At 46.3% G+C, this 113,748-nt stretch overlaps 3 protein-coding genes across 6 annotated transcripts; 1 reads left to right on the top strand and 2 right to left on the bottom strand.

The window, feature by feature from the left end:
- Window positions 1–10,967: 10,967 nt before the first annotated feature.
- C12H1orf74 (chromosome 12 C1orf74 homolog) lies at window positions 10,968–16,366 on the top strand. The gene is made up of 2 exons (XM_030221816.1): window positions 10,968–10,995; window positions 15,425–16,366. The coding sequence occupies exon 2, from the start codon at window positions 15,491–15,493 to the stop codon at window positions 16,298–16,300; it is 810 nt and encodes a 269-aa protein (XP_030077676.1). The 5' UTR covers window positions 10,968–10,995; window positions 15,425–15,490; the 3' UTR covers window positions 16,301–16,366.
- Window positions 16,367–21,463: 5,097 nt separating this feature from the next.
- Window positions 21,464–78,212, bottom strand: TRAF3IP3 (TRAF3 interacting protein 3). Of its 3 annotated transcripts, none has more exons than XM_030221579.1 (15): window positions 78,049–78,212; window positions 67,659–68,047; window positions 67,145–67,289; window positions 55,726–55,795; window positions 54,879–54,903; window positions 47,374–47,403; window positions 44,739–44,834; window positions 38,864–38,935; window positions 36,924–37,064; window positions 36,697–36,834; window positions 32,455–32,599; window positions 32,169–32,231; window positions 31,900–32,012; window positions 25,068–25,181; window positions 21,464–21,739 (listed from the first exon to the last, which is right to left on the bottom strand). In XM_030221579.1, the coding sequence occupies exons 2-15, from the start codon at window positions 67,992–67,994 to the stop codon at window positions 21,614–21,616; spliced, it is 1,614 nt and encodes a 537-aa protein (XP_030077439.1). In that variant the 5' UTR covers window positions 67,995–68,047; window positions 78,049–78,212; the 3' UTR covers window positions 21,464–21,613. The 3 variants fall into 3 exon arrangements, with proteins under 3 accessions (XP_030077439.1, XP_030077438.1, XP_030077440.1); XM_030221578.1 differs by lacking the exon at window positions 78,049–78,212 and adding an exon at window positions 77,659–77,778; XM_030221580.1 differs by lacking the exon at window positions 78,049–78,212 and adding an exon at window positions 73,634–74,159.
- Window positions 78,213–84,296: 6,084 nt separating this feature from the next.
- LOC115481514 (corticosteroid 11-beta-dehydrogenase isozyme 1-like) lies at window positions 84,297–108,338 on the bottom strand. Of its 2 annotated transcripts, XM_030220709.1 has the most exons (6): window positions 108,138–108,338; window positions 106,451–106,581; window positions 101,734–101,845; window positions 100,271–100,456; window positions 91,063–91,206; window positions 84,297–84,602 (listed from the first exon to the last, which is right to left on the bottom strand). In XM_030220709.1, the coding sequence occupies exons 1-6, from the start codon at window positions 108,226–108,228 to the stop codon at window positions 84,367–84,369; spliced, it is 900 nt and encodes a 299-aa protein (XP_030076569.1). In that variant the 5' UTR covers window positions 108,229–108,338; the 3' UTR covers window positions 84,297–84,366. The 2 variants fall into 2 exon arrangements, with proteins under 2 accessions (XP_030076569.1, XP_030076570.1); XM_030220710.1 differs by lacking the exon at window positions 91,063–91,206.
- Window positions 108,339–113,748: the final 5,410 nt, after the last annotated feature.

The raw sequence follows: 113,748 nt of genomic DNA, 5'->3' as shown, positions 1-113,748 counted from the left end.
CGCCTGCACTACCGCAAGCCACTTTTCAGTGCGCCTTTGTAAAAGGATCCCCACAGTGATTCCATAACTGTCAATACCACTACAGAAACCAAAGACTACATACAGATAGAAGCTAAATTACAATTACCCCTCTCGCCCTGGTGTTGGGAGCCTCGGGAAGCTGTACTGTACCGGGGCAGCAGGTGTATCTGTGCCTTGTGATAGCAGCTCAAGCCCACGTTCCACTTTTCACCACTCGTACACATTAGGGGGCTGTGTGATGGCTTTTAAAAATGCCTCAATGATAGAAAGGCATTGCAAAGGGGAATCGGGGTCAGTGTTAGGCTAGGCGGCCTAGGGCTGAAATTTGGGATGGAGCCCCAAATCCTGCTGGCAGGTTGTGATTTTATTTTTTTTTTGTAATACAATTGTGAAGTTCTCTATGGCATGGGGACCCTGCCCTAAGCAGCCCACCCCCTACACTGGAAAACTTTTTGTACAAATGCATCTTTGCTTAAGTCTAATTCTTTTCCAGCAGTTTCTTATACATCTCAGAGTTGCAAATTAATTGTATGGTTATTCTAAAAGGAACAGTAATAAAGTTTTTAGGCTTAGCTTCGTCCCTGTTGCCTTTTTTCTTCACTAATGGTTTGAATAGCTGGAATATTAACCTTTTAAAGCCGTCAGAAAGCTAGTAGGCGCTCATCTCTGTTTCTGTCTGGTAATCTCTGTGAAACAAACAGAAAAGTGGGCACAAAACCAGGAGTCCCAGAGACTGGATCACAGTAAAGCTAAAACCAAATTTTATTAATTAGTATATTTGACTCGACACAACCGTTGTGTTTCGGCCAAAAGGCCTGCATCAGGAGTCTAAATACTAAGGTAGACAGCTAATGATGATCCAGAATAAGAAATACTGGCGAATAGTGTATAAATGGTCTTAAAAAAAGACCTTTGTATCGAATCGTGGAACGGATCACTTGCGTGAAGGGTTCAGCAGTAAATTCCTTATTCTGGATCATCATTAGCTGTCTACCTTAGTATTTAGACTCCTGATGCAGGCCTTTTGGCCGAAACACAACGGAAGTATTTTTTCACGGAGAGGGTAGTGGACGCTTGGAATGCCCTCCCGCGGGAGGTGGTGGAGATGAAAACGGTAACGGAGTTCAAACATGCGTGGGATATGCATAGAGGAATCCTGTGCAGAAGGAATGGATCCTCAGAAGCTTAGCTGAAATTGGGTGGCGGAGCAGGTGGGGGGAAGAGGGGGTGGTGGTTGGGAGGCGAAGAAACAAAGGAGTCGAAGAAACAAAGGAGTGACATGATCTCAGTATTTAGCTCTACAGAGAAAGTGGGCAGCTGAATTATGAAGCATTCTGAGTCTTTTTAGCTGAGAGTTCGGGAGTCCTGCAAGTATAGAGTTACTGTAGTCAAGTTTGGAAATGATAAAGGCATGAACCAGAGTGTGTAAAGAGTGTGTGTATATGATGAGACTCCTGAGGCAGGCTTTTTATCCGAAGCACTGCCTGTGTCGAGTCACTGGATTGTTTTGAAGAAATTTATTAAGGACTGGTGCAGGGCCTTGAATATCTGCTCATGCTCAAGGCCCTGCAGCGGCTTTCTTTGTCAGCATCAGCAAGAGGTAGGAACAGCAGCAATGACGGCAACCGTGAGGAGCAGGTAGATGGGGTGTGGATGAAGAAATGCAACCACAAAAAGTTGGTGGAAAAGGGTGTAGAAGAAGAAATGCTGGTAAATTGTGTGGAGGGGGATTGGGGAGGAAGAAATGCTCATTGTTGGGGGTGGGTGGGAGTGGAGAAGTTACTATACACTTGAATGTAAACCCCCCCCCCCCCCCCCCCGGTTTATATTCAAGTTAACAGTTTCTCCCCTTTTTTGGGGGGAAAACGTATCTTGGATTATACTCGAATAGGTTTATATTTGGTACATATGGTATGTGGTGAGAAATCTAGACTGCCCAACTTGACATTTCGTTCTTTAGATTGTAAGCTCCTTTGAGCAGGGACCGTCCTTCTTTGTTTATTTTGTACAGCGCTGCGTAAACCTAGTAGCGCTCTAGAAATGTTAAGTAGTAGTAGTAGTAGTAGTAGATAGGGGAGGGCAGACTTCTACGGTCTGTACCAGAGCCGGTGATGGGAGGCGGGACTGGTGGTTGGGAGGCGGGAAATACTGCTGGGCAGACTTATATGGTCTGTGCCCTGAAAAGGACAGGTACAAATTCAAGGTAAGGTATACACATAAGAGTTTGTCATGGGCAGACTGGATGGACCATGCAGGTCTTTTTCCGCCGTCATCTACTATGTTACTATGTTGTGTCGAGTCAAATATACTAATTAATAAAATTTGGTTTTAGCTTTACTGTGATCCAGTCTCGGGCACTCCTGATTTTGTGCCCACTTCTGTTTGTTTTACAAAGTATCCGTGGGTCGTCTTTGAGTTCTCCACGCTTTGTGGATTCTCTATTAATATTGGTAATCTCTGTGTCCTTTAAATGTGTGTGTTATGGGTTCTAGTTTTTTTTTTTTTTATTCCTGCTTATACTATGTTGATGATATTTGTATTGTATTACCACAACCACCTGTTTATTAGTAACTAGTAAAAAAGGCCCGTTTCTGGAGCAAATGAAGCGGGCGCTAGCAAGGTTTTCCTCCCCAACCCCCCCCCCCTCCCTACCCACCTCTTCGTCGTCATGAAGGCACTGACGCCATTGCTCCGCACCTCGTCAACGCACGCCACCTTCATCTCCTGAGTCCTTGTTCATTGTGAAGCCACTGATGCCATTGCTCCGCCCTCAACGTCATAACGTTTGACGCAAGGGCGGGGCCCAGAGACAGTGATTTCGGTGGCTTCACCACCACGAACCCTTCGAGCCCGAAGGAAGTGACACTGACGTCAGTGTCCTCAGAACGTTGAGGGTGAGTTTTATTATATAGGATATAGAGAGTAATCTCATAAGTGCATAAGTATTGCCACACTGGGACAGACCAAAGTTCCATCAGGCCCAGCATCCTGTTTCCAGCAGTGGCCAATCCAGGTCACAAGTATCTGGCAAGATCCCAAAAAAGTACAAAACATTTTATACTGCTTATCCCAGAAATAGTGGATTTTCCCCAAGTCCATTTAATAATGGTCTATGGACTTTTCCTTTAGGAAGCTGTCCAAACCTTTTTTTTTAAACTCTGCTAAACTGAATTACACGTTGAGTGAAGAAAATGTATTGGAAAGACACATTCTCGGGCATCACAAAATTTGTTAAAACTCTACAGCTAAAACTAAATTGCTTTTATTTCTGAACTTCCCTAGTCAGTGTTCCAAAAGATGTCACCCTTAAGACAAGAGAGTTCTTGGCTTTAGAAACTTCATCAAGGGTTTTGGGTTTCGTATTAGATTCACCAGTAACAATGGAAAATCAGATTAATAATTTTAAGCAGGAGGATATTCTTAAGATGGCTTCGGACAATAATATCTCTTCTCTCCCCCCCCCCCCCCCCCCCCCCACGCTCAATTTAGAGTATTGATTCAGGCTGTTATTTTACCAGATATGGATCACTGTACATAAGAGTAGCCATACTGGGTCAGACCAATGGTCCATCTAGCCCAGTATCCTAGAAACAGAGAAACATGACGGCAGATAAAGGCCAAATGACCCATCCAGTCTGCCTATCCTCTGCAACCCCTAATTCTTCCTGTTCCTAAGCGATCCCACATGCTTATCCCATGCCTTTTTAAATTCTGGAACAGTCCTCGACTCCACCACCTTCACCGGGAGTCCATTCCACGCCTCCACCACCCTTTCTGTGAAATAATCCTTCCTTAGGTTACTCCTAAGCCTATTCCCTCTTAACTTAGTCGTATGCCCCCTCATTCCAGAGCTCTCCTTCATTTGAAAAAGGCTCTCTTCCTGTACATAAAATGTTATGTACAGGAAAATGTTAAGTCCCATTTTTTCAAGCAAGTTTACCCTAATGGACCAGCGTAATTCCACCAGACCACCTACAATACTCCTGCTAAGACGTTGACGCTTACTCTGACCCCAATGTTATACTCAATCCCTCATCTTCTTCCCTCCATCCTTTACCATTTCCCTCCCATTCTCCTTCTCTTTCACCTATCATATCCTTGTCTACCTTCCCTATTCTAGTTCATTACGTTCTTTTCACATGTCCTTTGTAATGCCTTTCATAATGTAAGTAGTTATGATCATCACAATTTATAATACTGTTCCTACATTTCCTTGTTTTTACTGTATTCTTTACCATGTAAGATGCTTTCTTTTACTATGTAAGCCGCACTGGACCTGCTGTATGTGGGAAAGAGCGGGGTACAAATGTAATAAATAAAATAAACCCCAAAGAATAGCAAGATTCTGGAATCCTAAAGAGTGACAAGATTCTATGCAAAATCTCAAACAGTAGCAACATTCCATGTAGAAAGTTATACTCAATCCCTCATCTTCTTCCCTCCATCCTTTACCATTTCCCTCCCATTCTCCTTCTCTTTCACCTATCATATCCTTGTCTACCTTCCCTATTCTAGTTCATTACGTCCTTTGTAATGCCTTTCATAATGTAAGTAGTTAAGATCATCACAATTTATAATACTGTTCCTACATTTCCTTGTTTTTACTGTATTCTTTACCATGTAAGATGCTTTCTTTTACTATGTAAGCCGCACTGGACCTGCTGTATGTGGGAAAGAGCGGGGTACAAATGTAATAAATAAAATAAACCCCAAAGAATAGTAAGGTTCTGGAATCCTAAAGAGTGACAAGATTCCGGAATCCTAAAGAGTGACAAGATTCCATGCAAAATCTCAAACAGTAGCAACATTCCATGTAGAATGTTATACTCAATCCCTCATCTTCTTCCCTCCATCCTTTACCATTTCCCTCCCATTCTCCTTCTCTTTCACCTATCATATCCTTGTCTACCTTCCCTATTCTAGTTCATTACGTTCTTTTCACGTCCTTTGTAATGCCTTTCATAATGTAAGTAGTTATGATCATCACAATTTATAATACTGTTCCTACATTTCCTTGTTTTTACTGTATTCTTTACCATGTAAGATGCTTTCTTTTACTATGTAAGCCGCACTGGACCTGCTGTATGTGGGAAAGAGCGGGGTACAAATGTAATAAATAAATAAATACATAAATGCCCTTGAGATATTTAAACGTTTCTATCATGTCTCCTCTCTCCCTCCTCTCTTCCAGCGTATACATGTTGAGGTTCATAAGCTTGTCCCTATAATTTTTGCATTCAAGACCGCTTACTAATTTCGTAGCCGCCCTCTGGGCCCACTCCATCCTGTTTATATCTTTCCATAGGTGCGGTCTCCAGAACTGCACGCAGTTCCCTATATGCTGGTATCCAAGGTTGTAATCCTTGCAGAATTCTGCAGCTAGGTTCATTTTTTTTTTTGTTGCTATAAAACGTTTGAGGATGTTACTCCTTTACTGAGGAATCTGCACTGGCTGTCAGGGCCAGAATAGATTTTAAAGTTATTTGTTTGATTTATAAGATTTTTTTATGGTTGTTGCCCATTGGATCACACATTTTTAATGTCCTCTCCATCATCTTGTCGGCCCTCTAGGTATAATTACTCATTGAATTTAAGCCTTCCAGTGGTTAATAAGATCAGTTACAGTTTGAATAATTAAATAGCTGAAAGATAGTTTGTGTTGGCCTTCGCAAGGAGAAATTCAATTCTGTTCATAAAGGTTTGTTCAGGCTAGACCTTGGAGAGGATACCTGCAGCCAACATTTCACATCCTGTTCAAACTTCTTCTACTAACCTATAAATGTACTCACTCTGCTGCTCCCCAGTATCTCTCCACACTCGTCCTTCCCTACACCCCTTCCCGTGCACTCCGCTCCATGGATAAATCCTTCTTATCTGTTCCCTTCTCCACTACTGCCAACTCCAGACTTCGCGCCTTCTATCTCGCTGCACCCTACGCCTGGAATAAACTTCCTGAGCCCCTACGTCTTGCCCCAGCCTTGGCCACCTTTAAATCTAGACTGAAAGCCCACCTCTTTAACATTGCTTTTGACTCATAACCACTCGCCTCCACCTACCCTCCTCTCCTCCTTCCTGTACACATTAATTGATTTGATTTGCTTACTTTTTGTCTATTAGATTGTAAGCTCTTTGAGCAGGGACTGTCTTTTCTATGTTTGTGCAGCACTGCATACGCCTTGTAGCGCTATAGAAATACTAAATAGTAGTAATAGGGATGTGTTCACTCTCCTCTTAAGGACAGGGCCAAGTCAAAACCAGGTCACCTGATAAGATTCTTCCTCTTCCCACATTTTTGCATTGCATTCCCTGAGATGGAGTCTTGCAATGGCAGTGGGGTATGAGCAGGACTGGATTAGTCACTGGGCGTTATCTTGGCTGTCTTTTGTCTACCTCACTTTACCACTCTAGTCTGTCGCTGCAGACTGTCTGGGCCAATACGTAGGAATCTACTTTCGTCAGAGATGGAATTATAAAATTAGGTGATGCTGCAGCCTGCAGGGCGCTGTAATGTTGCTAGACTTGATAGAAGAAAAATGTTAATCCGATGGCTGTGTCAGTGATGTCTAAACAAGAACCTTCTACACAGAAATAGGTGCCTCAGGTTCAAATTCAGATTGTGAATCAGCCTGCCAGGGCCAGAAAAGTACCCAGTACCTGAAGGTACACTACTTTGATAGCTTGCAGGCAGTATTTCTTTTTTATTTATTGCATTTGTATCCCACATTTTCCCACCTATTTGCGGGCTCAGTACAAGAAAATACTACTACTACTACTATTTAACATTTCTAAAGCGCTACTAGGGTTACGCAGCGCTGTACGATTTAACATGGAAGGACAGTCCCTGCTCAAGGAGCTTACAATCTAAAAGACAAATGTACAGTCAATCTGATAGGTCAGGCAGATTGGGGCAGCCTATATGTTCGAAAGGTTAGGTTCCGAAAGCAGCATTGAAGAGGTGAGCTTTAAGCAAGGATTTGAAGATGGGTAGGGAGGGGGCTTGGCGTAGGGGTTCAGGAAGGTTGTTCCAGGCATAGGGTGAGGCGAGGCAGAATGGGCGGAGCCTGGAGTTGGCGGTGGTGGAGAAGGGTACTGAGAGGAGGGATTTGTCATGTGAGCGGAGGTTACGGGCAGGAACGTAGGGGGAGATGAGGGTAGAGAGGTAATGAGGAGCAGCAGACTGAGTGCATTTGTAGGTGAGAAGGAGAAGCTTGAATTGAATGCGGTATCTGATCGGAAGCCAGTGAAGTGACCTGAGGAGAGGGGTGATACGAGAATAACGGTTTTGGCGGAATATAAGACGTGCGGCAGAGTTCTGAATGGATTGAAGGGGGGATAGGTGGCTGAGTGGGAGGCCAGTGAGGAGTAGGTTGCAGTAGTCGAGGCGAGAGGTAATGAGAGCGTGGACGAGAGTTCGGGTGGTGTGCTCAGTGAGGAAAGGGCGAATTTTGTTGATGTTGAAGAGGAAGAAGCGACAGGTTTTGGCAGTCTGCTGGATATACGCAGAGAAGGAGAGGGAGGAGAAGGAGACATAAAATATGTACAAGCTTTAGAGCAGCCAATTTACCCATTTCCAAGAGCGATATTTTACTCTGGGGTTCCTGACAGCCCTCTATGTTGATGGGACCTGCAACACTGATTTTAATGAGTAGAATTAGGGACTAGCAGAGCTGCTAAGTAGAGGCTGACTGAAACTGAATCTGCAGCAGAAATTTACTGCTCAGTTTCAGCTGAAACCAAAACCAGCCTGTCCTTGCCCCCCTCCCCTTCATGACCATACAGAGCCCCCCTTAAACCCTGGTGGTCTAGAGGCCTAAGCAGGGCAGGATTGATCAGCAGTCTTTGCTGTCTCCCGTCATCAAAATGGCTGATGAGGCCTTCAGTAGCAGTCTCATAAGACTGTGAAACTGCTACTGAAGTTTATGGTAGCCATTGTGAGATTGAAGCTGGCATAGGCCGCAGGAGTGATTCAGTTGCTCCTGCTTATGCTTGCCCTAATCTCACAATGGCTGCTGCTGAAGGGCTGGGTAGCCATTTTGACAGCAGAAGCAAGGAATGACTGGACTTGGGGAAAATCCACTATTTCTGGGATAAGCAGTATAGAATGTTTTGTACTTTTTGGGGATCTTGCCAGGTATTTGTGACCTGGGTTGGCTACTGTTGGAAATAGGATGCTGGGCTTGATGGACCTTTGGTCTTTCCTAGTATGGCAATACTTATGACTGGGGTTGCTCCTGCCTTAGTTGGGCCACTAGACCCAGTTCTAGGAGGGAAATTCTGAGCCAGTCCTGGATTTCTGCAACCCCATCCTGATACATTATGGGACCCCCCCAAATGCTGATTTGAAATGATGGTATCAGACAGAGATGACAAAAAGGAGCACTGACTTGGGATGTAAGTTCAAAACCAGGCCTGGTCATAAATGCCTCCCTCCTGGAGCTACGTAGCTTGCCCAGATTCCCTGGGGCGGGATACGTGTCCTCTTTTTGAGAGGACAAAATATGGTAACCCTAGTTATGAAAGAATATAGGCACAGTGGAAGCAGCATTCAGACAGTGTTCAAAGGAATTTGCCCAAGTAATTTAATAGGGTAAATCCCCTGGGCTGAAAATGGTTCTTCCCTTAGTATATATGTGCACAGGTACATTTGTACCAGTGACCCCTTTGTCATTCCAGCCCTGATTTTCAAAGGGAAACTTATATGACACTGGGCTCACCAGGGACACACTTGCACTGGCTGTCTTTTCTAGTGCTGCTGATTCAGGTAGTGCCCTCACCCCTGTCCACCATCATGTAGTTCTGGCATGTGCTGTCAGTTTTTTCCTCCAGCTGTCAGCTGACCCTTCACACTTTCACCCATTCTTCAGACCTACCAATCTCCCCCCCCCCCCCCCCACTCTGCCCCAGAACACTAACTTTGGATTCCAGTGGGATTGGTCCCGCCTTCCTGCGACTAGAAGCCTTCCCATTGGCTGGATCCTACCACAAACTCTGCACTGGAAGGGGGAGCATTGGAGAGCTGTAGCGGGCTAAACTCTGAAAAATACCCATCACCACCACACACTTAGCCAGCTTTCTAGCTTTGAGACACCCAGTTCACACATTCAGAATCCTGAAAAAAAAAAAATGCAACTGGCAATCCTAGCCTCTTGAACCCTGAGCACATCTGACAAAGCCACCCCCGCCTATACTCTCACGGTTTCCAATATCATCTTTACTACTACTACTATTTAGCATTTCTATAGCGCTACAAAGCGTACGCAGCGCTGCACAAACATAGAAGAAAGACATGCTGATGACACCCAGCTTTATCTCTCCACACCAGACGTCACTGCAGAAAACCAGGCCAAAGTATTGGCCTGATTATCTGACATTGCGGCCTGGATGTCCAACCACCACTTGAAACTGAACATGGCCAAGACCAAGCTTATTCTTTCCACCCAAACCCACTTCTCCTCTCCCTCCACTCTCTATTTCAGTCAATAACACTCTCATCCTCCCCGTCTCATCTGCCCGCAACCTCGGAGTCATCTTTGACTCCTCCCTCTCCTTCTCTGCGCATATCCAGCAGATAGCCAAGACCTGTCGCTTCTTCCTCTATAACATCAGCAAAATTCGCCCTTTCCTCTCTGAGCACACCACCCGAACTCTCATCCACTCTCTCATTACCTCTCGCCTTGACTACTGCATCCTACTCCTCACTGGCCTCCCACTTAGCCATTTATCCCCCCTTCAATCCGTTCAGAACTCTGCTGCACGTCTTATCTTCCGCCTGAACCGGTACACTCATATCACCCCTCTCCTCAAGTCACTTCACTGGCTTCCGATCAGGTACCGCATACAGTTCAAGCTTCTCCTACTAACCTACAAATGCACTCAATCTGCACCCCCTCCTTACCTCTCTACCCTCATCTCCCCTTACATTCCTACCCGTAACCTCCGCTCACAGGACAAATCCCTCCTCTCAGTACCCTTCTCCACCACCGCCAACTCCAGACTCTGCCCTTTCTGCTTCGCCTCACCCTATGCTTGGAATAAACTCCATGAGCCCATACACCAGGCCCCCTCCCTGCCCATCTTCAAAGCCTTGCTCAAAGCCCACCTCTTCAATGTCGCCTTCGGCACCTAACCACCATACCCCTATTGAGGAAATCTAGACTGCCCCACCTTGACATTTCGCCATTTAGATTGTAAGCTCCTTTGAGCAGGGACCGTCCTTCTTTGTTAATTTGTACAGCGCTGCGTAACCCTAGTAGCGCTCTAGAAATGTTAAGTAGTAGTAGTAGTAGTATTACATATAGCAGTGATTTAACCAGAGCTGAGATTGTGATGTCATAATGCCTCATTCCACCAATGCCTAAGAGCCAACCTCATCAGTGATGTCACAATGGCTTGATTGTCCTATATTTGTCTCACTCTTATCTATTAGATTGTAAGCTCTTTGAGCAGGGACTGTCCTTCTTTGTTAAACTGTACAGCGCTGCGTAACCCTAGTAGCGCTCTAGAAATGTTAAGTAGTAGTAGTAGTACTTTTGGGCTCCAGAGGACCGTGCCTAGTTTGCCCATGCTTAATCCAACTCTTCTTAGCCTGTCCCCCCCCCCCCCCCCCCACCTCACTTTTGTTCTTTGTTTGTGGCCTGAATTCTTTAACCTCCTATCTCCAGATGCATTCTTCTATTTGATAATGTGCGGATTTTGCTTTTGAATAGAAGAAATTGGGGGGGGGGGGGGGGGGGTCCCCTGACTCCCTACAAATTCTACGCTGCAGTCAGACACAGGAACAAAAACGTGTCTCTGTTCCTTTAAATAGGGAGTTACTGACGTCATTAGTCACGTGCCAAGGACAGTCCGAACGAAGCCGGGAGACTCTCAACAACGCTTGCGGCTTCCGGCTTCGTTCAGACTGCCCTTGGCACGTGACTAATGACGTCAGTAACAGGAGAGCTCAGAGCACAACTGCAGACGCGCACGAGGTAGGTAGGCGCGCGCGGACCAGTATGTACTTGTGCATTGGGACTAGGAGGGGAGCGGCGCTTCCTTGCAGTGAGCTGTGGTGCAGAGGGCTCGCTGCAGAGTCTGAGTGAATTTGCGGGGGCTCCTAATTGCATGCACCATTTGTTATGCTTTTCTGCCTTAGATCTAAGCTACAAAACGTAGTGTTCGTGCTTCAGTTGTCTGTGCGGTATTCACGTGTTATCAGTGTGATGCACTGCCAGAGGCGTATTTTCAAAGCACTTAGCCTTCCAAAGTTGCACCGGTTTCTATGGAACTTTGGAAGGCTAAATGCTTTGAAAATATGCCTGTGGGTCTTCTCTACTCTTCTGCTGTGATTGCTCTCATGCTTGACGTGTATCGGTGGTGCCAGCATGGGGTCCTGTTCATGCTGACGTCTGTATGGGGAAAGGGAGGCAGGCTGAGCAACATTCCCAATTTACACGGAGTGCTGAGAGGACCTGTTGCAGAGAAATTTTATTTTATTTATTTATTGCTTTTGTACCCCACATTTTCCCACCTGTAGTAGGTTCAATGTGGCTTATAGGTTATATAGGAAAGGTCCCAGAGTAAGGTTCAAGTCAGCATTACAGGTTGCTTAGGAAAGTCAGGTTTTATGTTGCCTGCTCTGCCGAATGCCTTTGCCTGATATCCCATGCTGACGTCATACATTTCAAATTCTTGCTGACCTCTTTCCAGTCTGCTCTTTCACTTGCTAAACACGACTACCACATCCAGTTGACAAATTCTCTTGGCTCAAACCCTCCCCAACGTCTCTTTGCCACACTGAACTCTGGCCTCAAAGTGCCTTCACCTCCAACTCCCCCCTTCAATTTCTCTCCAGACTCTGGCTGAGTACTTTCATGATAAAGTTCACAAGATTAAACTTGAATTCTCAACCCTCCTTCAACCCCTGCCTCCTTTTCTTCCTTTTCTGAAATCACTGAAAAGGAAACTGCACATTGTCTTTCTCCTCTTCAAAACTAACTACTTGTTCCTCTGATCCTATTCCCACCCATCTATGTAGCACTATCTCATCCCTTTTCTCTGTCATATCCTCAATCTTTCACTTTCCACTGTGACTATTCCTGATGCCTTCAAACATGCCGTAGTCACACCGCTACTCAAAAAACCTGTCCTTCCAACTATCTCCCTCCTCCCTTTCCTACCCAAGATCAGGGTTGCCAGGTGGAAAATTTTTTTCCCACCCAGTCCAGCCTAAAAACAACCCAAAACCCGCCCAAACTCAAACCCCGTGTCATCACCCCGCCCCTGCCGTCACTGGCCCCGCCTCCCCCATCACCGGCCCCGCCTCCCCCATCACCGGCCCCGCCCAGAACGTCACTAACCCCACACAAAACGTCACTAACCCCGCCCCCCACAGCTGAAAAAACCGCCTGAAAACCGCCGAAAAGAAAAAAAAAGAAGCCCAAAAAACCGCGACCCGCCGCGGGCAAAAATTTCCCGTGGCGGGTCGCGGAAAACCACCCAATTGGGCGGTAAAACCGCCCACCTGGCAACACTGCCCAAGATACTTGAATGTGCTGTTCACCGCCATTGTCTTGACTTTCTTTCATCTCAAGCTATTCTTGATTCACGTCAATCTGGCTTTCGCCCTCTTCATTCAACTGACACAGCACTTGCTAAAGTCTCCGATGGATCTGTTCCTGGACAGATCCAAAGATCTCTATTATACATCCACATCTCAGGAATGAGTGGGGACAGTCGGAGCAGATTATTGTGAATTTGAATGCTATTATTTGAGCGCTATGCACAGACACGAGAAGACAGTATTATAGTATTAAAGCCAAATTCCAAAGCAGTCCCGCCACCAAGACCCTGAGGCAGCTAGGCGAAATGCTGGCCACCATTGGCTTGGGGCGAGGGAAAGAAAGAACGGCTCAATATCGTGGAACTCCCAAGTGCTGGCAGTTTGAAAGATAAGTGTTCTTTCAAACCTTAAATGTTTCACAGTTTACCATGCATAGTGTTTTTGCTACAGAGTGATTATTTGAGTGTAACTTGAAAAATTTAGTATTACGTTTGACATGACGGTAATCCAGACACCACACACCATAGGAGGTTTTTGGCCAATGATAAATAGAGGATCTATATAGACCCGTTTTAGCCCCAATAGATGGTTTTAATCTAGGAGCTCTATAGGGCCTTTTTTTTCCTTCAAACTCATATAATGGTAACACTGTTGGAGTGGCCTAGTGGTTAGGGTGGTGGACTTTGGTCCTGGGGAACTGAGTTCGATTCCCACTTCAGGCACAGGCAGCTCCTTGTGACTCTGGGCAAGTCACTTAACTCTCCATTGCCCCATGTAAGCCGCATTGAGCCTGCCATGAGTGGGAAAGCGCGGGGTACAAATGTAAAAAAAAAAAAAAGACCTTAACATTTTCATTCAGTGGAAATTGTGATTTTAGTATTATTTTGGTAATGCAGGCAGTATATCAATTTAAACTGGAAACTTTAGACCTGCAGCATCACCTGCTTGCTGCAAAATGAAAGTTTTGAAGACCAACTGAGGTTGATATTAAAGGGTTCAGAGTCCACATACATATAGATGGATGATGGCTTATTTGCTTATCTTAGTGTATTTTTAGTTGCGTTGTCTTTTTTTTAAATAGGACCACTGAGTACAAACCCAAACTTAAATAGATAAATAACTGGCCTAAATAACAATATAGTAGATGACGGCAGAAAAAGACCTGCACAGTCCATCCAGTCTGCCCACCAAGAAAAACTCATATGTGCTACTTTTTGTGTATACCCTACCTTGATTTGTACCTGTCCTCTTCAGGGCACAGACCTTATAAGTCTGCCCAGCACTATCCCCGCCTCCCAACCACCAGCCCCGCCTCCCACCACCGGTTCTGGCACAGACCTTATAAGTCTGCCCAGCACTATCCCCGCCTCCCAACCACCAGCCCCGCCTCCCACCACCGGCTCTGGCACAGACCGTATAAGTCTGCCCAGCACTATCCCCGCCTCCTGACCACCAGCCCCGCCTCCCACCACCAGCTCTGGCACAGACCGTATAAGTCTGCCCAGCACTATCCCCGCCTCCCAACCACCAGCCCCGCCTCCCACCACCAGTTCTGGCACAGACCTTATAAGTCTGCCCAGCACTATCCCCGCCTCCCAACCACCAGCCCCGCCTCCCACCACCGGCTCTGGCACAGACCGTATAAGTCTGCCCAGCACTATCCCCGCCTCCCAACCAGCCCCCCCCCCCCCACCTGCTCTGCCGCCCAATCTATATCTATATCTCTGCCACCTAAATCTATATCTCAACTGTTTTGCTAATTATCTTGATTTCCAGTTTAATGATCCTAATTGTTCAAGCTATTTTTTGTCATGATTGAAGTTTAACCTATTACCTTTAGCTCTTATCATAGGACGAACTTTCCTTTTGTAACCTAACCTAATCGGTCCCTTTGCCCCAATTATGTATTTCTTCTGTCCGGAACTGGTAATCACCACTTGCGGAATTTTGTAAGCCACATTGAGCCTGCAAATAGGTGGGAAAATGTGGGATTCAAAAATGTTATAAATAAATAAAATGGATGACTTGTGCAATTCACTAGACAGTTAAGTTTCAATCAAGTGAGTCCCTTGGTTGCTTCTGTTGCCACCACCCCTTGTACAGATAACTTTTGGCTGGGCATTCTGTTCTTTGACCCCGAAATAAAAAAAACACAAAGATTTATCCAGTTGAAAGTTAAGACACATAAATTCTTTTCCATCTTTTCATTGCCTCTGCTTTTTAATTGTTGTGTTTTTGATAATGCTTCCTATTGCTCTGTATGTTGAACTCACCCACCTACTACTACTACTACTTGACATTTCTAAAGCGCTACTAGGGTTACGCAGTGCTGTACAATTTAACATAGAAGGACAGCCCCTGCTCAAGGAGCTTACAATCTAAAAGACAGGTGTACAATCTAAAAACAAGTATAGAGTCCGTCTGATAGGGAATACTATAATTCACAAAAGGTTAGGTGCCAAAAGCAGCATTGAAGAGGTGAGTTTTAAGCAGAGATTTGAAAATGGGTAGGGAGGGGGCTTGGCGTAGGGGTTGAGGAAGATTGTTCCAGGCAAAGGGTGAGGCAAGGCAGAATGAGCGGAGCCTGGAGTTGGCAGTGGTGGAGAAGGGAACTGAAAGGAGGGATTTGTCCTGTGAGCGGAGGTTACGGGTGGGAACATAGGGGGAGATGAGGGAGGAGAGGTAGTGAGGAGCCGCAGAATCTTGAATTGTATGCGGTATCTGATGAAATGGAAATTTCGCAGCTGCTTGTTGATGCTGTGGCTTTGAGTACTGGTTGGGCTGGGAACTCGCAGGTGCACAGTAATAATATAATGTATATAGATGCTTTTCTCAGGCTGACTGGTGGCTATTTCTTTTCAGCAACTTCCATAATGTTGATGCTGTGACCCGGTGAGGTGACGCCAGAAGTGGAAACACTGTTCTGGAATGCAACCCAGGACGGTAACACCATTTTCTGAGGTTCTAGTCTCTGTTGCACGGCAGTGTCTTGGCCTAAAGAAAAACAAAGGCTTCTCTCTGGTTTCCAGCCTGGATCTCGCAGCGCAGGTCCTGGCAGTGGACTGTGGGCTGAAGCCTGCTTTCCTTTATGACTACAGTGCAGCAGGCGCAGGCCAGATTTACAGCTACATGGAGGCAGTGCGGACTGCAGGCCTGACCCGGTGCCGCTTGCATTTGCTGGTTCTGGCCGGCAACATTCTGATCCTGAACGTAGAGCGAGCGTCGGTTTATCTGGAAGCGGTACTGAAACAGAACATGCTTATTGTGGACGTCTCCGCAACGAGATCATGCCCGGGGATGTGTGATCCACGAGTCTTGGATCAAATAAAGCAGAATGTCACAGACGTATTAAATCATCTGAAAACAGTAGAGGAGGACAGCTCGGAGATGATATCCATCAGCGAAATGTGCTCGACCGATTGGAACTTATGCACGGTTTTTGGGATGCTTCTGGGATTCCCCGCCTCGTACTGGTTCAGCACTGACAAGGGCTTTGAAAACTGTTTGTCCCTTACTCCGCTGCGGGTTTTCTCCGTTGAAGCTTCCTGCCCTGAGATCAGTGGCAGCAGAAGGTTTCGGCTGTATTCCTTTAGTGTCCCTGAGGCTGTCTGTGTCCCAATGAAGGAACACCTGGATGCCTGGAGTGAGGCTCTGAAACAGATGGTCAAGGACCAAACCAGTTTTAAAGATCTTTCTATTACTACGGAGACCGTGTCATTAGCAGCTGTGGCACTGTGATGACGGTTTGCACCCTATTAGTGACCAGGAGCGTAGAAGGATTGGGCTCCCTTGGTTTTCTCTCCATAGCCGTCTGTTGAAACTCTTTTGGGTTCACTGTACCAACAGTTAAGACTATTCACTTTAGCCTTTCACTATTGAATCCCCCCTCCCCCCCTCCCTGCCTCACCACGTTTGCGCACATCTGTTGGGAGCGCTTTCCTCTGCCGCACCACGCCCTCGCTGATGTCACTTCCTATTTCCTACAGCAGGACACGGCAGAGAGAAGCCTGCAGAAACCAGCAATGCCAGCGGATGCGCATTGTTGCTGTCCACAAACGTGGAGGTACACTGGGGAAGGGGAGTTGCCGCATTGCAGGTGGGGGTAAATACCGGGTCCGGGATGGAGGAGAAGGAGAGATGCAGAACAGGGTGGTGGGTGGTTTTTTTATTTTTCTCCCAAAGACCCACCCAAAATAACCAGCCTGGCTATGCTATTGCTGGAGCAAGTTAATAGCACCTCAGTAAGCGGCGTTAACTGCATTTGAGGTATCTGCAGTACTGTTAGTGGGCAGTAACAGCTAGAGTATGAATAGTACTGAAACATACCTGTGTAAACCGTATTTTATAAGCCCAGAGCTTTAGGCAGGGTTTATAGACCACACGCTTAAGCAGAGAGTTGTGCGTACATTTAAGCGCGGCAATTTGCACCAGTGAAAATGTGGCGCCAAAGCCCATGCCTAAATTTACACGCAGAGCACCATTCTGTAATTACGCACGTCACCCAAAGCCGTGCCCCCGTTCCACCCCGAAATGCCCATGTTCTTCCCATTTCCACACCCCCTTCTTAGGACCGGTCATAAATTTTAGGCACGAATCCTGTGCTTAACTTTATACGCGTTGGTCCTAAATAAATCTAATTAGTGCCAATAATAGCTTGTTAAAAAGCCAATTATTGGCACTGATTGGCTCGTTAGTCTATTAAATTGCATGCGAGAATTGGGAACATGCCTCAATTTATATGAGTGATTTTTGGCAACCTTTATAGAATCAGGGGGTAAGTGCATGGGACATGCTGGACACAGAAGCTTTGCAGTTACTTCAGCTGTGAAGTTTTAACCCCCACTTAGTAAAAAGGGGGCTTTGATTTGAAAATGATATACGGAGGTCAAAACCCTACATGTTATACTTTGGCACACAGAGCCGGCCCTATCAATGAGCAACTGTTTTTCACACATAACCTGCTTTTTAGCCAGTGCTGACTTACGCAAATAAGGCCCCACAGTGAGGCCTACTCATAGCCCTGGATCCCTCCCAGGCTGCTCCTGCTTTTTGTGTTTCTCTGCGTAACCCCAGGATTCTTGGGATACAAAGTTTTCATCCAGCACTTCCTTCCTGCTCCTTCAGTTTTCCAGCTGTCAGTATGATGAACCTTCCTTCTCAACACTTCAGGCCTATTTGACCTGGATTTTGTATCCTTCCTAGTGAGGGCCTTTTCTAAGGGGTCAGGCGGTCACTCCTTTTGAAGCATGAAGTTGAAGTTCTGGAGTCTGGCCTTGTAGGTCAGTTCTTCTCAACCCTTTCCTGGAGGCAATCTAGCTAGCTGGGGTTTCAGCATTACCAAAATTAATTTGCATTTATTGGACACCCAGCGGTATACAAATCTATTCCACACATATTTGTTGAAATTCTGAAAACCCAACTGGCTAGATGTTCATCTAGGAGAGGGTTGAGAACCACTGTTCTAGTTATTATTGAGCCTGTGATCAGTGGGAAAATGTGGGTTATAAATGTAATAATAAATAAATAAATTAGTCTTGATCGATGGCCAAAGCGTCTTTCTCTTCCTCAGGGGCTACGGTTGCTACCTCTGCCACATCCCAGCCAGGCCCAGGAGCCGAGTCATGGTGTAGAAATTGAACTCTGTCACTATGCTCATATTAGCCCTCTCCTCAAGTCACTTCACTGGCTTCCCATCCGTTTCCGCATACAGTTCAAACTCCTCTTATTGACCTATAAGTGCATTCACTCTGCAGCTCCTCAGTACCTCTCCACTCTCATCTCTCCCTACATTCCTCCCCGGGAACTCCGTTCACTGGGTAAATCTCTCTTATCTGCACCCTTCTCCTCCACTGCTAACTCCAGACTCTGTTCCTTTTATCTTGCTGCACCATATGCCTGGAATAAACTTCCTGAGCCAGTCTGTCAAGCTCCATCTCTGGCCGTCTTCAAATCTAGGCTAAAAGCCCACCTTTGTGATGCTGCTTTTAACTCCTAACCCCATTCACTTGTTCAGTACCCATGTTTTATCATTCCCACCTTAGTAATTCCTTTATCCCTTATTTGTCCTGTTTGTCTATCCTGATTAGATTGTAAGCTCTGTGGAGCAGGGACTGTCTCTTCATGTCCAGTGTACAGCGCTGCGTACGTCTAGTAGCGCTATAGAAATGATAAGTAGTAGTTCCCTCTGCTTGGAAGTAGGTAGCACTGTTGCAGAGTAGTGACTGAGAAAGCTGGACTTTTCAGACCAGTGCCTTGATTTCAACTGAGTCCCAGAAGCAGAAGGAGATAAAGCAACTTGACAGGAACAGTCGTGACATGTCAGGACTTCTCTTGCACAGTTGTCTAATGTTGTAAATACTTTGTGTGACTTGGGCTTGTATCCCAGTTTTCTTGTTTGATAGACTAAAGAGTATACCTTGGTGTTTCTTTAGGGCCATCAGGGGCCACCACAGTCTTGGAAGCCTTTCTCCTCCCTTCCCAGGCTCAATTGCACCAGCTCCTCAGCAGGACTAAACCTACCAGGCCCGAGAGGATGTAAGACAGTAACCCGAGTCTGCTGTGTCCTGAATTCAAGCCCTTGAAATAGCTTGTGTAAATAAACTAATTAGTTAATCAGTGTTCCCTCAGCTGAGCAGCAGTCCTCCAACTGCATTGTTGCCAGGGGGGGTGGGGGTGATGCTTCAATATTGTTGTTTTCAATTGCTACGGACAGGCAAGTTCCCTGGAGTCCTGCAGAGCTTGCCTGTCCCTCACTATTGAAAATGTGATAGTGAAACAGCGCCACCCACTGGCAGGACTGTAGGTGGAGGACTCCTGCTCAGCTTAGAGGGAACAGTGTAGCTAATTAGGTGATGATCATTTATTGGCACTAATTATAATTAATTAGGAGTTACGTGTGGATGTGCTCTGCACCCTGTTCTGTAACGTGTGCCTAATTTTCATAGCACGCATCCAAGGCTGCCAAGAGGGAGGGGCAGGGGAGGCAAAATTCCCCAGGCCTGGGCCTCCAAGGGGGACCTGGCGCCTCTCTCTCTCCTCCTCCTGACGGGACCCTGGTGATCGCGTCCCAACAGGAACAGGAGAGAGAAAATTCCACACCGGGTCCCCCTTGCATTGCCTGCCTAGCAGCTGTTGGGCCCTCAGGCTGCACATGCTCAGTTTTGAGACTGAGCATGTGCGACCTGAGGAAAGCAGCCGCAGGGGCAGGCAATGCTGGGCAGAGGAAGCAACAAAACAATAAATATCCAATAGTCTCTGCAGTGGCGTTCCTAGGGGGGCGGACACCCGGGCGGCGCCCCGCCCCCCCCGGGTGCAGCACTCCCCCCCCCCCCCCCCCCGATGCAGCGCGGACCCCCCCCCCCCCCCGGGTGCACGCCGCTGGGGGGGTGCCGCAGCGCGCGCCTGCTCAGAGTTCCCTGACTTCGCGCGTTCGCTGCAGCTCCCTCTGACCCGGAACAGGAAGTAACCTGTTCCAGGGCAGAGCAGAGGAGGGAGCTGCAGCGAACGCACGAAGTCAGTGAACTCAGAGCAGGCACGCGCCGCGGCACCCCCCAGCAGCGTGCACCCGGGGCGGACCGCCCCCACCGCCCCCCCCCTCTGGTAGAAAAATAGAATATAATCCACTGCTGGAACCAGGATCACTGCTATGTAATGGAAACTCATACTGATATACTCTAATCCAGTAATACACTATATTGCCATACACTATATATATATATATATATATATATATATATATATATAATCTTTATATAAAAGGCAACACCAACGTTCTATGAAGCCTCCAGCCGGAAGTGTGAAGGGGGCGAGATATCCGGTTTCCCTATGAGTGTCTGCCCCGCCCTCTCTGTAACACAGTCAGTGAAGGAAAACAGCAGAGCATGAAATCAAATCGCTGGCTCTGTAACAGTGAAGGACTCAGAGGGGGGAGGGGAGAGAGGCCAGAGGGCAGGGACACACACACTCCCACATGCACACAGAAGAAAACATTGCTAGCCCCCCCACCCCCCCCCCCCCCCCCCCCCCCCCCGTTTCATTTGCATTAGAAACGGGGCTTTTTTACTAGTATATATATATATATATATATATATATATATATACTAGTAAAAAAATATATATAGTGGAAATATCTGAGGGTACTCAAAACAAACATATAAGTATATATAAAATTATAGTGTATTACTGGATTGCAGTATATCAACATGAGTTCCCGTTAGGTAGCAGGTTCGGGTAGAGGAAGGAGCCACGCTGCCTGCAGCTGGCGAGGCCAGCCAAGGTATTTCAGGTGGGTGGGAGGTGGGAGGGCTGGCGGCGATGATGATGATTCGGGGGGGGGGGGGGGGGGGGCAGCTCTGCTCCAGGCCCGGCTCACTCTCTTGGCAGTCCACTCATCTCAAAGGGGATAGGGCTGTAGGAGGGACGTGGGAGGGGGAGGGGAGGTCTGAGATACTCCCAGAATTTTGGCACAATGTTAAAGAACATTGTCATTTGCACGCCTGTCATTAGTTGAGTGGCAGCATGTACTCCAGCTCTTGGCAGGCATAAATACCGCCTCTTAACGTTAGGCGTGAAATGTGTGCTATGCTAATATTACTGTAAAGGACCCTCTGTGCAACGCAGACGTTACAGAATTCCAGCTTAGCACAGATCATCCCGGCATCTAACTGGGCGCAATTTCTGAACGTCACCCATGGTGTCTTCTATATCATAATTTGTGATCACAATCAGCGTTTTCAAATTGGCTTCTCTCGTCTCGTTGAAATACGTGAGGTTACTTGCTCTCTCTCCTGTCTCCCCAGAGACCTGCATAACCTTCCTATAGTGCTCATAATTCTCTTTACTTTTAACCTTTATTTATTTATTTTTTTTGTATCCAGATGGTAAAAAGCAATTTAGTCAGAATTCTGTACAGAAATGTATTAAACCATTTTATGAACAAGGCAAAACGCTAAAGAGGCTGCCATGAACAAAATCACCTTTATGGAAAACAAACTGAAAAGAAATGAAAACAAACCCACGCATACAAATTTTTTTCCACGTCTACAGTCAGCATTAAAACGGAGTAAACTTCTTTGGCCCTCCGTGTACCATCGTGTCCAGGTTAGTTAAAAATGCTGCCAACGCTGTGGCTATCGCCACCACTAGGAAGGGCACCCAGCAGCACCAGCAGCTTCGTCTCTGTGGGGAGGGAGAAGACCGACAGTCGGCTTTGTAAATCACTCAGAAATACCAATGAGAAACATAAATACATAGCAACATAGTAGATGACGGCAGATAAAGACCTACACTGTTCATCCAGTCTGCCCAACAGGCTAAACTCATTATATCCTATATAATAAAACACACCTCCAACATTCTGAAGCTGACTGCATGGCTGAGGCATTCCTGCTCTCTGTATCCATCTCCTGAATTGACATCACGTACTTCTGGGTTCGTCACAAGCAGAAGTGACCAACCACACGAGGTTTCTCGGCTTCAGAATGTTGGAGGCGCATTCTATTAAATAGGATTGGTCAGTTCCTTGAAGCTCAGTGTCCTGCACAGTAACGCTCAGACACCAGAGAAAGAGGGGGGGGAGGGAGGGGGGCCTGACGCCAGAGAGGGGGGGGGGGGGTATCTCTGTCACACACACACTCTCTCTCACAGTCAATGTCTTTCTCTCTCTCACTCACTCTATGTCTCGCACTGTATCACATTCACTCTCTATGAGTCACACAGAGGCGTATTTTCAAAGCACTTAGACTTACAAAGTTTCATAGTAACCTATGGAACTTTGTAAGTCTAAGTGCTTTGAAAATGATCCCCCTAGTCACTCACACACTCTCTTGGTCTCATACACTCAGTCTCACAGAGAGTCTGTGTCTCACACACACTCTCGCACACACTGTATCTGTGTGAAACACTCTCTCTCTCACATTGTGTCTCACATACACACTTGCACACACTCTCATTCTCACACACACACTCACACCCAGACTCACACTCACACCCAGACTCACTCTCTCTCTCTCTCTCTCTCTCTCTCACACACACACACACACACTCACTCGCACATTCACTCTCTCACACACACTCACTCTCACATACACTCAAACATACACACTCCGAGGAAAACCTTGCTAGCGCCTGTTTCATTTGTGTCAGAAACGGGCCTTTTTACTAGTATGGTATAAAGTGATACATCATATGCATACCTGATCTCGATTTGTCCTTGCCATTTTTAGGGCATAGACTGTAGAGGTCTGCCTGGCACTGGCCTGTGTTCTAAAACGTCTGAAGTTGTTGTCAAAAGCCCCTGAACAGTTCCACTTTGGCCCATCCAAATCTATTCAGCCTCGATCAGGGCACAGACCGTAGAAGTCTGCCCGGCACCGGCTTTCCTACCTAATCTCTGCTAAGCTTCTTTGGATCTGTTCCTGCTAAACAGGACCTGACTTCATTAACTAGAATATGCAAGCCTGTAAGTGCAGGAGTAGCCTAATGGTTACTGCAGTGGCCTGAGAAGCAGGGGAACTGGGTTCAGTTCCCATTGCAGCTCCTTATAACGCTGGGCAAAGGCACTTAACCCCCCCCCCCCCCCCTCCTCCGTTGCCCCAGGTACACAACCAGCTTTGATTGTAGCCACAGAAAGGCAATATATCAAATCCCATCACCCTTCTCTTTCCCCTGCATTTGAGCGCTCCTTGCGTATATAAATTTAGAAAATAATAACATATTTATATATATATAAGTGATGCAAAGGGGAGGGTGGGATATATGTAGATAGGGCTGCATGTAGCTTACAGTATTGTGTGTTATGCGCAGCCTTGGCACTGCTGAGCCCGCCGTTATGCCAGGCTGGTGTAACTGCGGATGGCTAGATTTCAGGCACACCAATGTCTGGTTACTCTGGTATCCCATAATGAAATCTGGGCGCCCAGATACCATTATAGGATTGGGCTTTTGCCATATGGCATAAGAGTTGCCTAAAAGGAGGCAGGGCTACAGACAGAATTGCTGCCATGACGGTAAATGCCTTAACGCACTCAGTTGGGAAGGTTGGAAATGTAGGCATGGAAAACCATCCCACTCAAAATGTAGCATTGCCTAGGATCAGTTACTCAGGATATCTCAAAATATTTCCTAAGCTATAAACTTCAGTGTGTGGTTGTACAGGAGGAAAAAGCCTCAACAGACTCCTGAAACTTAGAACTCCTATGAATTTATAGCCATAGAGCTATCTGTCATCACTGGCTTTAAAAAACCTCCTCTTTCCTGTAGTTTATTCATTTATTGAGAGTCAAAACTTGCACTTATCTTAGCTTTGACTCGAGGTTGCTCTCCTTGACGCTCAGCCTTTCTTTGCCACAGCCGACTCTGGTCCAGGTTCTGGTATCTTTTCTACTTCCTGCTTCATGGTCCGTGGTGCTGGCGTACTCTATAGCAACTGTGCTGAGAAGGAAGAGTTGAAGAGCTCAGCACCTGAAGCAGGAAGTGGAAAAGATACCAAAACCTAGACCAGAGTCGGCCATCGCAAAGAAAGACAGAGCGTCAAGGAGAGCAACGTGGAGTCAAAGCTAAGATAAGTGCGAGTTTTGACTCTCAATAAATGAATAAACTACAGGAAAGAGGAGGTTTTTTTAAGCCAGTGATGACAGATAGCTCTATGGCTATAAATTCATAGGAGTTCTAAGTTCCAGGAGTCTGTTGAGGCTTTTTTCCTCCTGTACAACCACACATTGAAGTTTATAGCTTAGGAAATACGGAAAACCAACCATCAGATCTGGCCCCCTTGGAGGCAGAAGAAGCGGGAAGGTCACTGAAACTGAGGTGCACTCTTCCTCGTTGGGAACAGGGTCAAGGGAGAATGGTAAACCGCCTGCTCGCCCGTGGATAAACAGAGCTCCCGGTTTCTGGTGCGTACAAGTTCTGAATTAATCTGAGCAGAGCTCTGTGCACAGACTTGTTGCCAGATGGGCGGTTTTCCCACCCAATTGGGTGGGTTCCCGCGACCGGCTGCGGGAAATTATTGAAGGCTGCGGGTTTTGGGCGGTGTTGGAGGCAGGGTTAATGACATTTCGGAGGCGGGGTTTGCCTTTGTGCGGTTTTGGGCGGGGAAAAGTTTTTAAATCTGGCAACTAGCACAGCTGAAGCACATTTCAACCTTTTTACTTATTTATAAAGATCTCACCTTTTGTCAGATCAAGGCCAGTTTCAGTGGAGTGGATTCCAGGCCAGTGTCAATCCCCCCACCTCAAATTTAACCCTAATAGGCCCATAGGCAGACACGTTTCGTGCTTCCTGATGGATGAATTTAGGTAGCCTGGAGCTGAAAAATCACTAGAAACTCAACACTCTCATCATCTCTTCTCTTCCTCCCTGAGAAGACTCTCTAGGACTGTCTCGCCTGGATTGAAACGTAATAGAACTCCAATATGGCCAAGGGTTCGTGGTGGCAGGAGTCTTGGAGGGGAACAAAGGAAGGGTCTTGTAGTGTGGGCCACAGTGGCCAAATAAGCTGACTCACGTTTGTTCTTCTGCCCTGATGACTCTTCAGCTGGTCTCTGCACTGGCGCAGCTTCGTCTGGCAGGAGAAATACTCATCGCTCAAAGCCTCCAGCTCAGAATGCAGCTCTGTGCACTAAAAATTAAAAAAAAACACTGTCCATCTCTTTTGAAATTTAAACCACTCCTATGAAACAAACTTAGGGATCCTGAAGAAAGACAAAGCAGTTAGTGTGTATCTGAGTTTAAAAAAGGTTTCAACAAATTCCTGGAGGAAAAGTCCATTGTCTGCTATTGAGAGAGAGATAGGAAGCAACTGTTTCCCCTGGGATTTGTAGTATGGAATGTTGCTACTCTTTGAGATTCTACATGGAATCTAGTCACCCTTTAGGATTCCAGAATCTTGCTATTCGTTGGGGTTCTACATGGAATGTTGCTACTCTTTGGGGTTCTATGTGGAATGTTGCTACTGTTTGGGGTTCTACGTGGAATGTTGCCGCTCTTTGAGGTTCTTTGTGGAATGCTGCCGCTCTTTGAGGTTCTACGTGGAATGCTGCAGCTCTTTGAGGTTCTATGTGGAATGCTGCAGCTCTTTGAGGTTCTATGTGGAATGCTGCAGCTCTTTGGGGTTCTACGTGGAATGTTGCTACTGTTTGGGGTTCTACGTGGAATGTTGCCGCTCTTTGAGGTTCTACGTGGAATGCTGCCGCTCTTTGAGGTTCTATGTGGAATGCTGCAGCTCTTTGAGGTTCTACGTGGAATGCTGCCGCTCTTTGAGGTTCTACGTGGAATGCTGCAGCTCTTTGGGGTTCTACGTGGAACGTTGCTACTGTTTGAGGTTCTACGTGGAATGCTGCAGCTCTTTGAGGTTCTATGTGGAATGCTGCCACGATTTGGGTTTCTGTTAGGTACTTGTGACATGGCTTGGCCACTGTTTAGCAAACAGGATACTGGGCTAGATTGACCATTGGTCTGACCCAGTATGGCTACTCTTATGTACTAACTTTCTCTTTAAACTTTCTTCTCTCTTTCTTCCCCTCTCTTCCTTTTTCTCTCGCCCTTCATTTACTGATTTGTTAAAAACAATTTCTTTTTCTTCTCTGTCTTTTTTTTTTTTTTACATTGTTAACCACTTAGCTTGGACTATGATAGGTAGTGTATCAAAATAAACTTCACCTTGACTTGTGCCATGCAACTTCATGGATTCTGACATACTGTCTTTCTGTGGTGCAACCAAAGCGGTTTATATTTAAAAACATTAAAAAATTTTTTTTTTAAAGTTTACTAATAACATTCCAAGAATAAATCTTGTTACAGAAAATAAAGAGGATTAACACAGTTCTTTCATCTTTACACAATACTCTAGGAAATTAAAGTTCAATCAAAATTACAGGATTGGAAGCATGGAGGGGAAAATCGCAGGAGAACAAATCGGATTATGGTGTAGATGTTAATAACGCTTCTGGATTTGGTGGTGGTGTTATTTCCTCCTTAGATTCGAAAAAAGAACTTAAATGTACAGGATCAAAGAAAACAAATTTCACTGAAGACAGGTTCACTACGCATTTACATGGAAAATTCAGCCAAAACAGACGGGCGTAATCTAAGAAAACTTTTGCCCCTCTTTTGGGTTATTCTAGATACATCCTGGAAAAATTCTAAATTTACAACCCAGGAAAAATTTTTCCCTGTATCGAAAGAATTGTTTAAGTGTTCAGTCTCTGTCTGGTTGCAATACAAAAGTCACAATGAGCGTTGCTAACTTTAACCCAGCATTATCGTTCTCAAGTATTTGCGTGAGATTTAATGTCTCAAAAACAGTTCCTTCAACCACAGGCTGATCAAGTCAATTCCTTTTTATAAGGCTGTAGGTAATACATTTTTGAAATTGGAGGATATGCTTGTTCTGGTATTTTTAATATTTCAAACATGTATTTTTTAAAAGTTTATTAAAGGTGCTACAGATACTTGTTTTGGAAAATGTATTAATCGGAATGTTTTTGATCTCTGCTGATTCTCTAATATTTTATTTTAATTTATACGCAGGGACTTTCCCTGGCCCTGTGTACTCACCGTCTGTTTTTCTAATTATGGGGAACTCCTCCCGGGTTTTGGACATAGGTGCGCACTTTTGAGTTTTCAAAAATGGGTGTCCATCCTTGCTCAAACACTCCACCAGATTCTATATAGCGTGTAAAACTAGGTGTATTTTATAAGTATGTACGTAGATTAAGCGTTGTTAACAGCTCCTAAGCAATAATGAGCACTAATTGGCAAAAATTAGAATTTACGTGCGTACATTGCTAATAGTATTCTGTAATGTACTATGCCTAAAGTCTAATGCACGCAAGCAAAAATGGGCGTGTTTAGGGGGCGTTTCTTGGTCATTCTAAAATCGACACACGTTATAAAATGTGGGCCAGTGCGTGTAAATCTATACGCAAGGATCTCACCAGCTTTTTGATGGCGTAAATGGATGCGAGTAGATTTACGCGCATGAACTATGACTAAGCGTATTCTGTAAATGGCGCGTTAATTTTAGGCACCATATATAGAATCGGGCCCTTTGTGTGGGCTCGCTGGAGTAACGTTCGAAGGAAAAGTGTGCGCATGCGTTATCTTTGAATAATGGTGTGATCAGAAGCACAGCCAGACCTTGATTCTTGGGGGGGGGGGAACATTTTGTCTCACCACTCTCCGCCCCGCCAGCAGAAGCCTTCCTGTGGTGATACTCGGCACTGTGCTGCCTGCCCTGCTTTCCCATCCTGGCGCTCATGCTCGGTTTTAGTGAAATTGAGCATTCGTGAAGCTCTGCTGCTCAATTTCACTAAAACCAAGCATGCGTGCGAGGGAGGGGGAAGCAGGGTAGGCAGTGCAGCGACGAAAATATTCGCGCAGGAAAGCTGCTGCTGGCGGGGCTTAGGGGACCCCCCGTGGCTATGCCACTGGATGTGATACATGCATATACCTGTTACACAAGTTACAGATGTAACGTGCTGGGGGTGAGTCTAAATGTCACATATTAGGCAGGATTCGACCAGAACAGACTCTGTAGAGGGTCTTAAATTAACTGGCAGTGCTGATACATGGAAGAGAGACAGTGGCTGAAACTGGAATTCTCTGCGGAGAAGGCCACTCCACACCTGTGCACAGCCCGTGGGAGCATCTTATCCAGGAATCGCAACTGAATATCCAGGCGTGGGGCAACCTGTTTGCTATTCTAAGTCAACTGGATAGTTATCCAGGTCCTGCCCCCAAATACCAACGGTGCCTGGGTAACTCCCAGCTCCATCACTGATCTTTTATATGATCTCTTAAATTAATTTCTCCAGGTATCACTTTTCCCAAAATTTAACTTTCAACTTCTCAGAAGATTGATTATATTGTTGGTTAGTGCCACATATTCTTCTATATCTTAAAAATTGTGAAAAGGGACAACTGTTAAGATGAACCAGATGCATACTTTTATATGCTAAAAAAAAATTTCTATCTGTGGGTTTGGAATAAACTTCTGTGCTCAGATAACTGCCCTCTTTTAAAAAATTTTTATTTTATTTATTTTTGTTACATTTATACCCTGCGCTTTCCCACTCATGGCAGGCTCAATGCGGCTTACATGGGGCAATGGAGGGTTAAGTGACTTGCCCAGAGTCACAAGGAGCTGCCTGTGCCTGAAGTGGGAATCGAACTCAGTTCCTCAGGACCAAAGTCCACCACCCTAACCACTAGGCCACTCCTCCACTGTTGCTACTATTGGAGATTCTACATGGAATGTTGCTATTCCACATAAAAGTCGGCCCTTGCAGATCACCAATGTGGCCGCGCAGGCTTCTGCAGGACGTCAGACTCACAGAAACAGAAGCCTGCGCAGCCTTCTACATGGAATGTTGCTAGTGGAATAGCAACATTCCATGTAGAATCTCCAATAGTAGCAACATTCCATGTAGAATCTCCAATAGTATCTATTTTATTTTTGTTACATTTGTACCCTGCGCTTTCCCACTCATGGCAGGCTCAATGCGGCTTACATGGGACAATGGAGGGTTAAGTGACTTGCCCAGAGTCACAAGGAGCTGCCTGTGCCTGAAGTGGGAATCGAACTCAGTTCCCCAGGACCAAAGTCCACCACCCTAACCACTAGGCCACTCCTCCCCTGTTGCTACTATTTGAGATTCTACATGGAATGTTGCTATTCCACTAGCAACATTCCATGTAGAAGTCAGCCCTTGCAGATCACCAATGTGGCCGCGCAGGCTTCTACATGGAATGTTGCTAGTGGACTAGCAACATTCCATGTAGAATCTCCAATAGTAGCAACATTCCATGTAGAATCTCCAATAGTATCTATTGTATTTTTGTTACATGTGTACCCTGCGCTTTCCCACTCATGGCAGGCTCAATGCGGCTTACATGGGGCAATGGAGGGTTAAGTGACTTGCCCAGAGTCACAAGGAGCTGCTTGTGCCTGAAGTGGGAATCGAACTCAGTTCCTCAGGACCAAAGTCCACCATCCTAACCACTAGCCCACTCCTCCTACTATTCATGCAGGACGTCAGACTCACAGAAACAGAAGACTGCGCAGCCTTCTACATGGAATGTTGCTAGTGGAATAGCAACATTCCATGTAGAATCTCCAATAGTATCTATTTTATTTTTGTTACATTTGTACCCTGCACTTTCCCACTCATGGCAGGCTCAATGCGGCTTACATGGGGCAATGGAGGGTTAAGTGACTTGCCCAGAGTCACAAGGAGCTGCCTGTGCCTGAAGTGGGAATCGAACTCAGTTCCTCAGTTTCCCAGGACCAAAGTCCACCACCCTAACCACTAGGCCACTCCTCCACTGTTGCTACTATTTGAGATTCTACATGGAATGTTGCTATTCCACTAGCAACATTCCATGTAGAAGTCGGCCCTTGCAGATCACCAATGTGGCCGCGCAGGCTTCTGCTTCTGTGAGTCTGACGTCCTGCACGTACATGCAGGACGTCAGACTCACAGAAGCAGAAGCCTGCGCAGCCTTCTAAATGGAATGTTGCTAGTGGAATAGCAACATTCCATGTAGAATCTCCAATAGTAGCAACATTCCATGTAGAATCTCCAATAGTATCTATTTTATTTTTGTTACATTTGTACCCTGCGCTTTCCCACTCATGGCAGGCTCAATGCGGCTTACGTGGGGCAATGGAGGGTTAAGTGACTTGCCCAGAGTCACAAGGAGCTGTCTGTGCCTGAAGTGGGAATCGAACTCAGTTCCTCAGTTCCCCAGGACCAAAGTCCACCACCCTAACCACTAGGCCACTCCTCCACTCTGCCTTCTTTTTTTAATCCACACATCTAGAAAATTGAAATGTTCCTAATAGAAATTACAGTCAAACTTGATGGTAGGATAACATCCATTAAGTTCTTCCACAAATTGTAGTAACTCAGCCAGTAGTATTCCGTAACAAAAATGTCATCTATGTAACTCCCCCAGTATACCCTGGTGTGGGATAACCACACCTGATTCACTTCTACCTCATTTGACCACAACACAATCTTGTATTTGTTATCAACCGACATGGCAAACGCCATTACGGTACTTTGTAAGCCACATTGAGCCTGCAAATAGGTGGGAAAATGTGGGATATAAATGTAACAAATAAATAAATACATCTACCCTGCCGCTAACTGGATTGTGCCATGGCAAGCTGCCTAGATATTCTGGTTAAATCGTTTTTTTTTTTAAAGGAACAATTCAAAAAATGTTCTAAAGGACAATTTTCAAAGGAGTCTACCCATGTAAAAAGAAGGCTTGAAAATCCCACCCCACCCCCCTCCCATTGCAGGTAATAATAAGAATGCTCTTTTACAAGGCCTGTATTTTCACTTGTGGGACAGCAGGCCAGGGGGTGGCATTTTGATGGGAAATCTTTTAAATCGTTTGTGCATACTTTCCATTTCCCTTTGTATCTCTGAAGTGCATTCTCCTGCATTTTCAAAGGGAGGTTTCTTTTTGAAAATGAGTTTTTTCAGGTACCTACAGACTGTTTGGGGCCTATGAAGATGGCTCCATAATTTGTTCTTTAACTTCCTGCATACCAACTCACTAGTATTACCAGTGGATGAGGGTGAAAGGGGATAGACTCAGGAGTAACCTGAGAAAATACTTCTTTATGTAATAGGTGGTGGATGTGTGGAACAGCCTCCCAGCTGAGGTGGTGGAGACAAAGACTATCTGAATTCAAGAAAGCTCGGGACAAGCATGTGGGATCTCTAAGGGAGAGGAAGGGATGGTATGGATGGGCACACTGGATAGGCCATGTAATCCTTATCTGCAGCTTCTGACTAGACCTGACTATGGGACAGAATTGGACCCATAGAATCAACGGGAGCAGAGAAACGTAGAGTGAGGGAGACACAGCCGAACACAGAAGGTTGCAGCATTTCTAGCTGAGAAATGTCAGGATTACAGGTGGTCCCTGCCAGCCCCTGTTGCATGCTAACTACATAAGAACATGCCATAATGGGTCAGACTATCAAGCCTAGTATCCTGTTTTCAACAGTGGCCAATCCAGGTCACAAATACCTGGCAAGATCCCAAAAGAGTAAAACGGATTTTATGCTGCTTATGCTAGAAATAAGCAGTGGGTTTTCCCAATTTCATCTTAATTAATGGCTTATGGTCTTTTCTTTTAGGAAATTAGCCAAACCTTTTTTAAACCCTACTAAGCTAACTGCTTTTACCATATTCTCTGGCAACAAATTCCAGAATTTAATTACACATTGAGTGAAGAAATGTTTTCTCCGTTTTTGTTTTAAATTTACTACTACTGCTGATGTCTCCTGAAATTTTGATCCCTCTGTCCTTCTCACCTCTTTTTCCTTCAGTGCCAGCTGAGATGTCACCTTTTGTAGCTCCGCCCTGTGTTTCTCATCTACTTCATCTTTTTGTAAAGGGAGCTGATTCCTCATAGTGAAAATCTCATCTGAAAAATAAATAAACCCAAAACAACTCACCAGGTAGTTAAACTTTGGATCCAGGTGGTACCTCCAAATCAATAGAACATCGAATCAATGTGAAAAGCATAACTAAGCCATTACCTGCTGATGAGGCTTCGGATGGATTGCACAGTATTACTCACTTTTTAATTGGTTGATGGTTAATTCTAGTGCCAGCTTCTGCTTTTCCGCAATTCTCCATTTATCTGAAGACAGAGAAAATAAGTGCAGACTTATAATACTACAAATTTTCAGAAGGGGCCCCAAGCCTGCCCAGAATTGATAGCAGAATTGGGACCCTCCTTGCAAATTTCTTTCTTGGGCCCCAGCATGTCTAACAGTGGTCCTGAACATGACTGGTGTGATTCTGTGTGCCACAGTTCCAGCCTCGGAGACCTTCCTTCCACCCCTCCCCCCACCCAATAATACCTTTCATGGAACAAAGCTGCTCCTTCTGGAGCTCGTTGTCCTCCTGTGAGGTGTCCAGTCTTGTCTGGAGATCCGTCTGTTCCCTTTCCAGATTGTGCAGGCAAGCTTGCAGCTTCTGAAGTTGTATGTCCTGGGTATCCACACACTGCGAATGAGAGAGGAACACCCCCACCCCAAATTAGAAAAATAAATTCCCTATTATGTCTCGATTCAGCAAACTGCTCCTATCTCTCCTTCTGTTACATAAGTACATAAGTACATAAGTAGTGCCATACTGGGAAAGACCAAAGGTCCATCTAGCCCAGCATCCTGTCACCGACAGTGGCCAATCCAGGTCAAGGGCACCTGGCACGCTCCCCAAACGTAAAAACATTCCAGACAAGTTATACCTAAAAATGCGGAATTTTTCCAAGTCCATTTAATAGCGGTCTATGGACTTGTCCTTTAGGAATCTATCTAACCCCTTTTTAAACTCCGTCAAGCTAACCGCCCGTACCACGTTCTCCGGCAACGAATTCCAGAGTCTAATTACACGTTGGGTGAAGAAAAATTTTCTCCGATTCGTTTTAAATTTACCACACTGTAGCTTCAACTCATGCCCTCTAGTCCTAGTATTTTTGGATAGCGTGAACAGTCGCTTCACATCCACCCGATCCATTCCACTCATTATTTTATACACTTCTATCATATCTCCCCTCAGCCGTCTCTTCTCCAAGCTGAAAAGCCCTAGCCTTCTCAGCCTCTCTTCATAGGAAAGTCGTCCCATCCCCACTATCATTTTCGTCGCCCTTCGCTGTACCTTTTCCAATTCTTCTGAACATGCGCATTACAATTTGACGCTTTCCCTTCTTTTGGCTTCCAACATGGCTGATTTCTTCATTAGGTCTGTAACATTTAAGAGCCCCCACCCTCAATTAATTAGGAAGCAAATCTTAGGCTTAATACTTTTCCTCACCCGCTTTGCTCTATTGTGTGTAGCGATGCATTCTGTTCAATAATAAAGATAACTTTTAAAAAAATATATATATAAAACAACCAACAATAGTTGATAATAAAATCTATAATTTATGATTATTTTACATTGTAATTCTCATTTACAAATGCATTTATTTATTTATTGTTTGCTGACAAGTGAAGCCCTAAGCATTAGGCTTGTCTAGTTTATATAGAAATCTGACCCTGGCTCCCAAATTTGTACCACTGGAGCACAGTTGGGATATGCTGTCTTTTGTTTCATGGTGTTTCTAACTGCTACGATTTTATTTTATTTATTTTTATTGGGATTTATTAACTGCCTTCATGAAGAGATTCACCCAAGGCGGTGCACAGTAGGTACAGTTTTAACATCAAACTTATAATTTTGTTAACAGCATAACAATAGCAAAAATGACCACATATAAACATAAATGATAATAACTGAGGTAAACTTGGGAACAGCAAATTCAAACCTAATAATAAGACTACCATGAAAAATATACACATTTAACAGCATTGAAATTGAAATAACAGAGAGATTTATTACATTTGTATCCCACATTTTCCCGCATAGCAGTAGGCTCAATGTGGCTTACAGGTTCCGGAAAGGAGAGTACCAACTCCGGGAATATATACAGAGTGGAAAATAGAGTAACAGTAGGTGCAAGGAAGCTGATAAGGTTCCGGAAAAGAGAATACAACTCTGGGACGAATATATAGTAGCATTTAGAGAAAAGTAATCCCAATGAGGCTGGTAAGTCTCCGGGGATGGGACTACAGCTTCTAGTGAGCAATACAGAGTAGGATAAGGGTAGAAGTATACTTAATTATAACTGGAGTGGTAAAGTTCGTACAGTTTGAAGTAATAGGATTATGTGGAAGGGGTATTGTTCATTTCTTAGATCGGAAGATGTGATGCATTGTTCATGAATTAGTTCGGGCCTGATGGGTAGGCTTTCCGGAAGAGGTGAGTCTTGAGGTCTTTTCGAAATACAATGTTAGCATAAGACCAATGAAACATCTAATAAGCAAACATTAGAACACTCAACTAACATAAACATGATGCTAATGCTTTTCTACAATACAGCTTATCATGTAGCTGAGGGGCCAAGTGCAGATATGTAGGTGGGAACAAGATGGTTGGTACAGAGTCAGTTGGGATAAATAGATGGGTGGCTAAGCTGAAGGCGAGTTCTTTGTATTATTATTATCACATTTATAACCCACGTTTTCCCACATGTTTGCAGGCTCAACGTGGCTTACAATGTACTGAAAAGGCTAACGCCAGCCCAGTGGTTATACAAATACAATACAATTGTGGTAATCGGATAGGATAGAAGGAACAGGGTAAGAGGGAAAAGGGTAAAGGCAAGAGAGTCCAAAATGATCCATGAATATGCTGTTTTGAAGGACTTTAGGTTTTATGTTGAATCCTTGGGGTCAGCTTTCCGGGATAGGCTGGTCTTAAGTAATTTCCTGAAGCTGAGATGGTTTTGAGTGGTTTTTGACAGCTTTTGGCACGGCATTCCATAATGGAGATTTAGGAATGAACGGGAATAGTTAAGGAAGATAAAAGGAACTGGTCTAAGTTACAATGTGTGTAGCCGGCTAGTCCAGGTGCAGAAAGAATCGGTTGCCCTATGTATTAAAGGCTTGGGAGACGAGCCAGGCTTTTATGATAGCTACAGGGTGAGACAAAAAAAGTAACAGATGTTGCTTCTATTGGGTTTCTGCCAGGTACTTCGGTGTTGGGCCGGCGGTAGTTCCGGATTACCGAGTGGTAAGCCCGCGTTGGACTTACTGCCGCTTTGTAAAAGACCCCCCCCCCCCCAAATAGCTAGGTAGTAACTCTAAAATGTCAGTAACATCAACATAGCTTAAGATAATCAAATGTTGTTTGATAGTAATACGTAAGTATGATGACTCAGTAAGTATGTAAAATTTCTTGTTGACATTCAAAGTGGTTGATGAGAGAACTGCAAAAAAACTGTAGGGGGGGGGGGGCTACTTTTTTGTACCCTGTAGGTTTGGGTACAAATTAGTTAGGCGATCCCCCTCTAGTCGTAGAATAGAAACCAATGTTCTAGTTCTTCAGAACGTCCCAGCTACGGAAGCCTGGAAGCCCTTGTCTTAAACCTTGATTCTGCTGCACCCTCTGGAGTTCAGCTCTTGGTTGTGCTTCTCTTATCGTTTTAAAACTGTGCCCATGTTATGCAAGTAATCGTAAGGCAACAAGTGGAGGAGTGGCCTAGTGGTTAAGGTGGTGGACTTTGGTCCTGAGGAACTGAGTTCGATTCCCACTTCAGGCACAGGCAGCTCCTTGTGACTCTGGGCAAGTCACTTAACCCTTCATTGCCCCATGTAAGCCGCATTGAGCCTGCCATGAGTGGGAAAGCGCAGGGTACAAATGTAACAAAAATAAAATAGATACTATTGGAGATTCTACATGGAATGTTGCTACTATTGGAGATTCTACATGGAATGTTGCTATTCCACTAACAACATTCCATGTAGAAGGCTGCGCAGGCTTCTGTTTCTGTGAGTCTGATGTCCTGCACGTACGTGCAGGACGTCAGACTCACAGAAGCAGAAGCCTGCGCGGCCACATTGGTGATCTGCAAGGGCCAGTGGTGGACTTTGGTCCTGGGGAACTGAGTTCAATTCCCACTTCAGGCACAGGCAGCTCCTTGTGACTCTGGGCAAGTCACTTAACCCTCCATTGCCCCATGTAAGCCGCATTGAGCCTGCCATGAGTGGGAAAGCGCAGGGTACAAATGTAACAAAAATAAAATAAATAAACCCCAGCAGAGCACCTGGCCTGGACCAGGGGCGTAGCGAGACTAGACGGGAGGGTGGGCCAGAGCCCAAAGTGGGGGGGGGGGGGGCACATTTTGGTCCTCCTCCCTGCCGCCACCGCCCCCTGCTGCCACCACTACCACCCCCTCCGTCGCCACTGCATGAAGGTACCTTGTCTGGCAGGGGTCCCCAGCCCCCGCCAACTGAAGCATTTGTCCCGTGCTGGTCTTGCATAGCCTGTCCTGTTCTCAGTCGCAAAGTGTCGCACATGCTCAGTTTCACCGAAACGAGTGTGCACAGCGTGACTGAGAAGAGCAGGGTAACCAATGCAGTGAGACCAGCATGGGACAAACGCTTCAGCTAGCGGGGGTTGGGGACCCCCGCCAGCCAAACCGGGAGGCCCAGGCCCCCGTGACCCCCTCCGTAGCTACGCCACTGGCCTGGACGTTGCTGGGGTTGAGTGGAATTTACCTCAAGTTTGCTCTGGAGAATGTACAGCTCGTTCTGCAGCTCCGTGTGCCTGGCGATTAAATCGCTCCACGCTTTCTTAAATATTTCATATTCTTTTTTCCAGAGGCTACACTCGCCCTCTGTGACCGCCAGCGTCCTCTAGAGAAATGGAAACAGGGATGTCGCTATGTGAATTATAACTCATTATTAAAACATAGCGTCCAAGATTAAAAAGCGCCTTCTCTCACCTGAGCATTCTGCAACTCCTGTTCAGTGCTGCCTTTCTCCTCCAGGATCTTCTGAAGCGAATCCTTCGCTTTCTGTTCATATTCCTGCTTCTGGTCTTCCATCTCCCTGAGGAGTTTCTTTGCTCCAGCCTTCCCAGAGCTCTGTGCAGGAAGAATTTGGAGCCACACAAGAATCAAAGAAAACGTTTCAGCTGCCCTGCGTGTTCTCGACGCAATGCCTTCGTTTACGCTCTGTTGCGAGATTTGTTACTTCAAAATTTCCTTTCTTTCGTGGATTAAGATGGCTACCACTTTTTCTTGAAAACATTGGGTTCTTTTTTTTTTTTTTAAATGCCTAGTCCCTAACCCTCTCGTGCTATAAACTTTGGCACCCAATTTTATAACTTAGCATGCAAAGTTGAACGTGCAGATTTTAGAATATTTCCAGTTGCGTGCCTAATTTAATGCCAATTAGCAGCTAATTATATTAAAATTACTGGCTATAATTGCTGTTAATTAGTTCTAATTAACAGTTACGCGCATAACTTCACTAAAAAGTGGCCGGCGCACATGTCAGCGCATGGGTTCTCCATATTCTAATTTCCCCATTAGCGTGTGGCTCTTACTGCAGGAGCCTTTACAGAGACTATATAGGAGGCTGAAAATCCTCCCCCCCAACCCTCTGCCCACTTTGTAAACAATTTAATTTTGGGTACTCAGCCCGAGTCAGTTTTCAAAGGGGCTAATTTTCAAAACCCTTTGAAAATGCTATTTAGATTTTCTGAAATCTGCAGCAATCCCTCCAGAGCTGAACACCCGGGGTTTTTTTTTGTTAACTTTTATTCAATAAGATCAAGTATACATACATCATAAACTTGAAAGATCAGAAAGTATTCAATATCCATATAATCAAAAAGGAAAATTAAACCCATATTTAGTCCACAATATCTAAAGAGTTAAACCAGAAATCTAATAAGGAAAAAAAATTATCCAAGGAGATCAGCATAAACTAAACAGAAACCTGCAGCCGCTTCGCTATTACTCTAATGGCGTTTTATTTATTTATTTTATTTATTTTTTTTACTTCCCATAACTGACCTTTAAGGGCCTGATTCTATATATGGCGCCTAAAATTAACGTGCGGTAGGCAATCGCACCTAAGCGTATTCTAAATACCACGGGTAAATCTACACTCAGTATTTAGAATACGCTTAGGCGTAGTTCATGCGACTAAATCTATGCGCGTCCATTTACGCCAACAAAAAGCTGGCATAAATCTCCGCGCTGGCCTATATTTTATAAAAACGTGCATAGATTTTGGAACACACATGAAACACCCATTTCCACCCCCTTTTTGCCAGCACGTGTTAGAATTTAGGTGCAATATATTACAGATATGCTTAGTAATGTACACACGTAAATTCTAATTTTTGCCAATTAGTGCTCGTTATTGCTTGTTAAAAACTGTTAATGCTTAACAGCTTGTTAAAACAATCTACGTGCATAGTTATAGAATGCGCCTAGATTTACGCACAGAACCTTGCGTAACTCTAGGCACGCTATGTAGAATCCGGGGTTAAATGTAACTTCTGATCCTAGTTGGAAAATCTCCTAATGGTTGTTTAAGATGTTACTGCTCATGAACATAATGGAACTCCTTTTGTCCCCCTCCCCAGGTGCCAATATGGCACCTCCTCCCCAGCTTGGTGCACCAAGTGGTCTCCCTGTTTGCTGACACTGCACAATGGCCCTTTCTGTTCATAGTTTTTGCTAAGTACAGTCTCATAGATAAAACAGGGACACACCCAGAACTTGGATTGGCTTCATCAGATTGATTTTGGATAGACGAGAAACTCATGATAGTCAGTCTATGAGACAGATTAAGACACGATCTCGCTACCACTCTGACTGGCACTGCGTCTTACTGGATGCATTCCCCGCCCCTGAGGCGAAAGGGTTACCTGTGAGCTTGCACGCAGCTGTCTTTCAAGGGCTCCCACTCGGCTCTTCAGTTTGTCCTCGCTCACCTGGACCTGAAAGAGAATCCAACCAGTGTGTTGACGGTTTTCCTTGTCCGAGATTTGGGCTCATTAATCTCTTTTAGAGTAGAGTTACTCCAATCTGTTTGAAATTACAGCACATCTGTGCCAATACAGAATTCGGGCATTTCATAGACGGTGCGAGTTAAGAATTTTGTTGATGGAAAAGAAATATAGAGTTGGATATCTGGAGAAGGGTTGATGCTCACATCAAGGGGACAATTGGCAAAATAGGCAAAATATCACCCATCTTTTCCTTCTTGGAAGCCATCTTGTGGAGTCCGTCAGGGGTCTCCTTTGTCTCCCACTATGTTTAATGTGTTGACCAGTTCCTTGGGTTATATGCTCTCGTTAGCTGGTTAAGATTTTTACTTATGAGGATAACATTACTATATTGTTACCTGTGGGCAACACACTTGTTGATAACTTGTGGAGTACTGTGAACTGTATACGACAGCTTGAGAGATGGATAGCAGATCATTTCTTAAAATTTACTACATTTTTATTGATTGGTCAAGCTGATCAAATTTGGAATGATGCTCTTCTTCAAGGAGATGGTTTAAAATTTAAATTTGAATCTCAACTAAAAGTTTTAGGAGTATTGTTTAATAGTTAACGTACACCAGAGCTGCAGATTTCTTCTTAAATTAAAAATCTTTTCTTTTTTAGGGCCCTGTTTACTAATGCATTATAGGCGCGTTAGCGTCTTTAACGCACGTTAACAGTGTACGCGCCTAAAATATCGCTCCATGGTGTGTGAGTATTGTGTTCAATTCTGGTTGCCGCACCTCAAAAAAGACATAGTGGAATTGGAAAAGGTGCAGAGAAGGGCGACAAAGATGATACAGGGGATGAGACGACTTCCCTGTCAGGATAGACTGAAAAGGCTGGGGCTCTTCAGCTTGGAAAAAAGGCGGCTGAGGGGAGATATGATAGAGGTCTATAAGATAATGAGTGGAATGGAACGGGTCGATGTGGAGCGTCTGTTTACGCTTTCAAAAAATACTAGGACAAGGGGGCATGCGATGAAGCTGCAGTGTGGTAAATTTAAAACGAATCGGAGGAAATTTTTCTTCACTCAACGCGTAGTTAAACTCTGGAATTCGCTACCGGAAAAGGTGGTTAAGGCGGTTAACTTAGCGGACTTAAAAAAAAAAGGGTTGGACGGCTTCCTGGAGGAAAAAGCCATAGAATGTTATTGAATGGACGAGGGAATAATACAGTATTTCTAGGATGGTCGGGACAAATTGCTTGTTCTTTTGGCCGCTGTCGGTGACAGGGTGCTGGGCTCGATGGACCCTTGGTCTGTCCCAGCATGGCGATGCTTATGTACTTATATTCTTATAGGCGCCTACATGGTTAGCGCGTGCGCTAATTGTAGGCACGTTAAAAATGGTGACGCGCCTTACTAAACGGGGCCCTTAATGCAAAAATTGCACAGAATCAGAAGTTTGTTAAACGCTCAGGTTTTTCAACTAGTGGTCCAGAGTTTACTGGTCTCACAGTTGGATCATTGCAATTTGCTTTATGTTGGTTGCGCTAAGCTGCTATTGAGAAGATTGTAGACTATAAAAATACTGTGGCTAGCAGGGGCGTAGCCAGACACCCAAATTTGGGTGGGCCTGGGCCCAAGATGGGTGGGCAGAAGAACTCCACCTTGTCCCACAAGTGATTTGGTCTCTCCCTCTCTTGCCTGCATCCATATGGTCTCTCAAACATCCACCCTTCCCTGAATACCTGTTAAATAGCAGATTTTCACCAACAGCGAGCAGCAACTAATACACACTGCTCATGCTGGCCCCACAGCCTTTCCTCTGATGCAACTTCCTATTTCCGCATAGGCGGGAATACATCAGAGGGAAGGCCTTGGGGCCAGTGCGAACAGTATGTATCAGTCGCTGCAGGCAAAGATCTGCTATTTAAAAGGTATGCAGGAGGGACAGTTGGGAGTTTTCGGCTGGTGGGGCTTGAGAATCCCTGCCAGCCACATTAGAGATGTGCTGCTACTGGGTGGGCCTGAACCCAAAGTGGATGGGCCTGGGCCCACCCGAGCCCACCCTTGGCTACGCCACTGGTGGCTAGGCTGATTTTTTTTTCCAGTAATTTTGATAAGTTGATCTATTACTGAGGGCCTTACATTGGCTTCCAATCATGGCACGAATAGAATTCAAGTTTTGTACCATGACTTATAGAATACTATTTGGCCTAGCTTCGTCTTACTTAAGCTGTATCATTCGTTCTTCGAGAAGCCGTAATAGCAGGAAGTTTTTGCTAATCCAAAACCGTACCGTTTGGAAGCAGCTTTCTATTCTACTCTCCATGATCAAGTTGTACATATCTGGAATCCTGTGCCAATTACTATAAGGAAAATAAGCTCTTATCCTGTCTTTAGAATGAAGACCTACTTTTTAAGAAATACTTAAAAGACTCTTAAATTTTGTACAGCTCTGTTTGTACAAGTATATTTTGTAAATACATGCGGACCACAAGACTGTTTTGTATTGTATTGTATTTTAAACCTATAATCATCAGAACTGCTACCCTTAACACTAACCCAGGCTAAAGCAAAAACATGTCATGTGCATCTCCGGTCCTGCAGGTCCCCAGTGGGTTGTGAGCGAGAAGGGAAGCAGATTCCTGAGCTGGAAGGCGCTCACTTGTAAAGTCTTACATGTGTGTCTACCACTTTCAGCCCCAGAAATTCCACCCAATATAACCTAAGGCACGAGTGTCCTACCTCGGCCCTCACCAGGTCGGGTTTTCAGAATTTCCCCAATGAATATCCATGAGATCACTTTGCATGCAGTGGAAGTGCATGCAAACAGATCTCATGCATATTCATTGGGGAAATCTTGAAACCCCGACTGGATTGTGGCCCTCAAGGGCTGAGGTTGGACAACCCTGATCTAAGGTGCCCTTTTACTAAATTATGCTAAAGAATTAGCGTGTGTTAAGTGCCATGCAGTCCATAGGTATACAATGGGCTGCGCAGCAGGGGCGTAGCTACGTGGGGCCACGGGCCCCCACAGATTACGCCCTGACCCCCTCTACATCTGACCCGCCGCCACCCACCGCCGCATCAGGTACCTTGTTTGCTGGCGGGGGCCCCCAAACCCCGCCAGCCAAAGAATCTTCTTCAGCCCCAGTCGACTCCGGCGCCTTCGTTGTGTGATCATCTATTTCTGACGCCTTACGTCCCGCACCGTGCATGTAGCCCCGTGCAGGACGTAAGGCGTCAGAAACAGAAGATCACACAACGAAGGCGGAGTCGAACGGCGCTGAAGAAGACTCTTTGGCTGGCGGGAATTGCAGACCCCCGCCAGCAAACAAGGTACCTGATGCGGCGGGGGAGGGGGGTTGCGGCGGGGGGGGGGGGGTCCAAAGTGGCAGGGTGGTCGGCTAAACAGTGCTCCCCCACCTCAGGTGCTGGCTCCCCCTCCCGCCGAGGTCTGGCTAAGCCCCTGCTGTGCAGCATTTAGCGTGCAGTAAATCCATTCAGCACGCCTTAGTAAAAGGACCCTTGAGCCTTCAGTAAAACTTGAGAATCTCTGCTAGAGATTTTGAAACCTTTCCCAAGGGACACTCTGGTCTGAAAACTCCTGGAAGGTCTGGGATTAACAGAGGGAAAGTTGGATTTATGAAGGTCTGGGATTAACAGAGGGAAAGTTGGATTTATATGTTGTGGTTGTCTGATTTCTATTTTTCCTTTTCTCCGTTTTTTAAGTTGCCTTTTATCACGTCATTTCAAGGGATTCTAATTTATTTTTTAAAGAATAATTTAAGAGTATTATGACATCTCCAAAGTAAGCAGATACCAATGTGGGAGGCCTTGTAAAATCATTTCTCCGTTTCACATACCAATTTTATTTAATGTACAACCTGTAGAAATGTATCTAAGCAGTTTACATTGGTAAAAATCATACATTCCTTTCTTTTTGCTCACTAACACAATAACCCTGCTGTTTAAATAATGAGCCACCCTCAGCCAAAATGTGCTAATAATCGGTAATTAAGCCAAGACGGGTCAATAAAATCAGTTAACTTGTATCTTGATTCGTGTGCCTGACGCAGTGATATTGTAAACAAAACATTGCATCCTAGTTGGACTGCTACTGGTATTCACTAAGAAGCACTCATTTCAGCCTCAGAATTAACAGTTCACGTTGCCGTTCTTACCTAAAACCACCCTTCCTTGGAAAGGATGAGCCAACATCCCATTTCTTGGCCGGGTGAAGGCATTACCCCAGCGCGGGTCAGTTAAGTCGGCAGGCAGCTCTGGCTTAGAAAATCAGGGACCGAGCACTAGTCTACACCCTGCGTCAGATCTGAGGTTTAAAAATCAGCTTCCTGCCTGTCTGAATATGAAATGTTTGTTTCCTGCCGAGGCTGTGTTTCTTAGAGCTGTTCTCTACCTCCTGGCAGGTGTTCGAAACCACAGATCATCTGTTAAAACACTTTTTCACACTGCTGCAGTTTTGAAAGTGTCCCGAGAAGGGGATTTTTTTTCTTCTTCTTCTCTTTATTGTCATGGTTGGCTTTCTGGGTCTGTCTCAAGTCGCTGAGTATAATAACTAGGGTAATGTATGATGCATAAAACGGGGTGAGGGGTTAGTGTTGTTAATGCTAACTCCTTTCCGTTTCCTCCCTCCCTCCTATTCCCCTCCCCAGTCCTCCAATAATCCAGCATCTCTCTTCCTTCTTTCCCTGTGTTCCAGCATCTCCCAATAAGTATCCCTTTCTCTTCCCTTCCTCCTGTATTCCCCTACCCCCCCCCCCCCCCCCCCATGAAATCTCTCTCCCTCCTTCCCTTGCAAATCCCGGCATCTCTTCCTCTCCATTTCTTTACCCCTCCCTGGGTCTAGCATCTCTACCTTTTCCCTGCAGAAGCCCTAGCATCTTTTCCCCTTCCCCCCATCAGGCATTACTTTCTCTCTTCTGCCCCTGTGGCCTGCCATTCTTGCCCCTGTAGCCAGCGGTGTTTGGAGAAGATATGTTGCCTCTAGCTGGCGCACGCCCCTTTTTCTCTGTCGCATCCCACATACTGGAAACAGGAAGTTGCATCAGCGGAGACGGGAGATGACAGAGAGCAGGGGCCTGTGCTGGCCAGAGGCAGCTTGTCTTCAATGCTGGAACCTACACAGCAGGGGCATAGCCAGACCTCACGGTGGAAGGGGGCCAGAGCCCGAGGTGTGGGGCAATTTTGGTCTGTCGCCGCCCTGCCGTTCCCCACCTACTGCTGCAGCAAATACCTTGGCTGGCGGGTCCCCAACCCCCACCAGCTGAAGCCTTGTCCCGCGCCGGTCTCCGGCCCTGCTCTTTCTTCCCCCTCGTGTCCTGTACACGCCTTTTAGTGAAACTCAAGGAGCATACAGGACATGAGTGGGAAGAAAGAGCAGGTCAGGCACTGCGGCGGCGCCAGAGACTGACACTGGACAAGGCTTCAGCTGGCAGGGTTTGGTGACCCCTGCCAGCAAACTCAGGGAGGGGGCCCAGGCCCCTGTGGCCCCACATAGCCACGCCCCTGCTACACAGATAAGGTTAGGCTGCCAAGGTGAGAGGCTGAGCCATGGGGAGAGGGGGAGAAGGATGGGAGAGAGAAAGATATGGGGAGCAACCACAAGTCAATGTGAATGAAGAGGGCATTATGTGTGAGAGCTGGAGAAGCGGCCCAAATGCATGTCACACGTCTATGCGTGTGACTTATGTCTGGACCATGGTCATTTCAGCTGTTTGGCTCACTGGCACTGGTTTTAACAAGCTCAAAGAGAACATGACACTGGAAACGGGAGCTTAGTACCTTCCATGACTTCTCTGCCGCCTGGACCAATACTGCGAGGAGCTCCTGCAGGACCACCAGCTTCTGTTTCAGTTTCCGCTCTCGATGAAGGGCTTCCTGCACAAGCCAGGGTTGCAATGGGTTAGTGTCTGCAAGGAAATTCCACCTTCATTCCTTAAATCATATGCAATCACATTCAGTTGAAGAGTTTACAATTGCACTCTCTCCTGCTCCCTCCTTGGAGAGGATTCTCTGCTATTACAGTCAGTGGTACGCAATCCAGCCTCGGAGACGCACCAAATCAGTCTCACAATGGATAGACACGAGAACAGAGGAGCCATTTCAAAAAAAATTATTGGAGGGGTAAGTGCAACCAAACTACCCCGCTCTCGCCACAGTGATGGAGTTTGCTCAATATTGGAGGTGCTTAGCACCCACAAAGCTGGCACCTATGCATGACAGAGATTTGCATACTCTGGGTCTATTAACATATGCAGTTGTATTTAATGTGTGTTTGCTGCAGATGTGCTGAAACCCAGCCCGGTTACATGTGCCTCCAGGACAGGGCTGGGAACACAAGCAGCTGTAACCTATTTATCACACCCAGGGCCAGTTTTAGATACGGTGGGGCCCCCGATGATCCCCCCTCACATCCCCCTCCCTCCTGATCTCCCCATTTCCATTGCTACTATACGGTCCAGGCATCACCCTTCTCCCCACCAAGGTCCGTCTCTCTCCCTTCCCCTCACCTTGCAATTTAAAAAATGTATTTCCCTTCTCAGAGGGGCCCCGTCGCAGCAGCCATCCTCACAAGCTGCCCCGAAGTTTTCCCGCTCTCTGCTGTGATCCGTCCAGGTGGAAACAGGAAATTGCATCGGCGGGGGGGGGGGGGGGCGGGGGGGGGGGCGGGGGGTCGGATTGCAGCAGAGAGAAAGCTTTGGGGCAGCCTCAGGCAGCTTGTGAGGCGGGGGTGCTGCTGCGCCGGGGCCCCTCTGAGAAGGGAAATAATTTTTTTAAGATGTTCAGGAAGGTGATGGGGAAGGAGGAGGCGACGGACTGTGGTGGGGAGAAAGGGGAGAGATGCCTGGACCGCAGGGTCTCCTGGATCTGTGGGGCCCAGGGCAGCTGCCCTATTTGCCCCCCCCCCCCCCCCCCCCCCAGTGCCGGCCCTGATCACAGCAGAAGATCCAAGTTCTGATCCCAATCTGTTCTGCTTCTTAGGTGACTATGAATGAGACAGCAGAAAATTATTAAAGAGACCTGGGGGGTGGGGGGGTAGTCAAGGTGCATTAGGGCTCTAAGGAAGGGCGGGAGGAAGTGTTATTTTAGCAGCCTGGGTGCATCAAGCTCAACCCTATAGCCTAATATGCTTGGGCTGCATCTTAAAGGGGCCACGGAGTTCTCCCTACTACCCTCTAATTATCACCCCCAACTCCCTAATAACACCTGAACCCCCCCACCCTGTAGAAGAACCCACCCCCTCAATCAGAAGCACCACCCTCACCACTCAAAAGCCCTACCTGCCAGATGATCCCCACCACCACCGACCCGCACGGACCTACTTTTACTAGTCCCCACTGATGTAGTGGTTCCCAGGCAAGATTGATCCCCAGTTCCTCGTACCCTTGCTCCCAGGATGCAGGACTAACACTCCTTGCAAGGAGGAGCCCAGGCAAGTATACTGATTTTTCCACTGTACTACTGCGATATTGCAAATTGGTAATTCAAGGTGTACTAAAAAGGTCACCTTTTACCTTACCTTGATAACTCCCCACTCCCTCTTCTGCTTTCCAAAAATACTAGGACTAGGGGGCATGCGATGAAGCTACAATGTAGTAAATTTAAAACGAATCGGAGAAACTTTTTCTTCACTCAATGTGTAATGAAACTCTGGAATTCGTTGCCAGAGAATGTGGTAAAGGCGGTTAGCTTAGCGGAGTTTAAAAAAAGGATTGGACAGCTTCCTAAAGGAAAAGTCCATAGACCGTTATTAAATGGACTTGGGGAAAATCCACTATTTCTGGGATAAGCAGTATAAAATGTTTTGTACATTTTTGGGATCTTGCCGGGTATTTGTGACCTGGATTGGCCACTGTTGGAAACAGGATGCTGGGCTCGATGGACCTTTGGTCTTTCCTAGTATGGCAATACTTATGTAAACAGCTTTTCAATACATCAAAGCAATGTATAAAAACAGCCTAATAAAACACAACAGTTACAGAGACTAGAGACATGGATGATAAAGGTGAAGAGAGAACCGTGGAAGAAGGAAAGAAAGCATTTTTTATTTTATTTTTTTTGCTTGGCAGATTCGTTTAACTCCTTGTTTCGAAAAGGAAATCGCAGGTAATAATAATTTAGTTTGATTGGTGTTCACAGAATTTATTATGCACTAATCCAGCTCACAGCAGCTCTCTGTGAATTACAGAATTAAAACAATGAATGCAAATTTATTTTCTGTTGATTTTATGTCATTCTATTCGAGAAGGTGCCTCCTGCAAATCATTATTTGCAGCCTGTTAAAAAACTAGTCATGAGGGTCACAAATACAACTGTATTGATATTATACATCACTTTGAGTGATTCCAGAACATCAGGACGGTGGTCTGTAAATAAATATAAATTAAGTGGAAAGTAATTAAGCATCGGGACTTACTTTGAGGTATTCAGAAAGCTGGAATATTTCCTAGAAAAAAAAATCAGAAGAAAGGGTGCATGAAACAAGAATGACATCTATTCACTTTTTGCACAGCGGAAACAGTTATATCTCACGGTGTGTCTGCAGTAGAGAATGACACGGGGACAGGGATCCGCGGTAACCGCAGGGATGAGGACGGGGCGGGGACTGATCCTGCAGGGACAGGGTGGGGATGGGGACAGAGCCCGTGAGGATGGGGACAAACTTTGTCCCCGTGTCTCTTTATACTGTGAAGCCTGGTAATGAACTGGACTGTTATTTATGTTTGATTGATGCAGACAACAATATTTTTATATTTTGGAAAAACAAGCAGATACGATGGTCACAGATAGCAAAATTTGCATGGTGGGGATCCTATACATCCTGCTACCAGCACATCTTCTAAGAAGACATCTTCTTAAACATTGCTTTTGACTCGTAACCACTTGTAACCACTCACCTCCACCTACCCTCCTCTCTTCCTTCCCGTTCACATTAATTGATTTGATTTGCTTACTTTATTTATTTATTTTTTTGTCTATTAGATTGTAAGCTCTTTGAGCAGGGACTGTCTTTCTTCTATGTTTGTGCAGCGCTGCGTACGCCTTGTAGCGCTATAGAAATGCTAAATAGTAGTAGTACCCCTCTCCTCAAGTCCCTTCACTGGCTCCCTATCCGTTTTCGCATCCTGTTCAAACTTCTTCTACTAACCTATAAATGTACTCACTCTGCTGCTCCCCAGTATCTCTCCACACTCGTCCTTCCCTACACCCCTTCCCGTGCACTCCGCTCCATGGATAAATCCTTCTTATCTGTTCCCTTCTCCACTGCTGCCAACTCCAGACTTCGCGCCTTCTGTCTCGCTGCACCCTACGCCTGGAATAAACTTCCTGAGCCCCTACATCTTGCCCCATCCTTGGCTACCTTTAAATCTAGACTGAAAGCCCACCTCTTTAACATTGCTTTTGACTCGTAACCACTCGCCTCCACCTACCCTCCTCTCCTCCTTCCTGTACACATTAATTGATTTGATTTGCTTACTTTCTTTTTTGTCTATTCCTGAGCCCCTACGTCTTGCCCCATCCTTGGCCACCTTTAAATCTAGACTGAAAGCCCACCTCTTTAACATTGCTTTTGACTCGTAACCACTCGCCTCCACCTACCCTCCTCTCCTCCTTCCTGTACACATTAATGGATTTGATTTGCTTACTTTATTTATTTTTTGTCTATTAGATTGTAAGCTCTTTGAGCAGGGACTGTCTTTCTTCTATGTTTGTGCAGCGCTGCGTACGCTTTGTAGCGCTATAGAAATGCTAAATAGTAGTAGTAGTAGAGGAGTAGCCTATTGGTTAGTGCAGTGCAGCTCCTTGTGACTCTGGGTAAGTCACTAAACCCTCCATTGCCCCTGGTACAAAATAAGCACCTGTATATACTATGTAAACCGCTTTGACTGTACCCACAGAAAGGCAGTATATGAAGTCCCATTTCCCTTTCCCCCTTTCCCTTATGACATCACAATATCAGAAGTGAGCCAAGTATCAGGCAATCAAGCCATTGTGACATCACTGATGAGGTTGGCTCTTATTGGTGGACTGAGCCTCCACCTACCCTCCTCTCCTTCCTGTACACATTAATTGATTTGCTTGCTTTATTATTATTGTCTATTAGATTGTAAGCTCTTTGAGCAGGGACTGTCTTTCTTCTATGTTTGTGCAGCGCTGCGTACGCCTTGTAGCGCTATAGAAATGCTAAATAGTAGTAGTAGTAGTCTCTTGTAATCAGAGGTGATATTGTGATGTCATAATGCCTCAGGCCACCAATAAGAGCCAACCTCATCAGTGATGTCACAATGGCTTGATTGTCCTATACTTGGCTCACTTTTATTACATAGCTCTTTGAGCAGGGACTGTCTTTCTTCTATGTTTGTGCAGCGCTGCGTACGCCTTGTAGCGCTATAGAAATGCTAAATAGTAGTAGTAGTTCTATTGCAGGAGGGACTATGGAAGACAAGAGAGCTAGACTGAATCCTGAGATTGTTGATGACTTTTTATTCATCCACAGATTAAAAAATCATAACAGTGCTTCATAGGGCAGATTTCTCCCCTCTAGGGCATACAGAACGGGTTGTATTTTGTACCCCTGGGCATTTTAACAGGGTGGATTAGAACCCTTAAAGACACAAATCACCACACAACCTCCTCACACAGCTAATTACACCTCCTACATCACCCTATTTAACACCCCCTTCTCTGTCTTCTAATATCTTCGTCCTACCACCCATAGACGGTCGGTAGCCCAACTGTTTGGGGAGGCTAAAGGGGGCGGAGCTTACCTCCATACGCTCCGTGGCAGCGATGTCAATGAAGAAAAAGACTACAGGCTCGCCGCCAGCTTCTCCCTTCTCTCTGCACACAGTGTCCCGCCCTCGCGGAAACAGGAAATGCATCACCGCAGAAGGCGGGACACTCTGTGCAGAGAGAAGGGAGAAGCTGGCGGCGAGCCTGTAGTGTCTTTTTCTTCAGTGACGTCGCTGCCACGGAAATAAAAGGTCAAAATGCGCGGGGCGGGGGGGGGGGGGCGGGCTGCATCACAAGCGGAAGTCCACGATTGGGCTGGGGAGGCTTAGCCTCCCCAAGCCTCTTATATGGGGCGCCTATGCTACCACCGAATATATCTAAGATCCTGTCATGACTATGTCATAATAACACTCTGTAAGCCACATTGAGCCTGCAAATAGGTGGGAAAATGTGGGGTGCAAATCCAATAAATAAATTCCTTGGGGTAGTAGAGGTCAGCTATTGTTGTGGTTGGTAGAGGGTGGTGGGAGGGTTTATTATAGTTGCTCATTGTTATTATTGTTTTCTATTTGTAATTTATGCACAACAGTTGCACAGTATATTGTTCCTGTTTGTAGTTTAATAAAGATTTAAATATAAAATCATAAGTGTTTGAGGTTTCTGCAGATGAGAACAGAGCCCGTGGGGACGGAGACAGAACCTACCAGGACGGGGACAGATTTTATCCCCATGTCATTCTCTAGTCGGCAGACCAAAGCGTGAGTTCATTTCATGTCAAGTGTCAATTAAGCCATGGTACTACTACTACTAACTAGCATTTCTAAAGCGCTACTAGGGTTACGCAGCGCTGTACAATTTAAACATAGAAGGACGGTCCCTGCTCAAAGAGCTTACAATCTAAAAGACAAGAGAACAATCTAGAGGACGAGTGAACAGTTAATCTGATAGGGTGGATAGATTGGGGCATTCTATATATCTCGAGCGGTTAGGCGCCGAAGGCAGCATTGAAGAGGTGAGTTTTAAGCAGAGATTTGAAGATGGGTAGGGAGGGGGCATGGCGTATGGGTAAAGGAAGATTGTTCCAGGCATAGGGTGAAGCAAGGCAGAATGAGCGGAGCCTGGAGTTGGCAGTGGTGGAGAAGGGTGTGTGCGGCTAAAATAAGATTTTGGAAATCATATCAGTATAGCCACTAAGGGCTCGATGCAATAAAGTGTGCGAGACTTTGCACAGAATTCACATGGCTTTAGCCGACAATTTTGCAGGGGTACATATGGAACAACAAGGGTTCGCGCAGGAGCTAAACCCATGCAAACCTTGCAATAGATGCCAGCCTGCAGCTTATCTAAAGTCATGGTAATGAGGCTATTAGATATTCTGCGCAAATGTGGAGAAGTGCACAGAAGACATAAGGCTGTAAAGGTGGTTAGCTTAGCAGGGCTTAAAAAAAAAGGTTTGGACGGTTTCCTAAAGGAAAAGTCCATAGACCATTATTAAAATGGACTGGGGGAAAATCCACTGCTTATTTCTGGGATATGCAGCGTAAAATGTTTTGAGCTTTTTGGGGATCTTGCCAGGTATTTGTGACTTGGGTTGGCCACTGTTGGACACAGGATGCTGGGCTTGATGGACCTTCGGTCTGTCCCAGTACGGCAACACTTATGTACTTGGGATTCTAAATGGAATGTTGCTACTCTTTGGGGTTCTATATGGAATGTTGCTACTCTTTGGGTTTCTGCCAGGTACTTGTGGCCTGGATTGATCACTGTTGGAAACAGGGTGCTGGGCTTGATGGACCTTCGGTGTGCCCCACTGTGGCAATACTTATGTAAAGACTGAGGAGGTGTGGAAGGGTTCATTCCTTCTGTTGTGACAACTGAGTAGCCAGTCCTTAAGTTTTGGTTTTTTTTTTTTTTTTTGGGGGGGGGGGGGGGGGAGCCCAAAGTGGGGGAAAGGGACAAAATTTTGCTCCATCCCCGTGCTCTCCACCTTGCCCTTGCCTGTTCTCCAGCCCACCCATCCCTCACAACCCCCAAATAACTGAGGCTGCTGGGGGGATCCCCAAACACTACCACCAAAGCGGTTCTCCACCACTATGGGCCACCACCACTGCCACAAAGCCCCCCCCCCACCCCCAATGCACATGCTCAGGTTCCTGAAAAATAAGCATGTACTGGGGAGAGGTAGCCATAGAAAGAGCCACGGACTACCAGGCTGCCGCTGGAGGACCTCTTCAGCTGGTGGGGCTTGGGGATCTCTGCCAGCCGTAGCTTGAGCCCAAAGTGAGGGGGCCCAAGCCCCCGAGACACCACTGGCTGGCTAGATCACTGTTCTGTGGTAGCTTTTCTGAGGATTTAATGCCTGTTTCTTGTTTTTGCTGCAAGCAGACAGGATCTGGGTTCAAAAAAAGAGCCAGAAGTGGAGGTACTGTGCTGGAAGACCTGGGCTGTTGAGAGCACATGGTTTTTGCATCAGTGAACAAAACTTTGATGTTATGCTTGTGTAGGAAGCTGTGTATTTTTTTTTTTTTTTTTTTGAGTGGAGGAGTGGCCTAGTGGTTAGGGTGGTGGACTTTGGTCCTGAGGAACTGAGTTCAATTCCCACTTCAGGCACAGGCAGCTCCTTGTGACTCTGGGCAAGTCACTTAACCCTCCATTGCCCCATGTAAGCTGAATTGAGCCTGCCATGAGTGGGAAAGCGCGGGGTACAAATGTAACAAAAAAAACAAAACTTTGATTTTATGCTTGCGTAGGAAGCTGTCTATTAAGCTGTCAGTGCAGAGTTAATGCAAGCTTAATGCCTCAGCCCCCTGAGGGATTTTTAAAAATAGAAATTCAAACTTTCTTGTCCCTGGTGGAAGGGAAAAGGGGACGGGGAGGGGGAAGGTGGCAAGGCATTGCTTCCAGAGGGAGCCTTTGTCTAGGCCTGGTTTCCCCATTTACATCCCAGTGCATTGTGGTAGCTGTAATTCTTGCTTCTTCCATTTGAAGTCAGTAGTGATGGGAGGGGATGTCACAAATCCCAAACAGGGACAGGGTTCATGTTTTCTTCTGGAACTGAGCCATTGGACTCTGTGCCAGGGTGACCTGGGTAGGAGCCTAATCTGAATGCCCATCACTCAGAACCAACAACAATCCATGAATGAACAGCTAAACGCTGAACTGAAGTTTGGCAGGTCTGGCAAGTTGTGTGAGGAGGAGGAGGAAGATAGGCATGATAGCATTTAGTTCCACAGTGTAACCTTTTACATCCTTCTCTGGCTTTTGTGTTCTGTTCTTTCATCCTTCCTCCTCCCCACCAAAACCAGTGCAAGAGTGAATGGCACCCTAGGTCCCTAGCCAAAACCTTGAGCTTTACACCCCTGTCAATCAAGGCATTTCCTTCACGGACTCCTATGTCATGATTACCCTGTGCCCTTCACCAAGGTTAAACCATAAATTCATCTTCTCTGGCTACCTTGCTGCGGTCCAAGTGCATCCTTCCCTTCCACTAAATCTGGTGTGCTCTTTTCATCCCCAGTGGCGTACCAAGGTGGGGGCGGTCTGCCCCAGGTGCACGCCGCTGGGGGTGCCGCGGCGCACGCCTGCTCCGAGTTCGCTAAACTTCTTTGCTCGTTTGCTGCAGCTCCCAGGCTCTGCCCCCGGAACAGGTTACTTCCTGTTCCGGGGCAGAGGGAGCTGCAGCGAGCAAGCAAAGAAGTTTAGCGAACTCGGAGCAGGCGCATGCCGCGGCACCCCCCCCCCCCCCCCAGCGGCGTGCACCCGGGGGGTGTCATTTCGCCAGTGGGGGGGCGCGCTGCACCCGGTGGGGGCGCACCGGAGCTCCGCCCCAGGTGCCATCCAGGCAAGGAACGCCACTGTTCATCCCTCCCCCTATTATAGTTATTAATTTTAGCTTGCTATCCATAAGAACATAAGAATAGCCATACTGGGTCTAACCAATGGTCCATCAAGCCCAGTATCCTGCTTCCAACAGTGGCACATCCAGGTCACAAGTACCTGGCAGAAACCCAATTAGTAGCAACATTCCAGAACCTCAAATAGTAACAACATTCCATATAGAATCTCAAATAATACCAACATTCCATGCTACCAATCCCAGGGCCAGCAGTGACTTTTCCCCATGTCCATCTTAATAACAGACTATGGACTTTTCCTTCAGGAACTTGGCCAAACCTTTTCTAAACCCAGATATGCTAACCGCTGTTTCCACATCCCCCAGATTCTGTATATGGTGCCAAATATGGGTGCACTGCCGAGATGTGCACGCAAATCAATTGGTTAATGAGCTCTTGACCATCATTAATTGGGTGGGTGCCAACAACCAATTAATGTTAATTTGCACGTGCATCTGGCCGTGCGCTATTCTATAAAGCAGGGTGCCTAACTTCCATAGCGTCTATCCCTAAAGGTGAGTGGCCATGGGAAGGGCACAGGTGTGTCAGGAGCATTCCAAAAAGTTACAGACATAGTTATAGAATACTAGGTAAGTGCGCCAAACTTGAACGCCGGCGTTTACACCAGGTGCTAGGTTAGGTGCAGGAATCAGCACTACGGGCAATCCTCTCATGGGTATACGTTCTGTGACTGGCATAACTGCTGACACTTAAATTATCGGCATGTATTTTACGTGCTACACTAGTATTCATAGGCGTCTACTTTCCTTTGTTGAATGGGCGCCCTCTAGGTGCCAAATATAGTATTACTCTCAAAGGATTAGATTCTATAAATGGCACTGAGAAATCGTCACTGAAAAATTTAAGCACTATTCTAGAAAGGATCTGCGTCCTGTATATAATAGCGGCTAGGCGCATAAACAGGTGTAAATGCCAGCACCCGATCGGGTCTATTCTGTAACAATGCCTCTTTGAATTTCCATGCCTTAGAATTTCCACACGCATCATCGTAGAAGCCTTGGTCCATTCACTAAAACTGAGCATGCACGACGGGGCAGGAAAGCAGGGCACACAGCGTGCTGCTGAGCATCACCACAGGAAGGCTTCTGCTGGCAGCGCTTGGGGACCCCCGCCAGCCCAGGTATGTGGGGTTGCGGTGGGGGCAGAGAGTGGAGGGCACAATAACCGCCCCCCCCCCGGTTAGTCTCTGGGTTTGTTTTAACTGTTTATTGCTACTACCCAGGAGGTGGCTGTGTAAAAGGCTCTTCTTTCACCACCTGATTCTTTGTCTTACCTTATCCAGTACTGCAGTTCCAGAGCTGAAACAAAACAGAAAGGCCATTCTTGAATTATGATTCATTATGTTTGGAAAAGTTTGTTTCTGAGCACGCTAGGATGGCTAACACAGTCAATAGGAAGCAGGGTGGGTGGATAAGTCCTGTGTAATTATTTAGGTAGTATATGCATGGATTTAATATCCAATATTCTTCCTTACGTTGCCTTAAATATTCTGGTGGATTTCTCCTAGATGTGGGCTTGGGCTATTATGTTTTCTTCTATTGATAGCTTTTGCCGGAAGATGTGGTAACAGCGGTTACTGTATCTGGGTTTAAAAAAGGTTTGGACAAATTCCTGGAGGAAAAGTCCATAGTCTGCTATTAAGACAGACATGGGAAGCAACCGCTTGCCCTGAGAATTGGTAGCACGGAATCTTGCTACTCTTTGGGATTCTACATGGAATGTTGCTGCTATTTGAGATTCTACATGGAATCTTGCCACGATTTGGGATTTTGCCAGGTACTTGTGACCTGGCTTGGCCACTGTTTGGGAAACAGGATACTGGGCTAGATGGACCATTGGTCTGACCCAGTATGGCTACTCTTATGTTCTAAGGTTGAATTCTGCAGTGACCCAGGACAGCTAACATTTGAGTTAGGCCTGTGAAAACTGAAGGCTTCCTGGGGCCCAGCTGGCTAGCAGAACCATTCTGGGGTGGAAGGGGGTGAGCCAGGGGGAGGTGAAGGAGTAGGAAGTGTGTTTGTGTGTGCATATATGCACTTAAAGGGAAGAATACAGAACCTATTCGTAGCCAAGAGACAATAATACAAAATTTTAAAAAAGATTTAAAACTAGATACGTACTCCGTTTGCTGACTTGAGTTTCTCATGACACGAATCCCACTCAGACTGGACTCATTTAATGTCTGAGTACCTGTAGAATGCAAGTTGAAAACCAGTCAATATCAAGCAATATTTTACGGTTCATGTATTACCTTCCTAGAGAAATAAAAGGCGTTCACGCCATGCAGAATTATCCACAACTATATTTCTAAAGTCTTTAACATATTACTTAAATGTTGAGAGAGGGCAGGAAACGTAACATATGGGAGAAATCTGAGGAACCCAGCTTATAAGACAAGGATGTCCCACTTCAGCTAGGGGAGCTGCACGGGGACGGGCCTCCCGAGTCACTGATATGCTATTTATTTTGGATACCTAGGATTCATAAATTCACCACAAACTAGAATTCACGTGTGCAAATCTCTTCAGGAATATTCATGATAGCAGTCCAGAAAATGAGACCCGTTTGCTGAAACCTGAGCACCAGTCCTTGCAGCCAAAAAACAGCCAGTCGGCACCCCAAGAAATGGAAAATTTCATCACCAAATTTACAAGGATTGATGTCCCCTCTTCCCCCTCAAAATAAATGCCCCGATCTGTGCCTATCTGCAGAAGGCACTTGTGTGGTCTTGGAAATCCATTCGACATCATCATGTCTGGATAATTCTTATGCTGAACCACAGGAGAACATCAAAGCCAGCTAGAATCCCAAATCTTAGTAATTTAGCGTTAGTTCTCAGCGAATGGCATTTAGTAACCATAAAACCAGCCGTTATAGACTCTAGTGGCATCCACGAGTGACACGTTTCATCTAGTTTACCAACGGTCTTTATAAGGACCAGTTCCTGCTCATTTTCAAAGATGCGTCTATGGAAATCTATGCAAATTGTTGAGAATTTTCATTAAGACTCCTGAGGCAGGCATGTAGGTGCTGATTCACGGTACGGTGTCAAGTCATCACCAAATAAAATTTTTCAACAACACATGGAGTGTCCTTGGCCTGTTTTGAAGAGCTGATCCTGTTCCCACTCTTAGTCTAATAGACTCGGAAAAAGCCAGAAGGTGTCCGAGTCGCACAAACACAGAAGAAACTAGGGCCCAGATGCATTAAAGACATTGGTAATTCCCGTTCCCTACCGATTCCATAGCGAATCGGTAGGGAACGGGAATGCATCAACGATAGGGAATGCAAATGAGCTACTCGTTGTAGCTCACTTGCATTCTCTAGTCCTTCGGTACCTGAGTCAGAGAATCGGGACGTCCGTTTAGATTAGGCTCCTCTTCCTGGTCTCTTCAGCCAATCAAAGCGGGCTTAGCTGGCTGTTGTCAGCGAAACGCGCTCTGATTGGCTGAAGAGACCAGGAAGAGGAGCCTAATCTAAAGGGACGTCCCGATTCTCCGGCAACCAGGAAAATAGAAAAATTTCGCTGTGGAGGGGTAAGTGGGGTGGCGAAGACTAATCAATAGAAGGGGGGGAAAAAAACACGAGCGCCGGCAGAGCAAAAAACTGCGAAAAAAAAGTCTCTCACAAGCGCAGGGAGAGTACGTCCTTAAAGGACGCTCCTCACATGCGCTCCCTGCTTTTTTTTTTTTTCTTTTTTACCTTTTTTGGGGGCCCTTTTTCTTTCCGATTCCCTCACAGGAGCCCTAACAAGAGGTCAGACATCTCGTTAGGGTTCTTACGGTAAGGGAATCGGAAAAACGGTAGTGCATCTGATTATAATGGGCTGCAACGGTACTGCAGCTCATTATAATAGCTTTTCAATCATTTGCATTCCGTTTTCGTTGCCTGCTACCGTGGCAGGGAAAATGCCCTTAGTGCATGCCCAGGGTGAACTACTTGCATTTTAAACTGGCTGGAACCAGTTTAAAACGCAAGTTGTGGGCTCGTTAGGTTTTGTGTATCTGGGCCTAGGTTCCTACTGTGTGATAAACAAATGAAGAAAAACAAGGTGATTGCAACAGAACAGTACGCATTCTTATACGCGTGCAAGAAATCAAAGGAGCTGATGCATCAAACAAGTTGATACGGGGCATGGAACCTCCTACAGCGCCCAGCTGCTTCAAGTCCGCGCCTCACCATTGAATGTATTTTCATGTGCAGGGGACTCCTCGGTCCTTAACAAACACAGAGGCCCTTTTACAAAGCGTCGGTAGACCCAACACGGGCTTACCGCATGCTAAGCCGGAATTACCACCAGATGACTTGTTGGATGCGCTTTTGTTTAACATACTTGCCAGCTGGACCCTGACGCAGTTTTTATGAAATGCTGGCTACCGTTGGCACGGGGGGCAAGTCATCATTTTTCTGACATCCAACTGAAGTTGCTTTAGAGCTCTAAAGATAAGTTGCTCTATTAAATTCTATTAATTCTTATAAAAACATTCAAAATTAATCTTGAGTAGTTTTGAGCACTACCGAGCATCAGACCGAGCTCTTGGAAGGCTTTTGCCAATGATGAAGACCTGATGAAGACCGCTCTTTGTAACCCAGAAGGGTTTGTAAACCAGTAGGGTTTGAGCGTCTTTGAGGCTTTTCCTTCCTTTAACTTTACCCTACCGATCCAACACAACGAAACCAAAGCACGCAATGGCATAACTCTTCCGCTCTACGATTCTCTAATGTATCTGTTCCATATGAACCTTTTTTACCATAACATCACTTTGTATTTGTTCATACCGAAGTCTGAGAATGCCCCTCCGGTGCTATGTAAGCCACATTGAGCCTGCAAATAAGTGGGAAAATGTGGGATACAAATGTAACAAATAAATTTTATTTATTTGTTGCATTTGCATCCCACATTTTCCCACCAATTTGCAGGCTCAATGTGGCTTACATTATGCCGTAATGGCGATCGCCATTTCCGGATAGAGAATTACAAGTAGTAACATAGTAGATGACGGCAGAAAAAGACCTGCACGGTCCATCCAGTCTGCCCAACAAGATAACTCATATTTGCTGCTTTTTGTGTATACCCTACTTTGATTTGTACCTGTGCTCTTCAGGGCACAGACCGTATAAGTCTGCCCAGCACTATCCCCGCCTCCCAACCACCGGCTCTGGCACAGACCGTATAAGTCTGCCCAGCACTATCCTCACCTCCCAACCACCAGCCCTGCCTCCCAACCACCGGCTCTGGCACAGACTGTACAAGTCTGTCCAGCACTATCCCCGCCTCCCAACCACCAGCCCCGCCTCCCAACCACCGGCTCTGGCACAGACCGTATAAGTCTGCCCAGCACTATCCCCGCCTCCCAACCACCAGCCCCGCCTCCCAACCACCGGCTCTGGCACAGACTGTATAAGTCTGCCCAGCACTATCCCCGCCTCCCAACCACCAGCCCCGCCTCCCACCACCGGCTCTGTCACAGACCGTATAAGTCTGCCCAGCACTATCCCTGCCTCCCACCACCGGCTCTGTCACAGACTGTATAAGTCTGCCCAGCACTATCCCCGCCTCCCAACCACCAGCCCCGCTTCCCACCACCGGCTCTGGCACAGACCGTATAAGTCTGCCCAGCACTATACCCGCCTCCCAACCACCAGCTCCGCCTCCCGATCTTGACTAAGCTCCTGAGGATCCATTCCTTCGGCACAGGATTCCTTTATGCTTATCCCACGCATGTTTAAATTCCGTTACCGTTTTCATTTCCACCACCTCCCGCGGGAGGGCATTCCAAGCATCCACTACTCTCTCCGTGAAAAAATACTTCCTGACATTTTTCTTGAGTCTGCCCCCCTTCAATCTCATTTCATGTCCTCTCGTTCTACCATCTTCCCATCTCCGGAAAAGGTTCATTTGCGGATTAATACCTTTCAAATAGTATTGCATTAAGGCGCATAAATGGTATAGTAAAATACAAAGTGGTATTGCCTTGAAGTTCCTGAGTGATAGAATGAATTATAAAATAAGTTAGATAATCAGCTATAGAAAGTTCATTTCGGCATGAGAAATAAAGTGATAGTGCGTATTGCGTAACTTTCAGTAGTAGCAACGAAGGTTATCAGTGTAAAGAGTTCAGTTTCGTCTAGTTCATGTAGAGTCTAGTTATCTAAATATCATATTAAAGGTTATATTTTCCTGGAGTAGACTCTGACCACAATGTTTCCTCAGACTCTGCTGACTTTCTGTGCCAGCAACATCTAATCTACAGAGAAAAATGTTTTGTTTTCTACTTGTAACTTGTGATTTTATATTTTGAGACTATGCTCCACCTACTGGTGTCCCAAGGAACTAACAATGCATTCTTTGACTTTTCTTTCTAATGATCCTGTGCTAAGATTTAACTACTAGGCATTACTCGTATCTCATCTCTATTTATTAAGTCCTGTAGGTTGAGTGAAAACTGCTAATCCAATTCCTGATCTACCGCCTCTATTCCAGTTTGGTACTTCTGCTACAACTGACCTCTGGCAAGAAAAAGAAGTGCTAACTTCTCCAATGAGAATTTTCTTTTGTCCAAATGATGTCATTAATTTAGATCTTCTTGGTTATGCTCTTCAATATTCTGCTGTATTAAATATTTTTGCAGGCTCATCTTTTCCAGAACCTACATGGCACTTTACGTATGAGCTCTCTGTTACAACAGACTGCGACCGTGATTCCAGAAGATACTTCCATCACCTGGACTAGTTATGAATTTAAAATTTCTGCACATTAGTCTTCTGCTTTGACTATGACTATTTCCTAAGCTACCCTTCTTTCTGAAGAATCTAACTCGTAAGTCCTGCTGGCCTCCTGCAGCTGAGGGCCCAACCCTTGGTGAATGGTAGTCATCACAGGTGAAGATTTCATACCTACTGGCGATAGATTGCAACGCATTGCCCGTGCCTTTTGACTATTTTTGTTCACCATATTCCTGACCCTCCATACATCAATAACTCGAACAATTAATTTTTATTGTTGTTTTTTTTTGTACTCTTTTCTTTTGTTCCATATACTTAACTATTGTTATTTGATCATCTCTTCGTAGTAATTACCAATCTGTCTTGCACACTATGCAAGCCAGAAGTGGGGATACATTCTGCAAATCCCAATTCCTAGTATTAAGACTGTCACTTCTACTGATTCCTTGCCCAAGTTGCTGTGAAAATCCAGCCCTGTTAGATCTTCCAGATCTCCGTCCAGATTCTTCAGCGCTTCCACCGCCTCAACCATGATCGATGAAAGAGAATTCAGAACTGATACTTCATTTGAGATTTACAGTTGCTGTTTATGGACATTATAGACTCATATTTTGTTTTATTTTCAGTTTAGCAGTAATCCTGTCTATATATTGAAAAGGTTTTATTTTTATTTTCCTATTATTTCCTTTATTGTTCTAATTGTTTTTCTAAGAGTTTCCCCGTTATTTCTGTTTATGTAATTTAAATACCTACAACCTGCAATCAGAGTACTAACCATATATTTGTTGAGCCCATAACAATGCTTAATCAAAACCACTGTTCCTTCCCAAGACCACTGAGACAGATACATTAGATTATCTCCCCATGCACTATGCTACAGATACAATAGAAGCCATAGAAAGACCTGAAAGTGTTTATTAGTACGATCCACCTGAAATTGCTATTACCCACATACCGATACTTCATGAGATTTTGTAGATGAACTCATGAATTTGTCCCATTCATAAAACCTTTCTCACTACAGGTTTGAGTAAGTCTCAAGAGAGATGACATCAGGATTAAGGCCCAAGGGATTGGGTAATATAAAGGGAATTCCATATGCCCAAATAATATATCACCTGAGAATGAAGTTTCCTATCTCGCACCATACCTTCTAGCAATTTGTAAGACCAAAACTCGCCCCCTCGTTTGATAGCTTACCACCTTCTGGAATGGATGATGACAAGCTTGACGAGCTGTGTGTCACCCTTCCCCAGAGGGGGTGACAAGTGGGGAATGTATAATTATGGTACAGCTAGAGACCCCCCCACTGGAATGGTGGCGGGCCCAGTCACAGAGCTCAGGCTATTACAGACCTTGGCTGAGTCAGAAATCTGATGGCTGACACAACTGGGAGCTTACTGGAAAAGTATGGCCTACTTTGTAGCCCAGATTGAGGCCTAAATAAGCTAAATTAGGAAAAGTTAATAGATATGGAAACAAAATGGAGGATTTCAACACAAAATGGAAGCTGTATCTGTAACAAAGTGGAATTTTCTCTCTAATGTAAGTTAGAAAAACAAGTTGAGCAATGAGTGAGTCATGCCAGGTGCAGAGAAAATAGGGAACTAGCTGTTCAAGAGAGGAGGGAGACTTTCCTGTGAGCAGGGTCTTGCTTAAGATTTGTGGTCACGTGAGCTAAAGACAAAACCATGTTAGTAAGATAGAAGCTACTCATTAGCATGAGCTAATCAGTGACAACCATGACATTAGCATAGATCCAATCAGTTATATCTACTGTCATATTACCCATATCCTGAGGGCACCTATAAAAATCAGGGTTTTTCCTGGTTTAAGCTAGAGAGAAAAGGGTTGGCACTCTCTCTCCAAGGGAAACCAATGTGTCCAGCAGAATTGACAAATTACCTAATTGCTTTCCCTTGTAAAACCTCTAATTGGTAAAAGAAATTATAAAAGAGTAGGAAATAATTAACACCTGTTTGCAGCTTATCATATTCCTATAATTAATTGATTGTACATGCCTGTTGCCAATCACTGATTTGACTTATACCTTGGCAAATAAACTCCTCATTCCAAATGATGATTTGTGGGCTTCACTTAATGATGAAAGGCTGTAAGTATAAATGCTTTTGCTATATCAGGCTATCATTCGCTGCATTGTATAACTTGTAACCTAAATCCAGTTTGTCATAAGGCTGGTATCTATTCCTTGCCAGTGCTGAGAGGCGGACTAATGCGGGTCCCTTAGATCTAACGTCTCTCTCAGTGGCAATTCCTTTTAGAACTGCACAACTCCCTGATTACCCCAGTACTAGTGCTATTTAGAGATGGAGTCAGATTTAAGGTCACTCCAGCCTTCTTGGGGGGCTCGGGACCCCTCAATTATCAACAAGTAGTAGCAACGAAGGTTATCAGTGTAAAGAGTTCAGTTTCGTCTAGTTCATGTAGAGTCTAGTTACAGTGGTGGAAATAAGTATTTGATCCCTTGCTGATTTTGTAAGTTTGCCCACTGACAAAGACATGAGCAGCCCATAATTGAAGGGTAGGTTATTGGTAACAGTGAGAGATAGCACATCACAAATTAAATCCGGAAAATCACATTGTGGAAAGTATATGAATTTATTTGCATTCTGCAGAGGGAAATAAGTATTTGATCCCCCACCAACCAGTAAGAGATCTGGCCCCTACAGACCAGGTAGATGCTCCAAATCAACTCGTTACCTGCATGACAGACAGCTGTCGGCAATGGTCACCTGTATGAAAGACACCTGTCCACAGACTCAGTGAATCAGTCAGACTCTAACCTCTACAAAATGGCCAAGAGCAAGGAGCTGTCTAAGGATGTCAGGGACAAGATCATACACCTGCACAAGGCTGGAATGGGCTACAAAACCATCAGTAAGACGCTGGGCGAGAAGGAGACAACTGTTGGTGCCATAGTAAGAAAATGGAAGACGTACAAAATGACTGTCAATCGATAAAGATCTGGGGCTCCACGCAAAATCTCACCTCGTGGGGTATCCTTGATCATGAGGAAGGTTAGAAATCAGCCTACAACTACAAGGGGGGAACTTGTCAATGATCTCAAGGCAGCTGGGACCACTGTCACCACAAAAACCATTGGTAACACATTACGACATAACGGATTGCAATCCTGCAGTGCCCGCAAGGTCCCCCTGCTCCGGAAGGCACATGTGACGGCCCGTCTGAAGTTTGCCAGTGAACACCTGGATGATGCCGAGAGTGATTGGGAGAAGGTGCTGTGGTCAGATGAGACAAAAATTGAGCTCTTTGGCATGAACTCAACTCGCCATGTTTGGAGGAAGAGAAATGCTGCCTATGACCCAAAGAACACCGTCCCCACTGTCAAGCATGGAGGTGGAAATGTTATGTTTTGGGGGTGTTTCTCTGCTAAGGGCACAGGACTACTTCACCGCATCAATGGGAGAATGGATGGGGCCATGTACCGTACAATTCTGAGTGACAACCTCCTTCCCTCCGCCAGGGCCTTAAAAATGGGTCGTGGCTGGGTCTTCCAGCACGACAATGACCCAAAACATACAGCCAAGGCAACAAAGGAGTGGCTCAGGAAGAAGCACATTAGGGTCATGGAGTGGCCTAGCCAGTCACCAGACCTTAATCCCATTGAAAACTTATGGAGGGAGCTGAAGCTGCGAGTTGCCAAGCGACAGCCCAGAACTCTTAATGATTTAGAGATGATCTGCAAAGAGGAGTGGACCAAAATTCCTCCTGACATGTGTGCAAACCTCATCATCAACTACAGAAGACGTCTGACCGCTGTGCTTGCCAACAAGGGTTTTGCCACCAAGTATTAGGTCTTGTTTGCCAGAGGGATTAAATACTTATTTCCCTCTGCAGAATGCAAATAAATTCATATACTTTCCACAATGTGATTTTCCGGATTTAATTTGTGATGTGCTATCTCTCACTGTTACCAATAACCTACCCTTCAATTATGGGCTGCTCATGTCTTTGTCAGTGGGCAAACTTACAAAATCAGCAAGGGATCAAATACTTATTTCCACCACTGTATCTAGTATTTAGGATGGATCATTATGGTATGCCTTCTTGAACAAGTTGGTTTTCAGTAGTTTTCGGAAGATTGTTAGGTCATGCACAGTTTTTATGGCCTTTGGTAGTGCGTTCCATAGTTGCGCACTTATGTAGGAGAAACTGGATGCATATGTGGATTTATATTTAAGTCCTTTACAGCTGGGGTAGTGGAGATTCAAGAATGTGCGTGCTGATCTTTTTGTCTTTCTAGTTGGCAGGGCTATGAGGTCTGTCATGTGGGTCGGGGCTTCACCGTGAATGATTTTGTGGACCAGGGTGCAAACTTTGAACCCAATTCGTTGTTTTAGTGGGAGCCAGTGTAGTTTTTCTCTTAGGGGTTTGGCGTTTTCGTATTTCGTTTTTCCAAATATGAGTCTGGCTGCTGTGTTTTGGGCAGTTTGGAGTTTCTTAAGGATTTGTTCTTTGCATCCGGCATAGATTGCATTGCAGTAATCTAGGTGGCTTAGCACCATTGATTGTACCAGGCTGCGGAATATTTCCCTTGGGAAGAAAGGTTTTATTCTTTTGAGTTCCCACATTGAGTGGAACATTTTCTTTGCTGTATTTTTTGCATGGCTTTGAGTGTGAGATGTCGGTCAATTTTTCATTTGTTCGTATTTCTTAGTTATTTTTGTGGATTGCTTCTATATCATAGCTGTTGCATGTGTGATTCCACCCCCCCCCCCCCCCCCCTCTTCAGTTTCTGTAGTTGATAATAACCAGACAGTGCTGCAGCAGACAGATCAGTATCCGATGGTACTGCTCAGTTAAGTGTTGCTAATCAGTGGCCAGGGTGTTCAGCGTCATTTAGCTGCTGGAGCCTCTGCTGCCCGGTTAAATGGTTTTCAATATCTGGCCCATAAAATATTATTATTGGACAATTTTTGGCTCTATAAAAAATGTAATATGCGCATAAAAATTGGGCAAGTGATTGAATTTGTACTTTGAGGTTTGGACTTAATGGTGGGTCTCTTCCCATATAAAGTCAAAATAGGTGGTTATGGGATTTCCTAAGTTCTGTTGCCCTTTATCACACACACGTTTTTTGGTTTTATGGAACCACTAATAGACTTACAGTGACAGAACTAGTCTCTGTGGATTTATTTTGGTTTATGGATGCCAGTCTTTTTTTTTTTTACTAACCATGATGACTATCTTTGGATACTAAAGAGTCACCCAATCATCTTCTCGGTCCTTGAAGCCGCCAACCCCATTAATAGCAATGCAATACACAGCTTCATGTCTGAACATTATTTTTCTTATTAATATATTTTCATGTTCAAATAACGCAGAAAACAGGAAACAAGAACAGGAGCATTGCCATACTGGGACAGACGAAAGGTCCATCAAGCCCAGTATCCTGTTTCCAGCTGTGGCCAATCCAGGTCACAAGTACCTCTCACAAGATCCCAAAAGAGTAAAACATTTTATGCTGCTTATCCTAGAAATAAGCAGTGGATTTTCCCAAGCTTATGGCCTTTTCTTTTAGGAAATTATCCAAATCTTTTTTTTTTAAACCCTGCTAAGCTAACTCCTTTTACCACATTCTCTGGCAACGAATTTAAGCCCAGATCAACAGGGACATAGAGGGGCCCTTTTACGAAGCCAATCCGGAACTACTGCCGGGCTACCTCAAACGCCTGATGGTAGTTCCCACCCCTAGCGCTTGCCATTTCTAGCGCTACAAAATCTTTGTAGCGTCAGAATTTAAGTGGTTAGCGTGGGAGCCCCTACTGCCATCTCAATGTATGGCGGTAAAGGCTCTCCACCGAAGCGGCCGTGCGGTAAGCGGTTCACTTACCGCACAGCCATTTTATTTTCCCCAAAATGGACAGCCTTTTACCCGCTGTGGTAAAAGGGGGTCTTCAGCGTGCATCAAAAAAAACGGGCTGAGTTAGCGCAGGCCCCCTTTTACCACATCTTATTAAAAGGACCCCTAAGAGATCTTGTAAAAATAAAAAATAAAACTACTAAGCAATCAATATTATTCCACAATATTACCTGGCATTTCCCTTAGACCCTATTTGAACTAATTCCCTCACAGAAAAACTAATACTTAACATCATTACTTATTTATTTTTAGCAGGGGCGTAGCCAGACACCCAAGTTTGGGTGGGCCTGGACCCAAGGTAGGTAGGCAGAACTCCGCCTTGTCCTACAAGTGATTTGGTTTCTCCCTCTCTCGCCTGCATGCCATATAGTCTTTCAAACATCCCCTCTCCCCCGTATACCTTTTAAATAGCAGATTTTCACCGGCAGCAAACAGTTGTTGGGAGTTTTGGGCTGGTGGGGCTTGGGGTCCCTGCCAGCCACATTATAGGTGTGCTGCTACTTGGTGGGCCTGAACCTAAAGTGGGTGGGCCTGGGCCCACCCTTGGCTACGCCACTGATTTTTAGTCAAGCAACAGATGCTTGAGATGGGCAGGATCTTAAAAAAAAACAAAGTCAGAATCTATAAACTTTATTAAACAGTTCAGGGGAACTTATTAGCTCCAACCTCAGGTTATCTGAATTTTTTTTTTTTTTTTACTGAGATCTCAGTTGCCCAGCTCGTAGTCCCAAGGCCTGCTCCATGGTTCTCCAGTCTTACTTGTTTGTTTGTTACATTTGTATCCCACATTTTCCCACCTATTTGTAGGCTCAATGTGGCTTACATAGTACCAGAGAGGCCTTTGCCGACATCTTAAGACATTCAAGATGTTTTGCAGTGGAACATGAAGCCCTGAGAACAGACCTTACCTCTGTCTCTTTTCAGACCTCCTTTGGCGACGAGCTCCATGTTTGATGTACCAGAGGAATGAACGTTAAAACTCCGGGAAATATTATTCAGTGTACGCAAGGCGTGTGGGTAACAGAAGAGGGGCTTGCTGGAATCCCAGGATAGCTGAGAATAATGAGAAGGGGGAAAAAAAGGCCTGAAAAGTTAACCCCAATATATATAGAGAAATAGGGAATACACAAAATATAAATATATCTCTTACTAATTCAACACAAATTCAAGATATCTATGAGTCTTTATTCTTATATACCTACTACTCTGGTTTATATATACCATCGTCAATTTTTCTTTTTCATTTGTTAATTTTTATTTTGTGGGAAAAAAAATTTTGTATTAGAAAAGTGCTCAGTTTACCTACAGGAAAAAAAAAAAGGATGATTTGTGTCTTATCACAGAGATCGCAATAGTTTTGGAAAGAGTTGTCATTAGAACTAAATGGACAAGTTAAGCAGAATCCACGGTATGGTTTGTTACCTTTTTAACTACTGTAGGTCCATGAAATCTCCGTTCTGCCGTGTCTCTGAGAATGTCTTCATGGCTGGGGGGATTCAGGGTCCTGCCGAGAAATCTGATTTTCCTTCCTTCATCATCTGTACTTAGATTTCTTCTCTTGAAAAATTCCTTTTGGCGGGGGCTCCCGGCTTGGCTCGTGTGGTCTTTGTTCACAGATTTGCCCACATGGCGACACGAGGTAACGTTGACACGGCTTCTCAGGATCTCGTGGGTCACTAGCCTTCGGTCCCGTTTGTCGTCGTAACTTTCTGAAAGATGTCGGTGATGTTGTGGCGATCTGGCACCTTTATTGATCATAGTTTATCCTTGTTGGATAAACCTCTGAATGGGCGAAGTTAGGAATCTGTTTCCTATTAACATAAAAGAGAAACATAACATTATTTGAATGATAAAAAGAGTCATTTCACCCAGCCAAATCTTGTTTGTCAGGGAGGTCCTGGGATGTGACTCCTGGTGCCCCTGCTCAAATCATTTTATGTTCCAATTCCCCAAGGGCCAGTTTCTAACCACAGAACAGGTGCTGCAGAGGTTCTGGTCCAAAAGCAGGTGATCGGTATTGGGCCTCTAGTAGAGGGGGAAGTGCCTGTAAGTGCCGTTGAGATATAGGGTGACATGATACAGACATTCAAATATTTGAAAGGTATTAATCCGCAAATGAACCTTTTTCGGAGACGGGAAGGCGGTAGAACTAGAGGACATGAATTGAGGTTGAAGGGGGGCAGACTCAGGACTAATGACAGGAAGTATTTTTTCACAGAGAGGGTGGTGGATATCTGCCCTCCCGCGGGAGGTGGTGGAGATGAAAACGGTAATGGAATGCAAACGTGCGTGGGTTAAACACAAAGGAAGCCGGTTTAGAAGGAATGGTTCCATGGAGTCTTAGCGGAGTTTGGGTGGCGACGCCGGTAATTGGGAAACAAAACGGGAGCTGGGCAGACTTCTACAGTCTATGCCTTGGTCGTGACTGAATAGATAGGGATGGGCTGGAGTGTAAATTTTAAGGGGCTTCGATGTTAGCTTCAGAACTTAGTACAAGAACAGTGCTGGGTAGACTTCTACGGTCTGTGCCCTGAGAGAGGCACGGACAAATGAAACGCAGGTATACATATAAAGTATCACATACCATGTAAATGAGTTTATCTTGTTGGGCAGATTGGATGGACCATGGGAATCTTGTAACTCTTTAGGATTCCAGAATCTTCAGAACTTTTAGTACAAGAAGAGTGCTCGGCAGACTTCTACGGTCTACGCCCTGATCGTGACTGAATAGATAGGGATGGGCTTGAGTGTAAATTTTAAGGGGCTTCGATGTTAGCTTCAGGACCTTTAGTACAAGAAAAGTGCTGGGCAGACTTCTACGGTCTGTGCCCTGAGAAAGGCAGGGACAAATCAAACTTGGGTATAAAATATCCCATACCATCTAAAATGGGTTTATCTTGTTGGGCAGATTGGATGGACTGTACAGGGCTTCATCTGCCGTCATTTACTATGTGGGGACCATAGTGTTCCAGTTTCATTTTTTTCATCTGAAGCAGAAGAAAGGGTCCCATTTGAGTGTGAGACCAGAAGCACTTGCCTGTCAACGCCACTAAAGGGGTGACACATGCAGTACAGTGTTATGCTAGAGATGCCAGGGTCCAAGGAAGGATTTGAGAAGGGGCACCAAAGCCTATTGGCAGGCACCGTCCTCTATAGCCATGGGGGTCTAGAGGGGTTGCCTTGCTTGCACTTGCATCCTCCCCCCATGCCGGCCCAGCCATAGTTCCTGATTGGGTTCATGTTTCTGGAGACAGTTGACTAAGCAGTGTGCAATGCTCCTAACCTAACAACCCCCCACCCCCCTGCAGAAATACACATGCCATGAGAACATACTTTATACTGAGGAGTAGCTTAATGGTTAGTGCAGTGGCCTGAGAACCAGGAGAAGGCGGTAGAACGAGAGGACATGAAATGAGATTGAAGGGGGGCAGACTCAAGAAAAATGTCAGGAAGTATTTCTTCACGGAGAGAGTGGTGGATGCTTGGAATGCCCTCCCGCGGGAGGTGGTGGAGAGGAAAACGGTAACGGAATTCAAACATGCGTGGGATAAACATAAAGGAATCTTGTTCAGAAGGAAGGGATCCCCAGAAGCTTAACCGAGATTGGATAGCAGAGCCGGTAGTGGGAGGCGGGGCTGGAGGTTGGGAGGCGGGGATAGTGCGGGGCAGACTTATACGGTCTGTGCCAGAGCCAGTGGTGGGAGGCGGGACTGGAGGTTGGGAGGCAGGGATAGCGCTGGGCAGACTTATACGGTCTGTGCCCTGAAGAGCACAGGTACAAATCAAAGTAGGGTATACACAAAAGTAGCACACATGAGTTGTCTTGTTGGGCAGACTGGATGGACCGTGCAGGTCTTTTTCTGCTGTCATCTACTATGTTACTATGTAATTCCCTCTGCAGTTCCTTGTGACTCTGGGCAAGTCACTTAACCCTCCATTGCCCCAGGTACAAAATAAGTACTTGTATATAATATGTAAACTGCTTTGATTGTAACCACAGAAAGGTGTTGTATCAAATCCCATCCCCTAACCCTACCCCAGGGCCGCCGAGAGACTGAACTGGGCCCGGGACAGAGCTACCGCCTCCGGGACCTGGGCAGGACCGCCACCCCCCCCCCCCCCCCCCCACGATTGTCGTCGCTGCCACCCCCTCACAATCATCGTCCGCTGCCACCCCACCACCACGATCGTCGCTGCTGCTGCCCCCCCCCCCCCCCGAATCGCCGCCGCAACTGCAGTTGAAATGCCTTGGCTGTCGGGGATCCCGAGGCCCCACCAGCAGAAGAGGGTCTTCCTCCAGCGCTGCTCTTCACTCTGCCGATTGCCTGCCCCTGCGGCTGCCTTTTTCTCTCAGGACATCTTGGTTTCAAAACCGAGCATGCGTGCCTGAGAGGAAAAGTAGCCGCTTAGCAAGCAAAGGGCAGAGTGAAGAGCAGCGCCTGGAGGAAGACCTGCAGTGTCTGCTCCTCCGGGTCCTCCCCAGCCTCCAAGGGGGGGGGGGGCCCGGTGCTGGAGTTTTCTCTCTCCTGCTCCTGTTGGGACGTGATCACCCAGGTCCCATCAGGAGCAGGAGAAAAAGAGAGCCCTGCGCCGGGCCCCTCTTGGAGGCCAGGGCCCAATGAATTCCCACCCCCCGCCCCCCCCCTCTCAGCGGCCCTGCCCTACCCTATGTTTCCTGCTTGAGGTGGCAAAATGAAGGGGGAGGGAGGGAGGAAGGAAGGCAATGTTAGTTCAATCCAGCAGTCACTGTACTACCCCTCCCCCCCCCTGCCTTGGGGTTTCTGCCTTTACTACTCTCTTAGGAGACACTCCATGAGAAATAAGACCCTTTTCCTCTCACCGCAGGTTTAATCCTCAGGGCATGCCAGATATAGAGAACATGCACACCTCTTGACAAACAAAGTGGGGCTCTCCTGTGAAATCGAAACATGCTGCAGCTCAGAAGATGTGTTCCTTGCAGGGAAAATCCACCCAATAACTCCCCCCAAATCCCCTGATCAGGCATGAAGCTACTTCTCCAGTGAGTTTCCAAATTTGTGCACATTCTAAGTGAGGACTCCCACAAAACTCTCTAATTGTGAAAGCATGGGGTCTCCTACCTTAGACCTCGAGCACCGTCCCAGGACAGAGGAGAGAACAGGAAGTAGTGGCCTTTGAGTGAACTGATTGGTGGCTCTCATGACATTTCCCAATGGGGGAGGGTCTAAGAACCACCAAACACCTTCTCTCCCTATAGACACACATTGTGCAGGTTTTCAAGAAGAAAACACTAATTAATCTCAAAGAATAAGGCTGATATGAGGTGTGTTTCTTTTTTTGGTAAACCTGTCTGGAGAATCAATCTTGCTGAACGTAGGAGGTAACAAGAAAAGGAGGAGGAAAAACCTCACGTAAACGAGAGCGACAAACAAGTGAGGTAAACTCAAGGAGGACGTCAAGAAGTCTTTAAGTTTACATTAAAGGCTTCTTGATATTCTCCTTGAGTTTACCGAACTTCTTTGTTTCGTCGAACACAGGAGGTAGACAGGTGAAGCGGGTACTTAATATAAAGCAGTCCCCCGGCCCTTTCCCCATTATTTCTACATTCTCACATAGATTAAGAAAGCCATAGGTTTGTGAGCCTCAGATATGGTAAACTTGTATCTCTTCAAGAGTAAAACCTCTAGACGTCCTTCTGCTCCCAAAGAATACCAGGCAAGGCAGCGAAGGTACTTACAGTCAGTCCCTATGGAGATGCTGACTCCTATCTCAGCTAAGGATCTGTAAACAGAGGAAGGAGAGATGAGGAACAAATTCACAACTGACTCCCAAGTGGTTTACCCCTATTGCACGAGGGGCCCTGCATCTTTGTTTTTACTAGGACATGCAGTTTCTGCATATCCTATTGTAACCCTGGCTTGCCCCTCCTTCTGGGCCGCTGGCTAAGCTCCCTGGAACAGGTACCCAGGACCAGGGCTCATAAAACAGATTTGTATCTCAAATGAGCTGGGCGCAGGCGGGGGGTAGGCTGAAGAGTAATCTTTCACTGGGTTCTCTTAAGTCCATTCTCATTCAAAAAGTAACCAGCAGTCGTCGGGATTAAATTTCAACCGGATTTACTTTAACAACAACTCAGAAAACACATCAAAAACACAACACAGTCAGGGCATATAATAATTCCAGATCCGCTTCAGATATAATCTCCAAATCGCCAAAAGAAATGCAAACAGTCATTAATCTTCTCCAACACAGTTTCCTCTTATACTTCTGTCCCCCCACACAGGGATTCCTCCAAACACCAAATGAATGTCCTATTAGAAGTGAGGCTCCCTCGCTCACACTTGTCCTACCCAGGGTGTCTTTTCCCCATTGGGAACTTCTTCTTGTTCCCACGTCGGGAACTCCCAGCAGGCACCCTCTGCTCTGTGGCATGGGCTTCATCCATGGTATGCCACAGAAGTCCTCCCCCTTAAGTTTGAGACTTCCCCCTCTGTACTTGAATCTCAGCGGGGGTGGGCAACCAAAGACCACGTTCTTCTCAATACCACTCTTTTTATGAACTGGCCCTGCCCAAGTCCGCCTACCAAGCTGGCAATCCCAACTTTTGTGGTCTTAGTGACCTCCCTGAAAATCCTCCCCCTACCACCCTAAAGCAGAGGCACTTTTCGGGGTGAGGGGAGGGTCACATCTACAAATCCAGACCCAGCCCACAGAGTTCCAGGTGCTCAGGAGCTAAATAATAATCCTAACCGACTCACACACATCCTTGTTATCAGTACAGGAGCTGACTCTGTGGGTGCTTGAGCACCCCTAATATTGAGAAAATTCCTTGTATGTGTCCAAGGAAAGGTTATTTCCATCGAGCTTAGCAACCCCCCCCCCCCCCCCCAATAATTATGAAAAGTTGGCTCCTATGGTTATCAACAACTGCCAACTGCATCTTGTTAAAAACCCTTTGGTACTGTCTCATGGCAAGACGTTTCAGAAGCATGACCTGATCAACACAGCTCTCGAAAGCTCACCACAAATTGATTAAGTTAATCCAACAAAAAGGAATTTCCTACAATTTACTTGATGAGCCTTATTTCTGGAGAACCATGAACCTTAACGTAATGTGCAGTGCAGCCTCATAGAACGTTCCCCACCTCTCCTTGGGGGCATCTCTAGCTAATTAATTCTGCACTACCTGCTGTGCCCCCATTTTTGACAGCTGGCCATTGCTCCAGCGGTATCGCCTACTTTACTGTAACTTCAAGATTTATATTCCACTTTTATTGCTGTTAGCAGTACGGATTGGATTACAGAAAACTTACGTTCAAACATGCAAGTACAGGATAGACAGTCCTGATATGTGGGCCCTTTACGTCAACTCCTACCCCTACAACCCTGCATGCTAAGGTGACCACCACCATCCTCACCAGAAATGGCATTTCCACACCAGCTGATGGGCTGAAATTCACCTCATTGGTTTGACCCTGTTTGTTATCTCGTTAGTTTCCTCCTTTTGTTTGTGTAAAGTTAGAACAAACTCAACTGGTTGCACGACTTTGCTCGGAGGATGGGGTATGTTGTTTGAAGGTCACCTGAGTTTCTCTTTTGTTTCCTTACGATTCCTGGATCAACTTTGAAAACAATCCTTTCTTCCCTCTTCCTTCATCGTACATGTCTTAACTGCAATCTGTACCCAGCAGAGTTTCTTGGCTGTCTGACAAATATGTTCATCATGCGTTAAATAAAAATGTCAAAGAAAAATACAACTTGAAATGTTCATACAGGACTTCCCTACGCCTCTTCTTCATCTGATGCTGTGAGAATGGTCACGTGACACCTCTGAGCTGTCAGTTGGGTAAGACCTTGTGAAATCGGATGTCTACTGCCTAGAGCAGTGCCTTTCAGTGTTGCCTGGACTGGGCATTGTATGCCGGTGGCATCCAAATTCTGAATGATTCTCTTTTTAAGGTTGCCTTCAGAGGCAGGTCTTCCCCCAGCCCCCTCCTCCCAACATTACTACTACTACTACTACTTAACATTTCTAGAGCGCTACTAGGGTTACGCAGCGCTGTACAAATTAATAACTAAGGACGTTCCCTGCTCAGAAGAGCTTACAATCTAAAGGACGAAATGTCAAGTTGGGGTAGTCTAGATTTCCTGAGTAGAGGTGTTGTGATTAGGTGCCGAAAGCGACATTGAAGAGGTGGGCTTTGAGCAAGGATTTGAAGATGGGCAGGGAGGGGGGCCTGGCGTATGGGCTCAGGAAGTTTATTCCAAGCATGGGGTGAGGCGAGGCAGAAAGGGCGGAGCCTAGAGTTGGCGGTGGTGGAGAAGGGTACTGAAAGGAGGGATTTGTCTTGAGAGCGGAGGTTACGGGTAGGGACGTAAGCCCCCTAGAGATTACTCCTCCCAACATTCCTGATACAGTTGTTACCTGAGACAGGTCATCTGAGGTGACCACCTTTTCTCCTATCAGCTACAAAATTTTGCCTGATTACCACCGGGTACACACTGGCGCTACAAAAATAAAAATATTTTTGTAGCGCCGAATATGACGTGCACTGGGGGGTGCTAAGCCCATTCCGCCTCTTTGTAAAAGGACTCCTTAGTTTCCTTACTTCCTGCAGTACCACCAACCCAATTCAGAAAAGCCACAAAATTCTTGTGAAGGACAGATACTTCAGCAAATCAGAAACTCCATAGTTTGATTGACAGAGAGAAGCATTGCTAGAGAAGCAGGCTGCAATACACTCATCTGCAGCCTGGGGGAGCTTTTGAGCAGGATCTGAATGAAATTTTGTGTTTTCATAGTTCAAGGGGACAAGGTGGGCACATGGGATAGTTCAGAATCCCTGAACAAGAGATGCTGTAATGTGATCCCTATATTATATCTTCTGTGTTAATAAATTATGATACATTAATTTAGTTGTGTTGGCAGTGGTTTTCCTTATTTAAAAAAAAATATATATTTTTTTCTTTATGCATCTTTGAGTCTTTCCTCATAAGCCCTTCCTTCACTACCACTCCTGGTGTCACTCAACAGATGTCACAAAGCACCTTCATCAGACTGAAAAGTAGAAAGCGCCTCTTCTGAGCTGCATCTCAGCACCACTCTGGTAAGGGCCATCACCAAAGCATCCACGGCCCTCTCTTCTCTTCAAGCGGACGGGGAAGACATCTTAATATTGAAATGAGCAAAATTAGCAAGTTAAATACTGTTCGCAATATTTTTGGTTATAACATTTGGAGGGGCGTCTTAAGTCCGATTTTGGATGTTTTGCTAAAAACGTCCCAAAATCGAGTGGCGAACATAGTCATTTTCAAACCTGAAAAAGGTCTGGTTTTTTTTTTTTGGGGGGGGGGGGGGGTGTCTAAATGGCAGATGACGTTTAATGTGAACAAGTGCAAAGTGATGCATGTGGGAAAGAGGATCCCAAACTATAACTACATCATGCAAGGTTCAGCGTTGGGAGTCACGGACCGAGAAAGGGATCTAGGTGTCGTCGTTGTTGATACGTTGAAAACTTCTGCTCAATGTGCTGCTGCGGCTAGGAAAGCGAATAGAACGTTGGGTGTCATTAGGAAAGGGATGGAAAACAAAAATAAGGATATTATTCTGCCGTTGTATCGCTCCATGGTGCGACCGCACCTCGAGTATTGTGTTCAATTCTGGTCGCTGCACCTCAAAAAAGACATAATATAGTGGAATTGGAAAAGGTGCAGAGAAGGGAGACAAAGATGATACAGGGGATGGGACGGCTTCCCTATCAGGATAGGCTTACGATAAACTGTTTATTCTGCTTATGACTTTGTAATTCTTTATATTGTTACTATGTAAGCCGCATTGAGCCTGCCTTGTGTGGGAAAGTGCGGGGTACAAATGTAATAAATAAATTTAGGGCAACATTTGGTCGCTTATTCATGATTGAAACAGGTCTAGCCAAAACGGTCTTAATTTTGGCCCTAGACATTTTTGTTTTGTTCCATTATTGCAGAAAAACATCAATCTTTTGGGGGCTGCCCGTGTCCCACCCAACACACCAAATTTGGATGAACTGTGGAGAAAAACCTCTACATTCGGAGTGTTGGAAATCGCAACGTGGACATTTTTGAGAGAAAAACGTCCATCCTTAATGACGTTTTTTTGGACATTTTTTGTTTGTTTTGAAAATGAGCCCCATATTGTACCAAGACGGCATCATGTGGTTGGCATGATGGCAAATTGCCAACCAGTGTTAATTGATGAATGACTATAACTTGCATAGAGTGGCGGGTGAAGCTCTGGGCCACCTCGTTGGGCAGAGTGGGTAGACAGTGCAGCAGGGGTGTTGCTATGGGGGGGCCAAGGGGGCCTGGGCCCCTGTAAATTATATCCAGGCCCCTGGTTTGGCTGGCGGGGGTCCCCAACCCCCGCCAGCCGAAGCCGCCTTCAGCGCCGTCCTCAGCGCAGCCTTGTTCCTGCCCTGCTCTTCTTGCTCCTCCTGTCCTGTCCACACTGACACTCCTTTACATGAAACTGAGGAGCGTCAGCCTGCACAGGACAGGAGCAGCAAGATGAGCAGCGCAGGAACGTGGCTGCGCCGGAGACGGTGCTGAAGGAATGCTTCGGCTGGCGGGGGTTGAGGACCCCCGGGGGCGGCAGCGGGACGGCACTTAAAATGTGCCCCCAACCTCGGGCTCTGGCTCCCTCCCACCGTAAAGGTCTTTTATCTGCCATCATTTACTGTGTTACTGTCTTTCTCCCTGACCATGTGTACAGCTCCCCTGTGACATGCTCGGGCCTAGAGCTCCATGACAGATTGGGGTATCCCAGTTCTGGACCCTCGGTGCTATAAGGCCAGCTCTTAAAATACTTGTGCTCCAGATCTGGAAGATACACAGTTGGGAGCGTCAGTGGCAGCTTTTTTGGGAACTGGTTTGACAGGATAGGCTAATTCTGTTGCTCGAATTTTCATAATTTTGCTGCTGCGCCATGGCCATAAACGTCACCCGTTCAGGCTTCTGGTCCTGATGCTGCTCCCTTAAGTAGAGGCACCGTCTCTTTTTCACTTAATAATTTATTTAGTATTTAGCTCAGGCCTTTCACTTGGAGAAGTGCAGATCTCAAATGCAGCCTTAAGTGCAAGCTGGCACAGTGGCAAATGTTAAGTAGAGATGTGGAACGCAAGTAAACAAATGATCAGTTTTTCTTTGCAAATCTGTCAGGGCAGGTGCCAAAGTTCTGAACAAGCTGCATTTCAACTCCGATTCACTACCCACACATCTTCTTACGACTAGTTTCAAGGTATTCGCATCAACTCTAAGACAGACTGCAGGTCTGTCCTTCCAGCCACTGCATTCACACATCCTGGACTGGCCCCCCAGTCGAGCCCACTCTTTCTGACTCCCTCCATTCATGTTCACAGCAGCTAAAACTCTGTCGGTTTGTTCCCACAACCTCCATGAAATTTACCTTAGGCCTTGCATCTTCCCTTGAAGCACCAAACACAGCTCTTTAAAATGAAAAACAGGTGAAAAGCCAGAGGACAAGAAAGTGAAGGCTGGTGAAATTCTGCACTTCTGAAGACAAGCGCCTCTGTGGTACTCTTTTCATAACCCACAATACAGCCCCCCCACCCCCCCACCCCACAATGACTGGCCCTGCCTTTATCTCTCCTCTGCAGGCGGCATGATATAGCAGAAGTCAAAAAGGCCTCGCTTGAAGTGACAGTGTACTAAGACCTTCTGTTTCCCATAAACCAGAGCACGGGCAACATTTAACCAAACTTCTGCCCTCAATCCCTTCCTCCCAACCAACATAATAACCTTGACCCCGAGTCATCCCAATGACAAGGCCACATACCGGCAGAAGTGAAGGTTGTTACTGGAGAAGTGCATTAGAAGCCACTTGGGGCTTTATTCCAGAGCTGTGAGGGGCCCCATGCTTGGTGCAGTCCAAGTTTTTACAAGAAAGGGCCGCTTAAAACCGGGTTGTGACGTGCAGCTGCCCTGCGTGAAAGTGCCTGTACTCTTCAACGGTTTCTTCGGCTCTGCTGCTTCTTGCTAGATATGAAACAGGAAATTGACATAAGCTTGTTCCTCAGCCTCTGTTCCTTTCTCTTTCTCTCAGGCTCTGTACAGCACCTGCACTGCTCATGCTCTGCAAAGGAGTCCCACAGATGCTGTAGCCAGTAGCCGGGGGGGTGGCCAATTGGGTGGCTCCATTTTTCTGAGTCCTTTTTGCCACTAGAACTGACCTTATAGATTAGGCAAATATTCTCTTTTTACTACAGGCCACTTTCCATGCAGAGCTGAGAATCTGGTAACTTAACTTCTGTGTCCTCACACTTGATCTCTGGCAAAGTCAGGGCCGCCGAGAGACTGAGCTGGGCCGCTTCCCCCCAAAAAATCGTCATTGCTACCGTTGGCTGGCCCTGCCAGCTACAGGCAGCGTGGCTCCTTCCTCTGCCCAGCATTGCCTGCCCCTGCGGCTGCTTTCCTCAGGTCGCACATGCTCGGTCTCAAAACTGAGCATGCGCAGCCTGAGGGCCCAGCAGCTGCTAGGCAGGCAATGCAAGGGGGGCCCGGCACCGGAATTTTCTCTCTCCTGCTCCTGTCAGGACGCGATTACCCTCCCAAGTGTTCTGCGTAATCCAGTACATAAGAATATAAGTATTGCCATACTGAGACAGACCTAAGGTCCATCAAGCCCAGCATCCTGTTTCCAACAGTGACCAATCCAGGCTACAAGTATCTAGCAAGATCCCAAAACAGTACATTTTATGCTGTTTATCCTAGAAGTAAGCGGTGGGTTTTCCCCAAGTCCATTTTAATAATGGGCTATGGATTTTTCCTTTAGGAAGCCATCCAAACCTTTTTAAAACCCCGCCAAGCTAAGCGCTTTTACTACATTCTCTGGCAACGAATTCCAGAGTTGAATTACATGTTTGAGAGAAGACATATTTTCTCCGATCCGTTTTAAATTTACTACTTTGTAGCTTCATTGCGTGCCCCCTAGTCCTAGTATTTTTGGAAAGAGTAAACCAAGCTTTTCAATAAACTTGAAACTCAAAACTTTCCTTAATCTCCGTGTTACTCACATCACACACCGGTTTGGTGAGGTCTTGACTTGGCTTTACACAGTTCACTTAAGCAGATGTTAACTGTGAGCAAGATTTAATTCTTTGGTAAAGCACTTACAATCTTCTTGATTGCTAGGCAGTGATGAAATTATCAGATGGTAAATACTTCTTTTCTCCTCCTGCCTGGACATCACCACAGATAACCCTGGGTAGTGCGGCCAAATATTGGGCTCACCTGGACCTGCTAACCGGATAAGGCCTTTTGAATATCGGCTTGCCAGTGGAAAGAAAAGCAGACAAACTGGAAGAAAGCTGAAAGATCAGTGTTAGAGACGGATATAGACAACAGTAGGGAAGAACCGAAATGGCAACTAGACAGGAGATCCTGGGAACTGAGTTAAGAGGAAAGAGAAATCTGTCACAATTGTGACTGTATTCCATGCCTGCACGCATCTTGCCCCCTGGTGGCCGGGTTCTGTAGTCCCCGTGGACTGTTTTTTCCCCTGGTTCTCAGACATCTTCCAGGTTCCATTCCGGTCCTGATGCTTCAGCACTCCAGACTTGCCCTGAGGTTTCTGCTGCCATGCCTCACCTGTGACCTCATCTGTAATTGCCTTTATTAAGCACCTGGGAGCAGTGTTGCCAGGTGGGCGGTTTTCCGCGACCCGCCGCGGGAAATTTTTGCCCGCGGCGGGTTGCGGTTTTTTGGGCTGCTTTTTGGGCTTCAGGGCGTTTTTTTGGGCGGCTTTTTGCCTTTTTTTCGGCCGCGGGGGGCGGGGTTAGTGACATTTTTGGGCGGGGTTAGTGATGTTTTGGGCGGGGCCGATGACGTGGGAGGCGGGGCCGATGACGTGGGAGGCAGGGCCGATGACGGGGAGGCGGGGCCGGTGACGGGGGAGGCGGGGCCGGTGACGGCGGGGGCGGGGTTGATGACGCGGGGGCAGGGGTGATGACGCGGGGGTGGGGGTGTCAGGGGCGGGGTTTGGGCTGTTTTTTGGGCTGGATTGGGCGAGAAAAAAATTTTCCACCTGGTAACCCTGCCTGGGAGCTTTCAGGCTTTGCCTTTGAAACAATGAGGTCTTCAGATGTGTTTTCGTCTGTGTTTGTTGCAGTTCTAGCTCTGCAAGTTCTACTCTCTTCTACCTGTGCTTTTTAGGCTTTGTTCAGTTGTCTGTCTGTGTTTGTCAGCTTTGTATCTTGTGTCTCAGCTTCAGTGCCTTGTTTGCATTTGTCCTGTGTGTTTTAGTTTAGCCTCCCGTTCCCTTAATTACTATCTACTGCCCTGGTGGTCTAGTGACCTCTTCGGGGCAGGAAAGAGCCCCCTCTTTCCTGCCTGGAGCTCTGTCCTTGCCCTGCATCCTGTTGCTGTGACGGTCTCGGGATTCAAAATGACCACCGAGAGTTGACGCGGCCTCGCGAGACTTCAACTATCGGCGGCCATTTTGAATCCTGAGACCGTCACAGCAACAGGATGCAGGGCAAAGACAGAGCTCCGGGCAGGAAAGAGGGGGCTCTTTCCTGCCCCGAAGAGGTCACTAGACCACCAGGGCAGTAGATAGTAAGGGGAGGGGAGGTGACGGGGGGGAGGGGAATATGAGACAGGGGGCGGGGTGAGGATGCAAAAGGGGCGGGATGTGGGTGGGGCAGGGGCGGGACATATGTCCTCTTTTTGAGAGGACAAAATATGGTAACCCAAGTCTTGTGGGAGAATCCTGACCTCCAGCCAAGCTTACTTGTAAATCCTGAACCCAGCTCCTGTCCAGCCAAGCCAAGTCCGCTCCGCTCCAACTTTTGGTGCCAGTTCAGCCAGGCCAAGTCTGCTCCAGCATTTGGTTCCAGGTCAAGCCAAGCCAAGTCCACTCCAGCATTTGGTTCCAGTCCAGCCTAACCTATTTGAGACTCCTGTATCTGGTACTAGTCGTTTGGTGTGTGGCCTCACTTCCAGTTTGGGTGGGTTTCCTGCTGTTGCCAATCTTTGGGCCCACTACTCCGGATCTGACGTAACTCCCGCGAGGGCGGGACACAAGGAGGGAAGGAGGGCCGAAGGGAGGCGATCTGCTGCCCTGCAGCGCTGCTTTTACGGAGGTGAGAGGCTGCGATTTCAATGCAGGGGGCCCGGCCCGATGGCGGATGGAGGGGTGTGAACGGCAGCGATGGCGACCTCAGGGGGTGGAGGGGGTGGGGGGCGACCTTGGGGGGACGGGGCCCTGGGGGCGGCCTTGCCCCGGGCCCAGCCTCTCAGCAGCCCTGGGGTGAGGAAGGCTTCTGTGGGTGCAGAAGACGTGTTTACCATTAACACCATAATGGTCTAGTGTGCAGGGTCAGAGGTTAATGTTTGATAGACTTAGGCTGCATAATTTTAAGTCAGTACTCAGCAGACCCTCTAGGTAGGAGCAGCCCCAACATGGATAAGTCCCACTGATCTGGTCATACCCTGATTTCAGTGGCACTTACTTGGATAATGCACTATCAAGGCAGTGCCAAGGTTAGCTGAAGGTGAAGTCTGGGATTTATCCGGTGAATAGCAATATTCCATCTGCTAAAAGTTCCATCATGAAAAAGTTATAACAGGTACCTGGATAAATGCTGGTGACCGCCAAATACCCAGATATTCAGTTCTGTTCTGCAGGTGTGGCCCAGAGCTGAATATTTGAGTAAAAAGCTCTCAGGGCCAGATGCATCAACCAAACGTAAAAGAATCTAAAACGTAAAAGTCCTTAACGAATTAAAAAAAAAAACAAAGAATGCACTAAAAAAACAAAGTCACACATGTTCGGTGCGATATTGTAAAGTAGAATGCATTAAAGAATCATTAAACTGGTGTAATCCACATCGGTAATCGGCCCCTAAAGCATGCGCAGAGCAGCCAAGCGTTATGCTGGCTGCTCTGCGCATGCCACAATCGTCAAAGCAACAACAACAACAAAAAAACCAAAACACAAACACGTTGCATGAAAATAAAAGGATAAAAACAAGGAACGGGAGGGGGCAAAGGCGCTCGTCAGGAGCGTCCTGTATGGACAGCCTTGCCCCCTCCCCCCCCCCCGCCCGAGGTCCCCGCTGCTCCCCGCTTCCCCCTGCATTAAATAAAAAATCAAAACTTTAGCAGCCCCGGCCCCCCTTCCTTCCTCTCTCTCTTTCTCCCACAGCTCCGCCTCCCGCTATCCTCCATCCCTGTGCCCCGCCCCCCTGAGGTCGTCGCCGCCGCTTCCCCCCCCCCCCGGTCAGACGAGGGCGGGCCCAGGTCAGGAAAGGAGAGACGTCCTGAAGACTCGGCGATGATCAGATGTTCTTCTTGCCCGTGCAGCGCCTTCACACAGAGGTGAGAGGCGCTGCGCGGGCCCGGTAAGGCGGAGGGGGGCCCGGTGGAGGGAGGGAGGGAGCGGCGGCAGCGGCGACCTCAGGGTGGTGGGCCACGGGGCGGAGGATGGTGGGAGGCGGAGCTGTGGGAGAGAGAGGAAGGGAGGGGGGCCGGGGCTGCTAAAGTTTGGATTTTTATGCTGCAGGGGAAAGCGGCGACCTCGGGCGGGGGGGGGGGCACGGGGGCGGAGGATGGCGGGAGCCGACGTTTTAAAGGAGGAGAAAGGGAGGGAGGGGGGCCGGGGCTGCCCAAAGTTTTGTGATTTTAATGCAGGGGGAGCGGGGAGCAGCGGCGACCTCGGGTGGGGGGGGGGCAAGGACGCTCATAAAGGACGCTCCTGACGAGTGTTTTTGCCCCTTCCGTCCCGATTTTTTTTTTTTTTTTTACATTACAGTTTGGAAGCCGGGCAGCCCTAACGAGGGGTACAGACCTCTCGTTAGCTTTCCGGTGGTTTTCCAGCGTTAGGGAAGCGGTAAACTTTGATGCATCTCATTTCAATAAGGTTTCTACACAATTTGCTCATCTGCATTCCGTTTTCGTTAGCTGCTACCGTTGTCGGAAAAAGGCCTTTAATGCATGTCACGGTTTAAAACTTGTTCGTTAAAGGGTTGTAAAAGGGTCGTTAAAGTTTAGTGCATCTTGCCCTCAGTGACCAGCATTTAAAAACTGCTGGCTCAATACTGCCCCCTACACACTTTTCTGAGTATAACCAGTGATTGCAAAGTTTTCTTTATTATAGAGGCTGGAAATACAAGTTGCATTTTTTTTCTTATTGGCATCCACTTGATCAGGGCTGTGAGTTAAGGGACCCTCCCTGCTCTGAGGAGACCAAGCTTTGGAAGCATTGAGGGGGAGGGGCGGTGAGTGGAGGAGTGGCCTAGTGGTTAGGGTGGTAGACTGAGGAACTGAGTTCGATTCCCACTTCAGGCACAGGCAGCTCCTTGTGACTCTGGGCAAGTCACTTAACCCTCCACTGCCCCATGTAAGCTGCATTGAGCCTGCCATGAGTGGGAAAGCGCGGGGTACAAATGTAACTAAAATAAAAAATATAAACCCTTGCCTCAGACAGCAGATTGTCTTGGGGTGCCCTGGGTGGGGAAGATGTGCATGACTGATGGTTCTCTTAGGTCTTCAGATACCCTTTGGCCTGCTCTGGCTGGGTTTCCCAAAGTGCTTGGGATTACCTCAGTAGTTGACGGAGGTTTTGCTGTTAATGCATTGTAGCTTTGGCTGTTACTGTGTGTGAGGTGCCAAACCTTTACACTGTTTAGTAAATTGGCTGCTTAGTGTTTCTCCCTTTCTGCTTCTTAGTCTGTCTCATTCTACCCCAGCACATAAGCACCGCCACGCTGGGAAAAGACCAAAGGTCCATCAAGCCCAGCACTCCGTCTCCGACAGCGGCCAATCCAGGCCCCAAGAACCTGGCAAAAACTCCCAAATTTAATAACGATCAATGGACTTTTCCCTGCTCCTAACCACATCTTCTACCTTTCATTATTCTCTATCTCATTGTCTTTCATACTCCCCCCCCCCACCTCCCTTAATTGATTTGTTCTACTGGCCCGTCTGGCTCCTCCTCTGGATCTCTGCCCCAAGACTCCTTGCCTAGATTAGAAACTCATTAATCAAAGGACTTCTTTGTCATTTCTTCTATCTGCACAATTGTTAAAGCAAATTTGATTAACCCCTGTATCTGGCATTCCCATATTAGTGAATTTCTTTATCTTAGGTTAATTTATTAATACAAGCTATGATTTGATCCTTTGAGGTTTTCCACATTTAGACCACTTCTCATGAAGGAGGACAGGAGCTGTGGAGCCCAGTCGCGAAACAAGAGCGGGATTCTAGTGTGCTCATACTTGTAGTACATCTCCCACTGGCGGAGGACCCCTCCTTTGATGATCTCTAGAGCACACTCCTCCTTGGGTGATGCTGGATAGCGGACCAAGTCGCCAACAACTTTCAAAGCCGATTCTGTGAAAAAGGAAAGGAAATTTGATGTACTGATTTTCCGTGGATGCAATCAAAGTAGTTTATATACTATATATACAGGTGCTTATTTTGTACCTGGGGCACTGGAGGGTTAAGTGATTTGCCCAGAGTCCCAAGGAGCTGCAGTGGGAATCAAACCCAGTTCCCCAGGATCAGAGTCCACTGCACTAACCACTGGGCTACTCCTCCACTCCTTCCACCAATAAGAGCCAACCTCATCAGTGATGTCACAATGGCTTGATTGCCCAATACTTGGCTCACTTCTGATATTGTGATGTCATAAGGGAAAGGGGGGAAGGGAAATGGGACTTGATATACTGCCTTTCTGAGGTTTTTGCAACTACATTCAAAGTGGTTTACAAAGTATATACAGGTACTTATTTGTACCTGGGGCAATGGAGGGTTAAGTGACTTGCCCAGAGTCACAAGGAGCTGCAGTGGGAATTGAACTCAGTTCCCCAGGATCAAAGTCCACTGCACTAACCACTAGGCCACTCCTCCACTCATTCCACCAATAAGAGCCAATCTCCTCAGTGATGTCACAATGGCTTAAAGTCCACTGCACTAACCACTAGGCTACTCCTCCACTCATTCCACCAATAAGAGCCAACCTCATCAGTGATGTCACAATGGCTTGATTGCCCCATACTTGGCTCACTTCTGATATTGTGATGTCATAAGGGAAAGGGGGAACGGGAAATGGGACTTGACACGCTGCCTTTCTGTGGTTTTTGCAACCTACATTCGAAGTGGTTTACATAGTATATAGAGGTACTTATTTGTACCTGGGGCAATGGAGGGTTAAGTGACTTGCCCAGAGTCCCAAGGAGCTGCAGTGGGAATCAAACCCAGTTCCCCAGGATCAGAGTCCACTGCACTAACCACTAGGCTACTCCTCCACCACTTACTCTTTGGGGTTCTACATGGAATGTTGTTACTCTTTGACATTATGCATGGAATCTTGTTAATGGGACTTGATCTACTGCCTTTCTGTGGTATTTTGCAACTACCTTCAAAGCGGTTTACATATATTCAGTCACAAGGAGCTGCAGTGGGAATCAAACCCAGTTCCCCAGGATCAGAGTCCACTGCACTAACCACTGGGCTACTCCTCCACTCCTTCCACCAATAAGAGCCAACCTCATCAGTGATGTCACAATGGCTTGATTGCCCAATACTTGGCTCACTTCTGATATTGTGATGTCATAAGGGAACGGGAAATGGGATTTGACACGCCGCCTTTCTGTGGTTTTTGCAACCTACATTCGAAGTGGTTTACATAGTATATAGAGGTACTTATTTGTACCTGGGGCAATGGAGGGTTAAGTGATTTGCCCAGAGACACAGAGAGCTGCAGTGGGAATTGAATGTGGTTCCCCCACATTCTCAGGCCACTGCACTAGCCATTAGGTTACTCCTCCAATATCTTTGGAACCCAAGAATAAAGGGTCATGGTTGCCCACACAGTTCTTACTACTATCTGATGTGCCACCTTGCTAACCTGTGTGCTTTGTGGATGTTTTGCATCAACTAGTGAAGAAGTCAAAGACTGAGATTGAAGGATTTTTTTTCCCTGTCTGTCAGGAAGGACCCAGAAGCCCTAATTGTGAAATATGGCCCCATAATTTCCAGACATGTTCCTGATCTGAGCAAAAGATAGACTGGGAGCAATGGCGGCCCTACCATTAGACCACCTCAGGCGGCGGCCTCAGGCAGCACTCTTTACGGTGCGTTATCTTTCCCCCATTCCTTCCCTCCACAGCCTGCCTACCTTTTTTTGGTTTTCAAAAGTTGGAAGTGGTAGTGATCCACCTACGCTACCCTGTCGCAGGCACTGGCGTTTCCTCTGTACTGTGGGCCACCCCTCTGATGTAACTTCCTGTTTCCTCGGGGGTGGGCCACAGTACAGAGGACCCTGCCACTGCCAACTTGAAAACAACAGAAGGGGAGACGGTTGAGGGAGGAAGGGGGAGAGGGAGTTAGTAAAAGAATGTGGAAAGATGTTGGACTCGGCCCGGGGAGGGGGCGCCATCTCATCCTTGCCTCAGGCGACCGATTGCTTTGGGCCACCCCTAACTGGGAGGTTACAAAAATATATCTAAATAATTTGATAAGCTTTTTCAAAGTAATTAGTACATGATTCAAAAGAAGTCCGTCATTGAACAGTGTGACAACACCATCAGTCTTAGGAAGAAAGGAATTCTCGGGGTGATCATGATGTAAGATGGAAAGGGGGTGGACTCAGAAGGCATATTAGATCACACTTCTTCATTGAAAGCATGCTGAGCACATGGACTGGTCCCAGTACAGTTGACCAATACAAAGACAAGAACAGAATTCAAGATAAGCAGAAAGGATCCTTTCTTGTAAAGTCCACGATGAAATGTGGTCTACAGCACTGCAAAAGGAAGTGAGCTGGGCAGCCTAGATGGGCCTCATGGTCTTTATCTACAGCCATGTTCTCTGTTTCTATGCTGCCTCTGATCAAAATCTCTGTTATTATAAATAGTCCACTCAATATTCAGCCTGTGACAGATAAATATTGACTGTTACAGGCAGAATTGGCCCCAGATAATCAAGGCCAGGCCATGTCCAGGCACCAGCATTGAAAACCAGAGACTAATTCTTGCTATGGAAGCCGTCAAAGCTTATGCAGGTCTCAGCCTATATTCAGCCGGGATCTGCTAAGGGTTTCTAGTTAGCTCCTGACCCTTGGCATGATTTTGATCTCCACTCCCAACCCCCCTCTGATACCTCTCCCTCCCACCCCACCCCCAGATTAGCATGAACCCCCTCCATTCCTATCCTCCCTACCACTGTTCACATGGCCAACAGGAAAATGCTGAACTTGGGGGGGGGGGGGGCAGGGGGGACTAGGGCTAACTGGGAGATAAGTGTTGGTTCACATTATTTAGCTTTTTTTGACCCATGATTCCCTCGATGGTAATATGCACCCTGAATATAGTCGGGAACAGAAGTACAGGAGGAGGGGGCAAACGGCTGAAGCAGAGGGTCATAGTGAAAGGGTTCTTCCCTGCTGTGTTGAAAGCGCCCTCACTGTCCTTTTACTGCCCACACATTCATCGTTGTTTTAATCAGGACTTGATAATGAGTGTGACTGTTGGGCAGACTGAACGGACCATTCAGATTTGTATCTGCCGTCATTTACTATGTTTCTATCACCTCGATGATCAAAATTCTGGCGCTGTTTGGAGCAGCACTGGAAAATACCACCAGATCAGCTCGTCATAACAACTCCTTTAATGCTGAAGGCTAATGAGATGCAAATATAGGCAAGTTCCTAGCGTTGAGCATTAGGGAATTGTTTAGAAGTTAGAGGGAGGATGGTGCCTGGCGCATACCCAGAATGTTAGAGGAGTTTCCTATCGTCCCGTGCTACAACCCTCGGAATACATTTGCCTTTGTTTGAAATGAGGTTGAAGGGGGGCAAACTCAAGAAAAATGTCAGGAAGTATTTTTTCACGGAGAGAGTGGTGGATACTTGGAATGCCCTCCCACGGGAGGTGGTGGAAATGAAAACGGTAACGGAATTCAAAAACGCTTGGGATAAACATCAAGGAATTCTGTTCAGAAGGAATGGATCCTCAGAAGCTTAGCAGAGATTGGGTGGCAGAGCCGGTGGTTGGGAGGCGGGGCTAGTGGTTGGGAGGCGGGGCTAGTGCTGGGCAGACTTCTACGGTCTGTGCCCCGAAAATGGCAGATACAAATCAAAGTCAGGTATACACATAAAGTAGCGCATACGAGTTTATCTTGTTGGGCAGACTGGATGGACCGTACGGGTCTTTCTCTGCCGTCATCTACTATGTTACTATACCCAGAATGATAAAGGAGGGGGGGGGGAGGAGGGAAGGAAGAAGTGCCAGTTTCCTAGCGTCCCGTGCTACAACCCTCGGAATACATTTGCCTTTGTTTGAAATGAGGTTGAAGGGGGGCAAACTCAAGAAAAATGTCAGGAAGTATTTTTTCACGGAGAGAGTGGTGGATACTTGGAATGCCCTCCCACGGGAGGTGGTGGAAATGAAAACGGTAACGGAATTCAAAAACGCTTGGGATAAACATCAAGGAATTCTGTTCAGAAGGAATGGATCCTCAGAAGCTTAGCAGAGATTGGGTGGCAGAGCCGGTGGTTGGGAGGCGGGGCTAGTGGTTGGGAGGCGGGGCTAGTGCTGGGCAGACTTCTACGGTCTGTGCCCCGAAAATGGCAGATACAAATCAAAGTCAGGTATACACATAAAGTAGCGCATACGAGTTTATCTTGTTGGGCAGACTGGATGGACCGTACGGGTCTTTCTCTGCCGTCATCTACTATGTTACTATACCCAGAATGATAAAGGAGGGGGGGGGGGGGAGGAGGGAAGGAAGAAGTGCCAGTTTCCTAGCGTCCCGTGCTACAACCCACGGTCAGGAAGATGTGAGGGAGAGCGACCTGACCCAGGCACAGAACCCAGCAGGCGGAGCTCTTCCCAGGCACTGGTGGCCCCTCCCCCCCATGCCTTTACCTGTCGCTCAGTGCAGTCTGCAGTGCATTGTGGCAGTAGCCTCTGGATGTAAAGAACCTGTTCCTGTTTTGTAGAATTTATCCTGTCTCTTCCAGTTACCTCAGTTTCTCAGGCTGTTCGGTGAGTTTCAGTTGTTGCTTTTCCCGGCTGTGCTTGGGAGGGTAGGATCCATTCCAGCTCCAGATCCACCTGTAGTAATGGGCTGTTAGACGCCCTTACGCCAGCTCTGAGCTGGCGTAGGGTTTACAGCGTAAAGGTGCCCTTGCCAAGCGCACTATTCTTTATGCATCGGGGAAATAGGAAGCGACCTCCTTTTGAATACATTAGTATGCTATTTGCATTGATCTGGGGTGAGTTCCTTCTTTCTCCTGGTAGATGCCTCTGAGCATTGTGCACTGGCAAACGCATTAGTCTGGCGCTAACGCCCTCTAGTGTCTGCATTTGCTTCTGTGTATCAGCACATATGACACTAGGTAGTTGTTCCCACACCCCAAGGAGTTAAACTTGCCCCTCTCCTCTTTAGCCTCTCCAAACATCTGAGTCACCAACCACTTCTTTATCATATCTCTCCTGTTCCCTTTTCCTCTAGATCAGGGGTGGGCATCCTTTATACACATTCTCCCCCTCCCCTCCCCTTCTGAACCACTCCTAGTCTTACTGGTAGGAGCTGGGAGTGAACAGCAATGGTTCTCCTCCTTAGGATTAGTTCAGTGCATGTTCTAAGCAACCTGGATTGGCTCAATTTTTTTTTGTTACATTTGTACCCCGCGCTTTCCCACTCATGGCAGGCTCAATGCGGCTTACATGGGGCAATGGAGGGTTAAGTGACTTGCCCAGAGTCACAAGGAGCTGCCTGTGCCTGAAGTGGGAATCGAACTCCATTCCTCAGTTCCCCAGGACCAAAGTCCGCCACCCTAACCACTAGGCCACTCCTCCACTGTTGCTACTATTTGAGATTCTACATGGAATGTTGCTATTCCACTAGCAACATTCCATGTAGAAGTCGGCCCTTGCAGATCACCAATGTGGCCGCGCAGGCTTCTGCTTCTGTGAGTCTGACGTCCTGCACGTACCGCAGCCTTCTACATGGAATGTTGCTAGTGGAATAGCAACATTCCATGTAGAATCTCCAATAGTATCTATTTTATTTTTGTTACATTTGTACCCTGCGCTTTCCCACTCATGGCAGGCTCAATGCGGCTTACATGGGGCAATGGAGGGTTAAGTGACTTGCCCAGAGTCACAAGGAGCTGCCTGTGCCTGAAGTGGGAATCAAACTCCATTCCTCAGTTCCCCAGGACCAAAGTCCGCCACCCTAACCACTAGGCCACTCCTCCACTGTTGCTACTATTTGAGATTCTACATGGAATGTTGCTATCCCACTAGCAATATTCCATGTAGAAGTCGGCCCTTGCAGATTAGCAATGTGGCCACGCAGGCTTCTGCTTCTGTGAGACTCACAGAAACAGAAGCCTGCGCAGCCTTCTACATGGAATGTTGCTAGTGGAATAGCAACATTCCATGTAGAATCTCCAATAGTAGCAACATTCCATGTAGAATCTCCAATAGTATCTATTTTATTTTTGTTACATTTGTACTCTGCGCTTTCCCACTCATGGCAGGCTCAATGCGGCTTACATGGGGCAATGGACGGTTAAGTGAGTTGCCCAGAGTCACAAGGAGCTGCCTGTGCCTGAAGTGGGAATCGAACTCAGTTCCCCGGGACCAAAGTCCACCACCCTAACCACTAGGCCACTCCTCCACTCCAATGGGCCCTTAGTCTGAGCTAACACGGCATTTCTCATATTCTTGACTTTTCCTCTCGCACCTTACTAGATTCAGAATGGATCAAGTGTTTGCATGAGTGGCTTCCATGGTGCTAAGCTGGGGTGGAGAGGGAGGGTCACATCTGCTCATCTTACCTGTATTGATAAAGCTGATAATGCAAAGTGTGATGGAAACATTGACACTCTTCAGGATAAATTCCTGCCTTAAGGAGCTGAAAAATCCATCCAGGGCAAACTTGGTTGCAGAGTAGGGAACTGCAAGTGGAGATGCCATTTTCCCTGTAGAAAAAATACCGGCAATTAGTTTTTAAATATTTGAAACTGAAAACTGATAGATTAATACCTCAGTATTCCTTCTGATTTCTTCTTCCAGCTCATAGAAAGGTGCACTACGGTTCCCGTTTTCCACTCTTTATCATGTATGCACACACAGATATGCACACACAGATATGCCTGTAAATTTCATGCAGACAAGACAAACTTATGTGCAGTACATACCTATGAACGGCACACACACGAATACACAAGCACATAGAGGAACAGAGAGACACATAATATCATGAAGAAAAGACCAGGGAGCACATACTTTCACGCTGAAGCTGCGTGCGCTTCGTTAATATCATGAAGAAAAGAGCAGGGAGCACATACTTTCACGCTGAAGCTGCGTGCGCTTCGTTAATATCATGAAGAAAAGACCAGGGAGCACATACTTTCACGCTGAAGCTGCGTGCGCTTCGTTAATATCATGAAGAAAAGACCAGGGAGCACATACTTTCACGCTGAAGCTGCGTGCGCTTCGTTAATATCATGAAGAAAAGAGCAGGGAGCACATACTTTCACGCTGAAGCTGCGTGCGCTTCGTTAATATCATGAAGAAAAGAGCAGGGAGCACATACTTTCACGCTGAAGCTGCGTGCGCTTCGTTAATATCATGAAGAAAAGAGCAGGGAGCACATACTTTCACGCTGAAGCTGCGTGCGCTTCGTTAATATCATGAAGAAAAGAGCAGGGAGCACATACTTTCACGCTGAAGCTGCGTGCGCTTCGTTAATATCATGAAGAAAAGAGCAGGGAGCACATACTTTCACGCTGAAGCTGCGTGCGCTTCGTTAATATCATGAAGAAAAGAGCAGGGAGCACATACTTTCACGCTGAAGCTGCGTGCGCTTCGTTAATATCATGAAGAAAAGAGCAGGGAGCACATACTTTCACGCTGAAGCTGCGTGCGCTTCGTAATATCATGAAGAAAAGACCAGGGAGCACATACTTTCACGCTGAAGCTGCGTGCGCTTCGTTAATATCATGAAGAAAAGAGCAGGGAGCACATACTTTCACGCTGAAGCTGCGTGCGCTTCGTTAATATCATGAAGAAAAGACCAGGGAGCACATACTTTCACGCTGAAGCTGCGTGCGCTTCGTTAATATCATGAAGAAAAGAGCAGGGAGCACATACTTTCACGCTGAAGCTGCGTGCGCTTCGTTAATATCATGAAGAAAAGAGCAGGGAGCACATACTTTCACGCTGAAGCTGCGTGCGCTTCGTTAATATCATGAAGAAAAGACCAGGGAGCACATACTTTCACGCTGAAGCTGCGTGCGCTTCGTTAATATCATGAAGAAAAGAGCAGGGAGCACATACTTTCACGCTGAAGCTGCGTGCGCTTCGTTAATATCATGAAGAAAAGAGCAGGGAGCACATACTTTCACGCTGAAGCTGCGTGCGCTTCGTTAATATCATGAAGAAAAGAGCAGGGAGCACATACTTTCACGCTGAAGCTGCGTGCGCTTCGTTAATATCATGAAGAAAAGAGCAGGGAGCACATACTTTCACGCTGAAGCTGCGTGCGCTTCGTTAATATCATGAAGAAAAGAGCAGGGAGCACATACTTTCACGCTGAAGCTGCGTGCGCTTCGTTAATATCATGAAGAAAAGACCAGGGAGCACATACTTTCACGCTGAAGCTGCGTGCGCTTCGTTAATATCATGAAGAAAAGAGCCAGGGAGCACATACTTTCACGCTGAAGCTGCGTGCGCTTCGTTAATATCATGAAGAAAAGAGCAGGGAGCACATACTTTCACGCTGAAGCTGCGTGCGCTTCGTTAATATCATGAAGAAAAGAGCCAGGGAGCACATACTTTCACGCTGAAGCTGCGTGCGCTTCGTTAATATCATGAAGAAAAGACCAGGGAGCACATACTTTCACGCTGAAGCTGCGTGCGCTTCGTTAATATCATGAAGAAAAGACCAGGGAGCACATACTTTCACGCTGAAGCTGCGTGCGCTTCGTTAATATCATGAAGAAAAGACCAGGGAGCACATACTTTCACGCTGAAGCTGCGTGCGCTTCGTTAATATCATGAAGAAAAGACCAGGGAGCACATACTTTCACGCTGAAGCTGCGTGCGCTTCGTTAATATCATGAAGAAAAGAGCAGGGAGCACATACTTTCACGCTGAAGCTGCGTGCGCTTCGTTAATATCATGAAGAAAAGAGCAGGGAGCACATACTTTCACGCTGAAGCTGCGTGCGCTTCGTTAATATCATGAAGAAAAGAGCAGGGAGCACATACTTTCACGCTGAAGCTGCGTGCGCTTCGTTAATATCATGAAGAAAAAGAGCAGGGAGCACATACTTTCACGCTGAAGCTGCGTGCGCTTCGTTAATATCATGAAGAAAAGAGCAGGGAGCACATACTTTCACGCTGAAGCTGCGTGCGCTTCGTTAATATCATGAAGAAAGAGCAGGGAGCACATACTTTCACGCTGAAGCTGCGTGCGCTTCGTTAATATCATGAAGAAAAGAGCAGGGAGCACATACTTTCACGCTGAAGCTGCGTGCGCTTCGTTAATATCATGAAGAAAAGAGCAGGGAGCACATACTTTCACGCTGAAGCTGCGTGCGCTTCGTTAGTATCATGAAGAAAAGAGCAGGGAGCACATACTTTCACGCTGAAGCTGCGTGCGCTTCGTTAGTATCATGAAGAAAAGAGCAGGGAGCACATACTTTCACGCTGGAAGCTGCGTGCGCTTCGTTAGTATCATGAAGAAAAGAGCAGGGAGCACATACTTTCACGCTGAAGCTGCGTGCGCTTCGTTAGTATCATGAAGAAAAGAGCAGGGAGCACATACTTTCACGCTGAAGCTGCGTGCGCTTCGTTATATCATGAAGAAAAGAGCAGGGAGCACATACTTTCACGCTGAAGCTGCGTGCGCTTCGTTAATATCATGAAGAAAGAGCAGGGAGCACATACTTTCACGCTGAAGCTGCGTGCGCTTCGTTAATATCATGAAGAAAAGAGCAGGGAGCACATACTTTCACGCTGAAGCTGCGTGCGCTTCGTTAATATCATGAAGAAAAGAGCAGGGAGCACATACTTTCACGCTGAAGCTGCGTGCGCTTCGTTAATATCATGAAGAAAAGAGCAGGGAGCACATACTTTCACGCTGAAGCTGCGTGCGCTTCGTTAATATCATGAAGAAAAGAGCAGGGAGCACATACTTTCACGCTGAAGCTGCGTGCGCTTCGTTAATATCATGAAGAAAAGAGCAGGGAGCACATACTTTCACGCTGAAGCTGCGTGCGCTTCGTTAATATCATGAAGAAAAGAGCAGGGAGCACATACTTTCACGCTGAAGCTGCGTGCGCTTCGTTAATATCATGAAGAAAAGAGCAGGGAGCACATACTTTCACGCTGAAGCTGCGTGCGCTTCGTTAATATCATGAAGAAAAGACCAGGGAGCACATACTTTCACGCTGAAGCTGCGTGCGCTTCGTTGCTCTTTGCTTCTTGTGTGGGTAGAACTTCTGTGAAACTAACAATTGCAGAATTGAAAATACATTCTACCCGTTACCTTCAGTACAAACTGCGTCTAACTCGACTGCCTTTGCTTCAGGAAGCAGGGGGAAGAAAGCCTGGCTCTTCTCCCAAGCCTTTAATTCATGTGCTGATTGACTATCCACTCACTCCACACCTGATTAGCTTGCTGTACCCCCTGTAAATTAGACCAGCCCCTTACATCTTGCCATCAGTTTTGCCAACCCATCTATTTATCCCAGTTGACTCTGCATTACCCAGCTTGTTCCCTTGGCTACGTAGTAAGTTATTTCATTGTATTAACATAGTAACATAGTAGTAACATAGTAGATGACGGCAGAAAAAGACCTGCACGGTCCATCCAGTCTGCCCAACAAGATAACTCATATGTGCTACTTTTTGTGTATACCCTACTTTGATTTGTACCTGTGCTCTTCAGGGCACAGACCGTATAAGTCTGCCTAGCACTAGCCCCGCCTCCCAACCTCCAGTCCCGCCTCCCACCACCGGCTCTGGCACAGACCGTATAAGTCTGCCCAGCACTATCCCCGCCTCCCAACCACCGGCTCTGGCATAGACCGTATAAGTCTGCCCAGCACTATCCCCGCCTCCCACCACCGGCTCTGGCACAGACCGTATAAGTCTGCCCAGCACTATCTCCGCCTCCCAACCACCAGCCCCGCCTCCCAACCACCGGCTCTGGCACAGACCGTATAAGTCTGCCCAGCACTATCTCCGCCTCCCAACCACCAGCCCCGCCTCCCACCACCGGCTCTGCCACCCGATCTGGACTAAGCTCCTGAGGTATGCATATTCCCTAAGCTGCAAATTTGCATTTTACTGCATGCTCACCTCTACTGAACAGTGGTGCTGTAAGACAGCAATAACAGTTTGCATAATGTGATAAATAAGAGGCTGTCCTAGCCGGGGCAGGCCTCTAGATGGCGCTGTTCCCCTAAAAATGCCCAGGATGTCCGGGGTAGGCCACTAGAGGGCACTAGGAGAATAGGTGGAGGTCGCTAGGACCGGGGAGAGCCCTGGGAGGTCCACAGGTGTAGGAGGTTATGGGCTGGGTCCTGTGTAGCTAATTAACCACTTTATACCCCACCTGAGATGTGAAAGGAAGAAGAGAGAGCTGGTAGCTGAAGAAAGAGAATCCCCCTGGAAAGAACTGGCTAAACCCTATGGACTTGTGGTGGACTGTGTGCTCAAAGAAGGAAAACAGGCTGGGGTAAGAAGTCCCTAAAGCATTAGTGTTGGACTGTGTAGCCTCAGTACTTAGAGGAACTGTGTGTTCAAAGAAAAGACCGTGAGTCTAAAGAAGGGAGGACTGTGTGTCCAAAGAAGAAGTAGGACTGGGTGTCCAAAGAGCCTCCCCACACAGATACCTGGGCTCAGTACTAACTTCAATACTTTGGGGACTTCTAACCCCAGGCTTTGCAGCCTGCTTCTCAGTACTGGGACACACAGCCCTCCTCCTTTGGACACACAGTCCTACTTCTTCTTTGGACACCCAGTCCTTCCTTCCTTGGACACCCAGTCCTTTCTTTGAACACACAGTTCCTCTAAGTACTGAGGCTACACAGTCCAATACTAATGCTTTAGGGACTTCTTACCCCAGCCTGTTTTTCTTCCTTGAGCACACAGTCCACCACAAGTCCATAGGGTTTAGCCAGTTCTTTCCAGGAGGATTCTCTTTCTTCAGCCAACAGCTCTCTTCTTTTCCTTTTACAACTCAGGTGGGGTAAAAAGTGGTTAATTAGCTACACAGGACCCAGCCCATAACCTCCTACACCTGTGGACCTCCCAGGGCTCTCCCCGGTCCTAGCGACTTCCACCTATTCTCCTAGTGCCCTCTAGTGGCCTACCCCGGACATCCTGGACATTTTTAGGGGAACAGCGCCATCTAGTGGCCTGCCCCGGCTAGGACAGCCTCTTATTTATCACAATACGTACTGATTGTTTGCTATGTTAAAGAGGATATGTGAAAGAAGACCCCCCTAATCTTACTCAAGAGAATTCAAATCTGGATTTTACTTTTCTCCAGTGTCATGAACAAAGGGCAGTTGGAGCTGCCATACAAGGCTTTCCTCACCAGAGCAGCAATCTAGACCTAAATAAATCTTGTTAACTTTTTGCTGCCTCCCAGTGCTCAAGCAAGAGGATCATCTCTACATCTAACAGTGTTCCAATGCTTGCTTTCTTGGGAGTTCACTGTCCCCTTCCCCCTGTATTGTAGGAACAACCTATCTATGTTATTTGAAGAATCGAACGTGTGCTGATGAGGTGTTTTCGTTATCAGGCTGACTTCATATCGTATCTGTTATTTGAATTTTCTTTAATTCTTTCTATTATAGTATAAAGTTTGATGTAAGCCACATTGAACCCAAAATTGTTTGGGGTACAAATCAGCGGCATAGCTAGGTGGGGTGCTAAAAGAGCGACTGCTCCCCCAAAGGGACTTCGGACGGTGCCAATTTTCCAGTCCGTCACATTTACGCTGTGCATGCATGCGCCTACGCAGTACACACGTGCGCCTCTCCGCTCCCCCTAGCGTCACAACCTGGCTACACTTCTGGTACAAATGCCATAAATAAATAACCCATCTTGAAGGTAGCCTGCTGAGGTAACGTGAGTGAGGCTGTGGCTTGGATTCATCACAAACACAGTCAAACACACACAGGGTTTGCAAGCAAAAGGAAAGACTTTATTGCTATGATTTAGCATGTGCACACCTGTTACTTCACAGGCTTTCATCCAGCGCTAGTCCCTGCTGATAGTTAAGAATAATTATAATAATTTCAAGTGGAACCCAACCCCCTACTTCTTACGTCCTTACAGTAACCCCTTTTCACTACCAGTAGCAGAAATTGGAACTAATTCATTTCTTGTCTTGCATCCGCTTTTTTTGTTGCTTATTTAGTTTCCCTATGGCTATGTACACTGATGGCGTTCTTCATGGGCATAGTTTGGGGGGGGGGGGGAGAGGGGGGCATTGCCCCCCCCCAAACAAAGGACCGGCACAACGCGCTCTCAGTCCCTACTTCCCACCCTCCTCTCCCCGACAACCCTCTTCTCCGTTCCTTCCTGCCCCCCCCCCTCGGGCGTTTAAACCTTTTATTTTCAGCAGCGATGACAGTGAAGAGCAGAACAGCAAGCAGACTCACCTTCAGCCTTTCCCTTCCCTCACAGTCAGTGTCCCGCCCTTGCGGAAACAGGAAATAAGTCACCAAGGAAGGCAGGACACTATCTGTGAGGGAAGGGAAAGGCTGGAGGCGAGCCTGCTTGCTGTTCTGCGCTTCACTGTCATCGCTGCTGAAAATAAAAGGTTTAAACGCACGAGGGGGGGGGGCAGGAAGGAACGGAGAGGCAGAGGAGGGCTGTCGGGGAGAGAGGCAACATCACTGGACATGGAGGGGAGGGAAGGGGCAGAGGAGAATCGCTGGAAGGGAAGGGGACAGAAATTGCTGGACATGGAGGGGAAGGCAGAGGAGTGAGGAGAATTGCTGGACAGATGGAATGGAGGGGGCGGGGGAGAGGATACTTACTGGATATGGATAGGGCAGGGGAGAATAGAGAGTTGCTGAACATTGATGGAGAGGAGGGAACTAGAACTCAGGGACTGAAAAGGGGGAGCTGGGGAAGTCACTGGACATGGATGGGGGGAGGGTGGAGGTCAAAGCAGAATTGTTGGACATAGGGGGAGGGCAGAGGAGAATCGCTGGACAGGGAGGGGCGGGGGAGAGACGAGAAATCACTGGACATGGAGAGGAGGGCAGGGGAGAGAGGATAATTGCTTGACATGGCTGGAGGGGTCAGGGGAGAGAGGAGAGTTGCTGGACATGGATGGAGGGGAGGGAAGAGGAAGGAGATGCACATGGATGGAGGGGAGGGCAGGGGAGAGAAGAGAAATCGCTGGACATGGAGGGGAGGACAGGGGAGAGAGGAGAATTGCTGGACATGGATGGATGGAGGGGGCAGGGGAGAGAGGAAATTTGTTGTATATGGATGGATGGAGGAGAGGGCAGGGGAGTTGCTGGACATGGATGGATGGAGGGGAGGAAAGTCAGGAAGGAGATGCACATGGATGGAGGGGAGGGAAGAGAGGAGAAATGTTGGACATGGATGGAGTGGATGGCAGGGAAGAGAGGAGAAATGTTGGACAAGGATGGAGGGAAGGAAAGACAAAGGAGATGCACACGGATGGAGGGGAAGTGAGAGAGGAGAAATGTTGGACATGGATGGAGGGGAGAGGAGTGAGGAGAAATGCTGGATATGGATGGAGGGGAAACTGCTGAATTTAAGGGCTGGATTGGAACACTTTGAGGGCAGGTACTGAAACTCGAGGAAGGATAGGGACAGGGCTACAGATGGTAGACAGGACGCATAAGGACACAGGAGGATGGTGGACATGGTGAGAGAGAAAAAAATCAAATGGAAAAATGACACTGCATAAAACAGAAGACACTGGGACCAAAACGAATAGAAAAACTAAATGATCAGACAACAAAGGTAGAAAAAAGTATTTTATTCAGAATTTATTAATTGGAATATGTCAGCTATTGTAAATGTGCATCTGTGATATTTTGCATGTAAGTTTCAATTTTTATAATATTGTTGCATGCCGAGTCTAACTTCTTGAGGTAACTTTCCAGTTCAGTATTTTGCCTTCATATTTTTTTTATTTCTAGTTCCATGTGTCATATCTGTTGTCATGTGTTTTTCATGTGTGATCAAGGTGCAGTATTCTGCTAGCGTGTAGTATTTGCAGCCCTTTTTGTTTTTTTCACTTGGTAGTGTACTGGTGTTTTAGAGCCCTGTGTAATTACAGTGGTGCCTTTCCACACATAAGGTTGTTGCTCATTCTGTCCTTGGAATTAGTGCTGTTATGGTTTGGTAAGGCTATGAGTGTGTTTTTGCACAATTTTGTGTATAGTGTTTTGCAGTGGAGAGATTGTGTGTTGGCTTTACTGAGGTGGCACCAAAACATCAGAAAGGGTTTTAGAGCCTAAATCATGACCCACTACCTCTTGAAGGATCTACATATAGAGCTTGTGCATTTCTAAGGTCTACACTGGCATGGTATGGTATGGTATGGTATGGTATGGGAAAGGGGGTGGGGAAATACTACTGGAGAGGAAGAGGGAGTGCTGGGTAAGGAGGAAAGAAGGAAGGAAGGAAGGGAGAAAGAGCTGACCTTTTTGGGAATAACAATAATGTATATGTATGAGATCTCATACATATTCATTATGGTTATTCCCAAAAAAAGCCAGCTGTTTCTCCCTTCCTTCCTTCGTATTAGCATATTCATTTGCATATATATATATATATGCAAATTAATATTCTAATATGCCCCACCCCATCCTTTGTCCCCCCAAATGAAAAAGTCAAATTATACCCATGGCATTCTTCTCTACATAAAGGCTGTTGCAGTGAGGTCTTCCTTCCTAGTCCCAGAAGGAGGCTGGGAAGGGAGAGGAGGAATTAATTTTCCCAGGGTGGAAGTGGAAAGCCCGCATATACTCACCTGCAATTGAGGAGACCACAACGATGCTCCCGTTGGTGTCTTTCAACATGGGCAAAGCCGCTACCGTCATGGTCACATAGCTGAGAAAATTAATCTCCATAAGCTTCCGCACATATTTAATGTCTCCATTAAAGAAATTGATGTAGTAATTTCCAATGTGGTTGAGGATCAGCATGTCCAGACCACCTGTGTGCACAGTACGGAGGAAGCAGAGTTATTTCAGGTAAGTCAGGCGAGTAAGCAAACAGCTAAAGAAGGGTGGTGGTGGTAGTGGGGGAGGGGGGATAATTATTTATTTATTGTTTGCATTTGTATCCCACATTTTCCCACCTCTTTGCGGGCTCAGTGTGGCTTACAATAAGATATGAATAATGAAAATACATTTGTTACAACTTGGTTATGGGTTACATTGTACAAGTTATGCGAGATAATCAAATTATCATTAGGAATATCACAATGGGACATCAACATTGAGACATTGGGAGGAGACAATGGGAAGCTTAAGGGCAGTGTTAAGACACAAAGGCACATGGTGTACATATTTCTGTGAGTAAATGTATGAGTAATGTGGATTTATGGGGGATGAGAGATCATAAGTAGATGTATGATGCATTGATGAACAGTGAGTGTGGACTCTATGTGTTTTGGTTCTTTCCGTAAATTGTCTCAAATAGATGGGTCTTCAGTAATCTGCGGAAGGATGCTTGTTCGTGGATCGCTCTTAAGTTGCGCGGCAGTGTGTTCCAAAGCTGCGTGCTCGTGTGAGAAAAGGTTGACGCGTGTAGCGTCTTGTATTTCACGCCCTTGCAAGTAGGGAAATGGAGAAAGATCAGTTTTTCACATCTCTGATGGGCAGCATAGGACAAAAATGGAGGGGTTTAAGTGCAGCAGGGGAGACTTGAATCAGACAGTGTGAGAGTCGGTACGCATTGGAACAAGTTACCGAGAAAATGGTACATTCTGGAAAGAAAGAGGTGACTACAATTAGACTGACCAAAAGTCTAGTCATTAAAACCATTACTGCTATATATAATAAAAGTGAGTCAAGTATAGAACAATCAAGCCATTGTGACATCACTGATGAGGCTGGCTCAAGCATTGATGGAAAGAGGCATTATGACATCACTGTCATTGATGAGGTTGGTTCTTAGGCATTGGTGGAATGAGGCATTGTGACATCACTGATGTTCTTAGGTATTGGTAGAATGAGGCATTGTGATGTCACTGATGAGGTTAGCTCCTAGGCATTGGTGGAATGAGGTATTGTGACATCACTGATGAGGTTAGGCATTGGTGGAATGAGGCATTGTGACATCACAATATCAGTGGTTGTGGAATGGATTTTATGTTAGGTAATTTTACTGACTAAACACTTCAAGTTTTGGTGTTAGATCAAATTATCAAATTAATATAAATAAATTGCTGGTATGATAGTATATTTTATAACCGTAAATACAGGGTACCAAGTAGATTTTCAGCCTTCTTTACCACGCTCTCAGCAAAGACCATGTCATCCATGCTTCCAGCGATATAGTGAGCGGAGGGAGCTCCCAGCTCTAAACACTTTGCCACGACCTGAAGAAGAAAAATCGAGTTTAGCATTTACCCAGGAAAGAGTGAGTTTCGCTTCATTTGACATTTGTGTTTATGTTGCAAAAAATCCACCAGCGTTGATGCAAGCATAGAAAGTAATTTATGAGTGATCTTGGATCAACGACTGGAGAGAGGGTGTGTGGATTCCTCATAGATCTGACTAGAACACAACACAAAACGGGGAGAAACCAGGAATGGATGAGTCTGACCTAACAGAATTATTAGAGTCAATTTTCAGTAACACATTTACCAACCACCTGTAAACATGTAACTCCGGTATTCATCAGTTTTCAGACACTATGGGGGCAATGCTGTAACTGGATGGGGTGGGCCATAGCAGCATAACCTATAATGTAACCTGGGCACCCAAGTTCCATTATAGAATTCTACTGTACTCCGATATTGATGCCCCTAATATTTAGGCATCCCCAGTTACAGCAGCCGTAGTGTGCCTAAATGTGAGTTATCTAAGCAGTGACGTAGCCATGGGTGGGCCTGGATGGGCACAGGCTGAACCACTGAGCTCAGCCCCACCAAACTGTGGCACATTTCTGATGTGGCTGGCAGGGGTCTCGCCAGCTGAAGACACCTAGAATCTCTCCCTTCCCTGCAAGTGTTCCGGTGTCTTCTAACTCCACCCCCTCCTCCTTCTGTACCTTTTCAACCTTTCAGTGCTTCATTGTCAGGAAACAACGACTCATATCCACTACTCACACAGCCCAAAGCCCTCCCTCTGATGCAACTTCCTGTTTTTCAAGACCAGGTCAGAGGGACGGCATGAGTAGCAGCTTTGAATCACTGCTCACTGCTGGTGAAGCTCTAAAGGGTTGAAAAGGTACGGAGGGAGGAGTGGGGGGATGGAATTGAAATATGATGGTCGTCTGGGGTGCAGTGCAATGGGAAATGCCGGGTGGGGGTGGGGGGGGGGGCGAGGCTTTTGTGGCCACGCACTTAGGGCTCAAACCCTACCAAAATAGGGTGACTGGCTATGCCCATGTAGCTGAGTAATTGGGAGGGAAAGGGAATTGATATACAGTACTGCCTTTCTGTGTTTTTTTGCAACTACATTCAAAGTTGTTTACAAAGTATATACAGGTACTTATTTGTACTTGGGGTAATAGAGGGTTAAGTGACTTGTCCAGAGTCACAAGGAGCTGCAATGGGAATTGAACCCAGTTCCCCAGAATCAAAGTCCACTGCACTAACCACTAGGTGATGTCCCCCCATGCTCTGTCCTATGTAGGCTCTCACTGGAAATACACTATGTAAATGAAGTGGGTATTTGCAGAATAGCACCTACCGTAGATTACCTGGTAGCGTTACATGCGTCCATGCTAATATTCTAAACATTTATATAAGAAAATGTGGGGACCTAGGTTACATATTTACTCTTTATATGGATGGGGTCAAGCTAACAATACATCTCACTGCTTCAATGCTATCCTTATACCACCCAATTCTATGCATGGCACTCAAAGTTAGGCGTGAGATGGTGCACATGGGTTTAGAATAGGGTCAGTTACACTCGTAACCTAATTTGCTAATTAGTTTCTAAATTGGCACTTATTTGAAGATAAGTTTCAATAATGAGCTTAACCCATTAGTGCCCAACGTTCCCATCAATTTGTTCTCATATGATTTATTATGGGAACGTTGGGCACTAATGGGTTAACAAGCACTAATTGTTAGTGGAGGAGTGCCCTAGTGGTTAGAGTGGTGGACTTTGGTCCATGGGGAACTGGGTTCGATTCCCACTGCAGGCACAGGCAGCTCCTTGTGACTCTGGGCAAGTCACTTAACCCTCCATTGCCCCATGTAAGCCGCATTGAGCCTGCCATGAGTGGGAAAGTGCAGGGTACAAATGTAACAAAAATAAAATAGATACTATTGGAGATTCTACATGGAATGTTGCTTTTCCACTAGCAACATTCCATGTAGAAGGCTGCGCAGGCTTCTGTTTCTGTGAGTCTGGGCAAGTCACTTAACCCTCCATTGCCCCAGGTACAAATAAGTACCTGTATATAATATGTAAGCCGCATTGAGCCTGCCATAAGTGGGAAAGCGCGGGCTACAAATGTAATAAAAATAAATAAATAAAAATAAATAATTGACAATAATTTGAAGTTACACATGTAATTGACGTATGCCCCTTGTCATAGAGTCTATAGATCCCTTCATAGCATCCCCTAACAGTGTCAGAGCCGCCTTAAAACCCATAGTCCCACCCAGGGGGGGGAAGTGACATGAGAGGGGCGGAGCCAGCAGGGCATAGTCCAGGAAGTAAATAAGCTGAGGCCATAGCTCGGTTAAGGAAGCCCAAAGGGAAGCAGTGACACCCAAGTGCATTTGCCTCCACCACCTATGTGTGAACTGTAACTGCTATAGTCAGGTAGGCCAAGTTCAACTTGGACCCTTGAAACTTTGGACTTTGACTCAAGTAACACATTGGTAACTCTGGAGAAGCAGGCCAGAGAGAAGTAAAGTGTTGTACACCAGGGCCCTGCAGGAGCATCTTGCTACATTTAAGAACTTTTTTGTGTTTTACATTTAAACAACAATTTTTTTGTTTATTTTCTTCTCCCTACCTGTGAATGGAACAGGACTCCTACCTCATAGTTATAATAAGCTGTCCACCTGATATTTAGCGCCACTTAACTGCTCAAAACGGATGCTGACTGGTTACAAAGCACTTAACTGGCTATCTGCCGATAGTCAGCAGAGGATAACCGGCTATTCTCCGCTGAATATCCGCAGTTAGCAGCTGCCAACTCTTTCTTTACAACATCCGTAAAATCCGCCCCTTTCTTTCCGAGCGCTCTACCAAAACCCTCATCCACACCCTTGTCACCTCTCGTTTAGACTACTGCAATCTGCTTCTTGCTGGCCTCCCACTTAGTCACCTCTCCAGTCGGTTCAAAACTCTGCTGCCCGTCTCATCTTCCGCCAGGGTCGCTTTACTCATACTACCCCTCTCCTCAAGACCCTTCACTGGCTCCCTCTCCGTTTTCGCATCCTGTTCAAACTTCTTCTACTAACCTATAAATGTATTCATTCTGCTGCTCCCCAGTATCTCTCCACACTCGTCCTTCCCTACACCCCTTCCCGTGCACTCCGCTCCATGGATAAATCCTTCTTATCTGTTCCCTTCTCCACTACTGCCAACTCCAGACTTCGCGCCTTCTGTCTCGCTGCACCCTACGCCTGGAATAAACTTCCTGAGCCCCTACGTCTTGCCCCATCCTTGGCCACCTTTAAATCTAGACTGAAAGCCCACCTCTTTAACATTGCTTTTGACTCGTAACCACTTGTAACCACTCGCCTCCACCTACCCTCCTCTCTTCCTTCCCGTTCACATTAATTGATTTGATTTGCTTACTTTATTTATTTTTTGTCTATTAGATTGTAAGCTCTTTGAGCAGGGACTGTCTTTCTTCTATGTTTGTGCAGCGCTGCGTATGCCTTGTACCGCTATAGAAATGCTAAATAGTAGTAGTAGTAACAGGGTTTCTAAATGGAATGTTGCTATACACTTTGAAATTCTGCATGGAATCTTGTTATTCTTTAGAATTCTAGAATCTTGCTACACTTCGGGGTTCTACATGGAATGTTGCTATTGTTTGGGTTTCTGCCAAGTACTTGTGACCTGGATTGGCCACTGTTGGAAAGAGGATGCTGGGCTTGATGGACCTTTGTTCTGTCCCAGTGTGGCAATACTTATAATGCATATATATGTCCTGCAAGATCAATGTTGGGATTTACATGCAGTCCCTAGGATTTCTAGGTTTACAAAGGTGCTCGTGTTGCACAGAGCTCTACTGAAGGGATTAGGGAGGTCGCGTCCCCTTAATCCACTAGTGTTTTTTGTCTCCCCCTCCCCCCCCCCCCCCCCCCCCCACCTTGAAGCAGTACTGGCAAAGGATATTGGGCTCTGTGACAGCTTGGGGAAACATAGACATGTATGTTTCTAAAATGGCAGACCCATGTTTACCCCGTTGATCTTTTTGATGTTGACAACATGAGTGCTGTTGCTCCGTGTAGCCAGCACATGGGTGGCCATTCCTGCATGTAAGTTAGAAAAGACTCCCTGTCAACAGATCCGTTTCTGAATTACTGACGAAAATTGACATGTCCCAACCTGGATGTCTCAGTTCCAGTTTCTACGTTTTTCCTAAAATCTGCCTTCACATGTGGAGTCGAATTAATAGGGCTCTGTTTATAGCGTTGTGGAGAATATGCAAACAAAATAAACTTGAATCCCAGCAAGAACGAAAAGTCAAACATACTCCATTTCTGAAGGTCCATCCTCATCTTTTATACATGTATGAAAAATTGTGATGATTGTGCCTACAAACGAGTTCTTGCTGGGATTAGAGTTTATTTTGTTCACACACGGAGTGGCACTGAATATATACAATTAATTTAAATGCAGGAGGTCAGTGTTTAAGGTAATATGGTGACTGGCATGACTAAATATCGCCCCCTTGATTATGACTGTGTATTGATTCACACATAGAATTCAACCAGAAGACCACAAAAAGGGCTCCTTTGGGAACTGGGGAAAAGATTGCTCCCCAACTTCCCACACACCTTCTTAAGCTTCTCTTCTGTCCGTGCGGTTATCAGAACATGGGAACCCATCTGTGCCAGGTGATATGCCATCTGCTCACCAATTCCAGTACTGGCACCAGTGACAATGGTCCGCTTCCCTTTCAGCAGCTCTGAAGAACAAAAGATAAAGGCACAGCTGAGTTTCAGGGTGCCAGGCACAACATTGCCCATCTAAATTATAAAGCTGACATCCCTGGCCAACAGGTTGGTCTAGGCTTTACCCTAACACGTTCTGTCATTTCAGTACTTTTTTATAATGGTTAAAAATGTCATACTGTGTTACTTATTTCCAACTTCAGTTTATGATTAACTTACATGAATACTGATTTTCAGAAATGAAAAAAATACTCTGGCTAGGAATTTTCCATTTCTGATATGTCTGCGAAGATAGATGAAAGCCGGGCTCCACTCCCAAGCCTTTAATGGAAGACACAAGGACTAATGCCAGCTTGTACATACTGTAGCAGGACTTGCTTATCCTCTCCTAGCCAACATCATTTCCTGCACCTTTTCTGACTCCATGTGCAATTTTAAGTGGGTTCCCTTATTTTCTGTTACACTGTCATGTCTCCTATTAACACGTTTTAGTGTGTATTATATTGACATTGTGTTAGTAGCATTCTATAGCAAACGGATAGTGGAGACGACCAAGGGCAAGGTGTGACCTAAGAAGTCTCTTAAAAATTTTAAGAAACAAATTTACATAAAACCATACGAGGAAAGGGCATAACCATGGTGGGGGCTCAATACAGACCGTGTTTCAGCGACAATGACTGTCTCAGGAGTCCACAATATACCAATCTTAGGGAAAAACAAAAGTACATAGCCACATAAATGTTGCCATACTGGGACAGACCGAAGGTCCATCAAGCCCAACGTCCTGTTTCCAACAGTGGCCAATCCAGGTTACAAGTACCTGGCAAGATCTCAAAACAGTACAAAACATTTTAAGCTGCTTATCCTAGAAATAAGCAGTGGATTTTCCCCAAGTCCATTTTAATAATGGCTTGTGGACTTTCCTTTTAGGAAGCTATCCAAACCTTTTTAAAACCCCGCTAACTGCTTCCCTGGCCACTGCACATTTACTGCCAAGGGGAGAGTATTGGCGTTCGCCTCCCTAAATAATATACATCTACTAAGAGGAAAAGGTCTCTGGCTACCACAGACACTATGCTTGGAGAGATAGGGAGTGGGGTTCACCTAACAGAGCCTACACAGCTGCTGAATCTGCACAAGGAGAAGCTGGAATGAGGAACCAGCCCTTCACTGCAGTTCTGATAAAGAAGAGGGAGAAATGAGATCAAGCCCCTCTTTGTCCTTAAGTAGCATTCTATGCCATAATGTGTATTGTTATCTGAATATTTTTACTGCTGTAATTGTCTGTTGCCTATGTTGCGGTACACTGCCTTGAGTGAATTTCTTCAAAATGGTGGTGAATAAATCCTAGTAAATAAATAAACAAAGGTAGATATTTCCTTGCTAACCTATGTCTACATCCACCCCAAGAAAACTGAAATTAAAATGTGTCTGCTTTAATCTGGGTCAGGGGCACAAAGCGAAGCTGTTTCCTAGGAACTCAAGACTGCTCCCTCTGTTTAGGGCCCAACTCTGCAGCTGAGCCACTTGAAGACTCTTTACCTCTCGGATGGTCATTTGGAAAACATACCTGGTTTGAACTCATCACCGCCTGAGTAGAAATAAACGGCCAGAACAAGTCCCAGCAGGGGAATGAGCAGCTTTCGGGATAACAGGGCCATAGTGTCAAAGGGAGGAAGAAACTGCAGGAGATTTGATCCGAAAGCTGCAGGCCAGAAGCAAGACGTTCCAAGGAAGTGCGTGCCCACAACTTGGCAGCTTGTGTTGTGAGTGAAAGTGTCACATGCTGTTATTTGAACGAAATTAACCTTTGAGACTAGCAGAGCTGCCAAGTTACCCATTCCAGGAGGGAGACTTCTTGTCCAGTCCTGGATTTCTGCCAACCTCATCATGGTGCTTTATGGGACCTGCAGCACTGATTTCAATGGACAGAATTATGGACTACAAATTCCACACTGCTTTGGGATGTAAGTTTAAAATCAGGACTGGCCAAAAAGTCTCCCTCCTGGAATGGGTAACTTGGCAGGTCTGGACTGGTGTGGCAGTGAGATCAAAGATAGGATACGAAAATTATAGTAGTCTGGCCTGCATATGAACAGTAAAGTCACTAGAAAAAAAATGTTTGAACGTTCACAGGGCTGACTCCCAAATTTTCCTGAGTCAACCCCACCCCAGTATGTTTTCTGAAACACAAAGATACACGGGAAAGATCTGTTTCATTTCTTACTTCAAACGGTTTACGGACTTGAAACATTTGCATTTCAGAAAGTATAAAATGGGCCACTAGAGGGCAGCAGCCTCTTTAGCTCCTCAGTTTATATGTGGAAGTGAAAAGTCAGGACCAGTGCAACAGAACTGACAAACTTTTGGCCTTTCCTCTTGTTCCTCCCTCCAAGATTTTGGTTATTAAACTCTACAATCAGATGCATTTTTATTTTTGTTACATTTGTACCCTGCGCTTTCTCACTCATGGAAGGCTCAATGCGGCTTACATGGGGCAATGGAGGGTTAAGTGACTTGCCCAGAGTCACAAAGAGCTGCCTGTGCCTGAAGTGGGAATCAAACTCAGTTCCCCAGGACCAAAGTCCACCACCCTAACCACTAGGCCACTCCTCCACTGTTGCTACTATTTGAGATTCTACATGGAATGTTGCTATTCCACTAGCAACATTCCATGTAGAAGTCGGCCCTTGCAGATCACCAATGTGGCCACGCAGGCTTCTGCGAGTCTGACGTCCTGCACGTGCAGGACGTCAGACTCACAGAAACAGAAGCCTGCGCAGCCTTCTACATGGAATGTTGCTAGTGGAATAGCAACATTCCATGTAGAATCTCCAATAGTAGCAACATTCCATGTAGAATCTCTAATAGTATCTATTTTATTTTTGTTACATTTGTACCCTGCGCTTTCCCACTCATGGCAGGCTCAATGCGGCTTGCATGGGGCAATGGAGGGTTATGTGACTTGCCCAGAGTCACAAGGAGCTGCCTGTGCCTGAAGTGGGAATCGAACTCAGTTCCTCAGGACCAAAGTCCACCACCCTAACCACTAGGCCACTCCTTGTTTCAAGAAGATCAACTACTGGACTTCATAAGGGTAATGCTATATCATTACAAACTAATCTCCTCAATAGGCAACACATTAAAATAATCAGATACTCAGAATGGCTATTTCTTTGGAATTTATTTTTTTATTTTATTTATTTGTTACATTTGTACCCCACATTTTCCCACCTATTTGCAGGCTCAATGTGGCTTACATAGTACCGTAATGGCAAGTCTGTTGATAACAAATACAAGGTTATATTGTGGTCGAAAGAGGTAGGTGTGTATCAGGGAACATTAGGGTCGAAGGGAATGAGGATTGTATATTTTCCAGTACTATCATTGGTTATGCTGTGTTGCTGGGTGTGGGGATTTATGGTGGCTCGGTGGGGTAGACGTTTTTGAAGAGGTTGGTTTTTAGTGATTTCTTGAAGTTTAGATGGTCATGGTTGGTTTTCACAGCTTTTTCTTGTAGATATTTCCAGTGGAGTGCTGGAGCAGGCTCTCACGGGCTCACAAGAGCCGGTTAAGTTTTTAAGAATTTTGGGAGCCGGTTGTTAAAGTAGGGCCCTCCATGGCTACTTTAACATCTGGCTTCCAAAATGTGGGCTTGGGCCCCCTGCTGATTTCTCTTTTACTTTGCTGGTGGGGATGCTGAGCCCTGCCAGCCAAGTAAGTAGACTACTGCTGCTCCCAGCTCCTTGTTTCCAGCTCTGAGCAGCAGGCTGGAATTTCTGGAGCATATGTGAGAAGTTCCAGGATGCTGCTCAGAGGAAGAGGTTGGGAGTGGTGGCAGTCCATTTATTGGCTGCCAGCAAAGGTATGCCTAGCGTGCCTTCAGAAAGGGAGGGAGGAGAGAGAGATGTGTTGCTCCCCCCCTGGCCCTTCCAACTGCAGAGCTGGCTATGTCTGGAGAAAGAGTCTGTTGTTAAAAATTTACCAGCACACCCCTGGATATTTCCCAACTACCTCTGTCAGGTATTGCTGGGCAGGGCCGCCGGGGGGGGGGGGGGGGGGGCAAGGTTCCCTGGGCCCGATGCCGGGGTTGCTCTCTCTCTCTCTCTCTCGCCTGCTCCTGATGGGACCCGGGTGATCGCATCCCAACAGCAGCAGGAGAGAGAAAACTCTAGCGCTGGGCACCCCTTGCATTGCCTGCCTAGCAGCTGCTGGGCCCTCAGGCCACGCATGCTCAGTTTTGAGACGGAGCATGTGCGACCTGAGGAAAGCAGCCACACAGGGGCAAGCAGAGGAAGGAGCTACACTGCCTGCAGCTGGCGGGGCCAGCCAAGGTACTTCGGGATGAGTGGGAGGGGGTATGTGCAGTAATCCGGGGGGGGGGGGGGGGGCAGCAGCCTGGGCCCGGCTCAAATCCAAAAGCCTGCTGAAAGTAAAAGGCTTTGAGTTGGGATTTACATTTCGGAAATGAAAGTTCTGATCTGATATGTGAGGGTAAGTCGTTCCATAATTTAGGAGCTAAAAAGACAAAAAAAGCAGATTGCCTTGTGGATTCATAGTGTGCCTGTTGGGGTGGGGGGTAGGTCCAGACAGTAGGAATCAAGTGAACATCAGGGCACTGAAATCAGGTGTCCCCTTAACCGAACTGCCTGCCTGCCAAACCTTTCAGTATTAAACTTAATACAAACAGCTATTGAGGGGTTATACAGAACACTGTCCCTCACCCTTAAGAACAGGCCCTCAGATAGCCTGAGCCACCTTAAACCATTAGTCCCTCCCAGGGAGGAAGTGAGACCGGAGGGGTGGGCCCTCAGATAGCCTGAGCCACCTTAAAACTATTAGTTCTGCCCAGGGAGGAAGTGAAATGGGAGGGGTGGAGCCGAAGGTGTTCTGCGCATTGCTATTACGCTTGCAAGCGGGGCTCATAGTTAAGTGCAGAACAGGTGCAGATGTAGTGCTGTGACTGATTAGTATCAGTTGTGAATTTAGATGTGAGCCCTTGTACCAGTTCTAGGGCGGGGCATAAGTTCTCCTACCTAAATTATAGGACATATTTCATTGGTTATGCAAGCAGGGGTGGACTGACAGTGATCGGGGCCCCTGGACAGTAAAGGTCACGTCTGCCGCCCCACCGCTGTACCACTGCCCCCCTCCTGCACACTACAGACCCCTGAGGCAAAGTGGGCCCTCCCCAGTCCTACCTTGAAGGGCTTTGGTAGTCTAGTGGCTTCTTCGGGGGCAGGAAAGAACCCCACTCTTACTTACCTGCTATCTCCACTGTGCCCGGCGCCGCTGTGTTTTCAAAATGGCTGCTGAAACTTACCGTGGTAGTCTTGTGAGTCTCGGCAGCTGTTTTTAAAATACGATGGTGCTGTGAGGCAGAGTAGCAGCAGCGGGCAGGAAAGAGAGGACACTAGACCGGGGAGGGCTGTAATGTGCGGTGGCCGCGGGCCACTGGGCAGAGCCTCTGGGCCCTCAGGCACTGCCCGGTTGCTTGAATGGTCAGTCCGCCCCTGTATGCAAGTGTTCTGTAAAGGAAAGTAGGGACCTGCATGCACAGTTAGAGAAATACCCCCATACCCCTAATTCTGTGAAAGCCGACAAAGATTGCATGCCCAAATTTGGGCCTGGGTCCAATTTGCGCACACAATTTTTATTTATTTATTTATTGCATTTGTATCCCACATTTTCCCACCTTTTTGCAGGCTCAATGTGGCTTACATATTACCGTTAATGGCGTTAGCCGATTCCGGTCTGAACAAATACATGATGTGAATGAATACAAGGTGATATTGTGGTAGATAAGGTACATGTATGGTAGGTACAATTGGGAGAAATTTAGGGAGGGAGGGAGGGAGGAGGAGTCAGGTAATGTCCATTACGTTCTTTGGTTACATCGTGTCGCAGGGGGCCATGTATTTTTATGTTGGGTCGGTGGGGTATGCTCTTTTGAACAGGTCTGTTTTTAGTGCTTTCCGGAATTTAAGGTGATCTGGCATAGTTTTTTACTATTTTTGGCAGTGCGTTCCATAGTTGTGCGCTTAAGTAGGAAAAGCTGGATGCCTAAGTGGATTTGTATTTGAGTCCTTTGTTGTTTGGGTAGTGGAGGTTTAGGTATGATCGTGCAGATTTTCTGGTGTTTCTGGTTGGCAGGTCAATAAGGTCTGTCATGTGTCCAGGTGCCTCACCGTAAATAATTCTATAAAATTATTAGGAAAGGGATGCAAAATAATACCAAGAATACTATAATGCCTCTGTATTGCTCCATGGTGCCACCTGACCTTGAGTCTTATATTCAGTTCTGGTTGCAATATCTCAAAAAATGTAGCAGAATTGGAAAAGGTTCCAAGAGCGACCAAAATGATAAAAGGGATGAAACACCTGCCATTTGAGGAAAGGCTAAAGAGGTTAGGGCTCTTCAGCTTGGAAAAGAGACAGCTGAGGGGGGATATGATTGAGGTCTATAAAATCCTGAGTGGTGTAGAAGTGAATCGATTTTTCACTCGTTCAAAAAGTACAAAGATCAGGGGACATTCAATTAAATTACATGGAAATGCTTTTAAAACAAATAGGAAGAAATATTTTTTCACTCAAAGAATAGTTAAGCTCTGGAACTTGTTGGATGTGGTATCTGGGTTTAAAAAAGGTTTTGGACAGGTTCCTGGAAGAAAGGTCCATAGTCTGTTTATTGAGATGGACATGGGGGAAGCCACTGCTGGCCCTGGGATTGGTGGCACAGAACGTTGGTACTAATTAGGTTTCTGAAAAAGGGTAACCATAATCCCCTCAGATATATTCAAAAAGGAAAAAAGGAGATTATACCATCCCATGACGATGCCGAAAACACCGACAAAACCAAAATGTCAACATCTGACTCGAGGACAACATGGCACCAGATATTCAATTATATTTGGCCACTAGCAGGCTCATTTTCGAAAGAGGACACCCATCTTGCGACACAAATCGGAAGATGGACGTCCTTCTCACAGGGTTGCCCAAATCGGTATGATCGATAGCCGATTTTGGGCGCCCCCAACTGCTTTCCGTTGTGGGGATGACCAAAGTTCGCGTGGGGGTGTGTCAGAGGCATAGCGAAGGCGGGACTTGGGCGTGCCTAACACATGGATGTCCTTGACCCATAATGGAAAAAAAGGGTGTCCCTGACTAGTACTTGGACGACT

The sequence above is a fragment of the Microcaecilia unicolor genome, chromosome 12 (genome assembly GCF_901765095.1).
Source record: "Microcaecilia unicolor chromosome 12, aMicUni1.1, whole genome shotgun sequence".
NCBI classification, from domain to species: Eukaryota; Metazoa; Chordata; class Amphibia; order Gymnophiona; family Siphonopidae; genus Microcaecilia; species Microcaecilia unicolor.
The sequence above is the reverse complement of the archived record's forward strand: the minus strand, read 5'-3'. Positions and strand labels throughout refer to the sequence as shown.

Coding starts and splice junctions, on each gene's coding strand:
- C12H1orf74 (XM_030221816.1), top strand. CDS start 15,491: ATGCAACCCAGGACGGTAACACCATTTTCTGAGGTTCTAGTCTCTGTT.
- TRAF3IP3 (XM_030221579.1), bottom strand. CDS start 67,994: ATGATCAATAAAGGTGCCAGATCGCCACAACATCACCGACATCTTTCA. Junction 55,796..67,144: donor AGGTCTGAAAAGAGACAGAG/GTAAGGTCTGTT, acceptor TGCATTCTACAG/GTACTCAGACATTAAATGAG. Junction 21,740..25,067: donor ATCAGGGCAGAAGAACAAAC/GTGAGTCAGCTT, acceptor CCCTCCCCACAG/AGACGAAGCTGCTGGTGCTG.
- LOC115481514 (XM_030220709.1), bottom strand. CDS start 108,228: ATGGCCCTGTTATCCCGAAAGCTGCTCATTCCCCTGCTGGGACTTGTT. Junction 101,846..106,450: donor CAGAAGAGAAGCTTAAGAAG/GTGTGTGGGAAG, acceptor TTTCTTCTTCAG/GTCGTGGCAAAGTGTTTAGA. Junction 91,207..100,270: donor TGTGGTCTCCTCAATTGCAG/GTGAGTATATGC, acceptor TTTTTTCTACAG/GGAAAATGGCATCTCCACTT.